Source organism: Hyaena hyaena, unplaced genomic scaffold (genome assembly GCF_003009895.1).
Source record: "Hyaena hyaena isolate Hyena2069 unplaced genomic scaffold, ASM300989v1 scaffold_223, whole genome shotgun sequence".
NCBI lineage: Eukaryota > Metazoa > Chordata > Mammalia > Carnivora > Hyaenidae > Hyaena > Hyaena hyaena.
This window is the reverse complement of record NW_024080856.1, coordinates 1318227-1462405: the sequence shown is the minus strand read 5'-3', so window position 1 is coordinate 1462405 and position 144179 is coordinate 1318227. Positions and strand designations below refer to the sequence as shown.

Genomic DNA, 144179 nt, shown 5'->3' with positions numbered 1-144179 from the left:
TTCTGTGGTGTTAGACTGAAATAAAGCAGTTCTTGTTTAAATGTTCTATCTTGCTTGGCTTCCATTGTTCTGGTCCTTTGTCTAGATGGATGGGTTCTGGTGGGGCTTTTTGTCTGTGTCTGTTGTTATTTATGGCTGCTGCCTTTTTTGTCTCCAAATAGAGAATTCATAGTGGAAAGCACACACATACACACAAAACAACAAACAACAACAACCAGGGAAATTTTCCCCATGACTTTCCTCAGGTCCTTGGTTCCTAGCTTGCCTTTTATTCTCCACCTTGCAGAATCTTCATATTTTTGTTTTATATACACTGTCCAGGATTTTTAGCTGTATTTATCAGGAGAAATAGACAAAACATGTCTATTCCATTTTCCTATATGCTGACATCACCAAGTAGATTATTTTTCAAATTTCCTTCCCAGTGCTCCCCTCTCTGTTGAGTAAAGTTACCACCATGTAGTAGAGAATTTGCTTAGTGGCCTTTGGGTTGTCTTATATATATGTTGGCTTTTCCATGCAATAAATAGGACATGGGTGGAGAGTAGGGCAGGATTTGTTCAGGGTGCTGTGTTTGCTATTAAGTTCCAAGAGAGCAAAGAACTTTTCTCTTGTATTTCTGCTATGTTTTTTACCTCCTAGTAGAGTTCCTAACATGCATTAGAAACTCAATAAATGTTTTTGAAGAAATTATTTATCTTGGAACTATTTAAGGACAGAGAAGTGCAATTCCTAAAGGTTTTTTTTTTTTTTTTCTTTTTCTTTTATAGCTCGGATCATGTTTATTTTTAACAGATAAGGAAAATATGACTCAGATAGGTAAAGTCCTTGTCGAGATCATTGGTTAGCTGGGACACAGCCTGAGTTAGCAGGAGCTCATTTTATACTGCTGGTTAAGAGTGGATTATGCACATCTTATGTCAATTCTGCTTTCAGTGACATCATGTTGAGAGTTTGAAATCATCCACGGTAAGAATACCTACACCAAAGAATTGGTAAAAACTACAAATGAAGGGGCGCCTGGGTGGTTCAGTCCAGCTTTGGCTAAGTTCAGTCCAACTAAGCGTCCAACTTCGGCTCAGATCATGATCTTGTGGTTCGTGAGTTAGAGGCCCACATCAGGCTCTGTACTGACAGCTTGGAGCCTTGGAACCTGGAGCCTGCTTCAGATTCTTTCTTTTTCTTTTTTTTTTTTTTTTTGAATAGTTTATTGTCAAGTTGGTTTCCATATAACACCCAGTGCTCATCCCCACAAGTGCCCTCCTCCATGCCCATCATCCTAAAGGTTTTTGAACTTGACTCCTAGTTACCATTATTGTGGACTTCAAACACCCCTGAAGTGTTGTAAACTTAAACTTGGTTATACTGAAATTGCTTTTAAGTGGTAAGTTCTATAATTAAATTGATTATTTTAATCTCAAATGAAAAATCATCCTTGAAACACAAACCTATTTGTTGTTGTTGTTCTGAGGATATTTTAACAATTCTTCTAAAAACTGTGAAGATATGATCTGTACCATTAGGTAACGTAACAAAAGTATTGGTGGGAACCTTTTTGGGTGTGACTCTTTCTTCCTCATTGCTGGTGCCTTCCCGACTTTACAATGTAGTGGGAAGTAAGAAAGAGCAACTGAATATGATAAGACATGCTGTGTTTAAACCAATTTCTACCTCTCAAACCACCCATGGAGACTCTTCATACAATAATGTAGGAGGTACTTCAGAAATAGTTCATTTTTTTTCCATAGTGAATCTTACTAGCGAGGGAGGGAGATACTACTAAAAAGAACAGCACACTGAAAAATGATTCAAACAAATGTTTAGAAACATGCAATTAAAATAAATTAAAGCGGTGAATAAAGATGTGATACTTTATTTCTTACAATCCATCTATGAACATCCTTACTTTGGGACCCATAAAAAGGATAAATGAGTTTTCTTTCTATTTTATTAAATCTGTAAGTCATTGGAAAATACACAGACTCACACTTCCTTGCTCATATCCCTTTTATCTATGAGAGAGGCTAAAAGTAATGGCCTGAAAATGTTTCCCATCTTGGTCAGAGTCATATAAGGCTATTGTTTGCTTAAACGGTGATGAGCCAAGAACTCTAAAGCCCTCCAGTTCTATCTCCACACCACTCTCCTTGTAAGTACCAGAATCAGATCCATTCTTTCTGCTTTTGTGTTTTCAATCTTAGTTTGTAACCCTAATACCATACATTTAGCTTTCAACAAGGTATATAAGGGTTTTTTTGGTGGGGGGAAGGAAATTGGACATTTTGCATTTTGAAATCCCATTTAATAATTTAGAACCACACATGGGTTTCTGTTCTTAGAAACTGCAACCAAATCCCATATCAGTAGATTTGATTATTGAAAGCACAGGATAAAAGTTACATTACAATGTATAAAAATGCTGACGAAGAGCAATGGAATGCTGTGTGGCAAAGTTTCAATTTACACATGAACTTGGGTGGCCTCTTTTTGATCATTACCTGTGAATTATTGATACCCTTAGATCAATGAAATGGCTTCCTTTCATCTTCTCTCAATTTGCACTACTTTCAAAGGGTGAAGTTTTATTGGTTGTGCCTTTGTTTAACCTCTCAAAACCTAATGGTTCGCAATCCACATGAGTAGATTCTATTGCATCTTGATATTTTAGGTAAATAAAAATGTCTCTTTGGAAGGATAGCCTTTCCCTTCAGTGCAGTGGTATTGCCCTTTTGTTTAGATTCTTGTAGAGTCCTGGTTTTTAAAATAATAATTTTCCTTGATCCTGTGATTGTCTTCCCTGATTTCCTTGACCATTTGGCATTAGAGCTGTTCAGGTAAGGGTGTATCCTTTTTCCTTCCTTCCTTCCTTCCTTCCTTCCTTCCTTCCTTCCTTCCTTCCTTCCACCCTCCCTCCCTCCCTCTCTCTCTTCTCTCTCTCTCTTTGTTATGTGACCAAGTTGTCAATTAAAATTAAAACCAACATCATTTCACCTAAAATCAAAAACTTGAAGTCACATTTGAGTATACCCTCTCCCTTACTCTTCATGTGCAATCAATTATCAAATTGTGTTGCTAGTTTTCTTATAATATCTCATCAATCTGTTTCCCCCTTATTCTAATTGTTCCTGCCATAATTAAGCACTTGTGATAATCACCTGTTTTCACTGTTTCCAATCTTGGCTTTCTGTAATCCAAAGCATTCTTTACTTACAAACTTCAATGGTTCAGTTGTAAAAGTTGAATGTAAAATGGTACAATTTTTTGGAAAGAAAGTACACATATTTTGATCTGATTTTCAGAGGGACTCTATGATTTAAAAAATGAAAAAAGATAAGGATTCCTGTTAGAAACTGTCTTCTGTCATATAACAAAACATTTTAAAGTTATTCTGTATGAGTCTGTATGAATGTTCAGAGTGAACAGTTCATTCGTGCAAAAGTATATTTTATCCTAGATCAATTACACACTACAGTTACCACTCTTGGAAATATTTTAACATTTATATCTTAACATTTCTTTTAATTTAATTTTTGTTGTTTGTCTCTCCAGAATCTTCAGTAAAGCCAAATGCCAATCAATAGGGCACTGATTGAATCAATAAATCTTTATCTTTTTTTAAAATATTTTTATTTATTTCTAGGAGCGAGAGAGAGACAGTGTGAACAGGGGATGGTGAGAGAGAGAAGGAGACACAGACTCTGAAATAGGCTCTAGGCTCTGAGCTGGCAGTCAGCACAAAGCCCGACGCAGGGCTCGAACCCACGAACCGCGAGATCATGACCTAAGCGAAAGTCGGACGCTTAACCGACTAAGCCACCCAGGCGCCTCTCAATAATTCTTTATCTACAAAGTGGAAGACTATGTAACCATATAAAGCAAATAAATCTATCTGGCTTAACATAGAAAAATGCCCCAGATAGATTGTTAAATAAAAAAGCAAGCTGTAGAAAGGATTTAGAGTAGTACACAATTTTGTTGAGGAAATAAGCATATGTGTAATGTTAAGAAACAAAATTTGACAGTAAATTTTAAAGATCTTATTGGTTTTAATCAGTTGAAGAATTGAGCAGAATCCCATCTAATAGAGCAGAGTTCTGAGGAGTTGTACAAAATGAAAGAGTTTCATGGACAAATGGAAACAGAGACAAGGGACAACAAAAGTGGATTGTCTGTAACAAGGTAAACTTTCCTTTAAGAGACTGCAAGGGTGTATCAGTCAGGTAACCTCATTAGTGCTGACTGGGTAGTTATTGATTGACTGCTTTAAGAATTTATTTCTTGGGGAAGACAAAACTGTAAGTCTCAGTTTGGTGACTTGGGCTTAAATTAAGTGGCTCCATTTTGGGTCTTTTATCTTGTTTTTAATAATAATAATAATACATACATACATACATACATACATACATGTCTTTGTACAACAAATGTCTGGAAGGCCATACATCCAGATTTTTAGTTTCACATTAGAAGTAGATATTAAAAAATCTCAAAAAGGTTTTTTTAACGTTTATTCATTTTTGAGAGACAGAATGTGAGTGGGGAGGGGCAGAGAATGAGGGAGACACATAATCTGCAGCAGGCTCCAAGCTCTGAGCTGTCAGCACAGAGCCTGACGTGGGGCTTAAACTCCTGAACAGCGAGATCATAACCTGAGTCGAAGTCAGACACTTAACCAGCTGAGCCACCTGGGTAAATGTAAAACAATCTTTAAAAATTATGCATTTAATTACTGCTTGAAATTTTCATTAGGAGTATAATCATTTTTACATGCATAACTGAAACTTAAAAAAAATTATATCTACAAGTAAACTATACAAACAAGTCTAAAATTAATGTTCATGGCTTCTCACAACTGACTTCTGCCAATATTTCTACCATCATTGCTCACTTTGTTAGGGTGAGTGGGAAATAAAATGACCTCCAAGGTTGTTTGCAACTTTAATGGTTTAATGTTTTACTACCTATTTTGACCGGTGCTTTCTCCTTTTCCTGGATGTGCCTCATGTGAATGTGTGGTGATGTCTGTGAAACCTCCAGTTTACAGAGGTGAGTCCTGGCTTTCTCACTCGAGGACACCTGATGGAATGTGTCCTCCATCTTCCATTGTATTTTCCATGTCCCATACTGCTACCTGTTGATACTGAGAGCAGAGATTTTGACCTTCAGGGATTGTATATCACACAACCATAGTTTTTTGCAACCTCTGCTACTACATAATTTATTTAAATTGCCCCATATTTTCATGAAGATAACTTTATACAGTTAAGTTTGAGCAGTAAAACCACTGATATGATGAGTCAGTTTTGAATTTACCTTAAAAGGTATCAGAAAAAAATAACCTTAGATATTTCACATTTAAGAGTATTAATTGTATTCTCCTCTGTGATAACACATTAACAATTCTGATACCAATTCCAATGTGTGGGTTTTTTCACAACACCAGGAAATTTTCTGACACCAGCTCAAAGTCCTGTAATTCACCTCAGTTCTGACACTTTGTACTTGGAGATAGCATGGTATTCCATAGATTAAGGGCTCAGTCCTACAGGACCCTGTTGCCCCTATTCAGATGCCAAACACAAGTCTAGGTTGTCACCTATGCTTCTGACCAACTGGCTGTAGATCAGAGGTTACAATGACACCTTCCTTGTTTTTGGCTTGCTAGAGAGGCTCACAGGACTCAAGAAAACATTTCTTATGGATCACCAGTTTATTATAAAAAATATAACTGAGGAACAACCAGAAGAAAGAGATATACTGGGCAAGGTATGGGAAGGGTAAAGGAACTTCCATGCTCTCTGGATATATACCTTTCTCTGAATTTCTTTTTTTAAAAAACATTTTATAATGTTTTATTTATTTCTGAGAGAGAGAGAAACAGGGTGAACAGGGGAAGGTCAGAGAGAGAGGGAGACACAGAATCTGAAACAGGCTTCAGGCTCTGAGCTACCTGTCAGCACAGAGCCTGATGTGGGGCTAGAACCCATGAACCGTGAGATCGTGACCTGAGCCAAAGTCAGATGCTTAACTGACTGAGCCACCCAGGTGCCCCTCCTTTCTCTGAATTTCATGTGCTTACCAATTTAGAAGTTTCTGGAACCTTATTCTTTGGAGTTTTTGTGGAAGCTTGATTACATAGGCATAATTGATTGAATCATTGCTCATTGAGGACTGATTCAGTCTCTAGCCTTTCTGTACTTCTTGGAGGTCAGAATGGATGAGACTGAAAGTTCTAACCTTCTAATCTCTTGGTTGGTTCTTCTGACAACAGGCTCTCATCCTTAGGTACTTTCCAAAAGTCACATTATGACCATAAACTCAGGTGACATTGAACATGAGGCTTATTAATAAGTATGAGGATAACTTTATTGCTTTTTATCACTTAGGACATACCAAGGGTTTTAGGAGCTCTATGACAGAAACTGGGACAAAGACCAAATATATATTTCTTATTTAAATCACAGTATCACACATATCCTTTTGCACAGATGAGCTGTCCACTTTGGACACTCATATAGCCTTGTATAAAATAACTATAACCATTGTTTAAAAAAAAAATCTCCTTTATCCTGTGTTAGTTTTTAAGTGCTGAAGGCCAATGGCACATTAAAAAAATACTTCATATAGGACTACTGACAATGTTTCAACACCTTACTTAATCTTTGTTTGCCTCAGTTCTTCATCAGGTCATAATAGTATTTCCTAGCTGATATGCTGCACACATATTAGTGATATTTGATTTAATCTTCATTGGGGACTCATTTTGAGAGTTTAGTGAAATCATTTAAATACAGCCCTTAAAAAATGCCTGGCACTCAGTAAGTATTCAGGTATTAATGAGATAGTGGTGATGGTGATGATTACTATTAAGCCTAGAAAAGGCAGTGTTGAATGTTTGGATAAGTGAACGTGAGTCAGAGCTAGAACCCAGCCGACTTTTCCTCATCAAACCTGAAGCTTTTGGGTGGAGTTAAGAAAAAGGAACTAACTGTATTATTTTTCATTCCATACAGTGCCTCTTCTTGTACTTTTGTCTACCCAAAGAAAAACCTTTCCATTATGAGAAATTGTCATCTAAGGTAGTATTGACCTTAGAAACACATTTGTAGCCCATGCAAACATATTTGAAGAATAACTTAGGGAAATATTTCTTTTTCCTCCCCCAACCCTCCTTTAAATCTTCCCCTGCCACATTCCTCAAAAGTACCTAGGCATTTCTGACTCTCTTCTAACTCAGCGTAGGTTTGTATTTTGGTACTAACTGCAGAATTTTCTTGTAAGATATTTTCCCTCTGGATTTTGGTTTCTATAGGCTGAGCATCCTAAACGTCTGTGTGCTAGATTGGGGTTTTGGAAGGTGCACATTGAGGAAATGATAGATTTTGGAGGGAACAGGGAGTTTGGAGGTGGACTTCTAGAGGTACCCAGTCCTAGCACACTTGACATAAAATGTGTCATATACATGACATATACATGACATAAAATCAAATAGCTACTGGATTACAGACTTGCAAATGAATATGTCAGCTGTGCTCACAGTAGACTGCAATATGGTGATATGCTTTCTCTATAAATGTCCTAAATTATGCGGAAACTCTGAAAAGTGATATGCCACTAATTCTGGAGATTGGAAATTTCCACCTTTTGAGGCTTTTGAGAGTGAGACTTGGATATAATTCTATTAAATGAAATTAATTTTTTAATGTTTTTATTTTATTTTTTTATTTTTGAGAGAGAAAGAGTGTGAGCATGGGAGGGGCAGAGAGAGAGGGAGACACTGAATCTGAAGTGTTCCAGGCTCAGAGCTGTCAGCACAGAGCCTGACAAGGGGCTTAAACTCACAAACTATGAGATCATGACCTGAGCTGAAGTCAGATGCTTCATGAACTGAGCCACTCAGGCACCCCTCAATTAAATGAAATTAAATGATTAAATGAAAATAAAATCTGTGATAATTCTTGCATACACTATAAAATGAGATTCACAGAGCTTGCCCAGAAAAATAGGCTGCTTTTAAAGCTAACTTTGTCCCTGGCAAAATGGGATATGAACCTCCTAATAATCTAGAAGGAGGCTTTAATATTTAATAATCTGAGCTCTCAGATTCATTATTTGTCTTATAGCCATTCTTTGGAGGAAATGTGAATGACTTTTTATTAATCTTCATTCAAGGGTGAACCTTAAAAAGTTCTGGAAACATAACCAGTAGGAGCTCCACTGGGAATAGAGCAGAGCAAACAACACTAAATAGTAAACTAGAAGTAATCTGAAAAAGTAGATTGTACTCATTTTGAACTGAGAATTCTAAACTTAGTGATAGACGGTAGAACAGCAAATGAAACATCATCTGGTCACTATAGACTCCCTAATGAAGCATAAACCTTAGCTTTGTTGCAAGGATGAAAGTAAAAATATTCTCCCTTACCAGGAGCAGCAGACCAGTGGTGTTTAATCACCTCTTCCAAGTGTAAAATCACTGGTGATAAAATCACCTCATCATGCTTATGGAGGTGAGGATCATTTACACAAACTAAAGTCACCCTTGACAAACAGGCTCTTTGTTGATTTCATTAAGTGCCAGACTTAGCTCACCCAGTTCGCCCCTGGGTACACACATTTCATTTCCATGAGTATTCTGGGAGGACAGTTCATGTCATTTGCCAACGTCCCCAGCCAACATCCACATAATAAAATGCAACCACCATGGAACATGGGCTGAAAAACAATCCATCCAGTCTTTAATGAGTAACATTAGCATGCTCTTAAAAACACTAATAACAAGTTTAATTACTATTCATTTTAGTATGTATGGCAGCTATCCAAAACTCAGCTTCTTACTTAATTCATTTTAGTGAAAGCATAAGATAAGATATTTTTAAAAAGATTGCAATTACAAGTTATTTCCAGAAGTTAGACTTAAATTAACATGACATTAACTCGGAAAATAAACACCTTTTACTTCTTTTTCAGATTACAATTTTTTAAAGAACCCTTCCTTTCCTACTCTTTCAATCTCATATTGTCTTCAAGTTAATTTTCATTGTTCTATTTTAGAAGTGATTAAATGTTCTGCACGCAATTACAATATGTGTGTTGGATTGGGGTGGGGAGTTAACAAACCACCAAGCACTTCTCAGACACCAGCTCAATTCAACTCAACTCTTAACACTACGTGGAAATAGTGTTAGATCTCCCAGGTTAAGGATTCAGTCCTAGAAGATTTCCCTCACTCCCCACTTCAGGCACCAGTAGCAAGGCCATGTTAAGTCCATGTTGTTACCTGTACTTCTGGCCAATCAGCTATATACATTGTAGGTTCCCAGGACCCCCTCCTTGGATTCAGTTAATTTGTTAGAGTGGCTTAGGGAAGTCAGAGAAAAATTTTACATACTAGATCACAGGTTTGTTATAAAAGGATATAATTCAGAAACAGCTAGATGGGAAGAGATGCATAGAGAAAGGGCAAGGATCTTCCTTGCCCTCTCCAAGTATGCACTCTCCCCTAAATTTCCATGTGTTCAGCAACCCAGAAACTCTCCAAACCCTGCCTTTTGAGTTCTGGTGGAGGCTTCATTACATAGGCATGACTGATTAAATCACTGGCCATTATTGATTGATTCAACCTCAGGCTCGTTTCCCCCCTAGAAGTTGGGATTAGATTGAATATTCCAACCATCTAATCACTTGGTTGGTTCCACTGAAACCCAGCCCCCATCCTTAGGTGCTTTCTTAAAGATACCTCATTAATACTACAAAAGACACGTTTATTACTCCAAAAACTTAGGAAATTCCAAGGGTTTTGGAGAGCTGTGACCCAGCTAGAAATCCAAATATAATGAATGACCAAATATATATTGATCTTACCATTTTGTAATTGGGGTTTGATCCCAAAAGATAAAATATAGTTTAAAAAGCATTTGAAACTTTTTAAAAGTTACTGAACTGGTGAAAAAATGTCTAATTTAAAACAGTAGTAAAGCTGAGTTTTAAGCTTTTGCGATACCTGTTTTGACTGCCTTCCTATACATTTTACCTTTCAAGCCTTTACAGTAAATTCTCTGTTCCCTGGTTCTGCAGGTCATATACATGGTATTATTTGGGACGGGGTTTGGAATTTGAATTCCATTACTCTAGTGCAGATCCTGGCACAGGTGGCTTGGTTGGTTCTGGAGCTACCAGTTGTGAAGTTTCCTGATTTGAGGAGCTACTTGCTCACTGTTTCAGGGTCAGTCCCTACTGTGGGATCATGGAATGGCCAGAACTTTATTCTAGAGTCTATCGCTTCATCTCTCTATGATTATAAGCTTTTTCTTCTTCATGTATCTAGGAAAGATTCTGCTCTCTACAGCAAACCCTGAATAAGACAGTGTTTGTGCCTACTTGATAGATTGCAATCATTTTGTGATTAAACAGAATCATTCATTAATTATTGTAATTAAATGGAATACTTTCATATGGATTGCACAGAGTAGGTAATAAATATTAGTTTCTCTTCCCTTCTGCAAATGATGCCTAGGGAAATTCCATGTGAATATGCTTGATAGAAAAATTAAATTACCTGTGTACCCTTTTTAGTTATGTGGTGGGTATGTATGACTCAGTATAGAAAGATGAAGAGATGGTGTGTTATAATGGTAGGGGCAGAGAATAGTGGACAATATTTAGAGTGAAATGACCTAGCATCAACTCTGAGAATTACTTATCACTTGGCCTTGGATGCAGTTTTCTAGGATTTGTTTCTTTCAACAATAATAGAAGTTGAACTGGGTCATCTCTAATGTTCCCTGGGTCTTTCCAATTCTGAGACTCCTATTTCAGCCTTTTTGCTTCTGATTCTCAATAATGATTTGAAACACCAAGAATGTTTACATTACCATCTTTACAGTGATGCATTGTTTTAGGGTTGTGATGGCAAATGATGAAGATATTTTCTTTTTAAAGACTTGCCTAATGTTATAGTCATAAAAGGCAAATGAAGCAATGCAAGGAAGAAAACAAAATGGAGGTCTGGATCCTACAGTGTGTTTTGGGGGGGTAAAGGAAAAAGTCCTGTTAGCTTTGTTTGTCAGATCAGTGGAGTTTTTCATGGTGGCATTTAGTTACTGTTCTAAAATATGAACCTTGAGGCCTGTCTTTTGTTTTTGCTTTTGGGTTTTTGTTTTGTTTTGTTTTTTGGTTTGTCTCTTTTTAATTTATTGATTTGTTTTCTTTTTTAATTTCCACATGTGAGTAAACTTATATACTTGTCCTCTGAGTGACTGCAGGAAGGATTGTTCTCTCTACTTCCATCTATATTGTTGCAAGAGCAAAATTTCATTCTTTTTTATGGCTGAGTAATATTAAATTGTGTACATATACTACATCTTTGTCTATTCCTCTGTCTAAGAACACTTGAGCTGCTTCCATAAGTAGGCTATTGTAAATAATGCTGCAGTACACATAGAGGTGCATATATCCTTTCAAATTATTTGGTAAATACCCTGTAGTGGAATTACTGAAACTTAAGGTAATTCTATTTTTAATTTTTTGAGGAATTTCCATGCTGTCTTCCACAGTAGCTGCACCAGTTTGCATTTCTCCAATTATGCATGGGGATTCCTTTTCCTCCACATCCTTGTCAACACTTGTTTTTTTGTGTTTTCGATTTTAGACATGCTGGCAGATGTGAGGCGATACCTCATTGTGGTTTTGATTTGCATATCCTTCAGGATGTTGAACATCTTTTCATGTGTTAATTGGTCATCTGTATGTCTTCTTTGGAGAAATAGCAGTTCTTGTAATCTGTCCATTTTTTAATTGGATTATTTGGGTTTTTTTGTTACTGTTTTGAGTTTATAAATTTTTTATGCATTTTGAATACTAACCATTTATTGGATATGTCACTTGCAAATATTTTCTTCCATTTAGTGGATTGTTTTTTAGTTTTGTTGTTTCCTTTGCTATATATATATATATACAAAAACCTTAAACATTTTGCCAAAACCTACTAGAACTGATAAATTAATTCAGTACAGGTGCAGGATATAAAATTAATATACAGAATCTGTTGCTTTTCAATACACTAATAATGAAGTAGTAGAGAAATTAAGAAAACAACCTCATCTGCAACTGTACCAATAATAATAAAATACCTAGGAATAAACTTAACCAAGCAGGTGAAAAGACCTGTAGTCTGAAACCTGTAATACACTGATGCTATTAACTGAGGATGACACAAACAAATGGAAAGATGTTCCATGTTCATGGATTGGAAGAACAAATATTGTTAAAGTGGTCGTATTATTCAAATCAATCTATAGATTTATATATATTATTCAAATCGACAAAACTAAAAAATACAGATATATATATGTGTGTATATATATATTTTTTTAATGTAGTCTCAATAGTTTGTGTTTTTATTTCCCTTGACTCAAGAGAAATATTTTTTTAAAAATGTTGAAATGGCCAATGCCAGAGAAAATACTGCCTCTGTTCTCTTCTAGGACTTTTATGGTTTCAGGTCTCAAATTTAGGTCCTTAATCTATTTTGACTTTATTTTTGTGTATGGTGTAAGAGAGTGGTCCAGTTTCATTCTTTTGCACGATTCTGTCTAGTTTTCCCAGCACCATTTGTTGAAGACTGTCTTTTTCCCATTGCATGTTCTCAAGGATTAATTAACCATATAATCATGCATTTACTTCTGGGTTGTCTGTTCTGTTCCACTGATATATGTGTCTTTTTTTTTTTTTTCTTGTGCCAGTGCCATTCTGTTTTGATTACTGTAGCTTTGTAGTAAATCTTGAAATCTGCAATTGTGATATCTCCAGTTTTGTTCTTCTTCAATATTGCTTTGACTGTTGAGCATTTTTTATGATTGCATATGCATGTTAGGATTTTTGCTCATATGATCTATCCATTGATGTAATTGGGGCATTACAGTCTTCTAATATTATTATATTACTGTCAGTTAGTTCCTTTATGTTTGTTAGTAGCTGCTTTATGTATTTGGGTGCATAAGTATTTATGACTGTATCTTCTTATTGGATTGTTCCATTTATGATTATGTGGTATTCTTCTTCGTCTTTTGTTACAGCCTTTGTTTTAAAGTATGTTTTGTCCAATGCAAATATCACTACCCTAGCTTTCTTTTCACTTCCATTTGCCTGGTGAATACTTTTCCCTACCTTCACTTTCAGTCTCCATGTGACTTTAGGTCTGAAATGAGTCTCTTATAGGAAGAATATAAGAGGTTTTACTTTAAAAGAATTTTTTAATGTTTATTCATTTTTGAGAGATGGAGAGAGACAAAGCATGAGTGGATGAAGGGCAGAGAGAGAGAGAGGGAGACACAGAATCTGAAGCAGGCTTTAAGGTCTGTGCTGTCAGCACAGAGTGTGATTTAGGGCTCAAACCCATGGACCATGAAATCATGACGTGAGCTGAAGTCAGATGCTTTACCAACTGAGTCACCTAGGCACCCCTGGGACTTGCTTTTTTATCCATTCCTTTACCCTGTGTCTTTTGATTGGAGTATTTAGTCCATTTACAGTCAAACTTATTGGCATGTATGTATTTATTGCCATTTTATTACTTGTTTTATGGTTATTTTTTAGTTCTCATCTTTCCTTTGTTTTCTTGCTCTCTTCTCTTCATGATTTGCTAGAATTCTTTATTGATGTCTTTTCTCTGTCTTTGTATGTCTTATTATGGGTTTTTGATTTTTGGTTATCATTATGTTTGTATATAACATGTTCTGCATATAGCAGTCTGTATTAAGTTGATGATCGTTTAAGTTTAAACCCATTCTTTACTCCTCTCCCCCCACATCTTAGGTATATGTTTTCATACTTTGCATCTTTTTGTTAATCCCTTGACTGATTTTTGTAAATATGCTTAATTATACTGATTTTGTGTCTTACACCTTTCTTACTCCTACTTACTGTCTTTCCTTTCTACTCAGAGTCCTCTTTAACATTTCTTATACAGCTGATTTAGTGGTGATGAATTCTTTTAACTTGTGTTTGTCTGGGAAACTCTTTCTTTCTCTTTCTATTCTGGATGATAGTCCTGCTAGTTAAAGTATTCTTGGCTACAGGTTTTTTCTTTTAGCACTTTGAATATATCATGCCACTCCCATCTAGCCTGCATAGTTTCTACGAAAAAACAGCTGATATCCTTAAGGATATTTCCTTTGTGTGTAACTATTGTCAGTTTCAGTTATTGAATTCATCATTTCTGATTTTTTAAAAAAATGTTTTCTGTCTCTTTGGTAAGGGTCTCAATGAAGTCCTTCAGTTTTTCTCAGGTCCAGTGAGTAACTTTATGATGATTCCTTTAAATTCTCTATCAGGCATGTTACTTACTTCAGCTGAGCTTAGGTCTCTTGATGTGATAATGCCTCATTTTTTCATTTGGGACACAGTCTTCTGTCTCCTCATTTTTCTAACTCTCTGTGTCTGTTTCTGTTTGTTAGAAAAGTCATTGACATCTCCTGCTGTTGAAAGTATTGGCCTTATGAAGAAGAGGTCCTGTAGTGCTCTGGAGTGCAGTGTGCCTGTTCAGCAGAATCTGGTGTCTCAAGAGTATATGCTCTATGTGTTGCATGTACCCTGTTGTAGCTGAGCCACCTTGTCTTCAATCTTACCATCCGGAATGGCTCTCTTTGCCTGCTGTTGGTAAGGTTTAGTCCCTCTGTTGTTGGTGGGCCAGTATGGGGCTGCCTTGGGCTTGAGGTGATAGATGAGCTATTTGTTGGAGCTGCAGTAGTGCTTAACTGTAGGGCATTTTCCCTGTGTTATCCTCTAAGAAGCTTTTATTGGTGTGCAAACCTGTAGTCAGACCAGATACCTGCTCCCAGCCCACAACTGGGATCCCATTCAGATTGGTATACATGATTATCTTCCCGTCTCCTTGGGACAGGAGCCACTTGCTGCTTGCATGCTCCCAGTCTTGTGACATTTTTTTGGATTGTCTCTGGTCAAGGGTATATTGGAGGTGGTAGCTTCACAGGAGACCATCAGGGTGGGTCACGTGGTGCCATTAAGCTCAATGTTTGTTTGCTGTGGGAGGGGACCTATAACTGCTGGCAGGGATGGAGGGAGCAAATCTGCAGAAGTGCTCAGGGGCAGGGCATGCAATCTTAGCAAGGTTTGCACAGATCTGCCGTGATAAGGGACCTGGAGCAGAGGCCCAGCTGGAGGGAACATGTCCACAGAATATGGGGGCAAGGTGAGCTGTTATCAAGTTAGCTAGATAGTATTGGCAGTGTACTCCCCAGGTGTCCCTGTGTCTAGGCTGGGAGATGGGGGGTGGGGAGGAATGGTGCCTGCCAGCTTCTTTGTTCCTGGAGAAGTCCACCAGAGATCCCTATGCCCCTTTAGCACATGCTCTTAGATTAGTAAACAGATTCCCTCCTGTTTCCAAATTGGTGTTTCTTTTTTTTATTAGTGTTTATCTTAGTGTACGTGTGAGTGTGCGAGGGGGAAGAGTCAGAGAAAGAGGGAGACACAGAATCTAATTTTTTTTTAATGTTTATTTCTGGGAGAGAGAGAGAGAAAGACAGCGTGAGCAGGGGAGGGTCAGAGAGAGGGAGACACAGAATCTGAAATAGGCTCCAGGCTTTGAGCTGTCAGCACAGAGCCCAACGCAGGGCTCAAACCCACGAACTGCGAGATCATGACCTGAGCCAAAGTCGGACTAACCAACTGAGTCGCCCAGGCGCCCCTGGAAGACACAGAATCCAAAGCAGGCTTCAGGCTCATGCCTGAACTCATGAATGTCCCCCCCTCACACACACACACAAGATAATGACCTGAGCTGAAGTCGGACGTTTAACCCACTGATCCACCCAGATGCCCCTCAGATTGCTGTTTCTGTGCTGTATTTCTATGCAGGGTATTTGTTATATTTTCTTTTTAGAGGTTGGGGGGACACTCAGTTTCCTTTCATCCTCCTGGCTCTTTTGAGAGCCCAGGTGCTGACTTTTTAAAATTCCAGGTGTTAAGGCCTATTGATTGTAAGAACGCTCAAATTTTAACCCCTCTAGTTTTCATAGCCACCTGTTTCATGTTTCACATGTGGGCTTCCCAGTATCTGTTTTCCCCCCTCCTGTGGCATCCCTCCCTCCCATAGATAGTTCCACACATTCATTTAGTTCACGACTGTGTCTCCACCCTTCTTATTCTATTCAATGTGGCCTCTTCTCTACATTTAACTGTGGAGAGACTGTTGTGCCAGGATTCAGGTCTTTTTCCTGAGTTCTTTTCACTGATGTGGATGTTATCTAGTTTTATCCATGGGACATCAGGTAAGCTTCAAATCCTCCTACTCTGCCATCTTCCCTGGAAGTCCAAGATTATTTTTTTAATTTTTTTTCATGTTTTTTATTTATTTCTGAGAGAGAGAGAGAGAGAGCGTGAGCAGAGGAGGGTCAGAGACAGAGGGAGACACAGAATCGGAAACAGGCTCCAGGCTCTGAGCTAGCTGTCAGCACAAAGCCTGATGCAGGGCTTGAACCCATGAACCGTGAGATCATGACCTGAGCTGAAGTCGGACGCTTAACCGACTGAGCCACCCAGGTGGCCCAGTCCAAGATTATTTTTGAGCTAGGCTCCACAGAGCATAGATATTTGCCAGTCTGTGGATTCTAGTTCCTTAGTCCATTCCCAATAAGTATGACCCACCAAGGTATTGGTTGTGATGTATAAAACATATTAGCATTTATCTCTAAAAAAAAATGCAGAACAAGTTTTATTAGAGAGTATAGTAAGGCAGGAACATCCTTAGAAAACCAATAAAATACAACTGTTTCAATATTTAATAACTTTTTATTGATTACAAAAACACAGGTGAATCTTCCAACAAATATTTTAAGGTAATATGATTGAAAAATATTGTTTTAGATAATCAGATCTTGTATCTGTGAGAACTTTTAACTTTTATTAGCTTTGAGAAAAAGGAAAAAAATAACATAATAGATTAACTTGCGAGTTGTGGTTCCCTGGGTATCCTGGGGGTCAGTGTTCCTTATTCCAGGAACTCTTTGTGAGCATTTTTTCAGAAACAAGTGTCAGAACAGGAATGCAGAGGCAAGGCAAGGCAGACATCTTAGATGCTGAAATTCATTAGAAGAGGTCAGAGGAACTGTTTTTCAGGAAGTAAGAAGGTGTGTCCTACACAGATCCTGTTACGACTTTAAGGGAACTGTTGTGTATCATTCCCACACAACTTGCTGAATATTTGCCCTTGAGAATATAAATTAAAATGATTACAATGAATGATGAGCTGGAATTAAAACACCCTTCTGTTTGTTACTGTATGTTGGGAAACACTTGCTGATTCTAGCCCTGGTTTCTCTTTTGAAATGATTAGGTAGAGAGTAGCAACTTAGCTGAGGAGACTGAAGTAATGATCATCTCACAATAAGTATAAAGCTCATGAGGTATGTGAAAGTGGCCTGGACATGAATTGGGTAAGAAACACCTTAGAATTGTTAAAACGAAATTTCTCACAATTTACAGATCTCATAGGTTTTTATTTAGTGATTCATGAATCAACAATGTCTGATCTAGTAGAGGGAAAGGGCCTCTGAAGAGACATACAAAGTGAGAGGTTTTTATAAACCAAAGTAAGCAGGATCAAGGCACTTATACTGTGCTTTTGCTAATTGGTTAAAGCAGGCCTCCATTTCTTATAAGGAGCAAAGGGAAGTTAAGTCTTAGAGCCAGATTAGGGTCAGGTAACTTGTGCTCAGCAGGCAAACACTGATAAATTGATGTAGGCCTGCCTTTCCTGGGTCAGCCCACAAAAGTAACTGAGTTTTGTTTTAGTTTGTGAAAGTTAGGCTTACCATGAGTGACTTCCTCTTAGGCCTACTCTGATTACTTTAAAAGAGTCCTTGGTTTTTCATATAGTCCTGGATTGTGCAAATAGGGCAGTCGTTTAAGCATTTTGAACCTTAATACTGATATCTTCATATTGAAAACAATACCTCCTTTTTAACATTGTGGCAAGACTTTTCAGAGCATCTGTCACAGCTTCCCTGCTGACCAGTTACCAAAACTGTGAATGCTGTTATGCTGTGAATGCTGTTCAGTTCTGGAATATCATTGTGCCTCAAATTTCTCATTTGTAGATTGGAAAAGTGTATATCTGCTTCACAGAGTTTTTAAGAGAAGTAAATGAGTTAATGCTTGCAAAGCACTTGTAATAGTGTGTGTCATAAATATTATCTATCGTTATTAATGCACATTGAGCTTTTAGTACAGTGTTTGATACCTGGCAATCATTCAATCAATGGTGACTATTTTTATACAATGTCAGGCATTATATTGCTAGAAACAAAGAAAAATAAGGATTTATGGCAAAGCACAATGTAATAAATGAGTGTGAAGGTCTGTTGTTGTCTAAACTAAAATACATTTTGTGATGATGGTTAGGCTGGGTGGGGAGCCATCAGTCAAGCAGAAAGAATGGGGTAAAGGAAGAAACCTTTTTAGTAGATATCTGAGTGATTTAGTGAATCTGATGATGTTTTGGCGGAAGATATAACTTGACAATAATTGAGCACTCTCCAAATATCATTTGTAAAGTAAACTTACTTATTACTGTTAATTGACAGCATAAATTTCCACTCTGTGGCTGTTCTGCACATTTGTGGATCTCATTGCAGGGTTAAACCAAATCAACAGAATCCTTCCATCTCATTCATTTCTAATGCAACATCTACTGCTATTACCAACAGCAAAAATAAAATGTTTTAATGTACATCTAATTCACAAAGAAATGAGAAAGGTCTTTTGAGACAGTTTGTTTAAATGGTGAATAAGAAAACTAGAGGTTAAGTGTGGGTATAATCACAACAATGCCTCATATGGGCACATGATTTAATTTTCCAAGTGCATCCTTATAAACTCCTTGGATATATAGACCTAAATAGAATATAAGCAAGAATGTTGGACTCTTATCTCCACATTACAAAATAGAAAGCTGATGTTTCTCTAATCAATGTATACTCAGCCTAAACTATAGTCAGTGATTCCAGCTGTCACTGTTGGTAGACTGGCTTCTCTTAATGTTATCATGAAGCCTAGAGTATTACCCCGGCATGGGCTTCAATCTGACCCCTTTAAATAAACTTGCTCCTGGTCTTTCTTGAATTAGATACTGATAGACGTAAGATAATAATTTGAGTTATTCCCTATTTTAGCTCTGAAGATCTTTGGAATTGTTCTTTAAATCAAATTTTCAATAGATCAGAATCTGTCTGTCATGAATTCTAGATCTTTTAAGTCATCTTCCTTCTGGAAAAATATAGTTTTTCTACCTCCCAGGGACTGGGGTGGAGGGGAGTGTTCTTCATTCATTTATTCAACTAATATTGACTGATGATCAGCAGTATTAAAATCTCTTATCTTATGTGCAACCATGAATAGTACAATAAGATCCCTGGTCTTAGATAATTTGCATAGTAGGCAGGGGAGATAAGTGATAGTTAAGAAATTAAATAATTTTAAGTTTTATTCAGCAATAAGTTTCTATAAAAAAGATTTAAAAGTGAAATAAAAAGAGTTTCATGGAGCATTGTATTATATTGAATGGGGCAAGAAGTCCTCAGTGAGAAAGTTGCCTTTGAATGACAAAAAAGGCATTAGGTATCTAAAAATCTAGGATAAGAGGGAGAGGAAAATAAAGGAAATAGCTAGTGTAAAGGTAGGAAAAATAAGAGAATTTCAGTAAACAGGGACAGGTTGACCAAGGGGGTAAATGGGAAGAATGAAGCTTAGAGACAAGATGGGGGACAGATTGTATGGATCCTTATCCTGCATAGTTAGGGATTTGCATTTTATTTTAAATACTAATGGCATCTATTGGTTTTAAGCATGAAGAGACTTCATCAGATAAGCAACTTAGAAAAGATTAAATTGGCTGCTTTATGGACAAAAAATTGTAGGAAAACCAGAGTAGAGACTGGAAACTAATGAGTTATCCAGGAATAAACAAAAAAAAAAAAAAAGAGAGAGAGAGAGAGAGAAGAGGTTATAATTTTTAAACTGGGGTTGGTATAGTGGAAGTTGAAAATAGATCAAGATAAGTTATTCAACTGTTAGGACTTAATAATGCATTACTTTATCTTAGAGTTGGGGTGGGTGATGATTGAAAGAGAAGAATTAGATGCTCTGTAGTTGGAGGATTTGAGTAGCTGGGTGAATATTATTGTTCTTACCTGAAATAACGAAGATTTGGGGTTAGACAAAGTCTTAGGGCTGGGGTAAGTATGGATAGTTCTGTTTTAAAAAAATTATTTCTAGAATTCACATGTTTTAGTTAAGAGCTTGAGCCTTTATTTCTCTAATTCAGTCTCAGTTGTAGTTATTGGTTTAGCAACAGGTTATAGGAAAAAATATGTCCAATAGAAAAATAAGCATCTTGTTTAGATTACCCTTCCTGATTATCTAATTTCAGTTTTATTCATTGTCTTTCAGCCATTTTACAAATCTTTGCAAGTTGTAGTTAAAGGAGAGATTTATACATTCCTCTCTATCCAGTAGTGGTTTTAAATAACTCCTTCTCTCTTATGGAAAAACCAGTTATTTTTGTCTCCATTTGTAATTCATCTTGACATTCCTTTACTCCATATGGATTTTTGCTCCTTTGACTCAGCTACAACATCTGCCTGATTTCCTTATATCACAGGAGTAAAATAAAACACATGTTCATTCTTGTCTCCCTATAAGAGTCATGGTTTCATCTTTTCCTGAAAATTATGAATTAACCTATGTTACACCAATGGCTCATACAGCTCTCATGGTCACATGAATGTGCCTTTTTCACATGAAGTGCTTTCAAGTTGTGTTTCCCAAATCTTGTATTTAATGTGACTTTAACACATTTCATTTCTTATGATGCCAGTTTCTCTGACAAATTCTGGACTCTCATGTGAAACATCTAGAATCACTTTTGCTGATACAATGATGAATTCAAAAGTCAAATGATTCATATTATGCCCCATCACCAAGAACATTACATCTTCCAGGTGGAAGGAAGAACTTCTTAGCTGTTCTAATCATCAAACATTGTCTTTCCAGAAGACGTTTTATAAAATTTCAGATGCTGATTGATGCACAACAGAATTAGTTGGTCAATAATGAAAAATGTCACTGAGTGTTTCCAAGCAAATCTCACATGTTGCTTTTGTTCTCAGAAGTGTATACTTTAGTGACTAATGTTCTGAGAGATTGTAACTCATTATTTTTTAGAGGAATTCTACTTGACGCTATATTTTTAAACTATCTTTTAAAAGTGACTAGCTTCTGACTCATAAATAAGAGTGGTTCAGTTTTTTTGTCTTGTCAAGTAGGAAGAAAACAGACTTTACTGACAAGAAAAAAATAAACATTGCATCATTGGCAGAATTAACTTTAAATATTTAGAAAAGTGTGATTCATAACTTTCAAAAGGTATGATTTCCAAACCAGTATCTGGGCACTTTTTCTGCTCATATGTTAATTGATTTTAGGTACCATTTGGTTATGTAAGTTAACATTTAAAATATTAAATCATTAACATTAAATAAGTCACAATTTATAAAGACTAAATTAAACTACCATTTATTTTATAATGCCTTTTAAAAAATATTATGCCATGGTTGACAAATTTGAACAGGCATTTTAATATATTACAAACCAAATTTTTGAATGTGATTATTTGAGAGGAATTATAGATGAAAACTGAATTTTCATTGCAAAGTGGGACTCTTAACAAAGAATTACAGATTTAATAATAATATAACTAATCTACTTGTGGAATCTGTGAGAACCATATACTAAACAGACTTGTGAGATGAATCAGTGGTCATCAATTTTGTTCTGAACTTGTGAAAATGCAAACGCAAATGTTACACAAAATTTATTCTTAGGGTTAGGATGGATGATGGTTCAAAGAGATTAGATGCTGCCTAGTTTGGGGATTTGAGTAGGTGGGTTACTACCGTTGTCCTTACCTGAGATAACAAAAACTCGTGGGGAGAGATAAGGTCTTGGGGTTGGGATAAGAATAGTTCTTTAAAAAAAAAAATTACATCTAGAATTCACATGCTGTTTTAAGTGTGTTCTGATGTGCATTCAGTACAGGGTGACTGGAGCCTCCCTTCAAAGTGAGCTTTTCTATCATGTCAGTTTCAGGTTGTAGTTGTTTATTTAGCAACATGTGTAGAAAAAAATTTTTCATTCAATGGAAAAACTGTGCATCTATGTTCCTTAGGTTACCATCTGCAAAATGCTTATTTTAAAAAAATCTTAGGGGCATGTGAGTGCTCAGTTGATGGAGTGTCCGACTTCAGCTCAGGTCATGATCTCACAGTTTGTGAGTTCAGTCCCTGTGTTGGGCTCTGTGCTGACAGCTCAGAGCGTGGAGCCTGCTTCAGATCCTGTGTGTGCCTCTCTCTCTGTCCCTCCCCTGCTCATGCTCTGTCTGTTTCTCTTTCAAAAAACAAACATTTAAAAAAATCTTAGTTGAATCTGATTTTTCCGAATGGGTTGACATTTTTCGGTATACTTTAAATAGTTCTAAAACAAAGTAAAACCTTGGATTGTACATAACTTGTTCTGTGAGTGTTCTGCAAGATGAGCAAATATTTCTAATAAATTTTAACTTGATAAACGAGTAGTGAGTGTCTTGCAATATGAATAGTATGTGATGCTGAATATAACATGATCACAAATGGTGATCATGAGAAAAATGGCTTTTCTCTTTCTCTCTCTTGGTCTGGGACTGTGGGTATCTCCCATGCTTGGATGTTTAGTCTCAGGCCACAGTGTTTGAAGGAAATCAGTGGTTTTTCAGAAAGTTGAAATATGCCCACAATTGACACTACTGTACTTTTTGTCACTTCCAAGCACCTATGGACAGTCCTTTACTTTTTCATACAAAAGTAAGCTTAGGAATGTTTTGCTTCATTCTAGGTCAGCCTGCCTGTAGAGATAGTATATTATTATATTATTAATACTGTACTTTGGTCAACATCCATGCAAGTGTATACAATGGCCCCCATCCAGAAAAGGATTCCATTGAGGCAATAGATGGCCATGATTCCATTAGTTATCATGAAAGTCATCGTACACAGTAACCCTCCTCTCTCCTGTCTCCCTCACACCAGTCATGAAGGTTTTCAAGGGTAAGTAAGTACAGGTTGATTTGTTTATTTTTCTTTATATTTTTTTATTATTTTATATCATATTATAGTATTGTAATAATTATCTTTATATGAATATTTCTGGGTTGTGGAATGAATCATCTGAGTTTCCATTATTTCTTATGGGGAAATTTGTTTTGATATACAAGTACTTTAGATTACAAGCATGTTTCCAGAACGAATTATGCTTGCAAACCAAGGTATTACTATATTTCATTTGTCATTGAGATATTGTACACTAGATTTTGGGAGTTATGGAGGCTATCCTGACAAGGCCTCTCATTTGCATTTCCTCATTTGTAAAAGATAAACTATCAAAGTCCTGAAAACTTGGGACTGCCTCCTTCCTGTATCTTTGACTATGCTTTATATTGACTTTATACTCCCTTCAAATGAAGCACTAAGCAACAAGTAGTATTTTCACTTCTGTAAACTTTCTGCTTGAAGGAGAGATCCTATGTAATATTATATTCATATTAGCTCCAGAAACCATATTGCTCTGATGATTACAGGTAGATACCACAGAGGTGTCTTCTCTACAGAGGAGACCTTGTATGTGTTATAAGGTATAGTTCCAAGGTCAAAGGGATAGAGGTGGGACCCCATTCCTAACATTTCTCAAGGTCCCATGGCGATAATGAGTCACAACTCTAATACGTTTGGTATCTTAGAAGGCAGATTTTTTTTGTTATTCTGTATAAAAATATTTTAAAAAGAAGCAAACACCATTTCTAATCAAAGAGAGGTTTTTCAAAGGAATTCTGCAAAGCATACATATTCTTTTCCTCTGGGACAATACTTAAAATCTATCTTTTGGAAATGTGCACCCACATCACATAATGTATTTCTTACTTAAGGAAAAAAAAAAGTCCTGTTTGGTCAGTCCTATTTGTTTCCCAGGAGGAAAAATTAAGTTATTGTTTGGGATGTCCAGAGAGCCTTAATACTAACTATAATGAGTATTTTATGGAAAATTTCTTATAATTTAAGACTAAACTGGATAAAGTCTAGTTCATGATTCTATTTCAATAATCTCTAACATATTTATTTTTAACTTCTTCTATAAATGGGGATGATAAAAGTTGAGTGAAATAATGTAAGACACATTTTATATTTGAATAATTTGGGAAAAGGGAAGATTAAGCAGTTTTGTTTGTTTATTTGTTTAACCATCTCTTCTCTTGCACTCAGCACTCAAATTCCAGGACAGGCTTTGGATGGGGGACTGGGGACTAGGAGAGAAAAATATACTCTTTCCCTGAATGCCAATAGGCTTCCTGAGAGCCTCTTACCCATTTGGAAGAAAGGCAGCTTATGTAGCCTAAAATTTTGAGTCAATATGGAGCAAAACTGGTACAATATTTCTGCAAAGTAAATTCTTTGATGCTACTGTTGCAATAGAATAGATGCCTGACCTGTGATATTACATGTCTCTTATCTTCACACACCATTTTCTAGGAAAAGCTAAATCTCAGTTTGCCTCATTCCTAGCAAATGGCCATCAGTCAATTACTGATAATCTATTTAATGTTTTTAAATCAATATTTTCCATTGGCATTATTTACAGAATGAATGGTTAGTTTGATAATTAGAACCAAAGTATACTTAGTGATGGTTCATAAATATAAAAAACGTGTAGATTTTGTCTATTTTTCCTAAATTTAGAAAATATCTATTCAATATATTCAAAAGTAATTTTAATCTTCCCCAAAATAATGTGGTCAGGAGTTAATTTAGCAATGAGAAAATTATACCTTGAATTGTATCCATAGGGTATTGAGCAAATCATTGAGTGCCAGTTTTTACTTCAATATTGGTATAGATTTAATCAATTTATGTTAGCATATGAGACAGAAACCAACAAAATCAAAGAATAGCTAACAAAAGTATATATACATCTTTAAAGTTTAGCTGTATTGAGGAAAACTCTGTTTCTCTTAATGCCTAAATGGCAAAAATGATCCACTGTATTATAGACATAATTATTTTTCAGAATAATTTATCCAGAAAACTTTGCTTATCAAACCCAGACTATTTGGATCTTATAACCTAAAATTATACTAATTTTTGGAGGAGGCAAGTAGAAAGGTTTTTTGTACCAAGATTCACGAGAATCTTCTCCAGGTGAATTGATTTTAAAAGCAAAATCATACGTTTTCAAAGTATTCTTTTAACCTTTGAAAAGAGTGTCAGTAGCACTTTGGTATTATCTGAAGAAGAAAAAATCAATATGATTTCTGGCATCATTTTCAGTTTTGAATTTAGAAAACTGGTTGGAAACATGCCGAAACAAATTATTTTATTCTGTATATTTTGAATAAAATGTGCATTTAAAAGCTAAAATTTTTTTGACTGGAAATTGTTGCTATAATTCCATAAATGGACATCAGTTGATCATGTTTTTTTCCTCAGGTTTAAGAAAATTGATCTCAGGGGCGCCTGGGTGGCTTAGTCGGTTAAGCGACCGACTTTCGCTTGGGTCATGATCTCGCGGTTCGTGGGTTCGAGCCCCGCGTCAGGCTCTGTGCTGACTGACAGCTCAGAGCCTGGAGCCAATTTCAGAGTCTGTGTCTCCCTCTCTCTCTGACCCTCCCCTGCTCACGCTGTCTCTCTCTCTCTCTCCTAGGAATAAATAAAAATAAAAAATAAAAAAAGAAAAAGAAAATTGATCTCTCCTAAATTTCCACTCTGTCATAGCAGCAATTAATATTAAAATACTCCTGGGGCGCCTGGGTGGCTTAGTCGGTTAAGCGTCCGACTTTCACTTAGGTCATGATCTCGCGGCTCGTGGGTTCGAGCCCCATGTCGGGCTCTGTGCTGACTGCCAGCTCGGAGCCTGGAGCCTGTTTCAGTCTGTGACTCCCTCTCTCTCTGACCCTCCCCTGTTCACGCTGTCTTTCTCTCTCTCCTAGAAATAAAAATAAAAAAAAAATAAAAAAAATATTAAAATACTCCTTTAACTGTACTGTTGCACTGTGGTTTATAGGTATAAGAGGAAAATAAAGCTAAACATATTATACATATCACATATGTAAATATATAAGTTCATATAAAAATGATATATAAAGTACACTTTTATTAATAGTACATAATTTATTTTAAAAGTAAGAATTACTAAAGCTGTAATAAGCAATAGTAAGAAATAGGTTGTCAGACAAAAGTGTGGTAGCCATGGAGCAATCTCAAAATAATTTTTGGTTAATAATATTACTTAAAGTATGAAAAATGGTATTCATTGGAACATGAAATTTTTTAGGCACTCATTGGTGATGAAAGCACCTCTTATAACTTAGTAACTTTTTAAGAAAATACTATTTTAAGATATATCTATGTGTACCCTAAATATCAGTTTTATATTTTATTCCTATTTAAGAAAGCCTTTCCACTGGTTTTTCTTGGGGTTGTCATTTTTTCCAAGGGCAGAAACTGTGACAAATTATCCACTTCCACAAAACTGAAGCTATTGCACTGTTCTCTGTTCAATCGAAGGCACAATTCATCTGTAAAGAGTTCTCATTGTGTGTTTCATGTAGAGAAAGAAGCTTATATGTCGGAAACATGCTGCAGCTATTTTCCATTTCTTCTTGTTTCTGCAGCGATAAAAGGAGAAAGAGAGTTAAACATTTATTTACTTGTCAGACTGGACAAAATTCTTCAAAAAGAAAAATTATATGCTACCTTAACCACTTTAGCAATTTAACAATCGAAAAGGACAACAAAAAGAGATTGATTTCTCTATAGCCATTTAATTTTTTTATTTTGTTTTGTTTCATTTTTTTTTTCCTGGACATTTCCTGCCCTCAAAATTAAGCGATTTAGAACCATTTTATAGTGTTTCTTAAAAAACTAAAGTTCTCTAGGAGACTGCATATTCTGTATCTGAAATATACAACTACTGGCTCTCTGGAGGTATTTAGATGTTAGGTACATTATTTAAGTGCTTTTAGTGATTTGATGCTCTTAAGCCTGTAAGATGCAGCCACAAAGAACATGCAAACGGATAATCACTCCATAAGACATAAAGAGGAGAGAGAAGCTTATTGCTTTTGGCATTTATAAGGTATAATAACATTGTATTAACTTAAAAAAATCTGTTAATCATAATATTGTTTGGCAAACAATATACTAATTTTACATGGAAAGGAAAGGAAAGGAAGGAAGGAAGGAAGGAAGGAAGGAAGGAAGGAAGGAAGGAAGGAAGGAAGGAAGGAAGGAAGGAAAAGAAAGAAAGGAAAAGGCACATTACATCCTTTTCAAAGTATTCACTTTTCTTTTGTGGAGAATAACTAATTTTTAAAAACCCACAAAATTTATACACAAGGTATTATACCTTTCATAACTAGCAACAGTGGTGAGACTTTCCAAAGAAGCTTTCTTCTAGTTCAGTGAGGCTCCTTGGGCTTATGGAAAAACACCCTACAGACAATTTGCATCTTTAGATACTTGTGACATTCTATGGTATGTGAGTTCCTGGTGTTATCATATGTCAGGCTTTATTAATCAGACCATTCTTTACAGACAGCCATCTGCAAACACAACAATCTGTAAGTGGATCAACATTGTTCTGATTAAATTGTCTTGACTATTTTCCTTTTTTAAACATGGAATGTGAAGACTCAGGTTTATGGGAGTGTCTGAATTCTAGATCAACATTATACAAAATGACATTTTCAAACTGATTCTGAAATAGAATTTACCATTGCTTTCTAATGTAGAATTTCAAATGCAAAACAATAATACTTATATGCGCCAATTTTCTTGTTTGAGGCAAAGAATAGCAAATCATTTAAGTGTTCACATTTATGTTAACCCAGTATGTCAGGAGTAGGCAAACTATGATCTGTGAGCCAAATCAAGGCTGCCACTTATTTTCCTATAACCTGTATGCTAAGAATGATTTTTATATTTTTCTTGTTTTTTTTTAATGTTTTATTTATTTCTAGGAGAGAGAGAGAGAGAGAGACAGCGTGAGCAGGGGAGGGTCAGAGAGAGAGGGAGTCACAGACTGAAACAGGCTCCATGCTCTGAGCCGGCAGTCAGCACAGAGCCCGACGCGGGGCTCGAACCCACGAACCGTGAGATCATGACCCAAGCGAAAGTCGGATGCTTAACCGACTAAGCCACCCAGGCGCCCCTGATTTTTATATTTTTAATAGGATTATAAAAAAAAGAAAAAGAATATGTAGCAGAGACTTTATAATCTGACCATTTACAAAAAAGTTCACCAGACCCCTATTCTTTTTGAAGGTATTTATATACACAAATATGTAACAGGTTCCTCTTTTGTAGATCTCTGATTTTCAGCTCTTTTTTTTTTTCCTTAGGCTTGCAACCTATCACCTCTCTCTTGTTTTTGAGCTCTTTGTTTTGAGTTCCTGTGCATGATAATATTCTTCTACAATATAAATTAAGAGGTCTCTAAAATGACATGTGCCATGGACACTGGAGATGAATATGTTGTTGCTTAGGTATATATTCCCATGAACTTAAATGCAATTAACAACTGCCCTTTATTTTTCAGTTCTCTGTGTTTCTTAGTCATCTTTGTGATTTATTTCATTACGTCTAGCTGACAAATATTAATAGACTATGTGTATAGTAAATGAGAGTTTCTGACATCACGTGTTTATAGTTTATGACAAAGACAACAATGAAATTGGCATACACCACAGGATCATAACTGCTTCATACTACTTCGTAACATAGAGTAAGTGGGTCATAGTAGGGAAATAAAATTAAATTGTGAATATAGTGGAAGGCATTTTAGGAGACTTGTACTCTGCACCCTGAAGGCCTACTTCAAATTGTCCAAATGTAAGAGTATTTAGAGAGGGAGAAAGAGCATGTGTAATTCCAGGGTAATAGAAAAACGGTGCATTCTCGAGTAAAAATGATGTAGCGCCTGATTAGAAAGCTGACCCTTGATACCAAAATTTATAGTTTCTTGGAGCCTTAAACAGAGACACAGTGATTATCATACCAATATTTATAACAAAAGTTGAATAACTTTCTGGTAGTTGTAGCCTCTTGCTTTAAAAGAGAAAGAGAGTGAGAAAGACAGTGGCAAAATATTTTCATGACAGCAAATCTTTAGACCTTTTGAGAAGCCCCTTTAACTAGAAAGCAGTTGTTCCATTTGAAAGTAAAGATTGCTAACAGTGTCATTTTGATCTATATAAGCAATGTCAGTTTTCTTTTCTCAGGCATAAATGGTCAGCCATGTAGGCCTTATCAGCAGTAACGAGGCACTTCAGACTGGGGAACCTAGGGACTAGAATGGAATTTTATTTCATTTTTTTCACGATGTAATTTTATTAACTTGAAAATTAAAGCTAAAAATTTGGTTTCAGTTTGCATATTCTAGCTGTGGTGACCCATTCAACAAATATTAGTCACATATGATCATCTAAATTTAAAATAAATTTAATTACACTAAATTACATTAAATTGAGAACTTGCTTCCCTCATTTAATAAGTCATGTTTCAAATACTCTATAGCCACATGTTTCTGGTAGTTCCTGTATTGGACAATGGACATATAAGACATTTCTGTCATCTTAGAAAGTTGTATTTGAAAGACTGACATTTAGATTAATAAGTGTAAAGCCATGTATATTAAGTTCTCTAAATGGCAGTTGTTGGTCACATATTCATTCAGACAACTTTTTTTTTGGTAATTATACTTTAAAAAGATATTTTCTTAATGGTTATTTATTTTTGAGAGAGAGAGACGGAGTACAAGTGGAGGAGGGACAGAGAGAGAGGGAAACACAGAATCTGAAGCGAGTTCTATGCTCTGCGCTATCAGCACAGATCCTGACATGGAGCTTGAACTCAAACCACAAGATCATAATCTGAGCCGAAGTCAGATGCTTAACTGACTCAGCCACCAAGGTGCCCATTGTAATTACACTTTTAAGGATACATCTTGGAACTTGAATCTTCTTGTCTTAGTTACATATTAACTCTTCTGACATTTTCTTCAAATGGAAACTCCACCACGGAAAGCAATTGAATCTTGGGGTACCTGGGTGGCTCAGTTGGTTGTGTCCACCTTCAGCTCAGGTCATGATCTCATGGTTCGTGGGTTCTAGCCCCGCATTGGGCTCTGTGCTGACAGCTCAGAGCCTGGCTCTTGCTTAGGATTCTGCATTTCCTTCTCTCTCTGACCCTCCCCCACTCACACTCTGTCTCTCTCTCAAAAATAAATAAAACATAAAAAAAAAAAAGAAACTCTATTTACTTCTTAATACTTAGATTTTGAATTGTTTAAAGTTTATTATTTCTGAGAGAGAGAGAGAGAGAGCGTGAATGAGCAAGTGTGAGTGGAGGAAGGGCAGAAAGAGGGAGACACAGAATCTCAAGCAGGCCCCAGGCTCTGAGCTGTCAGCACAGAGCCTGACATGAAGTTAAACCCACGAAGTGTGAGATCATGACCTGAACTGAAGTCGGAAGTTTGACTGAGCTACCCAGGCACCCTTAGATTTGAATGTTGTTTTTTTTTTATTACAGTTACCATGAGTACAGAAAAGTACATGTAGCTCAGTAAATCATCTTGGAATGAACACACTCATGGACCCTCACCAAGGTCACGAAATATAATATCATTTATTATAATTTTATTTACTGAGTAATTAATGTATTTGAAAGACTAGATTTTTAGGAGTAGATTTTTCTTTCTATTTTTATGTGATTAAATTAAAGGTTTCATAGAGAAAATTGAGTTTTTCAGTAAATAATTTATAAATTGTTAGTTTTCATTTTTGTTTATTTTTCTCCTTCATGATACTCATAATGTTTGCCTCTTTTTAATATTACATTAACTCTCCCCTCTCTCAGCCATAGTTTGTAGATATATTGAATTTTAGGGGGAAATGGCCCAGGGCCAAATAATAAAAAATTGAATTTCCATATTCTGCCATTTGATACTTTCTTTGTTATTTTTTTACTGGCATCCATATTCTGAAAATATGAACCACATATCTAAATAATAAACTAAAACCATATATGAAATGATAATGGTCATATTTTTATTATTATTATTTTTAGAGTAACCTTTTTATTTAATGGTCATGCGGAGATACACACAGTTAAAAATCAGTGACTTTTAAGGTCATAAAAACTCTCCCACATCAATTTTAAAAGGCTTCAAGGTATTCTATCCCATAGATGTACCATAATTTAGATAACTCCTATTATAGGATTTCTCAATTTTTTTTAGTCTTCTCACCCTCCCTCTACAATGGTACAAAGATTAATTTTTTGGTATTTAACATTTCTGTGACCATTCTAAGTTTTCCTTAGAATAAAATTCCTAGAGGCAGAGTTTTAGGGTGTATTTTTTAAAATAAACTTTTTAAAAATATATTTTTAAATTGTTCTTTTATTGTTTTATTTTCCTTTTTTTTTTTTTTAGTCATTCATCACTTATGTAAAACAGTGTGTGCTCATCCCAACAAGTGACCTCCTTAATGTTCATCACCCAGTTAGCCCATCTCCCCACCCCAAACCCCAGTAGCAACCCTCAGTTTGTTTTCTGTATTTAAGAGTGTCTCATGGTTTGTTTCCCTTTCTGTTTTTATCTTATTTTTGCTTCCCTTCCCCTATGTTCATCTGTTTTGTTTCTTAAATTCCACATATGAGTGAAATAATATGATACTTGTCTTTCTCTGACTTATTTCATTTAGCATAGTACACTCTAGTTCTGTCCACATTGTTCCAAATAGAAAGATTTAATTCTCTTTGATTGCCAATTCATATTCCATTGTATATATGTACCGCATCTTTATCCATTCATCAGCTGATTGACATTTGGGCACTTTCCATACTTTGGCTTTTGTCAATAGTGCTGCTTTAAACATTGGGGTGCATGTGTCCCTGGAGTCAGCATTTTTGTATTTTTTTGGATAAATACTTAGTAGTGCAATTGCTGGATTGTAGGATAGTTTGATTTTTAATTTTTTAAGGGGCCTCCATACTGTTTTCTACATTGGTTCCACCAGTTTGCATTCCCACAGCAGTGCAAAAGGGTTCCTCTTTCTTCTCATCCTTGCCAACATCTCTGGTTGCCCGAGTTGTTAATTTTAGCCATTCTGGCAGGTGTGAAGTGGTAACTCATTGTGGTTTTGATTTGTATTTCCCTGATTACGAGTGATGTTGAGCATCTTTTCATGTCTGTTAGTCATCTGGGTATCTTTTATGGAAAAGTGTCTCTTCATATCTTTTGCCCATATCTTCACTGGATTATTTTTTAGGTGTTGAGATTGATAAATTCTTATAGATTTTGGATACAAACCTTTAACTGATATGTCATTTGCAGATGTCTTCTCCCATTCCATAGGTTTCCTTTTAGTTTTGCTGATTGTTTCCCTCACCATGCAGTAACTTTTTATCTTAATGAGGTCCCAATAGTTCCTTTTTGCTTTTGTTTCCCTGCCTTCTGGAGGTGTGTCAAGTGATAAGTTCCTGTGGCTGAGGTCAAAGAGGTTTTTGCCTGCTTTCTCCTAGGATTTTGATGGCTTCCCATGTTAAATTTAGGTCTTTCATCCATTTTGAGTTTATTTTTGTGTATGGTGAAGGAAAGTGGTCCAGGTTCATTTTTCTGCCTGTCTCTGTCCAGTTATCCCAACACCATTTGCTGAGAAGACTGTCTTTATTCTATTGTATATTCTTTCCTGCTTTCTCAGAGATTAGTTAGCCATACATTTGTGGGTCCATTTCTGGACCATTCTATCCTGTTCCATTGATCTACATGTCTGATTTTGTACTGGTACCAGTATCAGTGTAGTCTTGTTGATTACAGCTTTGTAACATAGCTTGAAGTCCAGAATTCCAATGCCTTCAGCTTTGGTTTTCTTTTTCAACATTACTTTGGCCATTCGATGTCTTTTGGATTCCACACAAACTTTAGAAATGTTCATTCTAGCTCTGAAGAATGCTAGTGTTACTTTGATAGGAATTGCATTGAATATGTAGATTGCTTTGGGTAGTATCAACATTTTAACAGTATTCTTCCAATCCATGAGCATGGAAAGTATTTATGTTTCTTTGTGTCTTCTTCAAATTCTTTCATAAGCTTTCTATAGTTATCACTGTATAGATTTTTCACCTCTTTGGGTAGCTTTATTTCTACGTATTTTATGGATTTTGATGCAATTTTAAATGGGATCCATTCCTTGATTTCTCTTTCTGCTGCTTCACTATTGGTATATAGAAATGCAACCAATTTCTGTACATTCTTTTTATGTCCTGTGACTTTGCTGAATTATGGATCAGTTCTAGCAGTTTTTTCGTGGAGTCTTTGGGTTTTTCACATAGAATATCATGTCATCTGTGAAGAGTGAAAATTTGACTTTGTCCTTGCCTATTTGGATGCCTTTCATTTCTTGTGTTGTCTGATTACTGAGGCTAGGAGTTTCAATACTATGTTGCATAACTGTGGTGAGAGTGGGCATCCCTGCTGTGTTCCTGATCTTAAGGGGAATGCTCTCCATTTTTTTCTCCATTGAGAATGATTATCAGCTGTGGGACTTTCATATTTGGCCTTTATGATTTTGAGGCGTGTTTCTTCTATCCGTACTGTCTAGAAGATTTTTATGGGGGAAAAAATGCTGTATTTTGTAATGCTTTTCTGCATCTATTGAGAGGATCATGTGGTTCTTATCCTTTCTTTTATTAATGTGATGTATCACATTGATTGATTTGTGGATATTGAACCAGTCTTGTATCCCAGGAATAAATCCCACTTGATCATGATGAATAATGTATTGTTGGATCTGGTTTGCTAATATCTTGTTGACAGTTTTTGAATCCATTTTCATCAGGGAAATTGGTCTGTAGTTCTCTTTTTTAGTGCCATCTTTGCTGGTCTCGTAGAATAAGATTGGAAGTTTTCCTTCCCATTCTATTTTTTGAAACAGCTTCAAAACAGTAGGAGTTAATTCTTCTTTAAATGTTTGGTAGAATTCCCCTGGACAGCCATCCTGCCCTAGACTCTGGTTTTTGGGAGATTTTTTATTGGGTTATGGGTCTGTTTCTTTATGGGTTATGGGTCTGTTCACGTTTTCTATTTCCTCCTGTTTCAGTTTAGGTAGTTTTTATGTTTCTAGGAATTTGTCCCTGTCTTCCAGATTGCTCAGTTTGTTGGCATGTAATTGCTCATAATGTTCTCTTATTACTGTTAGTATTTCTGTGATGTTGGTTGTGATCTCTCTTCTCTTATTCGTGGTTTTATTTATTTGGGTCCTTTTTCTTTTTGATCATTGTGGCTAGGGGTTTATCAATTTTGTTAATTTGTTCAAAGAATCAGCTCCTGGTTCCATTGATCTGTTCTATTTTTTTTAATATTTATTTTGCTTTAATATTTATTATTTCCCTTCTGCTGTTTTGTGGCTTTATTTTGCTGTTCTTTTCCCAGCTCGTAAGGTGTAAGGTTAGGTTATGTATTTGAGGCCTTTCTTTCTTCTTTAGAAAGCATATAAGTGCATCATGTTTTCTTATCCAACCTGACATCCTGTGCCTTTTAGTCCACTTACATTTAGAGTGAGTACTGAAAGATAATGAATTTAGTACCAGCATGTTTCCTCTAGTGATGTTTTGGTACTGGTGATGTTCTCTGGTACTTTCTAAACTTTGTTGCTTTTGGTCTGTTTTGTTTTGTTGTCTTTTCTCTGCTCAAAGAGTTCCACTTAAAATATTTTGTAGGGCTGCTTTAGTGGTAATGAACTCCTTTAGTTTTTGTATGGGAAACTCTTTCTCTCTCCTTCTATTTTGAATGACAGACTTGGTGGATAAAGAATTCTTGGCTGCATATTTTTCCAATTCATCACATTGAATGTATCCTGCCACTCCTTTCTGAACTGCCAGGTTTCTGTGGATAGGTCTGCTGTAAACGTGATCTGTCTTTCCTTACTGGTTAAGGACTTATTTTCCTTGCTGGTTTCATAATTCTTTACTTGTCTGTGTATTTTATGAATTTGACTATTATATGCCTTGGTGATGGTTGGTTTTTGTTGAATCTGATAGGGAGTTGTCTGTGCTTCTTGAATTTTGATGTCTTTGTCTTTCTCCAGATTAGGAAAGTTTTCTGCTATGTTTGCTCACATAAACCGTCTGCCCTTTTTTGTCTCTATTCATTTTCTGGGACTCCTATGATTGAGATGTTATTCCATTTTAATAAGTCACTGAGTTCTCTAAGTCATGTATTGTGATTTTAACCTTTGTTTACCTGTTTTTTGTTGTTGCTGTTTGTTTCATTATTCTCCATAATTTTATCTTCTAATTCACTGACTGGCTGCTCTGCTTCCTCCATCCTTGATATCATGGCATCTATTTGTGATTGCATCTCAGTTATAGTATTTTAATTTTGGCCTGACTCCATTTTATTTCTTCTATCTCTGCCAAAGGGGATTCTCTGGTGTCTTCTATGCTTTTTTCAATTCCAGCTAGAATTCTTATTATCGTGGTTATAAATTCTAGTTCACATATTTTACTTGTATTGTGTTAAGTAAGTCCCTGGCTGTTATTTCTTCCTATTCTTTCTTTTGCAGTAAATTCTCACCAAGTTCTGTGACTCAAGGTATGCAGATTATTGTGATAATTCTCAGACCAATTTCCTAGGTGTTAAAAATGGTTTGGTGCTAATGTAGCTGTGTTTCAGGGCCAAGACAAACTCAGGCTCTCCATGGGGCTCTGTCACCTTAAGTCCTCCCTATAAAAATATTTTAAAATAGTTTCAGTTTCCAAAAAAATTACAAAGATGCTACAGACACTTTTTATATATACCATACCATAATATCTTCTATTATTAACATTTCACATTAGTATAACATGTTTGTCACAGTTAATGAACCAATAGTGAGATGTTATTACTAACTAAATTCCATGCTTTATACTGTTTTGTTTTGGGGTTTTTTTAGATTTTATCTAATGTTCTTCTTCTGTCCCAGGATCCCAGTGAGGATACCACATTACATTACATTGTCATGTCTCCTTAGGCTCCTCTTGGCTGTGATGGTTTTTCAGACTTTCTTGGTCTTTGGTGACCTTTACAATATTGAGGAGTACTGGTAAGGCATTCTGTAGAATATCCCTCAAATGAGTTTATATGATTTTTTTTTTATTTATCCTTTTGACACATAACATTTTATTTGTTTTAGTTATACAATATAACAAAACAAACATACATAACATAACATAATTTAACATATGCATTTATACTGAAATGATTACCTGAGTATGTTTACTTAAAATCCATCATCACATATAATCATGAATTTTTTCTTGTGATAGAACTTTTCTAAGTTTTTTTTAAATATTTTTATTTATTTCTAGGAGAGAGAGAGACAGCGTGAGCAGGGGAGGGTCAGAGAAAGAGGGAGTCACAGACTGAAGCAGGCTCCAGGTTCCGAGCTGGCAGTCAGCACAGAGCCCGACGCGGGGCTCGAACCCATGAACCGCAAGATCATGACCTAAGCGAAAGTCGGACGCTTAACCGACTAAGCCACCCAGGCGCCCCAGAACTTTTCTAATTTTTAAAGCAACTTTCAAATATTCAATAAGATATTAGTTTATAGTAACCATGCTATATATTACATCACTAGAATTTATTTATCTTATTGACACCTGAAAGTTTGTGCCTTTAAGCACCTTCACCCATTTCACACACTCCAAACCCTGCTCTGGCAATGACCAATCTATTCTCTATATCTGTGAGTTCAGGTTTTTTTTTAAATTTAGATTCTTTATATAAGTGAGATTATTCAGTATGTGACTTTGTCTGACTTATTTTACTTAGCATAAGGTCCTCAAAGTCTCTATTGACACAAATGTCAGGATTTTCTTTTTTTAATGGCTGAATTATATATGTATGCACGTGCGTGCGCACACACACACACACACACACATACTTTTTTGTGTATATGGGTTGCATCTTTTAATCTCTCACTTGATGGATACATAGGTTTCCATGTTTTGTCTATTGTAAATAGAACTGCAGTGAACATGGGGAGCACAAATATTTTTGTGAAATAGTGATTCTGTTTCTTTCAGATAAATACCCAGAAATGGAATTGCAAGACCATATGGTAGTTTAGTTTTAATATTTTTCAAACTTCCATATTGTTTTCCATAGTGGCTGCACCAATTTATATATCCACCAGTAAATACTGCACAAGGTTTCATTTTGTCTACATCCTCACCCATATTATTATTATTTTTCTTTCTTTGAATTCTACATCATTGCTATTTAAGAATTCAAGGTATTGTCACCATGGCTTTGAAGATAATTTTTAATTTTGATGTAATTAAATAATATATATATTTTGTGCTACCTGGAAAACAAATGTATTTCATAAAATTTACACACATGATTCAGAATTTAAAATTTCCCCATTTACAGATTCAGATACATAAGTGTTCTGTAGCAAGTCCTCAGTTAACTAGGTATTAAAGTTTGGCCAATGAATAGGTGGCCTAATTCTAATTCATTTAGCTTTTTCATGTATTAGTTATATAACTTGTTTTTTCTAGCTTATGAATGGCAGGATGCTATTCTTTGTGAGGATGGCATAATGAGTGATATTCTTTTATTGATGAGAAAAAACAGTATACTTTTATTTTCTAAGAAACTGTATATGAGTCAGTTTGAGGATTATGTCCGTTTTCATAGTTAGGTGTTTAGAGGAACACTAATTTATTAATTTCAAGTAAAAATTAATTACAACTGATTCTCACAAGCATTCATCACAGTTTAACTTATTGTAGACAAAGGGTCCTTAACTGTGTATTCATAGACTTTTAGGATGAACTTTAAAATATTCAAACTCCCTGAAATGGTATGCAGCACCTTGTGGTTGTATATATATATTGGGATGGTTTGTATCTTTGATCATGTGGATTAATCTAATTATTTTTTAAAATTTGTCTATTTTCTTTGATCCTTTTTACCACCACTGCCCTTAATCAAGGCCTCAGCATGTTTTATTCAGACTATTCCGAGGTCATCATTTGTTTCATGAAAGTCAGGTCCTATAACTATTCAGAAGCTCTAGCAGCTATCAAATATACAAGGTGGAGTTGAATAGAAGCATTTGATTTGATTATCTTGTCAATTCTTTCTAGTGGATCACATCTGAATCTTTAGTGGGTAAAAAGGTTAGCTATTGTCTGTTTCAGCTTGCAAAATTAATGTCTTGCCTCTCTTTACTTTGATCTCAGAGTGCTCCTTCTGATTGAAATATTCATGGTTTTCTCTGTTCACCAAGGCAATTCCATGTATACTGTATAATCTGATTAAGGCAATCCTTTTCTTTCTTTAGTAACTGTTCACATATTGGATAAATTACTTTTCTTTATGTCTCTCTCATACCTGGACATAGCATTATCATTATAATTATTGCAGCATAGGTGTATAACTTTAGTAGGTGTTTGTGTGATTTTACTTGACAGTGATCTCCTGAAATGTAGGGCCTATTTTATCTACCCATAGCATCAAGCCCAAAGAGTAGGGCACTAAAAGTCCTCAATAAGTATATGGCAAGCAAGTGAATGAATGATTGAAAGAAAGAAGGATTCTCAGGTTCTGCTTGTTAATTAAAAATAATTTATTAAAATGAGAACTTACATACACATATATTAAAGACATGATAATTTTAATTATAATAAGATAACTTCTGAAATTATAATAAATTTGTTAATTTGCTTGGCAGACTTTTTTATAGTAAAGACATGAAAATCATATAGTCATACCAGGTGGACCTTTTGATACTAGTATAACTTGAAGAGATCAGAAAGATCATCATTTTATAATTGAAGAATGAGGGAATTGAATTCACTAATTCACTGAACAGGTATGAAGCAGCGTGGTATTAAGTCACCTTGATTTATCAATACTTTATACCTGGGGCAAAGCTTTTGGACTTTGATTCTCACTCTTCACCTCTTTAAAATGGAATAATAGTTACTAGTTCACAGAGAACCTCTCTCCTTATTTTGGTGTATTTTCTAGTAAACTCGATCCTATATAGTTTTTTGTTTGTTTATTTGTATTAAAATAGGAAAGAAAAAGAAATGAAGATATGAGGGAAAACAAAAAAGAATGAGAATTAAAACAAAAAAATTATAAAAATAGTGGAATGTAATATTTGCTGTTATCTGGTTTACTGTTGTGATATTGACTGCATAGTATTCCTTCACATGAATGCACCAAATTTATTTAACAGCATCCTCATTTTTGGACAATAAGGAAGTTTTCATTTTTTTCCAACCACATGTAATGTGAACTTGAGCTCTTCTTGCATTTGGAATCAATCCCTTACTGTCAGTTCCTAGGAATGGAAGTTTTCTGGTCATATTCACAAGGTTCTGTGCCTCTTTGCTTGTCATCAGCAGCGTATTGACCTCTCTTTTACCAAAACTCAATTCATCACATTTTAGATTAGCCATCTTCAAAGAGTGAAAATTTGTCACCCTTCATAGACTAGTAGGACCTTCTTGTCATTATGGGGAGTTTTTGATACCCTCTTGAAGGGGATTCAGTCAGCTGGCATTTCTGACATCCAACAGGGAAACTGTATTTGAAATGATGCATCTTGGGCTGAGACAGGTGCTCTTTGGAAATGACTCAAGTTCTTTGAGAACTCAAGCAGTGGCAGGCATAAATAGTAAGCAAGTTCATGAATATGTGTAAATTGATATAGGATTATCTTTCTCGTACACTTAAAGTTTTATTTATTTTGACTACATTATACAGATGCTTTTATCCACAGGGTATAGAAAGGATGCTATGTAATATGTCAGTTCGACACCTTAATAGAAATAACTTATTTGTTCACCATGTTATTCATATTGGGCCACATTTCCTTAGATTGTGAATTACTTCCTTCCAGGTAATTTCCCCCTTGGGAGAATAATTAACTCTTTCAAGGTACTAGCACACCAGTTAGCAAATCACTTCTTTAGTGAAATAAATATCTAAATCCAGAGAGGGAAATGAGAATTCTGTATTCCATCTCCCTATCCTTTGTAAGGATTATCTTAATTAGGTGTGATTAAGGCTATGAACTCTAGAGGAATCCTTGAATTCAAACACTTAACAAGATGTAAAACTTCTCTGTGCCTCAGCTTCTTCATAGGTAAATAGTATCTAACATATAGGTTTTTGCATGTGTGTGTGAGAATTAAATGAGTTTATACATATCAGATACTTAGAACTTAAATACTAATAATCACTAAAGTGCTAGCTATTATATTATTAGTGCTATTATTATTGTCATTTTTAATTTGATGAGCTTCAGGAAAAAATTATATCTCTGTCTTCCATGCTTTTGAGACCTGAGGTCCTCTAAAACTTGGTACTCTGAAATAGTAACTAATCCAGTTAATGAATAAGAATTATGGCTATTGTCATATGGTCAGTGTAGGTAATCCCTGTACACAGTTTTCTTCTTGAGTCATTCCATTTGAGTACCTGGGAGCATGAAGTTTTAGGTATTTCATCTCTGGAAGTAGTACATTGTTTAAGCAAGAAAATAGATGTATTGCTATGATCCTGATTAGTTATTAGCATTTGGCTTTGTGGATGCTAATGTTGAGCTAAGATTTAGGAAAACTGTATTCAAGATCACCTCTGTCTCTTGGCAGGGTGATTTTGGAATATTCAGTGCCTCTACTTTTCAGATTCTTATCTATATTACAAGACTCACTAATCTCTGAGATGCCAATTAGAGTAATATCCCATGATTGATTCTGAAAGGAGTCATGCTTTAAAGAATGGAAAATGGGTTAACCTGCCCTTATTTCCTCAGATAAACAGAACATTATGATATAACAAATTGTCAGAACTATTCTAGTTGTACTTGCCATTGAAGAGATATGCCATTGAAGCTTTTCACGTGGGGTATGGATTATCTGGACAACAACTCAAACTCACTGCTGGGCTAAATTAAGTTCCTGATATATGATAAGCTAATGATACAACATTTTATCAGAAGTGAGTTAGTCACACAGAGAATTGACAGATGCAGTCTATATCAGTAAAGTTTTATATCAACAGTGTTTCTAAAGGAATCACCCAGTCAACAATGTCATTATTTGTGCAAAATCAGTCTCTCTATAGCTTTCGGAAATTCACTTTTTGGTATAGCCAAACGTTCTTGTATTCAGTGTGTCTGACATCATTTGAGGAGAGCTTACATCATAACTTGTTGTGTTCATTTCTGTGGCTTTATAATATTTGGCACTTTCTAAGTCTTGAAACAAACACAGTGTCAACAAATGCATTTCTTCATTTAGGAAAAAAAGGAGTTGCCCAGATACTGCTGGTGAGCAGTGCTCTGTTTCCAGTTTTCCAGTGTTCTGGTATTCCTACTTTACTTTGGGAACTAAGACATGTAGGTTTAATCTCAAGATCACTCCTAACCCTGTATCTCTTGGTTTACCATTGCTTGTGAGTTAAGACTAAAAGCTGCTCTTCATCTGAACCTCTTGTTTAAAGTAAATAAGATTGTGATGTTCCATTGACACATTGATTACAATGGAGCCGTGTCTGACTCAGCAATTAAAGTCAGCACTTAGCGTGAAATCCATGTCTAGTAAAAAATATATTTAGAAGTCCATTAAATTGGATATCAATTGCAGTGTAAATAGATTTGTGTACAACTCTCTACATTAAAATATGTATGTGAAAAAATGTATATTTTTAAACTAGAATCTGCACACACTGCAAGGTGGTCACACTGAAAGAGGCTCCCAGGAACTAAAAGCATTGTAGACACAGTTAATTTGTGTCTCCCTATTCATGACTCTCCTGGTTATATTCACTGAATGAGAGAACAAGCAGACTCACTCAGACTACTTAAGTTCTTATTTCTGTCCTTCTCTTGGTCTCCCCAAATGTTTACTAAATGGTGTGGCTTCTCTGTAACTGTGGTTTGTTTTATATCTACAGAAGGATGAGAAGAGTTGGAAGATGTTTCCCTGATAAGATGCTACAGAGAATCAGTTTAAATTACTTTTTGACACATCAAAGAACATTTACTGAGTACTTACCTAATGGACTGAATGTGTCCCTTCTCCAAATTCATCTACTGAAATTCTAATCCCCATTGTGATGGGTTTTGATGGTGGGACTTTTGGGAAATAATTAGTTTTAGAGGAATTCATGAGGATGATGCCCTCGTGATGGGATTAGTGCCTTAGAAGAGAAAAAAGAGATGGGAGTTTTCTTCTCTCCCCATGCAGAGCACCCACAGAGAAAAAGTCCTGTAAGCACACAGTAGAAGGTGGCCATCCACACACTGGAAAGCAGCTTTCAACAGACACTGAAACTGCCAGCACCTTTATCTTAGACTTCTTGACCCTTCAGAACTTGGAGAAATCAATCGTGTTTCAGCCACCCGGTCTATGGCATTTTGTTATGGCAGCCTGAGCTGACTAAAACAATCCACTATCTGTTTGGTCTAAATTTTTTAAATCAGGAAAAGAATGTGAATGTAAACATTTTAATGTAAACATGATACATAGTCAGGATGGCATTACAAATTAGTGAAGAAGAAATTATTAGTAATAAATAATCTGGAGGCACTCTTATAAATACAGGAAAAAATTAAATCCATACCTTTCAAATACATAAAAAGTCAATTTCATGTAGGTAAATTATCTAATTATATAAAGCCAATAGTAACATGTTAAAAAAATAAAATAGATAATAATTTTTTTATGAACTCAAAATGGGGAAGTGTTTCTTTAATTACATAAAAATTACAAACTTTGAATAAAAGAGTTTATATACTGGTCTACATTAAAACTTTAAAAAAAAAATTCCTACTTAACTATAAACAACCAGGTCACAAACTGAGAATAGATAGTTGCAATGTGTATCAACAACATAGAATCAGTATTTCAAATTTATGAAGGATTCCTACAAATTATCATTAGAATAAAAGGATAATAACTAGTGGGAAAATGGACAAGGGATTCAAGCAGGTAATTTCCTGAAGTGAACAAATTGGACTGACCAATAAATTATTGACAAGATTCTCAACTTCACTAGACATTGATGGAATGTATGTGAAATAACAAGAAAATGTTTCCCACATACCAGATTGTTAAGACAATTTAAATTCTTAATATACCAAATGTTGGTAAAGATGTCTAGAAAAGGAAATTCTTTTACCCTGTTGTCTGTATAGCTTGCTAAAAAACCAATTTGCTGAACATTTGTGTAATATTTAGTATGTAAAATTTTACACATTTTCAACCAACCAGTTCTAGCTATGATTCAATAAAAACTCCCAAATATATGAGCAAAGAAACATATGCAGACTTTAACTGTGGAGTTATTTATATTTCAAAAAATTAAATGAAGTATATATGTTTATTTGAAGATTTTTAAAGTTTATTCTGTATGTATGTGTGTATTTTTTATTCATTTGTTTATTTGGCTTACATAGTTTGTGTATATCATAAGACCAGTAACATTATCTCATGTCTATTAAATACAATCAACATTTCCAGTCTTATTAAATTACAAGAAAAAACTTAGTCCACACCAACAGTGTATTTTACAAAACTAGTAAGCAGGCCATAGGAAGTGGTCATGGGGGCTGTACCCTGGAGGTATATTTGGGATGCCAAAAGTTGCTGAGGACAGAAAAAGAAAAAAGTGATTTCAGATAGGAGGGTCTTGATTGTCTCCGTGCCATACTTATAAGGTAGAGCCCAATAGCAGAGCTAACATGATTAAATCAGAACTACATGTATCAGTATTACAAGTTTCAAATGCATTATCAAGGGAAAGGAAAGGATGTGGCATGGCAAAATATATATATATATTGGTGCTTACTCTGTGCTAGACATATTGTACATTAGGTTTATATGAAGTTTAAAGGCAAAATGTTGCTATATATCATTTAGAGAAACTGTTTTTATTACAAAAATTAGATACACATGGGAATGATAAGCTCAAACCAGAGGAGAGTGGGCACCTGGGATAGAGTTGGTGGGGCTGGGGGAGAGGTGTGAGATTGGGCAATAGTTCATGGGAAAGCTTCAGCTAAAAAAAAAATTGAAGCAAGGAGTGAAGCTATGATGTGTTAAGGATATGAATATACATTACTTACTTTATATCAAAAGATAACTTTTGATATATTTGGAATATTCCAAATGTTTAGAAATTTAAAAATTGCCACTACACTTATTTTTGTAATTTATTAACTTAGCTCTATTAAATATATGATGACAGAGTGAATTATCCTATACTTAATATCTCAAGTGGTAACAATGCATAATTTAAATTTTTCACCCAGAATTTATGCCCATAAACTCTGCAGGAGCCACATAGGTTAAGTTCAAGATTTTTGTATAAATCAGTTTACTTTTAATGTAATCAAGGGTAAATGCTAGAGGAAAACATCTCTGGGAAAGCTAAGTAAAATAAAAGGACTCAGATCGTTTATGGATTCCCTGCATATTTACATTGTTACAATTTTACCATAAAATTAAGCTACAAAATAGAAGCATTAAGAAATATGCTTAAAACTTTCTTTACAATAAAAAGCACTATAAACAAACTTAGTTAAGTCACACATTGATTTTAAAATCAAGCTGTAGACATTGTCTCCATTTTCTTGAGTTTAGTTAAGCAAAGCCTGCTTCCAAATTTAAAATGGAATAAAGAGTTAATGGAGACAGTACAAAATTTTAATACATATGTACATATTTTACTGTTCTGTTATTTTTCTTTGGTTACATTTAGGTACCATCTTATGCAAAAAAAAAAAAAAAAAGAAAGAAAGAAATATATAGAATGGAAGGCAAAGATTTTTCAAGTGAGAGGACTCACAACTTTATTTTTTAAACGTTTATTTTTAAAAATTTATTTGTGTGAGAGAGAGAGACAGAGCATGAATGGGATGAAGGCAGAGTGGGAGACACAGAATCTGAAGCAGGCTCTAGGCTCTCAACTGTCATTACAGAGCCTGATGCAGGGCTCGAACTCATAAACCTCAAGATCATGGCCTGAGCTGAAGTCAGACACTCAACCAACTGAGCCACCCAGGCACCCTAAGAACTCACAATTTTATTATCAAATAGGTTTTCATTCAAGCAATAGTTCATTTACTGAGGATCTGCTATGTGCCAGGTATAGATCAAAATGCTGAGAAAGGAGCAGTGAACACAATAGACAAGACCCTAACTTTATAGATTTTATATGGGGGAAGGGAGGAGCTTGCTTTCTTACAATCTAGTGCACGTTAGTAGGATGACTTATTAAAAGGTATTTGGGAATCTTTGTGGCTTTAGGAAGAAAAGGGAATGCACTGAATGGACTCTCTGATAACCTTAATGTAAGTTAAATATTTTAGAAAAAAACACTAACTGGCTTTTCATGTTATATATAAAAATGTTTGTAGTAATTTTACTGGGAACAACAGCCTCAAGAGTCTCAAAGGCAGAAGAAAAATAAATGATGGAGTCTACTCTTCAGCTGTGCCAAGACTGCCTGTTCAGCTGCTTTTCTTTGCCAGGTCTGTTGAGCTTATTACTTGATGGGTTCTCTTTTTTCATTTTTTTTCTCTTCCAAAAAAGCAGATCATTAATGTGTTTATTCAGTAAGGAGTCCAAATAAAATTTAAAGCCCTCTTTTATTTAACTGATGGTTTACTTTTTTATTAAGATCCTCTGCTTTTGTCAGGCCTGGTCCTGGGCTCTGTATATTCAGAAGTACCCAATTGTTCCTCCAGGGAGTCTAGAGTCTCCTCAGGCAGAGCCAACTGCCAAGGCCAACGGTCATGTAATGGGGTAGGTGCTCTTAAAGAGATGTAGACACAGTTCTGAGTAAGCATTTCCTTTCTACCTAGCATTAGGGAAGTTGGAAGATTTTTTGTCAGTGGGCTGGGAGCTTCAAAAGTAAGTAGGTTTTTGCCAAATGATGAAGTGTGAGGCAGGCATCTCAAGTTGCTATTAACAGCCTATGGTTTATATCAGTCGCTCAATACATTTATTGCCTGTATGTGCTATAACTGCATGCCTTTTCTTCATTTGGTCACTCATTTATCTATTAATTATAGATCATCAGGATTACTGTATTCATTACACACTGTGTTAGCATTTTGCTAAGCAATGCTAAAAAGAGTAAGCAAGACAGATGCTGTACTTACCTTCATTTTAGATGTCAGCATCAATGGCTAGACTTATAGACTCATAACTGTTTCAATCCAGAGGTTATTAAATTGCAAAATCTTTGAATGAGTAACATGATTTGGTTTTGAACAAAAGTATTTAGTCCTATTCTAAAGTGATCGGGAGCACTTGAAGGTTCTATAAGTCATTGGATCATGATATGGTTAGAAAAATAGAGCAAAATTCTTCTGGAGCTTGATTTACATACTTCTTTTCACACCATCCTAATAATTCCCTATAACTACAATTTTGGATGAACATAACTGTCGGAGGCTGGCTCCAGCAGGTCCAGGGGTCTGTGAAGGATGGATGGTGTCAGCGAGGGAGAGAGTGAGAGAGCCCGACATCCTTTCTGTTCAACAGGCAGGCATCTCTGCCCTGACTGGGGCTCAACTTTATTTTATAAGTGTTTGGGGGATGGCACAGTAGTGGCATTTGCCTTAGACAATGATTTCTGATAACAAAGTTCTTTGATATATAAGAATTTCCCAGAACATAGATTTGTAGAAGACTTCTGCATAACCTTTATTAATAGTGAGATAGGTGATTTAGATGCTTATCCTATGGGGAAGGAAGGTATCTTTAGCATTGCAGACAATGTTTTCAGCATAAAAGGGTGGAGTTACTTCTCTGTGAGCAGGGGTCAAACAGGTCTTTCAGGAGACACCTTTGCTCCCATAATCACAAAAGAAGAAGTTCCTCAATAGGTTCCTCCACAGGGAGCAATCAGCATATTCAAGGCCAGAATAAGTCACCCCAAATACTTGATAACAAATGCCTTGGAGCAGGGGCGGCCAGTGCTCCAAGCAGAAACAATTGGGTGGGGGTGGATATCTGCCCTTAACTCTAAATTAGGCTCTTTGTCTCAGGGCCAGACTCAAGCCTCCTTTATTATGTAAGTCTTGGATCTGCAAGGCCCTTAGGAAGAGCCTTTCATCCAAAGTGTTTTCATCTGAAGTCTCTTTGGAAAAGGCAGGGACATGCCTTTCCTTATGAGCAATCTGTGTGGGGAATATCGGTCTGACCTGGAATATTGTAAGGCCTGGTCAATGCCAGCAGCCTCATTTCCACCATGAGCCAATAGTAGCAGAGGGAGATACCAGTTTTCATTTCTCATGGCAGGAGCTGTACAAATGCTACCATTTCCTCTCTGTAACAGTCAACCAGTGAGGCCAGTGTGGCTCCCAACACATAAAACTATAAAAAACACTTTTAAATATGGTATCTGAAGGACCAAACCAGCGCCATGACAGGCTTCAGAAGGCCCCAGAGATGAGAAGGCCCAAGTCTCTGAGGCCTGACTCAGCAGGCTTGAGCCACCGCCCTTCCCTGTGTCTGAACCAATCACTGGAGGTTGGGAGGTACCAGATGTTCCGGCCACTATTCTGGCCCGCCTTGCTCTAAACTTACCAATCCCTCTGCGCCGTAACAGCCTCTGCCGTCACCTTGTCCTATCACGTTGTAGTCTCTGTCCATCACCCCTTTCCTGCCCTAGAGTTAATAAAAACCCTACTCCTCCTTTGTTCGGGGCTCTCAGCACGGATCCATTGCATTGGTGAGGTCTGGGAGCCCGAGCTTAAGCCCAGATAAACACCCTTTGTTCTTGCATACGTGACTCGGACTCTTTGGTGGTCTTGGGATTTGGGGAAGATCACGATCTGGGCATAGCAGTATCTTTTTTGATCCTGACAGCATTTCTTTGAATATAGACTCCATGACTTTCCTAATATAGCAATAGTATATGGTACAATCTGGCATTCATTCTACCATGCCCTAATGCACCTTGAGAAAGCTCTGGAAATCCTGGATGTCTCCCAGACTTATTTTTTGTTTTTGTTGTTGTTGTTCTCATAAATGTTTTTATTATTTTAAAATAACTTTTTCTTACTTGGCTTTCCTTTAACCAGAAGGCAAGGGCCTGCCTTTCTTTCTTTCTTTCTTTCTTTCTTTCTTTCTTTCTTTCTTTCTTTCTTTCTCTGTCTTTCTTTTCTCTTTTCTTCTTTTCTTTTCTTTTCTTTCTTTCTTTCTTTCTTTCTTTCTTTCTTTCTTTCTTTCTTTCTTTCTTTCTTTCTTTCAGTAAAATAAGTATATCCGTGGAATAACATCACTAGTAAAATTAAAAGGTTTATTCGAGACTCCTGGGTAGCTCAGTTGGTTGAGCGTCCATCTCTTGATTTTGGCTCATGTCATGATTCCAGAGTCATTGGATCAAGTACCATGATGGGCTCTGGGCTGAGCATTGAGCCTGCCTTAAGATTCTCTTTCTCTGCCCCTTTTTAACTCTTATGTGCTTGCCTTTGCTTGCTCTCTCTCTCAAAAAAAAAAAATTCTATGCCTCCTAAATAAGTTAGATTTAGGCAACTTTTAGCGTAGTCTTTTTTTTTTTTTTTTTTTTGAGTCCTGGAGATAATAGGTTCAATAAATAAGATATAGTCACAAATGTAAAATGATATTTTTTGACATTGATATTTCACTTCAGCATATGATCTGAACAAATTTTGAAAGTGAAAACAAATTTGGGATTTTAAGGACTTATAAAAATATAATAATTAGTGATCTGGATTATTCTTAATGAATCCCTCCCTTTTAGGATACTTGTTTTTGCTAAAATGCCTAGACTTAAGACATATTAATACAAAACGTAAGTGAAGAATTTAGAGAAACTTACCTTCACCAGTGGAAAAGATGAGGAATGGAGATTAAGAAAGCAAGGAGCCTTTGACAGGAAGAGCTGGGGAGGAACTTAATGTAGGTTGTGGGAGATGGGCTTTTAAGAAACGTATGAAGTTTCCTTTTCTCTGCATCCTTCACGATACCTCTTGTTTCCTCTGTTGTTAATTTTAGCCATTCTGACAGGTGTGAGGTGGTATCTCGTTTTGGTTTTGATCTGTTAGCCATCTGTCTTCTTGGGAAAAATGTCTATTCATGGCTTCTGCCCATTTCTTCCCTGGATTGTTTTTAGGGTGTTGAGTTTGATAAGTTCTTTATAGATTTTGAATACTAACCCTTTATCAGATATGCCGTTTGCACATATATTATCCCATTCCTTCAGTTGCTTTTCAGTTTTGTTGATTATGTTCTTTGCTGTGCGGCAGCTTTTTATCTTGCTGCAGTTTGATTAGTGGAAACAAGAACATTATCAAGAACTGTGAGGAAGGGTCAGCGATTAGTTATTAAACTGTGTTCTTGCAAGACCCCATGGTTGGTCTCATGAACTCAGTAGAGGGAGTTCTCAAGATTCTTGAGGTTTGGAAAAACATGATTGCATTGTATGAGGAGATACATTGATCTAAAAAGGAGGTAGAAAAGAGACCCTGAGAGATGGCGTAGAATTTGAGATTTAGAACTCTTATTGTTAATGCCAGATTATGCACAACCTTTTGCACTTATTAGAGCAAAAATAAACTTTTTAATTTTAAGAAAAATTACTATAAAGAAAAAAATAACTGATCATAAACTCAGACCCTAGCTTAACTCTTGGTGTCCTATCCTCTTATCAGAACAACTATAAATTGCAGAGAAAGAAGAGCAAAGAAGCTAATCTTGACACTTCAAAATGCCACAGAGCTGGCAGTCAATGATAGTACCATGTATCAATACTTTAAGAAAACCATCTTAACTGTCTTGCCAGCATAATCCCAGGATTTTCACTTTAAGGCAGTGTTAATTCTTTGCCCTAACAGAAGATCACACAGAGCATTTATTTCTTTGTGATTGAAGAACAGTTGATTTATTTCAGGTAGATTTAGTTGAAAATGTACTAAGTGAAAAAACAATATCGAGTCCATCAATCCTAGAGTTTTTCACACCATAAGCACGAGAGGTTGCTGATGTTTCAGTGCACCAAATAAGGCAGTCTTTGAGTAGCAAAATAATCCAGGCCAAATGAATTAGTAAAAGATTTCTGGGACTAAATTACTATTTTTTTTTTTTACTGCTGCATAATTTGTACCCAATGAAATGTACCATTGAGTATTATCTTCTTTATGAGTTTTTTTCCCTTGAATTCCTTGAAACCATATGCCTCTGGACTTCCTTCTACATCTCTGTCTCTGCTGTCTCTCCATCATAGGTATCTGTCACTTCCCTAAATATTGTTGCCCCTATGTCATCTGTCTGGTAATTTCTTCTCTTTTCAGGTTACATATTCTCTTTGTATTATGTTGCCTTCAGTAAGCATTTGTATGCTCATTTATCACTGCATCCACATATCCAGATTGTTTCTCCCATTTGCCTCATTCCTACATATCCTATAAGCAATGGAACATCTTCACTTAGTGTTTCTATGAGAACTTTAAATTTATCAGGTGTACAACTGAACTTACTGTCTTTTGCTACCAATATGCTTTTAATTAAGTTTTCATTATTTTCACTAGTACAAACTATTCAAAATAATTCAAGCAATTGAGCACCTTCATGTGACTAGAGATGTGCCAAACATTATAGATTGGGTGACCCTGCTTTTGTGGAACTAATAGATTAGCCATTTATTCAAGATAAACGTGGATGTCATTCTGAAGTTTTGTTTTTTTCTCATTGCACCCATCCAAAATCTCCCCAAAATGCTACCTCCCCCCACACCATCATGGACCCTTTTCTTCCTCTGGAATTTCCCGATTCTATGCCTTTCTTCAATCACTACATTGTAAAAATCTTTTTCCTTTATTTCTAGGATTCCTATGCAGAGAGTGGTGTTATAATAGATTCAAACTCTGTATTTTGGGCATAGAAGTAAGGAAAATGTGAATTCTGATTGGAGGATCTTAGACTTTACTCATCAACCATGTATTGCTTATTTATTAGGCATAAAGTAAATCTATTAAAGTAGCAGAACACAGGGGCACCTGGGTGGCTCAGTTGGTTAAGTGTCTGACTTCAGCTCAGGTCATGATCTCACAATTCATGGGTTCGAGCCCTGCATCGGGCTCTGTGCTGACAGCTAGCTCAGGGCCTGGAACCTGTCTCTGGATTCTGCGTTTCCCTCTCTCTGACCCTCCCCTGCTCATGCCGACTCTATCTCTTTCTCAAAAATAAATAAAACATTAAAAATTTTTTTAAAAATAAAGTAGCAGAACACAAATATAATTGAACACTAAGGTAGACAACTCATTATGGGAAAATCTTCTAAATAATATGTATTTATAATACTTAGATTTTTTTTTTGTCAGTTAATTCTCTGCTAATCTTCTAAATAGATTATTGTTTGAATACTCACTTCTGACTCACCTTGAATCTTGTCTCAGCCTTAGACTCTACTGAGACTATTATTTTTTCGGTTTTAGGCTATTTTGGCAGAGACATTTTCTAGGCTGCCTTTTCCAGCTGCTGTTGTCTTATCTCTGTCTTTCTGTCATGGTGCCTGCCTGCCCACAGGCCCAAATTGCTACCCTTGAAAATCTGTTCACCCTGCTTAGTTCAAATTAAAGGGATTGCTTTATTTATTGCTTTTCAAGCCCACTGTATCACAAAAATCTTAGTTAAAAGAAGGTTTGAGGACATCTAGTTAAATTTTCCAATCAATGCTGGAAATGCTCTCAGCTCTGAGTTGCTATCTTTCTGCTCACATGTCAGAAGAGGCAAAAATAGCTGAATGATACAGCTGAGAAACATGTGTACATCACCTAGCTATAAAAGGCACTCAGAATAAGCCTTATGCTTTTTCTGGTGTTCTCATTCCCTCTTGGTTCATTTCCACTGTTTCTCATATCACTGTGTGCAGTGTTAAGCTGAAAACATCCATCAATTCATTTTCATGGAAAGGATAGGATTTTCACTCTTTCCCATTGGAGAGAAGATATCTCTGTCTCATCCCTCAATTCTACCCCACATATTCTTTCCCTGTTGGAAGAGGAATGGGTAGTACTGGTGCACAATCATTCAGTGGTCCCCCTTAAGATACTTTCATTAGTTTCCTTCGTCTCTTCCCTTCAATGTTCTTGGTACCAAAGTACCTAAAGATAGACTTGATTCAGCCCCATATCTTCTAGCAGGCTTTAGATCCACTCCTCCACAAAGGAATATCAGGATTCTGGGTTTGAGGGTAAAGAAAAAAGATCAACTTCGATTTGAATGCTCCAAGGTACATTCTCAAATCCAGCTTTACAAGTAATGAAGTTCCTCTTTTGGCAATGGGGCACTCTGTCTCCATTACTCATTGTTTCACTTAGATTGGGATTTCAGGGGATCCTAAACATCTCTCCTTCTCTCTAGATTCTGAACCAGTTTGAGCCTGTAGGCAAGTAGGCAAATGGGAGAGAAGAGAGAAGTCAGCCAAACAAAGAAAACATCCATATATGCAACATCCTATCAAACACACAAACTAATTCCCAATTGGGAGCCATGTTGACCTGTCATCAATGGTTTACATTGATTTAATATTCATTTGTCTGAGCCATAACTCTATGTATGACAAGCATTGTGCTAGGCACCAGGGTTTCAACAATGAACACAGGAATACATTCCTTAGTTTCATGGGACTTACATATTTACACTCTGAAAGGAAGAACATATATAAAGCTTATTCTATATCACTCAAACAGCCAGACCTGAAACAAAATTCCAATTGCATAAAGTATTCACTGTGGTAAAATACCTTTGGTTGTTTATTTTCTAACTATTTAATGATAATAGGTAGCCACGGGCATTTTTTAAGTATCATTTCCTATTGTAGAGTCAACAAGAATTAGTAAGAAGAGGACTGGATTAGGACTCAAAAGGCTTGGGGCTCCTGGGTGACTCAGTCGGTTAAGTGTCTGACTTCAGCTCAGGTCATGATCTCACAGTTCGTGGGTTTGAGCCCCGCATCAGGCTCTGTGCTGACAGCCTGCTCAGAGCCTGGAGCCTGTTTCAGTCTGTGACTCCCTCTCTCTCTGACCCTCCCCTGCTCACGCTGTCTCTCTCTTCTCTCCTAGAAATAAATAAAACATTAAAAAAAAAAATTTAAAAAAAATAAAAAAACAAAGGGCTTGAGTGCTGGAGCACTTGGCTGGCTCAGTTAGTAGAACGTGGGAATCTTGATCTCAGGGTCATAAGGTTGAACCTCATGTTGGGTGTGGAGATTACTTAAAAATAAAATCTTTAAAAATATCTTAAAAATAAAAAAGACTTGAGTGCTAATTCAGGCCCATGAACTACTTGTCTTTGCCTCTGGAAAAGTCATTAATTTTTCTGAAGCTCAGTTTGGAGAAATTCACAGTAGTCTGGTAAAATTTACAGGAGATTGTGAAGAAACAAACCTTGGTATATCCTAGGTGTGTTGTAATTGTCAGCTTCAGGCTGTTGGCACTATTTAGGCATCTCCATTCTTACACAACTAGCCCTAGGCTCTTCTGGACTTTTAAGGAGGTTAGATAGAGCATAGAGAAGTGATGCTTTTAAGTTTTATTTTTTTAATTTTTAAAATTTTAATGTCTTTATATGAGTTGTCATTGGAGAGGAAAATGGAACCATTCTTCCAGAGAGAAATGGATCTTACTGACATCTTCCATTTGTATCCATTTGCCTGACAGTGTTTTCAAATACACAGCTTCTATGGTTGAAAAAATAAAAGCTTTCCTTAGATTGTTTGGGTAGTTTCCAAACTGTAACTTGTATTTAAATATACCAAGGCTTTACAGAATGTGGGGAGTGTAATTTCATAACCAAACTATTTGATATCCTAAATAAAAGAAGATATTTCTAACATGCAAATTGCTGGCATTTGCCAATATATTTGCAAAATACCAGTGTAGCCAGAGGGAATTTGTCTATAAATGTTCCACACACTGTTCAAGTAATGAATTCCTTGTTTTAAGCAACTCTAAAACATAGTCACTTTCTAGTTTTAGGATCCCAAGGTTTTGCTTATCTGTTTTGATAAACACTTCTTGATCCCCAACGTGGAAAGAGAAATGAATCTATTTCAGTTGGAATTATTCATGATGTTCACCTGATTCATAATTCAGAAAGCCTGTGGAGAAACTTAAACTTTTGGATATAATAGAACTTTAACTTAAGGTATTTAATAGACTAAATTACAAAGATAGATAACTTTTTCAGATCGTCCCTAGCACTCTTTTAAAATCATACTTATCAAGACTATATTCCAGACCTTGTTGTAGGGTCTGTAACATAATTTAGTCTTTCCAAAAATCATGTGTGTTTAAAATAGCAAGCTTTTTCTGCCCACCATATCATGTTGTTAGGTATTTACAGTGTGGACCACTAAGGTAAGTCTGTCCTAGAGTTCAGTTTAAGTGTAAATTTTCAATTTACCAAAACTGTAGATAACTTATAATGGTCTCTTCTTTCCACTTTCCAGATGCTCACTGATTTACTGTAAGAATTCTATCAGTGCCCACTATGTGCCAGGGAGACAAAACATGCACTTGAGACAGAGGTAAGCAGTACTGTGTGTGATCTTCAGCATTCATCCTTCATTCTCAAATCACTGGATGAGCAGATATTCCAACAACAAATTACACAGTATTAGTGAAAGTAAAGAGACTGTACCTCTTGCTGTTTTAAATCACATTTTTGTTGATTTCAGAGGGTTACTTGAAGAAAATTTTTCATAGTGAAGAACATTTACAATGCAGCAATTACTTCATTCTTTCCTCAACATCCTTTTCATCTGTCAAATTCAAACAATAGTAAATTTATTCTGGAACTTTAAAAATCATGTGGAATGACCCCATTTTATCTGACTACTTCTTTTTGTCTTTGTTTTCTTCATCTATCACCCATTATCCACTTACCACTTATCCATACATAAATACAAACAATACATATATGGATTTATTTCCAAATTTCCCTGACACATTACAGTTAAACTTGTGATTTTTCAACTTCATGGTGGTGTGAAAGTAAATGCATTTATTGAACCAGAATTTGAAGTTTGACCTTTTCCTGGCCTAGTGATATACAATAGGATCCTCTCTCCTAATGCTGGACAGTGGCAGTGAGCCCTGCAATCACTAGGGTAAACAACTGATATTCATACCACTAATATATAACCCCAAAACATTATTTTCACTTTCAGTATAGCAGTCAATAAATTACATGATGTATTCAAAACTTTATTATAAAATAGGTTTTTTGTTAGATGATTTTGTCCAACTTTAGGCTAAATAAGTGTTCTGAGTATGTTTAAGGTAGCATTGACTAAGCTCTGATGTTTCATAGGTCAAGTGTATTAAATGCATTTTCACCTTAAGGCATTTTCAACTTAGAACGGGTTTATTGAGATGTAACCCCATTGTTAGTCAAGGAAGATCTGTATTTTCTTATTTGCATAAGCAAAGTCTGAAATGTATGAACAATATTAGTAATTTATTAAATACAGGATTTTTTAAACTTTTTGTATTTTTGTGGTTATGATTTTTTTCCTTTAGTATTTTTACAAAAAATACATAAAAATAAAGCTATATTTAACAAATGTAATGGTTCCATACTACATGGATGAACACTTCAAAGATAAAAGAGTCAAAGATAAAAGAGTCAACTTAAGGACTCCATGCTGACAGCACGGTGCCTGCTTGTGATCCTCTCTCTCTCTCCCTCCCCATTCACTCACTCTTTCTCTCCCTCAAAATAAATAAATAATCTTAAAAAAATCAATTATTTAAATCTTAAGTGATTTTGAAAACTTTTTTAATTAATGAATTTACTTTACTTTACATATTTGCTATACCTGTTATCACTATACTTTCATGTACTTACTATTTTGAAGTCCTTTCACATTTTATGCACATAAACTTATTTAAACAGTAAACTTTATATCCTATCATAAATGAAAATTTAAAATGACTTCCATAAGTAAAAGGTAAAGATGAAAATTGAACATGAAGATAATAAACAACATGCAGGTATACCTTGTTTTGTTGTGCTTTGTAGATTTAGTGTTTTTTACAAATGCAAGTTTTGTGACAACCCTGCATCAAGCAAGTATATTGGTGCCATTTTTCTAACAATATTTACTCACTTCATATCTCTGTGTCACATTTTGGTAATTCTTGCAATATTTCAAACTTTTCCATTATTTTTATATTCTGTTCTGTGTTCAGTGATATGACTTGATGAAAGCTCGGACGATGATTAGCATTTTTAGCAGTATTTTTAAATTAAGGTACCTACACTGCTTTTTAGACCTAAGGCTTTTGCACACTTAGTGGACTACTGTACAGAGTAAACCTAAGTTTTATATGCACTAAGAAACCAAAATATTTATTTGTCTCACTTTATTGCAAATTTCGCTTTATTGCAGTAGTCTAGAACCAAACCGCAGTAACTTTGAGGTGTGCCTGTAATTATGTCCTAGTGAATTATGATTATCCCTTAAATACTCTGAGTCAGAGGGCTCCATTCTTGTGGTTAAAAAGATTATGAATTGTTAGAGTCATACTAACCCTAAATGGAGTTTTTTCTCCTTGGGACCTAGGAAGAGTGAAAAGTAACTCTGTTATTTAGTGAAAGTTTTTAATGCTACCAACTAAAATTATTTCATACTCTCTTCCCGATTGTTGACTTTAACCTAAACATACTTGATAAGTGGTTACCTATTCGGTCCCTGCTATCCCCAGAGACAAAGGAAAGGCTTCATTAGAAATTACATTCACTTTGGGGCACCTGGGTGGCTCAGTCGGTTAAGCATCCAACTTCAGCTCAGGTCATGATCTCAGGGTTAGTAGGTTCGAGCCCCGCATCGGGCTCTGTGCGGACAGCTAGCTCAGAGCCTGGAGCCTGCTTCAGATTCTGTATCTCCCACTCTCTCTGACCCTTTCCTGCTCACGCTGCCTCTCGCTCTCTCAGAAATAAATAAAACATTAAAAAAAAAAAAAGAAATTACATTCACTTTAACTAAATTACTTTAGTTGTGAGAACACTTCTAACGAGCTAACATCTATTTGTTTATCTATCATTCTTACATCAGCCATCTCCATCCAGACCAAAGAGACTAATCTCTTATTCATAAAAGATTTTTTCTTCATTATCACCTCCATTTTCTACCTTACACTTTGTCACATGCCATGACTCTCCTCTTATTGAATTCATATGCACATGTCCCACAGCATTCATTGTGGTTAAAAGGGCAACTTCCATGGAAACAGAAATTTCTTTCAGTAGGTAAAAGTTAAAGAAGTTTTTTTTTGTTTTGGTTGTTGTTGTTGTTGTTTTCCCTTAGAAAAGATACCATTTTATTGTTTTTGTAGCATTATTTTTAAGATTTTTATTTTACGAAGCAAAATAATAAACACAAAAAGGTAAAAAGTATGTACTTATGCTAGGAGTAAAGGTAAGATGGGCCAGCAGGTGATATGATGATATTTGTTACTCTGGAGTAGACATATCTTTGCTATGGTGAGTGAATTAGGCAAGATTTAGTGTTCATTCGTTGCCACATTGCCTAGTACAGAAAAAATGCTTAGTAAATTATGCCCTAAAACACTCATCACATTAGTTTTGTTTTATTTAATGAAGAATTTTACAATTTCCCTGTGTGAAAGACTCTTAATTTATCCTTCAAAGTCTAAAGTAAATCATATATAATTGTTTACTGTAATAAGCATAGACACAGTGAAACAGGTTTTCTCATGGATATAAGAAAAAAATTCACTGCATTATCATTATTAGCAAGAATTTTTGCGGTCTTCTTAGAAGAAAGGAAGGAAAGAATGAAGGAAGGACCTTAATACTAGTGGACGCTAGAGAGTTGATACAGATGAAATTGCATGGGTATTTGAAGATAATTTCTTAAATAAATCTCTAAGGCACAATTTGTGTATGTTTTCAAATTTCCTTGTCAAAATATGTAACTAAAAAAATTAGAGTTATGGTGGTGATTTTTAGATACAACACCAAAGGTGCAATACATGAAAGAATAATTAATGAGCTGGACTTCATTAAAAAACAAAAACAGGGACACCTGGGTGGCTCAGTGGGTTAAACTTCTGACTTTGACTCAGGTCATGATATCACAGTTCGTGGGTTCAGCTTCACATCAGGCTTTATGCTCAAAGCTCAGAGCCTGGAGTCTGCTTCGAATTCTCTCTCTCTTGCTCTGCCCCTCTATGCTCCCTTGCTCTTTCTCTTTTACTCTCTCTCTAAAAAATAAAAAAAGAAAAACACCAAACTTCTACTCTTAAAAATACAATGTCAAGGAAGGAGAAGCTGCTTATTAATAGGAGAGAATATTTGCAAAAGACATAAAAAGGTGCTCCAATCATATGTCATCAGGGAAATGCAAAGTAAAACAATAGTGAGATACTGCTATACGTCTGGTCTATTACAATGGACAAAATCCAGAACACTGACAACACAAAATGTTGGTTAAGATGTGGAGCAACAGGAATTTTCATTCAGTGCTGGTGGGAATGCAAAATGCTACAGTCATTTTCAAAGACAGTTTGGAAATTTTTTACAAAACAAAATGTACTCATGATATGATACAGCAATGACACTCCTTGGTACAGTATTTACTCAAAGGCATTAAAAATTTATGTCCATCTAGAAACCTGCACACAGATGTTTATAGTAGCTTTACTCATGAGGTGTCTGGGTGGCTCAGTCAATTAAGCATCTGACTTTGGCTCAGGTTGTGATGTGGCTTGTCAGTTTGATCCCTGCATCGGGCTTTCTGCTGTCAGTGCAGAGCCGGCTTTGGATCTTCTGTCCTCCCTTCTCTTTCTACCCCTCCTCTGCTCATTCTCTCTTGCTCTCAAAAATAAATAAGCATTTAGAAAAAAAATAGTTACAGTAGCTTAACTCATAATTGTCAAAACTTGATGGTAACTGAGATGTCCTTCACTAGATGAATGAATGGATATGTAAGCTGTGGGTACATCCAGACAATGGAATATAATTCAGTGCTTAAAAAAGAAACTATCAAGCCATGAAAAGACATGGAAGAATCTAAAATGCGTATTACTAAATGAAAGAAGCCAATCTGAAAGGCTACAAATTGTATGATATTCTACAAAATTTAAAACAGTAAAAAGAGACTGTGCATGGGTAAGAGTGGGGAGAGGGATGAATAATTGGAGCACAGAATTTTTAGGGCAGTGGATACTACTCCATGTGACCTTATAATGAGGATATATGTCAGTATATATTTCTCCAAACCCAAAGAAAATACAACACCCAAGGTGAACTATAATGTGGACTTGGGGGTGACAATGATGTGCCAATGGAGGTTCATCATTTCCAACAAATGTACTACTGAGTAGGGGTTGTTAATAATGGGAGATGCTGTGCATTTGTGGAGGTAGGTGTCAAAAAGATAATATATTTTTCTCTCAATTTTTCTGTGAACCTAAGAATGATCTAATTTTTTTTCTTTAAAAAAATATAAGGGAGCCTTATAATTTGAATTACAACCTAATATTTTTGTCTTGGTTTTACTCTAATTATTTGGTTCAAATAAAAACTTGGTTTGTTGATCTATTTGTACCTCGTGAGTACTGTGGCACTGACTCGAAGCAAAGTGTTTAGTCATGGAATAGAGGATCTCTTTGAGTCCTAAACAATTACAAAATCAACAAAAGGAGTCTTGAAAAGCACAGCTGGTATCTGTGGCTTAAACAAGGCCACTTATAACTCCTTTTGAGTTGAAGATAGCCAAGGCCCCAGAGAACTCTCAGTACCAACCTCTACAGGCGCAGACAGATAGTGACTAGCTGTGCTTTAAGACACTCTTTAACACAGACCACTTTACTTCCCATTGGTCAGAGGGCTCTTTCAATTGGAGATGAGATCTATTGTCTTGGTTTTAGTTAATCACACTTCTAATATCATGAAACCCCTCTTGGTGAATTCCTATGCTCATGCACTATCACCCTGTCTTAGAAGTGAAATACAAACCCATATCATAATAATTTACATATTATTTATTTGTGATGCAGACATACAGGGAAGAAGTAGTGTTCTTAAGAGCAAGGCTTAGCAACTTAATAGCAAGTTTCAAGGCTACTTGATTTTCAAATCTGATCATTGTGAAAGGATTTTTCTGAAGGGTTTCTTTTTTCTCTGACACCTTGAAAGAATCTTATAGGGCCATAATGGGTAGGTTGGCAGCAAATTTTGAAGGTTTTGATGTCTAGGTGCAAGTAGTATAAGACAGGTGTTTTAAGGTGGGAAACTATTTAGGACAGAACAACGTTCATAATATAGTAGTTTATCGTTGGTGATCACAGCAAAATGAGGCAAGCCTAGAAGTAAATTTGACAAATGAGCTGTTTGCCCACATGAGCAATCTAATGTCCCCAGTAGGAGATCTATTCACCCAGGTGAGCAAAGTGTTTGTTCGAGTATATTGGTTTAGAGGAATTTACAGAAGCAAACAGGGAAGATATCTCTTGATTTACAATCTTACCTTTCTGGGCAAGATTGCCCTGGAAAAAATAGTTATGCTAATGGACATATCCTCATTTCTCAGGCTTGTGTAGTTAAACTATGTGGATACAGGTTTAACTCTGCAGTTTCTTCTCTAACCTCACCGCTCCCCGTTCCAATGAAACATTTCTGCTGTTGGAAGATGACCTTTTTTTTTTTTTTTTTTTTGGTAACAAGTTTCTTTTCTTCTCTTGTAGTTTACTTATGTGCCAAACATAGGTACACTTAGATTGTGTCTTCTTAGAGGATAGGGATAATGATTAAATATTTTTGAGCTCCACCATTTAGATCAAAGTTCAACCTAATCCACAGAAGATTCTTCAAAAATTTCCTATTGCATTTAAACTTGTTTACTTCTTTACTTCTTTATCAGTCCTTACTTGTGGTTATCTCCTATTAAGCTTGACTTTCCTTCATACAACAATTGCTTCTTGAGCATCTATTTTATTCCAAATATTAAGTGAAGTCAGATGTTTTCAACATTGAATTCTATTTGAAACATACTAAAAGTTAAAAATAAAATACTAAAGAGCTTTAAGAAAAAAAAAAAAGCAACTGATAGCCAGATCAACATTCCAGGTTTCTGATTTACTTGATCCGGGGGCATGGCCTAGACATCAGGATTATAAAATCTCTCCAGGTTATTTTAATTCTCAGCCAAGAGTAAGTACCATGTAATGAAAACCCACACATGTGGGTTCAGGATACTTGATAGAGGAAGAAAAACATCACACAGATATTCACAGTTATAATTATTTGAATAAAATTGTGCTAAGTGAGATGAAAGAAAATTTCAGGGGGCTATGAGAGCTTATAGCATGTTAGGGAAGTCTGAAGAGGATGCTCTGGAACAGAGACATATAGGGAAGATTTGAGGATGAGCTGGAATTAACTGGAGATAAAGGAAAGGAGGGAACAACATGCTTTGAAACTGAAAAGATCTTATGAGTTAAAGGATCACTGTGAGTGAAATTAAGGGAATAAGAAGCTGGTTATAGTATAATAATGATGGTTAGTCAGCAGGGGCTAAATCATTCAGGAGATTGCAGTGTAGTGAATAATTTTTTACTTTATTTTAAGGGTAATGGGAAGCTGAAGGTGGATACTAGATTCAGAATATACTTTATAAAGCTCCCACAGTCAGTGAACTATAGAAGTGATAAGTTTCTGTAAGCGGAGATGGAACAGGACGGGGCTATGGGAGCTAGCATTTGAAGATTGGAGGCTATTACAGACCATGTGGGAACTGCCACATTTGTGTAGGAGTGGTAGAAGTGGTTATTGAAACAAGTGGAAAGATTTGAGCTATTCTTTGGTGATATATAATCAGTAGAACTTTTCAATGTCTTGGATATGGCTATTTGTTAATAATTGGGTTGATAGTGTGAACACTACTAATTCTAGCACTGATTTCTATAACTATATCATTTTAGCTTAGTCAAAAAATTTTGAGCCCAACATACTAAGGCATGAGCTAAGTATTTAGAAGTTCTTGAGGGGTGCCTGGGTGGCTCAGTCCAATAAGCATCCAACTCTTGATTTTAGCTCAGGTCATGGTCTTGGCCTTTGTGAGTGCAAGCCCTGCACTGGGCCCTGCGCTGACAGTATGGAACCTGCTTGGGATTTTTTCTCTCTCCTCTGTCTTTCTCTGTCTCTCTGTCTCTCTCTCAAAATAAATAAATGAATTTTAGAAAAATTTAAAAAAATAAAAATTTTTTTAAAAAATTTTTTTAATGTTTTATTTATTTCTAGGAGAGAGAGAGACAGCGTGAACAGAGGAGGATCAGAGAGAGAGGGAGACACAGAATTTTTTTGAAACAAGCTCCAGACTCTAAGCTGGCTGTCAGCACAAAGCCCAAGGCGAGGCTCGAACCCACAAACCGTGAGATCATGACCTAAGCGAAAGTCGACTTAGGTCGACTAAGCCACCCAGGTGCCCCAGAAAAAAAAATAAAAGGTTCTTGAGCATTTCAAATATTCCAGGCGCTGGATCAGTAAGTCAATACAATTTTTTAAATGTATTGGGGGGGAAAAGGAGCTTGAGAAACTAAAACTCCTTATAAATATCTGATAAAATTCTAAACTGTTCTTTTTAAAGCAAGCCACTACTAAGAAAGTTGTCTCTTTTGCTACATTCATATATTCAAAGTGAGCTCACCAGTGTGAGCTAGATTGCTTGGGCATCTAAGTGGTCTATTACAAGAGATCTTAAATTAATAAAGATAGTTTTGCTATGAATTAATCTCCTTAGTTGAATAATTTTATTTTTCAGAAGAAAAAAATAAATTTATTTTTCAGAAGAAAACAAAATGAAAAGGTCATTCTTGCATTTGGAATAAATACAAAATTTGGTCTTTATCCTGCTACATTAACGTTCATAAGTCTGTAGTGAACAAGATAATATTTACTAAACAAATTAAAATTTAGCATAGAAACAATTTAGACTCACTCTGGACTCCCGTGAAAAATTCATTATTTATATGTTTAAGTATGTTTACGTAATATTGGAACATCATATACATTTCCTGAAGCAGATTTTAAGACAATATTTAGAAATGTAGTGAAGATTGTCAAAGCTACCCTGTTGATTGGTACCAACTGCTTTTACACTTTTTTATGAATTCCTACTCAAACATTTCATTAACTGTATGGTGGCCCAAGATTTCTGTAGCATGTGAAGATGCTTTGTCTTCTAAGACAAACTCTAGTCAGATTTGCAATCGCTAAGTCAAAAATAGAATCTAAGTGCAGGCAATAACTATGATGATGGATATGTGCCATTATATATTTGTGAAAACCCACAGAAATGTATAATAAGAGTGAACTCTAATGTAAACTATGGACTTTGGGTGTTAATGATGTGTCACTGTTGGCTCATCAGTCATAACAAATGTACCATTCTGGTGGGGGAGAGTAGGGGAGGCTGTGGGAGTGAAAGGTTGGGTATATGGAAAAATCTCTATACGCTCTGCTCAGTTTTGTCATGAACCTAAAACTTCTCTAAAAAGTAAAATCTATTAAATGCAGGAAATATTTAAATTCAAGTGCTTTATTGAAAGAGTAAGCTATATACAATGTATGTTACCTAACTTGATAATAAATGATATTAAAAATGTAAAAGCAAACAAAAATTTGCTTAATGAAGTAGAAGTCAGGATGAGAAAACAAACATAATGGAATACAGGTATCCCAGTCAAGAAGTTACAGGCTAACCTTTTATGGTATTGAAGCCTCATATACATCTGTGTGAGAATGATACTCCTAACCTATCTTTGGTTGTTTATTTTTTGTCTTTGCACTGGATTTGTATTTAAAAATCTGCAGTTTTATAAAAAAGATTGAATCTTGCCATTTGCAACATGGATGGGCTAGAGAGTATAACACTAAGTGAAATAAGTTAGTCAGAAAAAGACAAATACCATATGATTTAAATGTAGAATTTAAGAAACAAAGAAAAAAGAGAGTAAAACCAATAAACAAACTCCTAACTATAGAGAACAAACTGACGGTTACCAGAAGGGAGATGAGTGGGGAGAATGTGTGAAATAGGTGAAAGGAATGAAGAGCATAGTTATCATGATGAGAACTGAGTAATATATAAAATTGATGAATCACTGTATTGGACACCTGTTATACTTGAATTAAAATTTAAAAGCTTAAAAAAATTAATGCTCAACTGAAAAGAAATCCATGATTCTTTTAACACTTTGAGAGATACATTGTGTAGTAGAACTATGTTATGTTCATGGAGAAGTTGACATGGGATGTGTGTGTGCCCACACATGTGTGTTTATGTTTCTGTGTGTGCATGGTATGTGTGTGCATGTGTGTATGTGTGTGTACACATACAGACAGAGAGATTTTGAAAAGATTAAGAGAGAATTGACTCAGAATTCAGATAGTTTATTTCAAATCATAGCTCCATTTTCTGCCCTGCTTCCTCAAGCAAAATTAGTTAACTTCACTTAGACACTTTTCTTATATATAAAATTGTGATAACATGACCTATCAGGGTTGTGTTGAGGATTAAATGATAAGTGCTTATATTTGACTAAGCACAGTGGGTGCTGCAGAATCAGTGTCATTCACTGTGTGACCTTTGATAAGCCCCATAACTACTTGGGGTCTCCATTTCTTCATCTGAAAAGAAGGTCATTGAATGAAATTATGGTTTGACCCCTTCCAGCTGTAAAATGTCATGATTCTTTTCATTGCTAACTGGACCTTCAGGGAAACAATCCCGTGACCTACTTTCTCATTAATATCATTTGGTGAACAACAGGACTAAATATTCTACTAGGCTGGAAAAATCAAAACATCATTATTTTACAAGTAGGTTTTCATTCTTCTTCTGAAAGTCTGGCAGATATTGGAATACTGGGACTATAGAGAAGGCGATTTCTGTGACATTTCTTGTGTGGTAGTAGGAGAGCTTATTTTACTCTCAGGTAATTGTGCAGGTATAGCTTCCCAAATCCCAAAACCAGGCATGGTCCAAGACTTGGGAATTATGGACTAAATTCAATATGCTAAATTAAATTTAAATTTCACATAAACAGCAAATCACTTTTTAGTATAAATACTATCCACATAGTGCATGGGATATACATTAAAATTAAAATTTTCTTATCTGAAATGAAAATATAACTGGAAATTTATATTTGCCAAATCTGACAGCCTTATAACAAGAAAATTCACATGACTGTTACATTAAACTTTTGCCAGAAGTAAAAAATTTACAACTACCCTCAAATCTGTCCCCTCCTCAGTACCCCTACTCTGCCTCCTGGTTGAGACTCGCTTTGGATTGAATGATTGAGGCCTCACCCCCTTTCATATGTTGAAGAATCACCTGTCCCCACCATTGTGATGGTATTTAGAGGTAGGACCTTTTAGAGGTAATTTGGGTTAGATTAGGTCATGAAGCTGGGCTCTTCAGATGAGATTAGTACTTTAGAAAAAGAGCCCAAAGACCTAGCTCTCTCTCTTTCCAGTTTGTGAAGCTCCAAGAAAGGAGGTTATCTGCAAGACAGAAGGAGGGTACTCACCAGGAACCTAATCAACTGGCATACTGATCTAGGACTTCCAGCTTTCAGAATCATGAAAAATAAATGTCTGTTGTTGAAGCCACACAGTTACGATATTTTGTTATAGCAGCCTGAACAGACTAAAACTCACAGTATCATCTCTGAGGCTAAAATAGCCAGCCACTTTCTGATCTTTCTACTTTAATTTTGTCTTCTGTTTGGTTTGATGGAAGTTTCTAATAAAAAAATGCTAAGAGGATTCACAACTCAGTAAAGTCATACTTTTATGCTGCTTTATATCCTCCAGTTCTTCATTGTTTTCCAAATTCATTCACATAGGATAAAGGTAGTAAATGGTTATGGGAGACCATCACATTTTACAGTTTTATAAGTTAGTCTCTGAAATGACAAGGGATTTTTGCAGGGTTTGCCATTTACTACCTGTGGGAATTCTTATTTTTTGAGCCTCAGTTTCCTTATTTGTAAAATAAAAATAATTGATACTGCTTGACATATATTCCTGTTGTAGTGGTTGAATGGATAAAATTTATTGGTAGGGTGAAAATACTGAACACAGGGCTTTACACAGAGTGAAGTGTTCGAAAATACTACCTGTGATGTCATTTTCATGATGGCCCTGCCTTTTCTCTCACTGCAGAAGTGTATTCTCCAAGTTCATCTGTCATCTTATCTCTACTCCTGGAACAGTTATACTTCTTCTATTCCTCTCATCCTTTTCAGATGCTGTTCTTCTTATCTGACATGTCCCTTCTTCTAGAATTCACTTTTCCAGGCAGGTAAAATATCATTTATTTGGGAGGTCTTTCCTTGACACTTAATGAATTTTAGTCTCTGTATAGAAGTGCACTACCCAAAATGTCTTATTGATCTCTCAAATCATAAATGAGAGGAATGCTTTGTTAAGTCATTCTTCTAAAATGCTCATTCTGGCAAATCATCAGCAAGGTATAACATCCTCATTTGAGTTCCTTAGGGACAGAGCTAGAGGCCAAGATTTGGTTGCATTACTACTGTTGAGTAAGTGCTTTCCAGGAAGTGAGGAGTGAAGGAAGTAGGACAGGGAAGTAAATCCAAAAAATTATGTGGACTCAAAATGTGGGTTTAGTGTGATACTGTGGGAGTGAGGGGGTATACTGGGACATAATTTGTACCACAGTTGTCCCACCATCAGGTAAGAGGCTGGCTTATTGTGTGTGACCATCACAGGCTGCCTGCATAGGTGAGGATCAGGAAATGGGACTTATTTAATGTTGGAGGCCGGCTCTGGCAGGTCCAGGGGTCCCTGAAGGATGGACGGTGTTGGCGAGAGAGAGAGTGAGAGAGCCCGATATCCTTTCTGATCACCAGGCAGGCATCTCTGCCCTGTCGGTTTTGGTGTCTTTATTTATAGGTCAAATGTTATTTTTACAATGGATAGCTCTCTGTGATAAGGTGTTTTTGGCAAATGTACAGAAACAGGTTTTACAGAAGTCTTCTTGCAGAACTGCCTCAATTATAGTGAGATTGAGTAACTAAGAAAATAACAGGGTGTTCACATTTTAATAACTCTAAGATTAAGTCATAGGTTTGTAGATACTCTTATCCATCCTCATCACAGCTGCCAGGGTAAGGGAAGGTGTTTGTGGAAAGTAGGCCTTAGGGAAGGAGTTTCTGTACACCATCAGTTAGCAAAGGTGTATGTAGTAACTTATGTTCTGCCCTCATCTGTTCGTTCTCTCTAAGTTAGGCTCTTTGTCTCTGGGCAAGACTTGATTTTCCAGTTATATTCTTTACTGCACCAGAGAGCCAACCATACCTTTAAAGAGTTTAGCTTATTTCCAATACATAGAATAGCCTCTTTGAGTGCATTTACCTTTGTGTCTACTTTTATGATTTCTTGAATAACTAGGGCATGAGAGACATTTTTGGTTAGCTGATTTACATGTTGAGCTGTATGAACATGCAATGGTAGAATGGTAGAAACAGAATTGTACATGTAATTGTACATGTAAGAGTCAATCTTTTATAAGTAAGGGTCATTAGCCTGTTTATAGCTCAAGGGAAAGTATGGAGGGAAACAGGACCTTTTGGACACGATGTCTGTTCCCATAATCAAAAGAAGAAGTTCCCACAATAAGTTCCTTCACAAGGTGCAATCATCATACCAGGGCCGGAATAAGGGGACAAGTCTCTCCCAATATTGATCAACAAGGTACCCTAGGGGTCAGTGCTCAAGCAGTAATAATTGAGTGGGGGTGGATATCGGTCGTCATCTGATTGGCAAGAGACCGTGCAAACTTGCTTTAACCTCACCAGGAGTTTTCTCGACTAGTGAGCTCAGAATGGCTCCCAACAGTTTAACCTCACAAGGAGTGTCTCTCCTTCTTGGACAAGGGTGATTTTCCAAAGAAGAGCACCAAATTATTTGCAGGTAATCTGGACGATGAGTACACTGGTCTGAAAAGAGGATCTGGGCAAGGCACCAGACATCTACTAGAGGTTTTAACTGGAGAGAACTTAAGACCCTCCAATTTAATAGCTTTATTTTACTAAAAAAGAAATGAAAATGATTTGTCCAGATCCATTGTATATCAAATCTGAGCTGGGACTATTTTTCTAAATCAGAGCTCTTTCTACCAAAAAAATCCACCACATTTACTTTTAGGGTATTTTCTGTTAATGAATGGGACTTCATATCCACTTACTTGTTGCCATACTTTTACCCAGACCCTGGGTCCCCTAGGCATGCTAGCTGACCTAGTTGAAATGTACAGCCTTTGAACAAGGCAAGGAAACTAACCTATCTGTCTTGAATGAGTCAAGTTCACAATGCTCATGGAGGATAGTTTCAACTTGTTGTTATTCCAAGGTTAATATCGACCAGGTTAATGAGGTCAAAATTGCATTTGTTGGGTCAGAGAATGAAGTGGTGTTTAGATGAAAAGAAAATTGTTAAAACTGACAGAGAGCTAATGATAATGAGATGCTTAATGGTGTGATGGAGGAGAGAGACAGTTGTAACACTCTCCTAATGGAAGTTCAAATGCTTTTTGCTGAACTTTCTCTTAATTCCTTTGCTCTTGCATAATGTATGATTTATCACAACTAAAACTCTGAGCACAGTGGATAAGCCAGGATTTTGAGAAATGCCTTCAGACACTCTTTAATCAGTTTCAAGGTTTTGTTATACATTACCTTCCTTTCCTTTTGAAAGTAAACTTAGGTAGTACTTATCAGCAAGTACTGAGGGAAATGATATTAGTGGAAGATAAAGTGGAAAACAAATCCTGATTCTTATTATTAGATTCGTTGAAAAAAATTACTTTCATAAATTACTGCATTGGTGCGCAAAAATATCCAAAACTAAACAATATAATATTCTTTGAGCATTAGTCTTACAATGTCTCTTTTCTTCATAAAATGGCACAACTTGTCACTAATTTCCATTCGTCATCACCTCAGTCTTATAAATTTATTCTTCTGTGTGCTTTTCAGGAAACCAGCATCGTAGTGCATTTAAGTACTCCAGAACCAGAGGTAGGCTGTACTCCTGGTTCTGCCACATTGCTGCTTAATAGATTTTTTTTTTTAGTGTTTTTATTTATCTCTGAGAGAGACAGAGAGAGACAAACAGCATGAGCAGGGGAGGATCAGAGAGAAGGGGAGATACAAAATCTATAACATACTCCAGGCTCTAAGCTGTCAGTACAGAGCCCGATGTGGGGCTTAAACCCAAGAACCATGAGATCATGACCTGAGCTGAAGTCGGACACTTAACCGACTGAGCCACCCAGGTGCCCTAATAGATCTTTGACCTGATAGCAGTCACTTACCTTCTCTGACCCTCAATTTCCATTTTTACAATGAACATATATACAGTCTGCAGCTTGGTATTGTAGTGAGGACTAAGTGGTTGTTCACATACATTTCTTTGTATGTAATAAATTTGCATTATCTTGAAAGAAAATAATTGTTAGGATTGGTTTAAATGTGAAATATAAAATATTACTAGTATTGGGAAAAATGGGTAAATTTTACTATAATCTTGGAGAGGAAAAAATTGGCTAACTATGACCCAAAATCAAAAATATGAAAAAGAAGGGCACCTGGGTGGCTTAGTTGGTCAGGCATCTGACTCTTCAGCTCAGCCCAGGTCTTGGTCTGAGGTTGGGAGTTCAAGCCCTACATAGGGTTCTGTGCTGAGCATGTAGTATAGTTAAACAAAACAATGACAACAACAACAACAAACAAATACAAGAAAAAGAGATAAGTTGCACTTAAAAAAACAAAACAGGGTGTTTGGATAGGTCAGTTAGTTAAGCATCTGACTGGGTTTGATGATATGACTGGGTCAGATGAAAGATCTCATACTTTGTGAGTCTGAGCCCCATGTGAGGCTCTGTGCTGATAATGCAGAGCCTGCTTGGGATTCTTTCTGTCTCCTTTTTCTCCCTCTCTCTCTGCTCCTCCCTCCCTTATGCTCTCTCTTTTTCTAAAAATAAATAAGCTTAAGAAACAAACAAAACAAACAAGCCAGTTTTTGCTTGGCTTGGCAATAATCAGCATAACTAAAGTTAAAACAAACAAATGAAAACCTTGCAAAGTAGAAAAAAATTCAGTTCTGCTCAGGGAATACCTCTAGCTAGTCACATGCTTCATTTCCCTCTACTTCAGTCTTCTTTCTCCCACCCACGTGATTCCCTCTTTCTTGTTCTGTCTACCTAGAACAGTCCTGTACATTGATTATATCCTTCTCTTTCTAAAGAGACTTGTATCTTGTATCCACTCCTTCCCCCTTTCTCTCTTTCTAAACCTCACCAGAGTGCATCCCCCCACCCTCCAAAGAAGAAAAACCTGAATGGGAGGGTATGTATTTTATAAATAGCATATTTATATGCATATTTTCTCCTTGGCTCAGTAAATTTCCAAGAATATGACCACTCTGTGTCAGAGCTTATTATCAGAGGCTGTGTGTCTTTCCTCTCATCCTGAGCATATTTACAGAGAAATAAGAAAATGGTTAGAGGAAAAGGAAGACAGGCCGTAAGAAATCCTCCTCCTTCCAGAAATGGAATTTCCTCACATGAAAGAATAGAGAGCTCCTAGGGTGGGTTCTGACACCATTTCCTTAATCTTAATTGCTCACTGGTTGTCCTTCTGTCTCACAGGATAATAGGAATTGGGGGCTCAGCTTAAACGCTGATCAGACAGCATTTGTATCCACCCCATTTTGACTTTTTTTTTTAAAGTTGATCCCTCCATTTAACACTTGCATTTACATTCATATTCCAGCATGAAACAGTCAACAGTGTTGACTGTTTCCAAAGCCTAGAACCTGCCCTTCACCCAGTCATGTGGGATTTTGGTTGCCCAAACACCAAAGATGGCAGAGAATGAAGAATCCAGCTTTAACATAATTAATATCAACCTGTTAAATTTCCATTAATGTGCTTAGGAGACATTAGATAGGGAAAAAACATTTATTAACCAACTGTTATTAAACATTTTAGGCAAATGTAGAAAACTTTGTGATAACATATTCTTGTCTAATTTTCAGATAAAAATTCACAAAGATTAATTTGTTTGGTATCAAATATTATTTAGTTCCTATTATGTTCCTGGCATTCTTCTAAATGATGGGAATACATCAGAGAACTCTACTTCTGTAGAGTTCATAATATGGCAGGGAGAGGTACAATAAACATAATATTTATACATATATTAATATCATATAATGTATAAAGGTGATATGTACTAAGGACAAAAAGAGAAAGAAAAGGAAACATTAAAATAGCATAAGACAGTGGGGTGCAGTATTAAATATGGAGGTTGGGGAGACCTTAATGAAAATGTAAGATTTAAGAAAACACCTGAAGAAGGTGAGGGAGTAAGCCCTATGTCTGTCTGGAGAAGATCATTAAGCACAGTCCATTAGAGAAGAATGTGCTAGCACATTTGGGCATGGCTGGAGAAAGGATGGGTAATGAAGATTTGAGAATAGACTAGAGTGAGGGCAATAGTGAAGAAACATGGACAGTGGTTGTGAATCAGTTAGGTATGTTCTCCATGTCACATGGCAAGAAAGTAGCAAAATTGGAATTTAAATCAAAATTCCCTAAGGGAAGCTCTTTCTACAAAGTTGAGTCCTAAGTATAATGTTACTCTTTGTGTCAAGAATTTTGCTGACTCAAGGTTTGTTAAGTATTTGAGTGAGAAAAAGATGGAAATACTCCTTGCCAGATGGAACCTACCTTCAGGTTCCTTTTATCTTGCTGCCATTCTCTCCTTTTCTCTGACATGATTCAAAGACAGGGCCATTTAAATCTCTGGAGTTGCTTCTAAATGGATATAAAATTACACCGTAAGTAAGATCTTGAGTTCAATTATCTTAGTCTTTTACATTTCAGTCTGTGCTTAGGATGCCTGTCAAAAACTTTCCCACCTGGTTCTATGTAATTATGTTTTATATTCAAGTATTGAGCTTTATATCAATTCAATTGATTTTGTGGAACCAAATCCATAGATTATTCCCAGTGAGAGAAAAGTGGTCTGACTGGTACCAGGGTCACCTCCTTTGCTGTCATCCTTAATGCTATGAAATAATTTAAAGAGAAATGTAAATGAAGCTCAGAGGAAAGCATGGGACATTTCAGAAGAACATCTCTAATTATGGCATTAATTGTAATGGAGCTTTGACTGAATTCTACTATAGCTTAGATGTGGGAGCTTCCTAATAGGATATAATCAGTAGAAGAATTCACAGAACTCACAGGTGTTTAACATAGTATGTAGTTCTTAACCTCCTTGGCGACTCATGGGCCCATGGACCACAAATTAAGAACCAATTCTAGGAGATCAGTCCTGGGGAGATCATAAATGTCCTGTACAGTTTGTTTGTTACCTCCTTGAAATTATGTGAAAATGGCATGCATGTGTATAGCCAGTGTTTTGGGGGATAAGGTCCAAGGATTTTATCCATTTTTTAACCTCAAATAAAGTAAGAATCAGATCAAATAGTTTCTTTAATTTCACAGTTTTGTGAAAAATAGTATTTTAGATTTTGCAGTTCAGAGTTGTTTATAAAATAAATGAATAGGTATATTTATTTACCTCAGTGTTCAAAGAGCCTTGTTCAGACACCACATGCGTATTGTTTTGGAGTGGGACAAATTGTGAGTAGTACAATAAAACCACATGACAACATGGCTACTTAGAGGTTTTATTGAGACTGAAATGCTTATGTTACTATGCTTAGGCTTCCCAAAATAGAAAACCAAACTCGAACTAGTTTAAAAAATGAAGAGAATCGACTCATACAACTGAAAAGTACAGGGATAAGGTTTCACTTGGGTATAACTTTATCAAGAAGTTTAGTTTGTGATTAGGGCTTTAGCTCAGCCACAATTAGTGGATCAGCTTTGTCCTCAAGCTGTCTTCTGTTTATGGACAAAAATGGACATAGCAAGGCTACGTATCATGTTGTCTCAACACAGTGAAGAGAAAGAGACCTCTTGATTGTAGTATTCCCTGGATAGCCCCAAGACTCTCCCTGTTGGGCCTCCTGGACATCAAAATGGAAAACTGGTAGTTTTAGAAGAGGGAGGGAAATGTATGAATGGTGGAGAAGCAGGAAATTGATCATCACACTGAGACCATGGGCACATGGAAGAGACAAAGCATTGACAGGAAAAATATAGGGCGACATAAGTAGTAGCAAGGCTATTTAAAATGAAGAAGCAGAGGCCCAGAGTATAGGAAGAGTAGCCAACTTCACGCAGTTGGTCATTGGAGAATCTGGGGCTCAAACCCAGAACTTCTAACTCTAAATCTATTCCTCTCTCTACTATATAATTGTACTTTTACAGAGACCCTTAGAGTAATAATTTGCAAAGCAAATTTGGCTGTACTCCTGGGAATAAGCTGTGGGGTAACATATGGACCAATGGCAGCTGCTAATTTTAGTTTCAGTTCCAAATACAGAGAGTTTGGGGGTGGCATGGTTTTCACTTGCAGGGCACAGTAATGCTTAGCACTTCTCACAGGCTATTCAGCTGAGACTGTCGAAGGTCTCTGTAGAGATGAATCATCTCCTATTCGGTAATAGAGAAGCCAAAGGCAAAGGGTGGTGAATTAGCCAAGCCACCCCTCGAGCTACCCAGATGGCCTTGGTCTCCAATGAACAGTTTATGGTTGTTTTCTACTATAAATAAGTACACGCACTCAGGAGCCTGAGAGTCCAAAGACCAAAGGTGACCCAGAGAACATGTGATTAACTTTTCTCTGGCTGGAGAGAGAAAATGGAAAAATTCAGTAGCAAAGTATATCTTTGCTAACATGAAAGTGCCATACTCAAAGCAGGAGATTGAATTCTGCTGCTGGTTCAGGAAGAACATGACCTTGGGCATATTACTATTCCCCTCACTTTAAGATGAGGTGTCTGGGCTAGACCACCAAAGAGGCCCCTTTTAGCTTTAATAGCTTCTGTTCTTCATTTTGGATCTCTTTTCCTATCTCAGCAGCTGGGGTATGAAACAAAATATCAGTCAAAGCCAAGCAGACAGTGCTTGGATCAGTGCTGCTCATACCTAATGTGAAAGTGGATCACTCAGAAATCTTGTAAAAATGCAGACTCTGATTGATCAGGGTGCAGGGGGAGCCAAAGAGTCTGCATTCCTAACAAACTTCTGATTGATACCACTGTGGCCCATTCCCAGCCCATATTTTGTACACTAGGAATAAAAATGTTTTCGAGTTTAGTATGCTTCCAGTGAATCCATCCAGAAAGAAAACAGATGAGGAAGGGGATAGAAGTGGTGACTATCAACATAAAATTAAAGCACTTGTAAGTCAAATAAGAGTTTGAGACCTATAGATTAAAAAACAAAACGATACTTTGATAAAATAATTAATCCAAACTACAAAACTCTATCAGAAGAAGTTAAATGAATTATTAATGTCTTCAGGGCTGCTTGTAGTGATAGCTTATGAGGAGAACCACATCTGGTTCTCTCTTTAATTGGCATGACACTGAGAAATAGGAGGTAGGTTTTAAAAGCTGCCTGCACTGGGCAGATGAGGGCACACCCCATTACAGACATTTTATTTTTTAAGTGGCTTGGGTTGTACTGCCGGTTAGAGATGTATGGAAACTCCTTCCAGGATCCCTAATTCCTGGTCCAGGATGATTCCAATTACATGGCACTGTTCCACAAACTGAGCCATTTCCTCTATGACCTACATTCTTTTTCCTTTTTTTGTTAATGGAATTATTATATCCCTGCAATGAAATGCAAATCATTTTCCTTTAAGTAATGACCCTGTGGTGATCTTGAAGCTCTTTGTGTGGGTATCCTTCATTTATCTTTCACTATAATTTCAGTAATCAGCAGAAGGATCTGGACAAAAATTTGTGTGAAAATACCCAACATAAGATCTCACAGTGACTCATTTCACAAGCTATATTTTATTTCGCCTATTCTTATTCCCTGGGTCATTGATGATCTCACAATGAGCCCAGTTGCAACCCTTGCTTCATATGTTCCCTCTTGCATGTGTTTCCATAATAATAATTAGAGCTTCAAATAAATGCATATTCTAGAATGAATGGACTGTCCTTTATTCACCAAACCAAAGTATAATTCATGATTCTCAATTTTTTCATCACCATTTTTATTCTGCACATCCTCTTTGTTCTCTGCAATGCTTTATCGACCCCTGTCATGTTGAAAAGAAGCAGATAAGACAGGCAGCCAATCAGGATTTGGGAAGCATGTGCTGTGTGAATGCCACCTGGCTCTGAAGGAGCAGTAGGCTGCAAGCCTGGGCATTGCTTTCTCCCTTGTCTCAGTAGATTGCACAAGTACATTAGGTTATGTATTCACTGATAATAATATCACACTCACCTCCTTAATTTAGAAGGACACTGGGAAGAACATCATTCTATTGCCCACTTTCAGGTATCCTGGTTACCTATTCCAAGTAAGTTTGATTCCAGGAGAATATTTTTGGTTAAAACCATGACATTTAAAAGTCAGAGGAAGATGGTTGGTAGTTCTCAAATATAATTGAACTCCTTAAACATACACATATTATTAAATCCAATCCTTAATAATATAATATCCAGTTATATAGTTAAAAGTATTATCTCAGTTAGGCTTCTTGGTGAAAATATAAAGCAGTTATTAATCATTCATTATCATATAATATTAATAATAACTCATCAAAATGTCAGGCGCTTATCGTTTCTAAAGCCAGTATTGAAACTCAGCTCCAGAAATTTTGCTCTTAACTCCTATAGATGGGTTTCCCTGGTAAATAGTAGTATCACTTGTTCTATTAAGCATCTTTCCTCATTAGAGGGACTTGGTAAGAGCAGAGTCCCTGTCCCTGTAGTGACACTAGGACTTCGAATTGTGCTTATCACATAGCTAGAATTTAATGTCTAACTGGAGAGACTGAGTAAGAGGGTGAGATGAAGAAGAAGGGAAGAAAGGAGGAGGAGAAGAAACCAAACAGTAAAACATGAAGCCTTGAAAGGCAGACTTCACTGTTTTCTGTTTAATTTGCATATCCCAATAAGCCACTGAAAGAAGGGCAGAAAGAGGACATGATAATGATAATATTTGAGGAAAATTAAATCAACCTGGCGTTACGGTAGGTAAAACTTACTGCAGTATCAGGTTTAATGCCAAATAGCATTTTATAAAATATTCATTTAAAATCTGTCACATAAATTGGGAAGATATTTCAGAATGCTTTATGCGATATAAATATATTTATAGTATGTAATATATATATCATCAAAAAATTCGATAGATATTTTAAAAGGATATATCATCAGTAGTTGTAATTGTTCTTCAAAAAATATAATTAAGGGGTACTTGGGTGGCTCAGTCAGTTAAGCATCCATTTTCAGCTCAGGTCATGATCTCACCGTTCTTGAGTTTGAGGCCCTTATTGGGCTCTGGGCTGGTAGCTCAGAGCCTGGAGTCTGCTTCAGACTGTCTCCCTCTCTCTCTGCCTCTCTGCTGCTCACTCTCTGTCTCTCTCTGTCTCTCTCTCTCTCTCTCTTTATCTCAAAAATAAAATAAACATTAAAAAATTTATGGGGCACCTGGGTGGCTCAGTCGGTTAAGCGTCCTACTTTGGCTCAGGTCATGATCTTGTGGTTCATGAGTTCAAGCCCTGCATCGGACTCTGTGCTGACAGCTCAGAGCTTGGAGCTGCTTCAGATTCTGTGTCTCCTTCTCTCTCTGTCTCTCCTCCACTCATGCTTTGCCTTTTTCTCTCAAAAATAAATAGTAAAACATTAAAAAAAAAACTTAAAAATATAATTAAGATGAGAACTAAATAAAGTTATTTTATGTGACATAAAAGTGCTTTTATTTGACTGTACTAGTCTATACAAATGATTTTTTTACTTGTTTTTTCTCCCTCTTAGTAAATTCTAGTGTCAATATAAAAGATGCTGAAGAAAATACACTATTTGACAATACGTATTGTATTCATTAAGTTGAAATTGCTTTCCATCTCCCTGTTCCTCTTCCCCTCCAACTCTAAACTTCCAGTAACCAGTCTAGGTATAAAGATTTGGATTTATCATCACCCAAAGCAAAGTGCAGTGAGATTGCCTACAGTGTCCTAGGAGCTTGGAAAAAAGAAAGGGGAAGAAGGATTCATATTTATATATTAAACCCTTCCTTTCTTTATGCCATTAAAATGTAATCTTTTATGTTTGTAAATTCACCAGAGAGGGTGATACTAGTTTAGCTCCTCTCCCTGGGAATGTGATATCCAGCTGTGCTTTCATGATGAACTTTCATCACAATAAACATTCCAGATGCCCTAAAGGTTTGGATGTAATGGGATTTGATCCATATCAATTTTTCATAATGTATTCCATATTGAATTTTTAATCCTTCCCTCTTCTAAAACTCTTCTAAAACTCCACCCTCTATGGCTCCCTTCTGAGCCACTTTTTTGATAGTGATAGAAAAAATTACTCATCATGTTTACATTAACATAAATCTATCTCTGTTTTGATTACTACAACCAAGTAAAAGTTGTCAGCAGTAAGAATATAGGTAATTAGAAACTTTTAAAGTCCTCTCAAAACCATATGCATTGTAATTCCAACTTAAAGCCACATACAAAGTCAGCTTGAGATAATTTGATATAAAAAATAAAGAACTAGATTTAGCTGGAGAGCTTGAACTCAAAAGACACTTAGTCCTGCTAACTCAGAATGAACAGATTATAATAGTTTGGGTTTTTTAAATTCAATTTAACCTTTCATTGTTCTACAAATATTCATTGTTCTAAGTGCTGGAAACCTAGGAATGAACAATAAAAACAAAACAAAACAGTAAACAACTCCTGCCTGCATGGAGTTTTTATTAATAATATATATTATCTACGAAGGGTGTGTGTGCCTATAGATGGTCAGTAATGTTTGCACTCAGTCCATTGATGTAAAAGTCTCCTTTGTATCTTCTGAGGATATTTGAAGTACAATTCATAGTAGAAATCTGGTTTCCAAAACTAACTCCAGAAAATAATTTTTCCCCTCATATTTGTCAGGCTAGCAATAGGGCTATAAGAAAAGGAATGAAAAGGAAGTTTTGACAAAACTGTCTAAGCGAACATGATTTGACGAAAACTTATTTGGAGGCTTTATTAGTTTTTTAGTTGGTGCTACAGCAAATTACCACTAATTTAGGGCTTGAAACAAGATAAATCTATTATCTTAACATTTCTGGAGGTCAGATGTTCTAAAATTACGGTGTTGGCAAGGCTGTGTTCCTTCTAGAGACTCTAGGGAAAATCTATTTCTTTGCCTTTCCAACTTCTAGTGGTTTGTGATCTCTCCCTCATATAACTCCAGTCCTGCTTCTGTCATTATATCTTTTGTGACCTTGCCCCTCGTGTATCCTTCTTATAAAGACTCTTGTGATTACATTGGCCCCACCCAGAGAAGCTAGGTTAATTTCTATATCTTAAGATCTTTAACATAATCATGTGTACAAAGTCCCTTTTTCTATGTAAGATAACATACAGATTTGTGGATAGGGATGTAGACATCTTTTGGAACCCATCATTCAGCCTGGTACAGAGTCGGATGCATTCTATGAAATATTCAGGTTCTGACTTGCATATTTGTTTCTATGGTGCAAGTTTCTGGAGTCATAGATGCCACCCCTGAAGCCTCAGGCTCCCTGGAGGTTATATATCGTCTTTTAAACCACCCTTTGTTTGTGACAATCAGAGAGTTTCCTTGTTTCATCATAAGCAGGAATGCCATGACATTCATCAGTTAAAATCAACAGGTGCCTGCTATTCCTTCACATTTACTACTAGGAGTTTCATGTCTATAAACACACACACACACACACTTTTTAATTTTTTTTTTCCTATATAGTCTTTTCTGGGAGTGCTCTCAAATGAAATTTTTTAGATTGCTTAGCTATGGCCATCTTTTAGAGTTAAATAGAATTTCTGGTAATATAGGAATTAATTGTATTTCGTATGTCACATTATCTTATTACATGTATTTGTGTGTTTTCTTCTTTTATCTGAAATTATTGCATCACTAATCTGGGACAATGCAATACATACAGAGTTACATAATGACAAAGTTAAGTGTTTTCTGTAAAGAACTTAAAGATTCTTATTTGTTAACTTAATTAAATAAATGACCCTTTCTCTTGACAGTCCTAAAATATGATGGAAATGAGTGGGAAAAATGAGGCTATAAAGTTTTTCAAATCCAACTTGCATGTTTGCTGACATTCAATTGTAATTACTGAGAACAATTTTCAGATTGGAAAAGAGTTTTGAAAAACATAATAGATTTGTTAAGGTCAGGACAAGATGGTATAGAACCATTTCTTCCTGCTCATCCCCTAAATTTAAAAAAACAAAAAACCCTGGATGTAGCACAAGGGGCAACTAACAAAGACCTCTGAAAAGTGGTAAGAAGGCGAACTAAAATTAGGATCCTAGGACTAGAGAATAAACACAGCTCCAGAGTATCTTATGTCCCCCCATTCAACAGAAGGAGACTACTTAGATTCCTGACACCCTTCCCTTAGCAGTGTTTCCTGACACCCAAATTTGCAACAGAAAGTAGTCCAGATAGCCCTATTCCCCATTCAAACTGAGCCAGAGCCCCATGGAAAACACAAAACTTGAAGGATTGGAAAGAGAGTCAGTTTTGAGGTCCACTAATCATAAGCCACCAGAGAAACACTTTACTTTTACTCTCCTCTACAGAGAGATGGTAAAGCTGCTATTGGCATTTGAAAGAGAGACATAACAAGCTCACTAGTTAGAGGGGCCTGCTTGTTAACATGGGCCTGATATACCCTTTTCCAGTGACATCAGGAAAAGTGAGGGGTGCATCTCACCACATGCTCTAGACTCAAGCAGGCAGGAGGTCCTTGCTATAGCAAACTCCCAACAGGGATGCACCCTGCAGGCTTAAGAATGTCTTCCTTCTCTGGGAGACACCAGTGCAGGCAGACATACTGAGAGGAGAGACTAGCCATGGAAGGTGTCCTAACCTACAAGGTTGTCTTTTCTGTTCAGAACACTGGAAATATTGGAGGTAGAGGAGCACAAATAGAGTGATCCAACCACAAATGGGCATCTGGCCAGGGAACATCTCCCTGCTAGAACTGGCAATTCTTTCTTCCATTAAGGGATACCCAGTGGCCCCACCTTCTAAATTCCTCCTCAGACAGTTTGAGTAAGAGCCAGTGGGAGCCCTAGGGCCATCAGACCAAAACAACAATAACACCAAAATAGTAACACTACAGTGGCTATGAAAATTAAACTACTAAGGAACTCCAGTCCACAAAATAGACTAGGATTAGCATGTTTCAGCTAGACAGGGTGACTGCCTGCTCAAATGAAAGATTTAAATAAGATCCAGCATCTCCTAACCCAACAGACAACATGTCTAGGATATAACTGAAAATTACCCATCATGCTAGGAACCAAGAAAAGGAAAACTTGAGTGAGAAAAATACAGTCAGATGACAGACGTCATCATTGAGATGAATTAGATGTTAAAATTATGAGAATTTTAAAGTAACTGTCATAAAAAATCTTCAGCAATCAATTACAACTTCTCTGGAAACAAATGAAAAAAGAAAAAATTTTCATGCAAAATATAGAAGTTGTTAAAAACACAAATGTAAATTATGAGAAGGAAAAATACAGTACTAGAAATAAATAACTCAATGGGCAGTTTCAGTAATAGAGTAGATATACTAAGGGTTAGAATCAGTGAACTCGAAGACAAATCAATATATTTTACCCATTGAAAAACAGAAAGAAATAGAGATGAAGAAGCAGACGCAGAGGAGAAGAGGAATAAGAATAAAAGGAGGAGGAGAAGAATCAATCAGTATAACTCACCATATTGACAAACCATATTGAAGAGGAAAATTACATGATCCTACTCACTGGCACAGAAAAGAACATTTGACATGATTCAACACCCCATTCATGTTAAGGAGTCTAGCAAGTCAGTGGTAGAGGGGAATTACCGCAACTAATTCCTTATAACTAATTACCTACAGCTCACATCATACTTAATGGTGAAAGACTGCTTTTCCCTCAAGATTGGTAACAAGATCAGCATGTGCACTATTACCATTCTTAGTCAATATTGTACTAGAGTTTTTAGCTATTATAGTAAGGCATACAGATAAAAAAGGAATATATAAAAATGTCCTTGGTTGCAAACGACATGACTGTTAACAAGAAAATCCCAAATAATCTACAAAAAAAAAAAAAAAAACCAACACTCCAAACCACTATAATTAATATGGGGGTTCAGCGAGGTTTTGGGAAATAAGATTAACACATTAAAAGCAATAATTTCAGTATAACATTGAATATGTAGAAACTGAAACAAAAAAATGTAATACCATTTATAGCCACTCAAAGATAAGGAAATAGGTACACCCTAAAACAGGGTCAAGTTCTGTGTGCTAGTTATTACAAAATGTTGCTAAAAGAAATTAAAGAAGACCTGAGAAAATGGAGAAATACTGTCTGTTTAAGGATTGGAAGATTCAGTGTAGTGAAGATGACAATTATTCCCAATTTTAGGAAAAAGCTTAATGCAATCCCAACAAGTTTTGTATGGTTTTGTTTTGTTTTGTGTTTACAGGTATAGATAAGCTTGTTCCAAAACATATATGGAAAGATAAAGTTCCTAGAATACCTAAAACAAAAGAAGAAAGTGGGAGAAATCACTTTACCTGATATGTAAGGTTATTACATAACTACAATATTCAGAACAGTTTGCTGTTGGCAGAGGGATTGATGTATAGATAAACAGAATAGAGAATCCAGAAATAGCTCCACACAAATATGCCCAACTGATTTTTTACACAAGTGTAAAAACACATCAATGGAAGATAGCTAACTTTTTAAACAAATGGTGTTAGTGTAGTTAGATATCCATAGACAAAATAATAATCCTCAACCTAAGTGTCACAACTTATACAAAAGTTGAAAAATGGATTGTGTACTTAAATATAAAGCAAAAAATACAAACCTTTTTAGAAAAAATAGGAAAAAAATATTCAGGATTTCAGTCCAGGCAAAAAGTTCATAGACTTGGTAACAAAATTATAATCCATCAAAGGAAAAATTTACACATCTGACCCAATAAAAATTTAAAGCTTTTGCTCTATGAAGGTTCATATGAAGAGGATGAAAAGATAAGCTACAGACAAGGGGAACATATTTGTAAAACTCATATTTGACAGAGGACTAGTATCAAGAATATATAAAGAACCCTTAAATCTCAACATTAAGACACAGGAAAACCACTATAACAAAACAGTCCAATTTAAAAAGAAAGTGTCCAGACATTTCACTGAAGAGAACATACAGGGGCCAATAAAAACATAAAAAGATGATCAACACCACTTGCCATCAAATAAATGCAAACTAAAACCACAATGAAATTTCAGTACAAACCTAATAAGATGGCTAAATTTAAAAAAAAAATGACAGTAATAAATATTGGCAAGAATACATCGAAACTGGATCACTCTATATTGCTGGTGGGAAGGCAAAATGGTACAGCCATTTTGGAAAACAGTTTGTCAGTTTGTTATAAAAATAAACATGTAACCATACAATCCAGTAATTGTACTTTTGGCATTTATCATAGAGAAGTAAAAACTTATGTTCACACCAAAGCTTGTACACAATTTTTTATTTTATAATAGCCCCAAACTGGAAACAGCCTAGATGTCCTTCAGCATGTAAGTGGTTTAAAAAATATGGTACATACATTCATGTAGTACTACTTAACAGTGAGCAAAACAAAGATGTATTGATTTAAATAACAACTAAGGTGACTCTTTAGGGAATTATACTGAATGGTAAAGGCCAATTCTAGAAGCTTGCAAGATTACATACTATATGGTTTTATTTATATAAGATTTTGAAATGACAAAAATTTTTAAAAATGGATAAAAAATGAGCAGGTTCTGAAGGAGTTGGAGATACTGGGGGTTGGGTGAAGAGGGAGGGTAGTATTAAACATGCAACATATTAGGGATCCTTGTGGTGATGGAACTCTTTATTGCCTTCACTTTAGTTGTGGATAGACCTGTGTTAGTGATGAAATTATATAGAATTAAACATATACATGACCATAAATAAAACTGTGGAAATCTGAATAAGATTGGTGATATTATAGTATGATATTATAGTATGGTTTTGCAAAATGTTATCTTTGGGGAACGTCAGGTGTAGTAGGCAAAAAAAAATGTCCTCTGCCCCTATCTGTGTCCTAAACCTGGAACCTGAATATGTCCCCTGGATGACAAAAGGAACCTTGCTTATGTGATTAGGGATGTAGGAGAGGGAGATTTTGCTGAATTATTTAACTATGTCCATTGTAATCATAATGGTCCTTATAAGGGAAGGAAGGAGATGGAAGAGTCAGAGAAGGGGATATGAGGATAGAAGCAGAGATTGGAGTGATATAATTTCTGGTTGGGAGTCCCTAAGGTAAGGCATGTGGAGAGTCTCTAGAAGCTAGAAAAAGCAAACAAATTTTGCCCCAGAATCTTCAGGAGGAATGCAATTATCCCATTATTTTTGTTTTAGCCCAGGGAAATTCCTTCTAGACTTCTGACCTCCAGAGGGATCAGATAATAAGTTTGTGCTGCCTTTAGGACACTATGTGGTCATTTGTTACAAAAGCAATAGGAAATGCACATACTGGGTGAAGTGCATACATTGTCATGTTAGTCCTCTGTATTATTCCTTATAACTTCATGTAAATCTACAATTATCTGAGTACAATTTTCAATGAAGATAGTAAGACTATGACCCCCTATTAGGAGCAATGCCAATGTGAGTAGTTTTCAAGCATGAAACCAAGACAAAAAGGTAATGAAGAGGCAGAAAAGAAATTTCTCCTCTTGTTTGATATGATTTGTAGTATCTAAGCTTATTTTTGGAATATGTATTATTGGCAGGTGAGTAGCTCTCTTTCTACAACACTTCTTGCCTTTCTTCTTCCAGTACAATAATTATGTTGATAAAATAAGGACCATGGGGTTCAAGTGCTTCTGTTCTTATTTCATCATCACCCAAAGGCTGTGATGTCTTGGACAAATTCCAGGTTTGTTCACTGTAAATTGGAAATAATAGGAGTATCTCTTTCAAAGGACAGTTGTAAGCAAATATTTCTGGGAATGTGATTGTGGTATGTTGGTAGCCCGTTTTGTGTATTTTCCTAAATTCTCAACCAAGACTCCACAACCACTCTTCTCCTTCTAGGTCCTTATTCTCCCATATGTATCCATTTCTGTAGAAGGCTCTGTAATGGCTTTCAATGATACAATCTCCCAATATTCATGCCTTTTTATAGTCCATTCCACCAGAGTATATGTCAGAGTTACTAAATTTTGTTGAATAGAATATAGCAAAATAGTGGGGTGTCATTTTAAATGTTAAGTTACAAAGCAAACACACAACAAAAAAACCCTGATGGCTTAAATCTTGGGTGCCCTCTCTCTGGATCTTCCCACCTGCTTGGTCTGGTAAATCAAGCTGCCATGATATGAGCTGCTGAGACATGCAACTGAGAGCAGTCTTCAGTCAGAAGCCAGCGTGCACCTGAAGTCCTCAGTCCAAATGTCCATAGGGAACAGAATCCTCCCAAAATCACAAAAGCGAGCTTGGAAGGAGACCATTTACAGTGGAACGTTAGGATGAGGTGATTATCATGGCCACCTCCTTGACTGTGATCCTGAGCTAAAAGACTCAGCTGAACCACCTCAAGATCCCTGATGTACACAAACTATAAGAGAATACCTGTTATTGTTTTAGGTGGCAACAATTTGGGGTAATGGGTTATGGAGCAATTGATAGCTAATACAATCTCCATCTCTGTATTTTTCACAGGCAGTGAAAAAGCAAATAAGGACAAAACCAGTTATTTTCTTCATGCAGTAGAGAGAAGAATAGCAATCTGAATGAGTCACCCCTTGTCTTATGTAGAAGCTAGAAGTTTCAAAAGTCTAAATAAGCATTTATGCTAAGTGGCATGAATATGTGAACAAATGCCTGATAAAACTGCTGAATGTGTTTTTAAAATAACCATTATTAGCCCATATTAATCTATTTTTGGTGGAAGTTTATTAAGAGTAATACAATAAAATATTTTAGGGAAGTTTGATGACTGGGAGGGTAACTAGGAACTGCCATAAATTCACAGATCTTGCCCAGAACAAGCCTTTTTAATCCAGCTTTCTTCACATTCTCAATTTTTTTTAAACTAAAGAAACCATAGATTTTTCAAAAGGATAACTTATTTTTCTTTGTGTATGGTAGTGGTATCTGTATTGAGTGTGGGGTATGGCATGTTCCTGAAGCAAGAACATTGGCTGCCTTGTTTGTAAAATGCATGCTGAAGTTAAATATTCGTCCTTAAAAATGTACATTCTTTCATCACTTTTGCTGTGTAACAAGGTTTGTCACTGAAATACATAATGGCATTTGCTGTACAAATGTCCTCCTTTATTATCGTGAGGAGAAAACAAGGTGATATTTTTAGATGTCTTAACTACTGTAAATCTGATAGGCCATTCTTTTCTACCCAGGGTCCCACAGACCTAAGTCTGAACGCTGGACAGGAACTCAATTCATTCACATATTGGTATCTACCTCCTTCTGGAAAAATTTTACTAAAAGAAAAAGAAGGTTATTCACCCAAGATTCTTATTTCTTTTTTAATGTTGTTACTGTAGCACTGATACCACTCAACAAGGTGTCTTCTGAAAATAATAATGCCTACCAATGCAGCAAACACTGATTGCCTTGACTACAAATACAGAGATGAAGATTTTGAAATAGGCTTAAATGTTAACCATAATTTGAATTAACATCCAAATGTGGCTCTATGCCAATGGCAAGAAATATACAAGCAATCAAAGACAGCTGTTGGTTGTATCTTCCCTCATCTGTTTTCAGTGTATTTTCCTGATTGCCTGGTCAAGTCCCCAGCCTCTCACTAATTCCATGCTTGGTGTACTGCATCTGTGGTCTTATGTTAGTGAATGCCATCATGAAATTTTGTGGCTGAAAGAAGAATGTCTGAGGGGAAACAGCTATTCCTTAGTATTTGTAAGACTGTCCAAAAGAGATATATACAAATAGTATGAATCAGCAAACTGGGCAGTTGTTAAGTGAATTTATCAAGAAAAGATCTCTATAAAATACCTCCAATGGCTGAGGCTTGGAATTGACATTTTCTCTTTTCTGACACCATTGGCCGAACCATATCCATAAGTAGAGGACAGTCTGAAAAATGAATCTGGAGAACAGAAGCTGAAACTTACCTTTCCTTCTTACTTGATGTTTGGGTTTAGGAGTTTGAAATAATTCTATAGCTATCAACTATTCACCAATTACTTGCAGGAACCATAGATAAAGAAAAAGAAAATTGAAAATAGTGGCCAAAATGACCTCTGAAATTATTACCAATTTATTTTCACTTTGTCACAAATATGTGAGAGTGCCTCTTAACTCCCAAATTTTATAGCAGCCTAAAAGTGTAGAAAACATTTTTTAAATTGCCTAATTAATTTACTTTCAGTTCATATACAGGAGGATCTGAGGCCTTGTTTGAACAACATTCTTTTTTTTTTGGCATGTCTTTTTTTTTAGGTAATTTTTTTATTTTTATTTTTTTTACAAATAGTTTATTGTCAAATTAGTTTCCACATAACACCCAGTGCTCATCCCCACAAGTGTCCTCCTCCATGTCCATCCCCCCTCCCCCCCACATCCATCAGTGCTCAGTTTTTGTCAGCATTCAAGAGTCTCTCATGGTTTGCCTCTCTCCCTTTCCCCCATCATTTCCCCCCTTCTTCTCCCCCTTGTTCCTCCGTCAAGTTCCTCCTAATCCTCCTATACGTGCAAACATGATATTTGTCCTTCTCTGCCTGACTTATTTCACTCAGCATAACCCCCTCAAGGTCCATCCATGTTGCTACACATGGCCAGATTTCATTGTTTCTCATTGCCATGTAGTATTCCATGGTATAGATAAACCACATCTTCTTGATCCATTCATCTGTTGATGGACACTTAGGCTCTTTCCATGTTTTAGCTATTGTGGAGAGTGCTGCTATGAACATTGGGGTACATGTGCTCCTATGCCTCAGCATTTCTGTATCCCTTGGGTAAATTCCTAGCAGTGCTATTGCTGGGTCCTAGGGGAGTTCTATTGTTAGTTTCCTGAGGAACCTCCACACTGTTTTCCAGAGGGGCTGCACCAGTTTATATTCCCACCAACAGTGTAGGAGGGTGCCCGTTTCTCCACATCCTCGCCAGCATCTAGAGTTCTCTGATTTGCTCATTTTAGCCACTCTGACTGGTGTGAGGTGGTATCTCAGTGTGGTTTTGATTTGTATTTCCTTGATGAGGAGGGATGCTGGGCATAGTTTCATGTGTCTGTTGGCCATCTGGATGTCCTTTTTGGAGAAGTGTCTGTTCATATCTTCTGCCCATTTCTTCACTGGGTTTTTTGTTTTTTGGGTGTGGAGTTTGGTGAGTTCCTTATAGATTTTGGATATTAACCCTTTATTTGATATGTCATTTGCAACTATCTTTTCCCATTCCGTTGGTTACCTATTAGTTTTGTGGGTTGTTTCCTTTGCCGTGCAGTGAACAACATTCTTATTAAATATGTTACATTACACAAATAAAATGTGTGCTAATGATATAAAATGTGCTGCAACCTAAAGCTACTGAACTTTGTGTAGGCATTTTGTCAATAAAATTAATCTAATGAAAATGAAAACAGATCCAATGTGAATTAATTGAAAATTATAAAAACAGTTTTAGTTTCTTCTAATTTAGTGTTACTGTTATCATCATATTTACCTTAATGCTGAAATTATACATATATTATTTAAATAATAAAGTGAGTTCTTAGTGACATGTATTATGAGGCAGTAAAAGAAGATTTTTTTCGATTTACACCAGTCCATTGATAGCCAGTTTTATAGCCCATACAAAATATTTTACAAATTGACTTTTGTCACCATCTTAATACCATAGTAATATGATGTAATTATATTAATTCCCTACTACCACATTTGTATATAATGTATGAGATACTTCATCTTATTATCACAGATCAACAACTTAATTGTAGAACCATCCATTTCTCCCTTTCCAGCCAGCCAGGATACATTGCAGGTCCCATTTAAATGAATCAATAGACAAACTACCATTCTAGATCCTCAGAGCAGAAGAAGAAAGGGAAAAGTTATTCCAGTTCCTTCTCAGTCCTCTTCTTCAAGCCTCATTTTATGAATTTTAACAAAGATGTTAACACAACATCTGAAGGCCATAGAATTATGCTGAAACATGTTATTCCCAGTTTACTTTTTGTGTGTGCAAAGGCATAGATGCTCTATTTCCTATGTGTTTCCTTACATACTCCTCTTTAAATATGAAGCACCCATCTGCAACATTCTCAGATGGCCAGGCTCTATCTACCCAACATGAAAAGCAAAAACACCTGCAGTCCCCTCCCAAGTTGGGTGTAACTATTTTCTAAATTTTCTAATTTTTTTTTGTGTTGTAATGGTTACATTTTTTAAAAATAATACTGCATAACAAATGTATCAAATACTCAGTAAATTGAAATAATATCATTTATTATTGCTAATGTGTTTACGGGTAGATTGGGCTTCAGCTGGTGTAGATAGCAGTTTTCTTACTGCAAGTCTACAAGTCAGCACGTGTGGCTCTGCTCTTTCTCCTTTTGGGATTGTTGGATTAGCTATTGTGTGTATTCCTCATGATGATGACTGAATTGCTATCCAAATGTGGTTTTAAACGTGGCATAAGAGGATAAGTAGAAACATAAAACACCTCTTAAAACTTTTTCTCAGAATTGTCACACTGTCATTTCTGCCCATATATCTCTGGCTGAAGCCAGTCACAGACCAAGTGCAAAGTCAAGAGCCCAAAATCATATGGCTTCAAGGCTATGATGAGGTAAGGGCAAGGCTGTGGATTCAGGAACAAGTGACATTTTAATATATAATGTAAACTACCACTTGCCTCTCTTAAGCAATATCATTGATTATGTTATGATAGTTATCTGCCCATTTTTCTGTTCTATGTTATTACCTGTTTTAATTGATTACTTTATTTTCACAGCGTGTACTCTCAATACCAAAGAAATATAAAAGAAAGGACTTTATTCTCTGCACATACTCATATAGCCTATTGTTTCTACAGATAGTAATGGGAGAGCTTAAACTTTTTGCATAGCGTTGCTGTTCATTCTCACTTTACTTCAGGGAATCATTATGTAGAATTCAGCAGAATTAAAATGTAAGCAATTATAATAAATGTAATAAATATTTATTTTCTTTTAAGTTATTTATTTTTGAGAGCTAGAGAGAGACAAACAACAGAGCAAGCATGAGTGGGAAGGTGCAGAGAGAGAGGAAGAGAGAAAATCCCAAGCAGGCTCTGCACTGTCAGTATAGAGCTGGATGCTGGGCTCAAACCCACAAATCACGAGATCATGACCTAAGCCAAAAATCAAGAGTCAGAGGCTTAACCAACTGAGCTACCCAGGTGCCCCTAAAATTTTATTTTCTGAATTAATGAAGTTACACCACAAAACTTGTTAAAATGTTTGAATTTAGTTATGACTGATGTCAATCTCTTATGGATACTTTAGCTCAGTTACTGTATACTTATGAATTTTGGAGGTGGAGAGTAGAAGGACAACTATAAACACTGAACTCATGTAGAGTAAATGGTTCATGACCATACTTTGGACTTTATTCTCATTAACATCAACCTATCTCTTTCCATTTACATACCTCTTACTTTTAGCTCTCTTTCTCCCTAAATAGGTTGATCATGATTCCACATCAAAAGTAATTTATAATTTCTTTTATATAAAATTATTTTATATATATATAATTTTTAGTTTGTTTAATTTATTGTCAAGTTAGCTAACATATAGTATAGTCTTGGCATCAGGAGTATATTCTCATTGGGCTCTTTCCATAATTTGGCTATTGTTGATAGTGCTACTATAAACATTGGAGTACATGTGCCCCTACAAATCAGCACTCTTGTATCCTTTGGATAAATTCCCAATAGTGCTATTGCTGGATCATTGGGTATTTCTATTTTTAATTTTTTGAGGAACCTCCACACTGCTTTCCAGAGTGGCTGCACCGGTTTGCATTCTCACCAACAATGTAAGAGGGTTCCCCTTTCTCTACATCCTTGCCATTATCTCTTTACTTTTAGCCACTCTGACTGGTGGTATTTCAAAGTGGTTTTGATTTGTATTTCCCTGATGATGAGTGATGTGGGTGGCTCACACTTTTTCATGTGTCTGTTTGCCATCTGGATATGTTCTTTGGAAAAGTGTCTCTTCATGTCTTCTGCTCATTTCTTCACCTGATTATTTGTTTTTCAGGTATTGAGTTTGGTAAGTTCTTTTAGATTTTTTGATAGTAACCCTTTATCTGATACATATTTGCAAATACATATCAAATTTCCAAGTACATATCAAATTTGCAAATATATATCCCATTTCGTTAGTTGCCTTTTAGCTTTGTTGATTGTTTCCTTTGCTGTGCAGAAGATTTTTATATTGATGAAATCCCAGTCATTAATTTTTTGCTTTTATTTCCCTTGCCTTCAGAGACATGTCAAGTAAAAAGTTTCTGCGGCCAAGATCAAAGAGGTTGCTTCCTGTTTTGTCCTGTAGGAATTTGACAGTTTCCTGTCTCACATTTAGGTCTTTCATCCATTTTGAATTTATTTTTGTGTATGGTGTCAGAAAGTAGTCCAGTTTCATTCTTCTGCATGTTGCTATCCAGTTCTCCCAGCACCATTTGCTGAAGAGACAGTCTTTTTTTTTTTTTTTTTTTTTTTGGATACTCTTTCCTGCTTTGTCAAAGATTAGTTTGCCATATATTTGTGGGTTCATTTTTTGAAAATATATTTATTTTCAGAGAGAGAGAGCAAGCACGAGCACGGTAGGGACAGAGAGAGAGAGAATCCGAAGCAGTCAGAATAGAGCCCGATGTGGGGTTAATCCCACAAACCACGATCATGACCTGAGCTGAAATCAGGCGTCAGACACTTAACTGACTGAGCCGCCCACATGTCCCATGATTTCTAATTTCTTTACTGGACTCATAGAGAAGTATCTGGGTGAAATCTCCAGTTAGAGAAACTTCAACTAATCTTCTATGTCTCATCCAACAATATAGGAGAAAATTTTTTTTAAATAGATGATGTTAAAAATTTTTAAACATCTTCAATAGATGTTGAAGTCAGGATATTTTTACCTGATTTTTCCCAGAAGAAGTCTATATTATCTTTCACTTGTCTAATATTTATCTTTGGCACACTTATAAATGTTGACAACTTTGAGTGACTATGCTAATGTGTTAGAAAGCTTTAAGATGAAAAAAGTAGTTAGAATGTTAAGTTTAGAGTAAAAAACAATTTATTCTTTGTACTAGATGGTTTGCAGAATTGGGAATAATTTAAAAAAAATTTTAATGTTTATTTATTTTTGAGAGAGTGAGAGAGTCAGAACATGAGCAGGGGAGAGTCAGAGAAAAAGGGACACAGAATACAAAACAGGCTTTAGTCTCTGAGCTGTCAGCACAGAGCCCTATGCAGGGCTTGAACTCATGACCTGAGCCGAAGTCAAATGCTTAACTGACTGAGCTATCCAGGCGCCTCTTATTTTTTAAATTAACAAGAGGAGATTAAAAACTAACTTTTGTCCATAAAGTATTTGTTAGTCTAATGACCAAACAATGAATATTTTATGAGTCTAAATACAACTTTAACAACACGGAATATCATAACCTGTGAATTTTGATTCTTCTCAATTTTAGTGTCACAGTGGTATATACTTACCAATACAGATGTGTATATATACATATATATATATATATATATACATATACATATATATCTTATATATATATAAGTGCTTAAGAACTGCTTAGTGCATTGTTCTTCAAATTCTTTCCTTTTTCTCTCCTATAAACCTACTTCCCAAAAATGTATTTACCCTACTTACCATAAGATCAGACTCAATATGATATTTATTAAGACAAACTGATTATTAAACTAAATTAAACTTTGAAGAAATTACAGATATAAATCCTCAAATTAAATTCCAGTGTCTACAGATACTATACCTGGTCAGTAATATGATCAAAGAGAAAGTTCCGCCTGATTTTACTTTCTTCTAAACTAAAAATATAAAAGGTTGGCTTGCTGGGTAAGATAATGTCCTCAAGTAGTGGTTTGTAGTATTTGAGCAAATTCATTTCTGTGGAAACTGGTTTGTGGTATAAGATTCTTGATAAAATAAGCAGGTTGGTCCTCTATTACTTGGTCTTCAGTCTCATCATTGTACTGCACACTTGTCTATCAACCATAGACACCTAAATGGCAAGGACTGTGCTTTACTTAATCTTTGTTTTACACACATTCAACAGTGCCTGGTTTATAAAAGAAATCCCAAATAACACCTTTCTAAAGAATATGTTCAGTGGTCTCTTGTTATTTTCTAATTTTGACTGTTGTGTATCATTTAATCCTTACCATTTTAGCAGACACTCTTAGTTCTTAACTAAAACCTTCCTTTGCTCCCACATTCCTTTTGGCAGAATCCCAGTTTATGGTTCATTTATGCCAGACCATGTGACTAGGAAAGGTAATGGATCTTTATGACGTTTAAGTGAATCATAGGTGAAATGTGTTCTCCTTACCATTCATTGGTTTAGGAAGAAGCATGGACTTTGAGCGTGGACAATGAGCAGTGAAACAACGTGAACAGTTGAACCTAGGAAGTTGGTGGGGGAGGATTGTGTGGGGAAGATTTTCTGTGGATAAATGGAAGTATAAATGAAATATGCCTTTTGCTCCACTGAGCATAATTATGTAGGCATGTTATATCTGGAACTAGGACATCTGAAAGGCAGTCACGTGCTAAAGATGGCAAAGCAGAAAGTTTGAAGAACTGAGATCTTTGCCATTTTTAAGCTATTTAAATGTAATCTATCAAAGAACTGACCTATGTGTAATTTCTATAAAATTCCTTATGATTAAACTAATTTAAAGTTGAATTTCCATTTTCTTATAGTCAGGTATATAACCATACACTTTTCTAAACTCTTCATTCTTCAAGTTTATATAATATTGAGCTTGGCTCCTCCTTCTAATTCTTGAATTGAAGATTTTCTCTGTGTGCCTAATGTTTTGTTTGTAGGCCTATCACAAGATTTTCTTCTTGCTCCCCTTCTTTGTTGGGTGTTCTTAGTATTTCATCCCACAGTTTTATTTATCAACTCTATTTTGATAACTACTAAATCTTTTTTAAAGTTGTGACTTCCCAACTTAGCTTCAGGCTCCAAATTCTTATAAGGCAAATTTACTTGAGGTTTTATAGATTTCCTCATATTCCTGAATTCATTTAAGAACTCATGATCTTCCCAATCTCACTCTGGTTCTGCTCTTGTCTTAGAGAACAGTTTCCTGAATATGTTTGCTTAAAATTTGGCAGTCATTTTTGGAGCCTTATCTTCTCTGTCTTCACTCTCTTTAGGTAATGAACCTCCAAGCCCTGATATTTCATCTGAATTGTTTTCTGAATCACTCTCTTCATTTTCATTGCTACTGGTACCATCCAGTAGGTGTTGCAGATATACAGTGTCTGGGATAGATGTCTGAAATAATCTAAGATGAGTTTAGTTTTCTTGCCTTTGAAGTTCTACTCTTATTTTCTCTGATTGTACGATCCATAAGGTATTCTGAAGTTTCTCTATAATATAGAGCATAGATTTGAATTACTTTTTGTTTTTCATGCTTGGAATGTGTTTTACATCCTGAATCATAAAATACATATTTTCACATCCATTGGACTCTTTAATATTTGCTTTTCAGATTCTGCTTACCCTTCATTCTTTCTATTATCTTCTTTTTGAATGATAGTACTTGACAGTTTTTCATTTCTACATGCCACTCTATGAGTGTCCTTTTAACATTTTTCTCACAATAGTTGTATTTTACTTAACTGAAGTAACTTTATAAAAGACTACCACAAATGGAAATGCAGTGTCAGGAGCCAGAAACCCAAGTATTGCTCTAAGTATTTACATAAGTTAACCCATTTTGTTGCCACAACAGCCCTTTGTAACACTATTATTCTAATCCTTGTTTTATTAATAAAGGAAATATGGCACAAAACAGTGAAATGACTTTTCTTTGGTCATAAACCTCTGCATTTAGAAATAGGCCTTAGAATTTACTGTTTTTAAATATTACATTCACTGGTGACAAGTTTCACTATCCCAGTGTTTCTCCTTCAGGGTTCTAGGATATTTTACTGTGCACTAAAAGAAATAACTCAGTAACCAGAAGTCAGTTATTCAGTTTCACTTAATTTATATATATATATATATATATACTGTATAGCAATGAACTAATGAGATTTAAAGATAAATTGAATCAGTATAAATAAATAAAAATAACATCTAAAATGAGGAAAATAGATATCTCCAGGTAATATATAGTCTTAGGAAGTGTTTTGGAAGTTTTTAACAGTCTTAGGAAGTTTTGTACTGTGGTGTCACTAGCACCCAGGCACTCAGAGGGATAAGTGTTTCTTGCCTCCCCTCAGCTACATGATACAACTCAGTCAAGTAAGAAATACATCTTAGTATCCTTACATCTGAAGTTTAAACATCACTGTGAAGTACAAATGAAGTGTTCTTTTAAGCTTATTAAGAGTTATGATCATTACTGTCTCTGTTATGTGATGTTAACATGATGCTACAACTACTGTAAAAATACAAAATCATTTTACTCCTTGGAGAAGGTGCATTCAGAGCCTTGGTTGGCTTTTATGTAATTTTTAGAAGATTGGGCACTTCTGCTTCTCCCATTCATGATAAGAGAGGTGGTAAGCTGACAGAAACAATTTCTTTTTATTTACTGGCCATTAAAGATATAAAATACTGCAGACCTGAGCTTACCATAAATCAGTCTCCCTCAGATGAATGTGCCTTCGGAGAGTCTTTCTGCTAAGGTTTCTCACCTTGGCCATATCTCTCTGGAATACTCTTGGTCTGTCTTTGGCAGCCTTTTTGAATTTATTTTCCTTTTAATTCTAAATAATCCTCAATCAGGAGACAAATAAACAAGGCTCAGAACTTTAGAATTGAAAGGGAGTTTAGAGGTTATACCAGTTAGATCATCTCTATCAGGACTCTTTTCCCTGCAGGCAATAGAATACATGACTCAAACTCACTTAAGCAAAAAGAAAATTAATTAATTGTCTCTGTAAATTAATAGTCTGAATATAAGTGAAGCTTCAGGGAAGGCTTGATCTAGTGGCTCCAAATCTATTAAGAATTGTATCACTTCTCATTACTTCACTCTTTGTTTACAGAATGTACTTCATTCTCAGGTTTTTATATGGTTCGGATCACAAGAGGATGGACTACACTGCTTTACCTTAGTCATCCAGAGCCCACCCCTTCATTTGGAAGGATAGCCAAGACCACCCAAAAGAGAACCCAAATGGCTTCTCTACAAATGGAAATTTACAATGCTAAAAGAAGAGGGGAAAATGGATGTTGGGGAGGAAGTCAAAAGATATCTATATTATCAACCCCATTATCTTGCAGATGAGAAAGAGAGATCTCTGAGCTACAAAATAGGAAGAGAAAAGCATCTATTCCATAAACTAAATTCACTTGACCAGAAATAAATATTAATTTTATTAAGGCAGTGAGATGTCAAAGTTATCTCCTAATAGTAAGGAAATGCAGATGTTGTACATTTGGTCATTTTTTCAACACTCATTTTGAGTTTCAGTCATTGAGCTAGGAACTGAGGATGAACATGCTCTCTAGCTCTTACTCATCCAGGACATATACTTTGAATCTTAATTTTTGGTTTTTAGACTCCTGAGTGATTGAGGTTTCTCACTTAGCAAAACAGGGACAGTGAGCAATGCATGTAATGGTAAAATAAAACATTCACTGATTAGTTGGATAGCACATAAAGACAGAGAGCTCCAGCTGCATTTGCCCCTATGTGGGCACATAACTTGGCACTTAGTCCTTGAGGTAGTACAAAGAAAGCTTTTTGTTTCTTTGTTTTTACAGATGAGCAATAGACTGACATGCATTTTCAGGTCACCCTCCCAGGAGATGTTCAACTGGTGTCTGACACTGCCAGCTCTTTTGTATGGGACTAATTTACTCAATAGTATTTATTGAGAGTCTATTATATGTCATGCAGTCCTCTGGGTTATTGGAGATATGAACAAAATGGAGATAAGTTCCTTCTCTCATTGTATTAATGTTACATTATAATGACATAGAAAGAAAATAAGCAAATAAGTAAAATACATTTACATTAAATGGTATGAATGCTATGGAGATAAATAAAGTCAGAGAGGGGGAAAGATGAGTAGTATGTGAAAGATTTTGCCATGGTTAAAAAGCTAACTGATAGGTGTTTTCAGATTAAAGGCTGGTTATATTGTACGGTTCTGTAATTCTAGGACATAGTCTCCCTTGTTACCGGAATTGAGCACAACGAATTAAGACCCTAAGTGTTGGTATGTCTCTAGGTAGCACTGGCTTTTAAGAAGATGCCTTAATGATCTCTATTCCTCTTCAAGTCTTTTTTAAGACTTTTAATAATGTTGTTATTTCAATGTGTGTATGCTGACCAATTCATGTAAAATGGTACTACCTGCTTTCATACTCATCAATCCTCTCCTCGTTTCCAAATTTATTCCATAGTGCTTATTACCTCCTAACTTTTTGTATAACATACTATATAACATACATACTTATTATGTTTCATGGGTATTTTCTGTCTTTTCACGTAAGAATTTAAATTCTCCAGTAGGGCACATATGTGGCACAGTCCGTTAAGCCTCCAACTCTTGATCTCAGCTCAGGTCATGATCTCACATTTCATGAATTCAAGCCCTACCTTGGACTCTTCACTGATGGTGCAGAGCCTACATAGGATTCTGTCTCAGCTTCTCTCATCCCCTCCCCCCACTTGTGCTTGCTCTCTCAAAATAAATAAAATTAAAAAATTAAAAAGAATTTAAGTTCCACATGATAGGGACAGTATGTTCCTTTTTATTGCTGTATCCCCTGTACCTAGAACACAGTGAGCATTCAATAAATACTTGTGGAAGGAAGACCAGGGGAGACAGGGGCAATGGACTATAATAGAGTGTATGTTTTGGAGATTCACAGTCTTGGTTCAGGCATGTCCTTAATTAGTCAGTACAGCCTCTTTAAGCCTTAGTTTATTGACACTATGAAGTTAAAGTCAGTAATACTATTTTCCTGAAAAAAATTATTGTAAGAATGACATAAAATAATATATAAACCTTTTAACTTATTTCTTATCCACCTAAATAATATATGTGGCTGTTGCTGTGGATCATGTTGTGCTAATGGTTGTTTCATTATTTGACAGATATTTATTGGATATCCAATAATGTTCTAAGCACAGTGCTAGGCAAATGCTGAGATAAGCAAATTTTAAGATTCTCTCCTCTGTTCCTGTAGTGCTGGAGCTCCTCCCATTCCAGTGTTCTGTTTCCAGTTGTGGAATCTTCTGGTTATGAATCATGAGACCTCAGATGATTTGCTAAGTACATAGTTCCATGGAGATGGAGAGGCCGACCTGGGTATTATAGATCAGACCCAGAATGGAGAAGGGTGAAAGTGTATTGTCAGCAGTTTAGAGATGATATGTTTTTAAAAAATAGTTGCTTTTTGACTTTTTTTAAATGCTTTCTATTTATTCCTGAGGGAGAGAGAGAGACAGCGTGAGCAGGGGAGGGTCAGAAAGAGAGGGAGTACAGAATCTGAAGCAGGCTCCAGGCTCGGAGCTGGCTGTCAGCACAGAGTTTGATGCAGGGCTCGAACCCATGAACCATGAGATCATGACCTGAGCCGAAGTCAGACCCTTAACCGACTGAGCCACCCAGGTGCCCCAATAGTTGCTTTTTTAAGATAAAGTTTTAGGAAGCTTAAATTTACTCTACAATATACCTACTGATTGTTTTAAAGTTGTTTCAGAAAGTTGTATTTTTTCTCTGGCCATGAACTTCTAGGTCTTGATGCTAATTATTAGAAGCAAGGAATCAATCTTTAAGATGAGTAGTAGTAATAGGGGGAGGTTTATAAGAAAGTTTGGAATAGAAAGAAGCAAAGTATATCTGACTTTCTCAGTCTTTCAAGTAGTATTTGATAAAAGATCACCTTCTTATGGCTAGATGGGAGTTAACTATTGATCCCTTATTCAATGTTGAGGGGTTTTGAGAAAAGGAGAAAAAGAGAAAGAGTGAGGTAAACCAAGAAACAAACTTAGCTACCAGAGAAGTGGGTGAGGGGATGGTTAAATAGGTGATGGGGAATGCACTTGTGATGACCACTGGGTGTTTTATGGAAGTAATGAATCACCATATTGTATGCCTGCAACTAATGTTGTACTGTGTTAACTAATGAAATTTAAATTAAAACTTTAAACAATCTCCGGTTCCTTTGAAAATATGCAAAGAATTTGACGGGGAGCTGGGTGGCTCAGTCAGTTAAGCATCCGACTTTGGCTCAGGTCATGATTTCATGGTTTGTGGGTTCGAGCCCCATGTCGGGCTCCCTGCTGAAGCTAGCTCAGAGCCTGGAGCCTGCTTCAGATTCTGTGTCTCCCTCTCTCTCTGACCCTCCCCTGCTCACACTATCTCTTTCTCTCTCTCAGAAATAAATAAAACATTAAAAATATGTTTAAAAATAAAAATATGCAAAAAATTTGGAAAAAAGTAAACCTTCATGTTATGCCAAATGGGAATCTTTTCATGCTTAGGCAGTTTGGCTCTATGGCTGCAGAACATTCTGGGTCCTTCTGGAAACTGCTAAGAGGTAGAGAACTGAAGGATGATGTCTTTACTTTTCATACCTTGGATCTGGCACAATGCAGCTTAGGGCTAAATACATCACAGTCGCCTTAGAAGTTTTGCCTTAACTTGGTTGTCTTCTGAAATTCTGTATGAAAAGAGACTCAATTGGATATTTCTCCTTAATTAAAACTTTTATGTAGTAAAACTATGTGGAAGGAAATGTCAGCTCAGAATTCTTTTTTTTTTAATGATTTTAAGAATAAGTTATCTTTCCATCTTTGTATCTGCCTATGTATGTATGCATATATGTATGTATGTACGTACATATCTACCTTAGAGATATGAGGATGAGTTATTACATGATGAGGGAAGGTAGTAATTGGGCATTTAACTTTTTCAGAGGCAGGAAGGAGATAATTTACTGATGGGGCAGGTATCTATGAACAGAAAGAGATAAGTGAATGTGGGAATTATTTCTCTGCAAAAAAATTGCAGCTTTACAAAGAAAAAGATGATGCAGGTGATGAGGAAATTAGGGAGGTTGACATCTTTTTTTTTTTAATTTTTAATGTTTCATTTATTTCTGAGAGAGGCAGCATGAGCAGGGGAGGGTCAGAGAAAGAGGGAGACACAGAATCAGAAGCAGTCTCCAGGCTCTGAGCTGTCAGCACAGAGGCTGACACGGGGCTCGAACCCACAAACCGTGAGATCATAACCTGAGCCGAAGTCGGACACTCAGCCAACTGAGCCACTCAGGTGCCCCAGGAAGTTGACTTCTAATACAGTTACAGAACCAAGAGAAAGCCCATAATTGAGAGGAAGAAGAATCTATGGGGAAAAAAAATCTGGCTAACATTTAGAAGATTTAAAAAATGCCAGAAAGATAAAGAAAAATCTAATTATCATCATTGTGTTAGAAGAATTTAATAATGATAAAGAAACTTGATGCCAGTTTGGAAAATGCCACATGCTCTGGGAGGTTATGTGCTGTGGAGCTCCAGTTATAATGTTGTGGTGTATATCCAGAGATGAAATTACAGACCCACCATCTGTTTTACTGGTGATGGAGATTCATTTGGACATTTTAGTTTATACCAGTGTGCAAATTTGAAAGGCAAGAGCCACTAGCTCCTGTCTGTTTCCATGGCCCATGCCAAGTTATACTTGAGTACAGAACTCATCTGCACTAGCTGGTTTCACCAGTAACAGATAATGCATCATGTGATAAAGATGGTGGCTTCTTAGGAAGGGGGTAGCAATTAATGATACATGATAGGTCTCAAACCCCATAAAGGCATTACATTTGAGAAGCAGCTAAGTGTCTAGACACAAAACTGAAAATACTGACTTTTGGCATTTCATTTGCTATGTGGGTTTCAACCAGTGGTTCTCAACTAATAGGGCACTTTTATCCCATAGAGAATATTTGGCAATGTGTGTAGATATTTTGGTTTTCACAGCTTGGGAGCGATATATGCTACTGTGATATAGTATGTAGAGGCCATGGGTGCTGCCTAACATCCTAGAAAATAAGGGTCAGCCCCTCATACAGCCAAGAATTATCTGGCCAAAAATATTAGTAGTGTCAAGGTCAAGAATCCTACTTCACACTAATATTTTACTTTTTCTGAGTCTTTCTCCCCCCCTTCCTGAGAATAGGAAAATTTATTACAGGGTTAATGTAAAGAAATTATGAGATGAAATAATATATACAAATGCTTGAAAAGTGGTAGATATTTACTGAATTTTGAATATTAACATTTAAAACTATTTTTTAATGTTTATTTTTGAGAGAGAGCACAGAAACAGCAGATGGGCAGAGGGGGGGGGACAGAGGATCCAAAGTGACCTCCACACTGACAGTAGTGAACCTGATGTGGGGCTCAAACCCACGAACCATGAGATCATGACCTGAGCTGAAGTCAGACGCTCAACTGATTGAGCTACGCAGGCACCCCAAAAACTGTCTAATTATAAAGTCATTCTAAAACTCATGACACAGGTTAGACTAGGGTTTAGACTGTAGAAAATGGACTTCACATCGCAAGTGACACTGAACTCTGCACCATTTTATTTTTGAGAGGGAGACACACACACACACACACACACACACTCACACACACACACACACACACAGTGTGAGCAAGGGACGGGCAGAGAGAGAGAGGGAGACACAGAGTTAGAAGCAGGCTCCAGGCTCTGAGCTGTCGCTACAGAGCCCGATGAGAGGCTCGAACCCACGGACTGTGGGATCATGACCTGAGCCGAAGTTGGATGCTTAACCAACTGAGCCACCCAGGCGACCCTTACTCCAGAATATTTTTTATCATATGTGAATGGACAACTTAATATAAACAGAATTATATGGTTTGAGAATATCATATTGTTTTTTTAATAAGCTAATTTGTTTTGCAGATATTGGCAGGAGGATATGGTATTTCCTAAAAGAACAAGGCAGCACTATTTTTAAAATCTTTTAACATCTCACATTAAAGTAAGTTATTTGAAAATAGTTTGGGAAATGCTGACGTGAAGGAAAGAAGGAGAGAAAGAAAGGAATGGTAGAAGGGGGAGAGGGAGGGCAAGAGACAGAAATTGAGAGGATAGAAAAAGTACATATTTGTGTCACCAGACACAAAGGAAATGATCAGTATATAACAAAACCCTAGAACAATAATGGTTGAAATATAAACATATGTTATCAAGATGTCATTAGCCTCCATTTGCAATAGGAAATAATGACAAGGTTGGAGAGTCACTCATTTAATCTGAAAGAACTGATAAGACAGATACTTAAGTTGTCCTCATCTTAACTATGTTGAGCTATTGGAATTAAACAGAGTCCTGAGAATTGGATTTGGAAACATGTTTATAGTCAGGGAAAGTTACTCATCACAGCTATAATATTCACTTTCCGTGACTCATGTGCACATTCAGCCAGGCTGTTCTTTTTGGTCATAATGTGACGTCTTAAAGTCTTTTCTCAAGTGTGAGTCAGAGAAATCTGAAGGAGTTGGAGTAGAGAAGGAGCCCTCCTACTCTGCTTAGTGGCTCTGCAACTTGGCTCCGCATTGAACTCACCTGGGGATCATTAAACTGTACCAAAGCCAGTTTTTCTGATGCGAACGAAATGACACAAAGACAGGACACTCACAAAGGACAGACACAGACACAACTCCGGCCGGAGGAACAATTCTACGCAAGCCCCTCTTGCGGTTTATTTTATACCCCGGTAACTGGATACAAACTGAAATCTACAAGATGCATTCCTTTACCAATTAAGGGCACGTAGCCAAACACATTTCAAGGACGGGGGGAGCAAAGGGAGGAAGCGACCACAACATGTTTACTAAGAGGCCCGCCCACAATTCCAGCCTCCTCCTTATTTCTAAGGAGGGCATGTTCCCTTTTTTGCGAGTTGACCATTAAACTTGGATTTTGTGTGCAGGCCTCCTGGCAGAGCATCCTGTTTGCAGGCATGCTTTGCCCAGGCAGGGAGCCCCGTGTGCAGGCACATCCCCGCGTCCCTAACCACACTTTCTTGTGGTCACTGTCGGGCTCCCACATTTTCTGCCCCACCACCACCATCAGAGATTCTGATCTAGTGACTCTGGCTGCATACTAGGCATCAGAGGTTTTCTATCACCCCACGTGATTCTGGGGACAGCAACCTGGTCAATGTCTAACTTAGAACACATAAAAATTAAAAACCAAAAACAGGAGACTGTCTTGTAAGGCATGTTAAGAAGCTATGGGGACATCACTGTCAAACTGGATTGGAGTACCTCCTGAGTAAAAGGAAGGATAATGAAAACAATGCAATAATGGCTGACATTTACTAAATACTTACTCCTTTTCAACACTGTCATTGTTTTACTTCCATTAATCTGTTTAAGACCTCAAACCACCCTGAAGCAGGTGTTGAAATGCTCAGGGAAGGAATACTTCATCTGGACTGGGAAGTTAGCTGACTTGGCACTGTCACTCAGTAAGAAATACAGCATTTTTCTAGATTCTGAGCTAAAAAGCAAACAAACACAAAACACTAAAACTAAGCTCTTGGATTCACCAGAACTTGACCTTGACAGAAATGTCTAGTGGTTCTTGATTTCTGGGTACACAGTAGAATCTCCTGGTGAGCTTAAAAAAAACTTCATTCTAATTTTGAGAATCAGAAATATTCTGTATGATATTTTAATGTTGGATACTTGACACTGTGCATTAGTCAAAACCCACAAAATTATACAGCCCAAACACTGAAACTTACCATATGCATACTAAAAGTATCAATTAAGAGATCAGAGAATCCCAAGATGAAACGTAGACTGTAGACAAATAATCTAACTGTGTAATAAATATATAATCTTACTGAATAAGGTGGAGAGAAAGGTATTGCATTAAGTAACTTTGGAATTGAGTAGAGACTAAGGACTAAAGGCAATATAAACTCTACAGAAAAACTGTAATCTAGTTGGTAAAGTTTCAGGAGAATATAACATAACTACCTTCTCTGTAAGTGTGGGCTGTGCATAATGACTTTCTTCTGAAGAATGTAGTAACAAAGGTGAAAGAAGTAGTACTTTCACAGTGAGAAACCTGATAAATAGCTATTGTAGCCAAATGATCATGGTCAATGTCTACAGTAATATGCTGATGACATGTACTCTAAATGTGATATGATGAGACTGGTAGTTTACCTCTGTGGCGTTTTTTTTTTTTTTTCTCAAAAGCCCATAATTTCAGTTCATTCTTGAAAAAAATCAGGCAAATGTCAATGGTTAGACAGTCTACAAAATACCTGATGAGTATTCCTCAAAACTGTGTAAGTCATAAAATCCAGGAAAGTCTGAGAAATTGTCATGGCTAAAAGAAGCGTAAGGAAATATGAGGACTAAATGTAATGTGCCCTGGATGGGATCCTGGAACAGAAAAAAGGACTTTAGGTAAAAAGTAGGACAATCTGATTCAAATACGGGCTTTTTTTTTTTTCTTTTAATGTTTATTTATTTTTGAGAGTGAGCATGCACCTGAGAGAAACAGAGAGTACATGCACTGACCAGCAGGGGAGAGTCAGAGAGAGAGGGATGCAGGGCTCCTTCCCCCAAACTGTGAGATAATGACCTGAGCTGAAATTTGGAGCCAGATGCTTAACCAGTTGAACCACCTATGTGCCCTTCAAGTGTGGCCTTTCATTAATAAATAACCATGCATCATTTTTGGTATAATCATTATAACAAATGTATCATATTAGTGTTAACTGATAATAATAGTGGCAATCGAGTGTGGGGTATAGGGTGACTAAATTATCCTTGGAATTATCTTTTGTAAGTGTGCAACTATTCTACAGTTAAAAGTTATGTAAACAAAACAAGATACCTATGTCTTAGGACACCTCTTAGAGACTCAGAGTTAATTTTCTGGGATGGAGTTTGAACACATGTATATTTTGAAAGAGCCTCAGGTGATTCTAATAAGCATCAAATGAGGATTAAAATCCATCAAATTAGACAGTAATATGGCACAACTTTTCCTTTCCAACAGATTCTAAAATTTGCCTTTTCAGTTCAGAGATCTGCCCTCTTCCCTACAGATTTTTTTTCACAAGTGATCAGTAAAATCATCTCGTTTTTCGAGTCAAAGTTTCTGAGACTCAAGTTTGAGTGCTGTGAGAAAACTCCAATTATATTTCCAAATTTAGTAGCATGTCCTGATGTCATTTAACAAGGAATATCCTGTGGCCTCTTAAATTAGAAAAAAAAAAAGACTTAAAATTTATTAACTAAGATCATGGTCTAGAAAAATGATGCAGTTCCAGAATTATGGTGCCTCAAAAGTAGCAAAAGAATGACCAACTGTTTTAGTATATGAGTTAGTTACATATGGCAAATTTGATTTTTTCTTCTGTGTACAAATTTGGTTTTGAAATCACAGCAGATCAGTATAACAAACATCACTTAAAGGGACACAATCATAAACCTTTGAGATTCTCCAGTATAATGATTTTCCTCTGTGCCACACGTTTTGGAAGCTTCCTGGGTGTTTAGGTGGGATGAGTTCCAAACTCCATTCTGTCTCAGTCACACCAGGTCTAATGTAACTGGTGTTTTTCCATTTTAAAAAAGACTTCTGATTCTAAGAAAGAAATCCACGAAACTAGTCCAAGTATTTACAGGTAAGTTATCTAGACCAAAACTATCAAGGGCACATGGTCCTGATACCCAGTTATGTCTACAATATACATATAATTATGTCTAACCTTGATCTCAACTTGAACGTCAATGATGGCCGCAAATCAAACTTTGTAAAGTCTTCTATCTGTCTATTTCTGATAACCAGATGAGCTGAGTTCATGACCTCAAAATATCCAAACATTAGGGGTACCTGGGTGGCTCAGTTGGTTGAGTATCTGAGTCTTGATTTCAGCTCAGGTCATGATCCCCTGGTCATGATATTGAGCCCTGAATCTGGATCCAAGCATAATGTAGAGCCTGCTTGAGATTCTCTCTCTCCCTCTCTTTCTGGCCCTCACCCCCACTCATGTTCTCTGTCTCTGTCTCTCTCTAAAATAAAAAAAATAAATAAAAAGAATTCAAGCACTAATAATAAGTTATGTTATTTATTACCTTCTCCCTTCCTTCTCAGGTATCAGATTATGTTGGTGTTCCTTTTAAAGGACAGATTGCATCATATTTCTTTTTCTTAAATTTTTTATTTGAGAGAGAAAAAGAGAGATGGAATATGAGAGGGAGAGAGTAGAAGAGGGAGAGAGAGAGAATCTCAAGCAGGCTCCACATTCCGTGTGGAATCCAATATGGGGCTTGATCCCAAAATGCCAGGATCATAACCTGAGCCAAAATCAAGAATGGACGCTCAACCAACTCAGCTACCCAGTAGCCCCAGGTTCTAATATTATTTCTTCAGCTATAGATACCTGTTTCAATTGGATCTTGAGCCCAGATGAAGACATACCTGTGTGTATATGACTCCTGTGTATATCTGAATTTGCTGATTTCCCCAGTAAAATATGGCTTAAAGTCTCTCCAGTAGTGCCTGGGAATTGGTGGGGAGTGCTGAGCTCAGGTTCTGTTCTCTCTAACAGAAAGTCTTTTTGGTTCCACTAGTTTTTAAGACACTTAGACTAGACCTAGGTCAGTTGGCTCCAAAACTGTCAGAATACATTGCAGGAAACTCTGAGCAAATGGCATCCTAGTAATATTACCTATTCAGCACAATAAAGTTTGAACCTAATCAACTCCAACAAGATGATTCAACTGTTTACACTTAAGTGTCACCTTGGCTTAACTTTCAACAAACATACCATTGCACAAAGAGCTTTTGCCTGTCTTGTGGGTACACTTCAAAAAGCTTTAGTGCTTGCAAAACGCAGCTGCACAAACAGACATGCTTTTACTAATACCAGTTTCTGAATATGGCTGGAAAAAGAAAATGCCACTGTTACTTTCTCTTAAAAGCCTGTAATAATATAGAACTAGCAGATAGGATATGGCCCCTAGGTGACTTAACTATATAACTCTTAAAAGTTCTCAAGACTTAAATTACCCTTAGTGTTTGACTCAGCATTTTACAAGCTAATACCAGAACATCTACTTAGCCTTTATTAAAAACCTGGAAGAGAGTTGTTATCCTGTTTCTTTAAATTTTTAAAACAGTTTAAAGTATTTTGAAAGAAAAATACTAGGTTTGTCAGTACACCTTGTTGAAAGTCTTATTTACTCTTATTCAAATGAACTGTGTTTTAACTTAGATGTAAAAATTAGTGAGTAGAGAGAAACACCAGCACTTCATTGATTAGAAAACGTGTACCCATATGTGTAGGTTTTCTGGATAACTGAAGTTCATGTCCTTATGCATTACTTCTTTTTAAGACAAATAATTTTGTAAGGATTATTATATACTTTATTACACAAAATGTATTAATCACAGTTATACTCTTAATATGTGGAATACAGAGTGGATGTCTGGGTTTGAAATCCTCTTCTGTAACTTGGTAACTCTGTAACTTTGGCCACATTGTTTACCTCCTCCCAGCCTTACAGTCCTCATATAAAAAGGGTAATAATTATTATACATATCCTACAGAGTTGTTTTGAGAACCAGAATAAAATGATCCATGCAGATCCTTAGTGATTCGCATATAGTAATAAGGTATATAATATAAAAGAAAGATATAGTAAATATTGGATATTGTTGCTATTTTTTATGGTGATGATTTAATACACAGCCCATTTCTGTTTTTAACTGTCTGTCGTACTGTCAGCTATTGCTTTTCCTGAATTTTCACCATTTCCCCTTCCACCTCATATTCCTTCCCCAAATCCTCTATAATCTACTTTTAATCTGCCATGGACTGGAAAACTAGATAAAATTTATACAGTATAATAAGCTACCGAAGAGTTAATAGACTGTTAAGTAATAAGGGTTAAACCTTTGGCTTTAGCATGGGAGTTCATGTCTCTTAGTCAGTTTTTTATTTCAGAGTGTGGGGATCTGTTATATCAAAGTTTCTAGAAATCTGATATACTACTAAATATGGTTAAATTATATATATATATATGACTTAATTCTAATTCTTTCTCATACACATAGCCTACATATTTTATTTTAGTAATATAAAACAGTTTGTCATTTTCTTCTAACTAATAATAATTAATTACATTTTTTAATGTTTATTTTTGAGAAAGAAAGTGAGAGAGAGAGAAAGAGACAGACAGATTGACAGACAGATGGTGCTAGGAGGGGAGGGGCAAAGAGAGAGACACAGAACCCAAAGCAGGCTCCAGGCTCTGAGCTGTCAGCACAGAACCTGATGCGGGGCTGAAACCCACGAACCATGAGGTCATGACCTGAGCTGAAGTTGTGTGCTCAAAAAACTGAGCCACCCAGCCACCCCACTTAAGACAAATGTATTATACATTTACATAAAATTACACATAAGTGTTCAGCAGTGAACATTTTTAGGTACTTGAGTAATTACAAATAGTTTATTTTTCACATAAATCAATATTCCAACAAATGCCAAAGATGACACTTTTAAAATGACAAAAGAGAAGGAAGACCTGTCACTAATTTCAACATTCAGACACATGTATTTTTCTAATTTTGTGGATTCTCTTGTAGCTTTTAATCATAAACACATAAACTCATATCACTCAGATAAAAGAACATAAATTTATAAAGACCAAGAATATCATGATTTAATCATCATGTCTGAAAAATTTTAACCTGGGCATAATAGATCTGAAAGTAAAAGATTCATATCAATTATGAACTTAACATTTAACCAGCAAAGAAACCAAGATATTCCCTTCACAGTAGATGTGTTAGCCAATTTCAGAGAACAAAGTAAGAAAGACATATATTAATTTATGGATAATTATGATGATGATAAATATTTCAAATGAAAGCATATTCAGAGTCTTTTTGTCTTGAATTATCTCCTTTCTGCTTATGCATAATTTAATCACATACTGACACCCATTATTTGATAAAAGACCAGAAAATTATTTTTCTTGAAGGTTATCAACATCAAACAGTGTTTAACCAAATGATGAAATAAATTAAGATTCTAGAAAGTGATTATAGTCAGTACATATACACACATGGATTGAAACATTAAAATTTTAAAACATATAAGGATTTTAAAAATTTTTTATTGAAGTTATTTTTTAAAATCTTTTTTTTTTTTTTTTTTTTTTTTTGAGAGAGGGAGAGGGGAAGAGAGAGCTGGGGAGGAGCAGAGAGAGAGGGACAGAGAATCCGAAGCAGGCTACAGGTTCCAAGCTGTTAGCACAAAACCTTACATGGGACTTGAACTCATCAACTATGAGATCGTGATATGCTGAGCCACCCAGGTGCCCCAAGATTTTTTTTAATCTAATGGAATTTTTCCATGGCTTGCTGAAAACTTTTTTCCCCCAGTAGACATAGTTTATTGTCACTGAGTTGGGAATGGGTTTAGCTTGAATGATCTTGTTAATAACATTTATTCTGAAATAGTATATATTCTAGAAGGACAAGATCCTAAGCTAGAAATTCCCATTATGTATAAAGTGGGAAGAGATTGGTGCATACTGCTGCCTCAGTGTTTCAGTGTGTGAGTGAGAACAAGTGATGGAGGAAGTCTCGTTTCTCTTCAGATCTGGAGGCTTTCTTAGATATTTTGTGGTTATTAAATGAAAAAAGAATATGATAACTTTACATAAAAACTATGAATGATTTAGAAGAGCTGTTAATTAAAGATTGCATCATACTACCATTAGCTGTGTTTAAAATAAATATGCTCACACATTGTATCATCTATATTTGGAATATCATTTGTTCTTGATTTAAATATATCTGTACCTTTAACAGTTGATATTTAGGTGGTAAATATAGATCTGTAATTTTACAAATTGTGAATATCCCTACCATTAGTGTTAAAGGTTTCAGGGTAGCACTTTGTATGCCCTGAATTTCAGTGACCACAGAGGGTTTGGGACTGAGAAGTGCTTGTTTGTACTAGAAGCCTGATTCACATTTTCCCCCCGGCCTCTGTTTTCCTCTAGTTTCTGTCTTCTGCCCTTTTCCTTCTAGTTCCCCATATGTCTGACTCTGGCTAGCCTGCATTGTCTTCACTGTCTTGATTCCTGACTGGGTCTTCATTGAGTAGTTTTACTTTTCTGTTTCTGACTCTGAATTGTTACCAAGTTACCCAGTGATCACCATGTGTAGAGAAAAGCGCAGCCCCTCTCTTTAGCAAATTTCTTTTTAAAATTGTTGGCATAAATCTATTTTCTTCTTTGGATAATAAATGACATAACATTCACTTGTATCCCTGAAGCTCACGTCAGTGATTTGCTAGTCCAGCTGAAAATGATTCTCTAGTTCACCATGATAAATCCATTAAGCAGACAAATTTTAGGTCACAAGTTTCTGTTAAAGTGAGTTCACGATGAAAATATAATTAGATCTAAATTGTTCAGACTCCTGAGCCATCCATAATATAAAATAGCTGCTTTTCACATATCCCAGTGCTCTACCTTTCTACATTGGAACTGACAGCCACCATACGATATACAAATATCAAGTTCCTGGTAACATGTGTTCTTTGAACTTTGTCCTAAGAAAGACTCCACTGAGCATTAACACTAGCTTGGCATTTAAAAGGCAAATTTGACTCTTTTTCCGGGTTTTTCTGCATCATCTCGCCTCATACTTGACTTGAGGTTTACTAAAAGGAACCAACTACAAGGTCCTTTCCCCTTACATTTTATTTTAGAAATTGTGGTTGGCAGTGGTGCCATCAGTACACGTATCTCATGATTCCTTTCCATCCTATGGACTTAATGCAGATTCTACTGGGTTTTACTCTGTTGTCACTATTAAGCCATTAGTTTTGTTTTCTGTCTAACTTCTCTGCCTACCACTTCCCTGCATTCTTCATATTAAGAGCCATTTTAGAATCATTTTTTGTGTTTGTGATTTAGCTCACACCAAGATAGAGGCTCATCCAGTGGGCAATGCAAGACATGACTGAAATGGAGAATAATGAAGCTGCTGTGCTAGAGAAGGTCATTTGACCAGACTCATTCAGGTTTAGAGACCAGGTAAGTATGTGGAGCACAGTTAGAGGAGAATGCAGGAGTGTGAAATAATCAGGTAAAAATCTGACATCAAAAAGGTCTGAGGGCATGTGGGTGGCCCAGTTGGTTAACCTGATCTTAGCTCAGGTCATGATCTCTTGGTTCATGAGATCAGGCCCCAAGTTGGGTTCTGTGCTGACAGTTCAGAGCCTGATTAGGATATTCTCTCTCTCTCTCTCTCTCCCTATCTGTCTCTCTCTCTCTCTCTCTGTCTCTCTCTCTGTCTGTCTCTCTGTCTGTCTCTGTCTCTCTCTCCCTCTCTCTCAAAATAAATAAACCTGGAAAAAAAAGTCTGACATAGTGGTAAGAAGCAAATCATGGAGATTGCATTTGGAGGGTAGACTTTTATATTTGGATTGAGTCACAGCAACTATGCAGGAGAAATAGTCTCTGAGAATATAGTGTCAAGATAGGATCTTAGACATGAAGTAAAATAAGAAAGTGTTATGTGGGAATTGGTTGAAAAAATGACAGTTGTTTCTCCCTCTCTGTATCCATGCTTGTCCAATTAAGAACCAGAGTCTATTCCTGTCTCTTGAAGCTGGGCTGGCTTTGTGTATTGGGACCTGCTTTAGCCAATAGAACATGGCTGAAGTGACAGGGGGACTTTTAAGCCTAAGCATCAGAACACCTTACATGTTTCCTCTTAATTTCTTGGATCCCTGCATGCTGTCAGGTGAGTAAGCTGGAGGGTGAGAGACTATGTGCAACAAGGGAAGCTGTGCCTACTGATGTTGTCATAGGCCAGCTAGTCTTCTGCTGACCTATAAGCTGATAATATACCCATCAGTAAATCTAACCAAGACTAGAAGAACCCCTTGTTCAAACTTGCAAAATTGTAGGCTTAAATAATAAGTGGTGCTTTTTCATGTGTTTAATAAATGGCCAGTAAATCGTTTAACATACAGATGGCTTGATATACACAAATAACTAACCACTAAAACTCCATTTACTAAAACAGATGTTGTACAGAGTTTGGATTTCATGTAAGAAGAAAAGATACATTCAGCATCACTATGTGACAAAGTTAATATTGACCAAAAGAGATACCAGTCCAGGAGTCCACTTATTTTTGTGTAACATGGGAGTTATTCTACATTTAGAATGGGTTTAAGAGCCATCGCTCTAGATTCTAAAGGGTAGAAGCAAATATAGAGATTGTTAATGGAAGAAATATTTTGAAAGTATCAAGTCAATTAAAATACTTTCATATATTAAACACTATGTATTAAAAAAGAAAAACAGCACCTAAAAAGTTAAATAGTGAAAATTTTTCTGCAAAATTTTATAATTAATTAAAGATTTTGCTATTCAAAAATTCTTAGAAAACCAAAGATAGTGAGTTTTGGCAAGGATGTGGAGAAACTGAAATGCTTGTACACTGTTGTTGGGGATGTAAAGTGTTGCAGCCAGTATGGAAAACAGATTCCTCAAAAAATTAAAAATGGAATTACCACATGACCTAGCAATCCCACTTCTGGTTATATAGCCAAAAGAATTGATACTAGGATCTTAAAGACATATGTGCTGTCCCAGTTCGTTGCATTGTTATTCACAATATCCAAGATATGGAAATGACCTAAATGTCCACTAACAGAGGAGTGGATAAAGAAAATGGGACATAAACATATAGTGGAATATTATTTAGTCTTAGAAAAGAAGGGAATTCTGCCATATGCAATGACATTGATGAACCAGAAAGACATTGTGCTGAAGTAAATAAACCAGTCACAGAAAGACAAATATAGCATGATTCCACTTATATTAGATATCTTAAGTAGTCAAGCTCATAGAAACAGAACAGGATGGTGGTTGTCAGATAATGAGGAGAGAGAGAAATGGGAAAATGCTTTTCAATGGGTATATAGTGTCATTTATGCAAGATGAATAAGGTCTAGAGCTCCCCTCTACAACATTATGATAGTTAACAGTCCTGCATTGTGCACTTAAAAATTTGTCTAAAGGATAGTTAATATTAAATGTTCTTACCACAATAAAGAATTATAAAAGAAGATCAATATGAACTAACATGATTTTCAGTTAATTATTTTCCATATATGCATGGATATATGAGATTTAACAGTTGGAACTACTTCATCATTAAATTTCAGAAGAGAAAAGAGTCATGGAGATTATATAGTGCAGTTCTGTAATTTTGTAATTGTTATCAAGGGTCCTTGTTAGGTCCTATAAATAGTAAATGACAGAATACACTGGAACATTGATTCATTTCTTCTCATCTTATGCCTTGCCTCTATAATCTAATGAATTCTTTAAAAAGTTATGTTAGTATAAAATATTTATCTTCAGGGCCAAAGTAAAAACAGATGTAGGTTTAACTTCATAAAAATTGTCTACCTTGAATTATTTTTTTCATTCTTCCTTAAGTACTGTTATTATTGCTATTCTGGTAGCATATTTCATTGCTAAGACACTATTTCCCTGCAATAAATTTAAGAGCCTAAGGATCTAGTGACTATTAATATGGTAGGAGAGCCACACTTAGACTAATCTTAGGTAGAAAAAAATTTGGTAGAAATGTCTTCAGACTTTTTATTTTCAACCTAAAGAAGAGAAATCTAATGGAGTAATTTAATAATGCTCCTTCAAATCATAAAGAGCTTCTGCATAAGCATTGGTGACCAATTTTTGTTCATTTTTTTGTGGACATAAGCACAGTCATAGGCACAAAGAATATTTGTGCCTAGGCACAAAGAATAAAAGTATGAGATTTACTCACTGTTCTCTTGTAGCTTGTAAGTCAGTTACTGGCAGCATGAAGACATAAACACAGGAAAAAGTATTCTATAGTCATCAGCAGTTCAGGCTGTTATAACAGAATATCACAGACAACAAACATTTATTTCTCACTGTTGCAGACGCTGAGATGTCAAAAATCAAGGTGCCAGCAGATCTGGTGTCTGGTGAAAGCCTGCCTCCTGGTTTGCAGGTGGCCACAGGCAATGGAGAGCAGAGAGTGAGAAGAAGCAACCTCTCTTGTCTCTTTTTTAGGGCACTAATCCCATTCATAAGGGTTCCACTCTGATGACCTAATCATGTCCTAATGACCCATGTCATAAGTGGGGGAGGAGGGTTAATATTTCAATATGTGAATTTTGAGGGAGACTCATGTAACAGCTACCACATACAGCTTTGTGTATAGAACATCTAAAATGCTCTATACAGACAAAAAAAATGCCATAGACAACATGAGATTGATGAAGGCTAGAGGGGCTTGGGAAATCCTTTTTAAAAATGTGAGATTTGAGTTTGAAGGAAGGATGGAGAGGAACTCTGATTAAGGAGCAAGGACCAGAATGCAGTTCTAAGAGAAGGGAAAAATAAATGCAAAAATTGTCTGTGACTGCTGAAAATTTAGTGAGGTAATATGGAGATCTGTGTGATTAGGCGGTATAGAAAGAAATAAAGTCAAATTAGTTAGAATAGACAAGATTAATGGAGCTATTTATATGCTAGCATGAAGAAATTAGAGTATTATTCTGTAAGCAAACCTAATCAGACCAAATGGACATTGTAAACCAAATTAATCCAGTCATTGGCACACTATTATCTTCTCGCCACCTCTAACATACCCCAGTGTCACTGATATTTTAGTCACTAACTGTGGAAGACTATAGAAGTTGATTTTTCCACTGTCATGAAATCTCATCAGTCTAAATATATTGACTTAATAGAAAGGTCAGAGCTCCAAGGATAACTGGCACTTTGACTAGCCATACCACAGTGGACCATGATACTTGCTGAAAAAGAGAATATGCCCTTATTTCTAAAAGGCCCCTGGTGGAATTTCCTTAATTTGGATAGGCTCTTAGCTTTGTCAGCTTAGGGAAGCAGAAATCTCACTTTAGACTGTCCAGATATATTTTCTTTAACTTTCTTTGTATTTTTTTATTTTTTATTTTTATTTTTTTTTTACAAATAGGTTATTGTCAAGTTAGTTTCCATATAACACCCAGTGCTCATCCCCACAAGTGCCCTCTTCCATGCCCATCACCCCCCTCCCCACACACCCATCAGTCCTCAGTTTGAATCTCAGCATTCAATATATTTTTATTCCTCTCCTTCCTGGCCAACATTTGACAGTGGAATGCCTTTCCAGAATGAGTATGACTTTTTCCCCCCAACCTTGAACGCTTCAAACTTACCTCTAGAACATTTCTCTTGCCCCAAAGGAGGAAGCATCATTTTCTTGCTCTCTCAGCTGAGGTTACTTGGTAGGAAAAAAAAAAGATGGCAGCCGAGGCCANATAGATAAACCACATCTTCTTGATCCATTCGTCCATTGATGGACACTTAGGCTCTTTCCATGTTTTGGCTATTGCTGAGAGTGCTGCTATGAACATCGGAGTCCATGTGCTCCTATGCATCAGTACTCCTATATCCCTTGGGTAAATTCCTAGCAGTGCTATTGCTTAGACTGTCCAAATATTTCATTGGCTCTTCCAGATATCACACTGACCTGTCAGTTCTTTCTTTTTTAAATTCTAGTTTTGCTTTAAACTATAGCATTACATTAGGTACAAAGGAGATACTTACTGTTAAATGAGTGAATAAATGAAAGGACTCTGGTGATGATGTTTTACTAAGAGGAGGTGTTATAATAATAGTGGTTTAATGTGAGCTTCTTGAGTCAGGCATGATGTCTGATTTTACTTCTCCATTTTTCCCAGGTACCTAGCATACTGCTGCAGACATGGTGGGAGCTTATCTGATACTTGTTGAACTGAATTGGTTCAGTGACCATAGGATGTTAAAATTGGAAAGAAACAATAAAGTTCTGACCTTTCCCTTAATGAGCTTTAAGAATAATGTGACACACAGGAGCATCATTATATATTTAAATTAAGTAAACTCTTATTACTAAATAAATACTGATGAAATTACCTGGTTTATAATGGATATTTATTTCTTGATCTTCTTTATCTTAGCTCTTTGGAACTCTCTGCATTAATTCATAAAGCTACAGGAACAACTTACTGGGGGAAAAATCCAGGTTTTATTGTGGTAAAGACAAAAAATGTTCTGTTGATTGTTGGCTTTCCTCGAACAGTCTCTTCCCTTTGTGCTCTGCACCTCTTATTGCTCTCTCTAGACTCATGATTCAAATGTTCTAGATGATTAGGCTACCTAGTGACTCTTAGCTTCTGAGAGTGCTTAGGGGCAAGCTGAGCCATATTGTCACATTATGTCTTAACATTATGTCCCATAAACCATAAGTGCCAGCCTACAAGTAACAACTCCAAGCTAGGTTCACTGTCCACTTGGCAGTTAATGCTGACTGTCGATCTCACAAGAGCGGTCAAATTATACAAAGCCTTCCCTCATAGTGCTGTATGGCTCCTGCAGTGATATTTAATTATTACATTGCCCATTTTGTGTCAGACTTTTTGGAAGCCACATCATAAGTAGTGTCTTCTAGCAGGTGCAGTATCGTGTCACAGTTAAAAATGGTAGCTCAAGAGTTAGACTTTCATTAAAATTTGATTCCAAAATATATTAGTTATGTGACCTTGATCCAGTTGTTCAAATTTTCAGTTTTTTCATCTCTAAGATGGGTACAGTAATAATTGTTGTAAAGACTAAATGAAGTGTGTGGCATATATTAAGCACTCCATAAATGACAGCTAGTCCTGTTTCTATTATCTATAATTAGAATTAATATGATTTATAAACCAAAGAGACCAAGATTGAAATCCTGCTGCTACTTTAAAAAGCATTATGATCATTTTTGCACTGACAGCGAAGGTGAACATAAGATGATTTGTATGATGTTATCAACTCTGACTTAGAGATGCACATATTACACGAAGTTATCAGGGTGAAATTTTTGGCCACTGGATGTGTGAGTAGTAGATATTTACATTTAGCTTCCTTTCATTCTCATTGGTAACTGATTATTTAATAGTTTGAATATTACACGAAGAATAACAGAATATAATATCTTTTGTTATATGGATTTAAACAGAGACATTCATGAAACTTCAGAGGAAGAATAAGTTAACTGTGAGAATACCCATAGATGAAAAGCTTTAGAAACTGGCAATTCTATGAATCAGCTATTCTCATTTTTTTCTTGAAACACATATGGATCCTTTCCATGGAATTTCTCTATCATCTTGACACACTACCTTTGTGTCACAGCTTCCTTACAATTTTTCTTTCTTTGCTGTTTTTTTTTTTTATTAGTTTTCAGGAGTATTTTCTGTTCTCCCTTCTCCTTTTATATGTTTATATTAAGTGTTCCTATTTCTTTGTTTTTCCTAGTTCAAATTCCTGAGGAAATGATCATTTCAAATGAAATTGCCCTACCTCATTTCTTTTAGATACTGACTTGATTTATAGATAGCCCTTCTTTTGTTAACTGCTCACCTGAGCTCTGTAGCTGAGTCCAAGGAGTGAATTGTGACACAAGGTATAAAACATGGCTCAGATATGACACGGATAGGCAGAGCAGTCTCCCTTAAAATCTGTGTGGCTATAGCAAGCATGATGACTCCTGTAGATTGGTAATAACACCCATCGATGCCATGACTTACTTTTGTTTGACATTTTAGTAGATTACTTATTGCAGCAATTCTATTGAAGACAGTGACTTCTGATTCTTTTTGAGGCTTGGATATTAGAATCTAAAATAAGTTGAATTAGGCAGAGAATGAATGGTCCAGTCAAAGGAAACATCTAAAGAGGATTTTGGGGGTACCTAGGTGACTCAGTTGGCTGAGTGTCATCTTTGGCTCTGGTCATGATCTCATCTTTTCTGTGTTCAAGCCCTGCATTGGACTCTGTGCTGACAGCTCAGAGCCTGGAGCCTGCTTTGGATCCTGTGTCTCCCTCTCTCTCTCTGCCCCTCCCTGCTTGTGCTCTCTTTATCTCTCAAAAATAAAATAAACACCAAAAGATTTAAATAAAAATAAATAAATAACAAAAGGATTTTGGCCATTTCCTTAAAAACACTATTGTATTTAATTAAAAGGAGATATTGGTCTAAGAATGGGCCTTTTAAGCCATGGTGGTACAATGTCAGTACTGTTCACAGTATGGTAAACAAAATGAAATAGAATGAACACACAAAGAATTATTAGGATACACCATCAGATACTACAATTTTGACTGCCACATATTTATTTACTGATCATTAAAGAACATTTTCAGCTATCAGAAAGATTTAGCTGCAGTTTATTTTAGCATGTCTGGAGGATTACTTTTCTTTTACCAAGGACAAGAAATGCTGCTCAGTCATATGCTAATGTACCACAGAATAATCAGTAGTTAGAAATATTTAATAATGAATACTAAGAAAAGAAATATTGTTTGAGTTATGGAAGAATGAAAATCAATTATTTCATTTCTGTATAATTCTTTGGGCAAGGCATACTAATTTGTTAACAAATTTACCTCCATCTTTTTAAGCTTTAAATAAATGTTAGTCACCAAAGCAGATTTTGGGGAATCATCAGAATACTAAATTTACTTGCTTGACTTCCCCAAATTGAACAAAGCACCAAGAAAGCCTCATGTTGTTTGTTGATAAATGAATAAATAGCTCCATGTTTTTCAGATCTGAACTTAACCATTTATTGATTTCTTGCATGTTTAAAAACTATAGCTAAACCCTAATGTCCCTAAATCAGTTGGAAGAAAATAATTGGTTCTGCTCATTGTGTCAAATTGTATAAGTCTTTGCCATCACTGATCCTGTTGTAAAGATTTTTTTGCCTTTTTAGAATTTAATTTTCATTTGTTCTCATTACAGTACTAATTACTTAATAACATCAGTGTTTAAGATGAGCATCCTTAGTGTGAGGGACTGATGTGAGTTGTGTCAGACTCAGCAGACAGCCCTGGAAAACAACACCGAATAGAATTGCTTTCCCCATTTAGATCATAGCTGACTGTAGGTTAACAGTTGATTGGTTAGTTATTTTTATACACACTGATCTACAAAATTGTGGGTTTTCTTACACATATTAATTTTGAGGAAAAATAAAATTAAAAACAAAAAAAGCCTGCAGCTAGTCTTGTTTTTACATCTTAAAAACAGAGCTTTATGTACTTTTCTTATTTCACCAAGTTACTTGTTTTCATTAATATGCACTTGACACTTTGCCTGTTTAATTTTTTGAAAATATTATTTTAATATTGTTTGTGTTACCTAAGCAAAAAGTAATATATAAATCAGTCTTAATCTTTATACATCTGCTGTTAAAATTGGAGATACGTAAGTGCTTTCAAATGTTTTAAGCAAAGAAAACATCTGGTCTGTGTCGTAAGGATCATGTGAGATTGCTGTGTGTTAATAGTGCCAGGGCAAAGCATTCAGAGGAGTTAAGGAAGAGTGGAACCATGAAACAGAACCAAGAGGCTTTTTCAGACATTATTTGTTTGGAGGTTTGGAACAGAGTGAAGACTCATGAATCGGGAATAAATGAATCTTCTTAGAATCCTCCTAAGTCTCTCTGCAGAAAATTTAGCATAATTTGCTGATGGGTAGCATTCCAAAGGACATGTAAAGATTGCAGTTTCTCCAAAATTCCAGGGTAAGATAAATCTCAAGCAATATCCACTTAGCACTTAGCAGTAAATGTGTGGTGTGTGTGTCTCTGTGTTTTCGTCTGTGTGTATGTTTTATAAGACATGATAACTGATGAAAAATAAAACTATAGATAAATCTCTGTTCTGTCCTATTTAGACTCTGGTGTTTGGCAATCAAAAGAGAAGGCAACATGATGTGCATGGTTTGGGAATGCTCTGTAAGGTGACCTCCAAAGAGTCATGCTCCTGCGGGATCCTTTCCCTTAAGTGTGAGCAGACCTGTGACTCACTTGATTCTAATCCACTCATACATATATATGCCATATCTGAGCAGAGCAGAGTGAGAGGTGAGATGAGTATCCTCCCTTGCTGGTTCTGAAGAAGTGAGTTGTCATGTTGTGAAAGGAACTGTGAGTGCCCTGGAGGAGCTGAGAGCAACCCCCAGGCCATACATAGCAAGAACACAGAGACCTGAGTTCCGCAGCTGCAAGGAACTGAATTCCGCCACCAACCACATGAGCTTAGGAGAAGACCCAGAGTAGTGCAGCCCACCTGACACCTCACTTTGCTTTGTGAGACCCTGAGCAGAAGATTCAGCTCAGCTATGCTTGGACTTCCAGTCCGTGGAGACTGTGTGATAATGCATGAATGTTGCTTTAAACCACTAAATTTGTGAAATCTGTTAGGTAGCAACAGAAACAAATACAGATGGATAAGAAAAAAGATGAGTATGTTCTCGATGTGTAGAGCCACATGCGCGAAGATGGCAGAAATCAAAATAAGATTGATATATTCTTCATCCGCTCATAGACTGAACAAGAATTTCCTCAGTGCTTAATGTGTGCTAGAGCCCTATCAGGAAATGAATAGGGAAACTGCAGTTAAGAGAGCTCAAGTGACTTGGTCAAGGTTAAAAGGAGAAATGTGTAAGAATGTAAGAATTCTGTGTGGGAAAATGAAAACATGTTCATGTAGCATCACGACCAGTAGGGTCTCTGAGCCCTTACTTTCGATCTTTGGGTATATCTTGTTTTGAGTTATTTCCTTTGCACTGTAGTTAAAATTTTGCATACAATCAGCCTGAAATCACTCATTTTCCCTAGTGTCCAGGGAGGCATTAGGATAATTTAAAAATAAATAACTGGGATTATCTCTGTGAAATATTTAGAGTTTTCTAAAACAAAAGTATACTGTTTCTCTACTAAGTTTCCCAGAGGGTAGAATAGAATGCTGACAATTGAAAAAATAAATAGATCCTGAAGAAAAAGTAGAAACAGGAGCTAAATCACTGTCTTCATCTTAGAACTGGAAAGCTTAAGTCGGTAAAATATTAAGAACTTTGAACTTTGGTCTGACTAAATGTGAAGCTGTTAAATTGTTTGCCCTGGGAATTCTTAGAAACCTCCATAAATTAGAACTGCTGCTTCTGCTGCTTTGTTAACTTGTAATTTTTGGAAAAAAAGTTTTTTTGGCCTATTGTGCAAGAATAGGAAAAAAAGTCTTTTGTTCAACTCCATATTTTGGATCAATGAAGTACATGTAAATGAAATAAAATCCTTTATGAAATGGACACCCGTGGTGCTGTGCCCAGATCTCCTTGGATCCCTTTCTCTTTGGGTGAATCCCTCTCCTGTTTTAGGGCTATGGAATCCTTTACCCACATACTGCCTAGTTTGTTTCCCACCTACCCCCAGCTTCAGCTTCAGCAGTGGCCCTTAGTCAATGAATAACTGAAACCCAGCCACTTTACCTGGAGCTGGATAACTGAGTTTAGTTAATTCTCCAGCTCCTGCTGGAATAGACTTGGAATCTCCAGAGATACATTGTCTGAAATCCCCTATTTTTTGGGCTTTCTTCACTTTTCTGTTCCTCTTCTCTCCACAGTCCCTTACTGATCTCCTGTGAGAGCACTTCATTAATAAATAAATCACTTTCACCCAAATCAAAACCTGATCTTAGGATATCCTTCTAGGGAACTTGACCTAAGACAGATACCTTCTTAAGTGCTTGCCAAAATTATAAATTTAGTTATCAATTCAGAATGCCTAAGGAATAGGTCCAAAAAGAGATACTTTAAAATAGATAGTTGACTTGAATTTTTGTCATTTTAATAGCATTTTTTCTAGATAATAAAAGTAGTTACATCAGTTGTTGAGTTAGAAGTGAGATTAAGTAAATTAAATTATCCAAAGCAGTTATTCATATGTTGGTATATTCCTCCACCACCACCACCCCCCGCCAACTTCCTCACCCCCACTACCAAACAAGATTAAATCTTTGAGTGTGTTTATTAATTTTTCTTAAATAAAATTGTGATTCTAATCAGCATACAGGATTACACCCTGCTTTGTTTTACAAAGATGGTTTAGTTATTTAATGTATTACAAAATAAATAGCAGCCCTTTTCATGTTTTAAATTACAAAGAAAAGAAAGGCAAAGAAAAGGAAAGGAGGATGGAAGGAAGGTAAGGAAGGAAGAAAAAGAAAGTAAACAATGAAAGGAATGAAGAAGGCATAATTAAAATAGAAATTTCTCCTTTCCGTTTTTACTTCCTAAATGTAAACACTGTTAAAAGTTTGGTGAAGATCATTCTAGATTTTATATGCATATATAAAACACAATCACAAATAGGTATATATATAATGGGTTTTTGTATTGTCACTATTTATGAAACTATTTTATACTACATGCACATTTCTACAGCTTACTTCCTTTAATCTGGGAACATGTTACTGAACTCTGTTCTCATTAGACTGTGGAAATCTATATCATTTTTACTCAATAATAGGTAATTGCAGTTTTTCATGTTAAACAGTACTTTGCTTCTTTTCCTTGTGCATACCTGTATGCATAGGTAGAGATATTTGTTCCATGTGATAAAATCCTAATAATGTACCTACTAATCATTAGGAATAAATAAATACTTATTTATTTATTATTTTTTAAATTTAAATTCGTGTTAGTGAACATACAGTGTAGTCTTGGCTTCAGGAGTAGAACCCATTGATTTATCTCTTACATATAATACCCAGTGCTCATCTTGAAAAGTGCCATCCTTAATGCTCATCACCCATTTGCCCCATCTCCGCACCTCCCCTCCAGCAACCCTCAGTTTTTTCTCTCTATTTAAGAGTCTCTTATGGTGTGACTCCCTTTCTGTTTTTATCTTATTTTCTCTTGCCTTTCCCTATGTTCGTGTTGAGTTTCTTAAATTCCACATATGAATGAAGTCATATGGTACCTGTCTTTTTCTGACTGACTTATTTTGTTTAGCATAATACCCTCTAGTTCCATCCCTTGCTGCAAATGACAAGATTTTATTGTTTTTCAAAATCACCAACTAGTATTCCATTGTGTGTGTACACACACACACACACACACACACACACACACACACACCACATCTTCTTTATCCATCCATTAGTTGATAGACATTGGGGCTCTTTCCATACTTTGGCTATTGTTGATAGTGTTATTGTAAGTATTGGGTTCATGTGTCCCTTTCAAATCATTGTTTTTATATCCTTTGGATAAATTCCTAATAATGCAATTGCTGGGTCATAGGGTAACTTTATTTTTAATTTTTTGAGGAACCTCCATACTATTTTCCAGAGTAAATATGCTGGTTTGCATTCCCACCAACAGTGCAAAAGTATTCCCCTTTGCCACATCCTCGCCAACATCTGTTGTTGCTGGAGTTGTTTATTTTAGCCATTCTTACAGGTATGAGATGGTATCTCATTGTGGTTTTATTTGTATTTCCCTGGTGATAAGTGTGTTGAGCATCTTTTCATGTGTCTCATAGTCATCTGGATCTACAAAACCAAAAGGGAACTGACAGAATTGGAGAAGATATTTGCAAATGACATATTGGATAAGGTGTTGGTATCCAAAATCTATAAAGAACTTAACAAAAACAAATAATCCAAGGAAGAAATGGGCAGAAGACATGAAGAGACACTTTTCCAAAGAAGACATCCAGATGGCTAACAATAAGAAATATTTAAATCAGTAGGTAACCCATTGCATTTAGAAAAAAGTCTTTTTCGAGTGTAAATCCTAGTTTCTCACAAAAACCTCCCTCCCCAACATCCTTCCTTTTTTCTCACAGTATTGTCTTGGTGTAAATGATTGGGGCAGCTTATGTATCCTCAATTAAAATGTTAATTATTATAACCAAATTGTCCTACAATTAGTTGCGCTGATAAATATTTTATCTAACAGTTTATGTTACTGAGTATATCAGTCTTTATATTTGTAAATAATTTGCTAGCTAATCTGTAATTTTAAAGTTGTTTATAGTGTTACTTGTCATATATGAGTTGGAATTTTTTCTTAAAATTATGTTTTTAACTAAATTGAATATTATTCAGTTAAAATTAAAGTTATTTAATTCTTTTATAGCTTCTGGCTCTTATTTATTTATCTTCAGTATTTTTGTATTTTATTTTCTATCACAAATCCATTTGAAATGTGTGTCTGGGGGGGAAGGGAGATGCCAGGTGGCCATCTAACATCCCCCACCATGATGATAAACTGTTGTAGATACTCCTGCTACTGAATGGTTCATCCTCCAATTATTGATTTGGAATTCTATATTTTTATATAAGAATTTGTATATATGTGGAAATTCAGATATATGTGTGTCTATTCCAGACTCCACTCTGTTGTCTTAATATCTCATGTCCCTTTCAGCATGTCCCCTTCAGCTGATATAATTGTTGCAGCTTTATAGTGTGTTCCCATATGTGGTAGGGCAAGATCTCAATCAATATTCTCTCATTTCAAGATTATTTTAATTAACCTCCCCCATTATCTTGCTTTCCTGCTTCTCTTGCTTTATGTAACCTCAGAATTCTTGGCAAAATCCACATGTTTTCTAGCTTGATAATCTGATTCTAAAGTCAATATATTTGGACAATGAAGACATACAAATGTGAACAGTGCACAGCTTATGGATAGTAGTATTTCTCAGATAATTCTTATTCAACTTAGCTATGGAGAGAAGAATGCAACTTTTGTCTGTGGTCTCTAACTATTTGTATTTGCCTCCTCCAACCTGATATAAAAGTTATTAATAAAAATGTATTCAACATGTAAACCAAGGCATTTGGAAATTGTTTAGATTATTTGAACATAATCTCCTACTCTGTCTCAAAGACTGCTCTATCTCAAATATCCCAGCTTCTTTCCTAAAGATGATGTCTGGGTACAGGAGAGGGATTACTTATGCTTCCTCTTGCCACTCTTCTCTTGCTCAGGCCTCCAGAGTTATGTCCATTGTCCATTTTGGAGCCGTCATCCCTGCTAGCATGTAGGATGATAGCCATCATCTTTTCTCTGGGTGTTGACAGGACCCTGATTTACTTTCTGGCTACCTCAGAAACATGTGAGCTCTTGCTGGTGCTGTCCATGCCCTGATTGTCTAACCATGATAACCCCTAATCTTCTCAGCTTCCCAGCCACATGTTCACCTGCTCAGGATACACCTTTGCCATATCAGATCTGAGGCCCCCCCAGGAAACTAACCCCCGACAGCCATCTGTTTTATGTGCCTGTCCTCCACATGATTGTGGGAGCACTCTACAAGGCATTCTCCTCCAAGATTAATAGAGCAGGTGCAAGGCAGTCATCCCTGTCATTCATGATTTCCTGAACTATTGGATGCATTTTCCCATCAGAGACACCTGATATGTTCCCTTCATGAATAACTCTGCCCTGACCTCTCCTTTGCATCACCTAAGTAGACAGTGGGAATTGTTTTCCTTTTATTTCCCTTTCATCTTCTTGACTCTGGTCTAACTGCAATTGATTTTATGTGGGATAGAAGTATCTCCTTGCACATTATTCACATTATTTAGATTTCTTTCTATGTAATGGCATTCTCTGGAGAAAACCATTGAATACCATGAGAATGGTGCCTTGTGGAGTCAAGCAACTTGGAAGGTCTTGATCTCTCCCCAGTGGATGGATTTTGCAGTAAGTCTAACTAGATCAGTCATGTGAAATGAAAAGAAGATAGAAAATAATTTAGCAAATGTGTTATGAGGACAGTAGCATGTTTTTCAAGGCTTTTGTCCTACTGAATTTTGACTATCAGTGATAGTGTCTCCTTTTGGCATTTCTTCTATAGTGAATTCTGTCAGACAGACAAATACCTAGAAAAAACTGTCAGTTAGATGAAAACCAGGTTAGATGAAAAGGTGTAAGAAAAATTAAAGAATTTTTAAACATTACCTTCATTCATATAGAACATGTAAGACAGTATTACTACTAGAAGGAGAACATTGGTCTCAAAGTCATTGTCACCTATAGCCTCAGGTTTTGTGTATAGAAGAGTGTATAATATTACCTTTTCTAACTGTTCATGAGATTTTGAGATGAACCTGCAAAGCACCATGTAAACTATAGCCTACCATTAACCATATTTCTCATCACCTCCTCCTCCCTTGTACATCTCATCTCAGAAACTGATTTTATCCTCAAATTAAAGAGAGCAGTTAAATTAAAATCAATTCATATTTTTTGCAGCTTCTAGAGTTTAAAGTGTAGCAGAGAAAAAGAAATTAACAGCTTCGGGGAAGTTAATAGACTTTGCGCTTGGTTAACATTCAGAAGACTTATCTCTATTTTACAAATGAGGAAACTGAGGCACAGAGGAGTCTATAAATTGTTTCAACATACCAACCAGCAAATATCAAAGATTGAGCTGAAATCCAGACATGACAAAGGTATTCTTCTTTCCAAGGCACTTTTTACTACCAAAAATTTTTAAAAAGTGACTTTGTGCTAGTTAAAAAGTTATGTAAGTCAGAGGTCTTTGTGGGATAAATGTCAGGCTGCTATGTGATTCATTGTCAGTAGTTTTTTGGCAATTTCAGTTCCTGTGGATTTTGCCATAATAATTTCAAGGTTAGGTGTAAGAGTAAGCCAGTAAGTCAGACTGTGTTTTATAAGAATAAATATCTCTTCTCTTAACCCTGTTTTACTACTGCCAGGGACCCCATCTTCTCATCTCTTTCCCCTCAAATATACTCAGTGCCACCATTTAAATTTCATTATATCCATGTTCTCACTTATTTTTTTATGTAACCTTGGCTTAGATCTTAGTTATTTCCAGGGAAAAAGTGGCACACATTTCAGGAATACCTAGATGAATTTAGGAATGATGTATGGTGTGTTCAACCTCATTTAATATTCCACTTTACTTGCTATTTAATTTCCCTGTCACTTCCAAACACTTTGGGTGACTAGGACTATGCAATTTGTGTGTTCATTTAACATTTTATATTGATCCTTCTGACCTTATGTATCATGCTTCATGTTTTTATTGCATCTTATCAGACCGGATCTTATCATCAGATGTTTCATTTTCTCCTATAACTAAGATTTACTGTGTCCAAAGGTTCTCAAATTTTAGAAGCTATTTCATTTTAATTTTGTGTCATTTTTTAAAATTAGCTCCATAATATATACGTAGCTTTGACTTGTCTCAAATTGAAATTTATTATTAATTTCCTTTTGAAATTGGGGCCAGCTTATGTGACACCAGGTAAATTGTTACTTGAACAGTGAATTGGAATGTCTTATTTGTGTCCTAAAAGCAAAACCTTTGCTGTCAAGAAAGAAAGAAAGAAAGAAAGCAAGCAGGTACCAAAGGTCATAAAGTTTCGGTGATAGCTGGGGTCATGTTCCTTATATACAATAGATTCTTTTTTTTTTTAAGTTTTTTTTCTTTCTTTCTTTCTTTTTTTTTTTTTTTGAGAGAGAGAGAGATAGAATCCCAAGCAGGCTCTGCATTGTCAGCGCAGAGACTGAAGCAGGGCTTGAACTCACTAACCAGGAGATCATGACCTGAGCCAAAATCAGAGTCAGATGCTTAACTTACTGAGCCATCACACATCCCATGAGATTCTATTTTTATCTCAATTAATTTTTAACAGCTTTCTCATTGACCTCTGAACTACCTTGAACCATATCATGGCTGTTCCAAAGTTTAGGAGCTGCTGAAATAAGACTACTTATAAATTTAATAGATATATTTATAGGTCCATTTTAAGGAACTAGTGGAAATAATTTCCAGTGAAGTTTCTACTTTTAGTTAGCCTAAGAAGCCCTAAGAGTCACCTGCTTTAAAAACAATGGCAGACTTTAAAAATAGATAAGTCAGGAGGAAATATAGTCATGTTCAGAATGAACCTTTTGCTCTATGACCTCAGAATCTTATTTCTAGGAATTTAACTCAAAGGAATAATCAGACACTCAGTGATGTATTATATTTCTGTGGTCCTTTTTTTTATAGTAGCAAAATAATGAGAAACAGTCAAAGTATCTATTCATAAGAAATTGATAAAATATGGATTTTTTATAGTAAGCTTCACAACCCTTAAAAATTAGGAGTTTGATGACAAGAAGTGACATGGGAAAAGCTGAGCAAAGTCACGTTAAAAAAGAAAACAACCAAGTAAAATATGGAAAACTATTAATATTATTTATAGATATGATGCCAATAAAGACATTATTTTTAAATACATATAAAAAGAGATTAAAAAGTTCACCTTAAAATTATAGTAGTGTGGTAGACAGGTTGGTAGAATTAGGGGCACCTTTTATTTACTTTTTATAAAATTTTGGAAAAAAGAATCTGTAATATTTTTAATTAGAAGCATACTATGCACTTTCCAAAAAACAAGGATGATTCTGTCTTTCAGAATGAGCTTAATTCTTGGTTTAAAATATGCATTATTTTTGAGTGCACATGGAATATTCTCCAAAATAGATCACATAGTAGGTTTCACATTGGGCCTTGACAAGTACAAAAAAATTGAGTTCATACTATGCATATCTTCAGAGCACAGTGCTATGAAACTTGAAGTCAACCACAAGAAAAAATTTGGAAAGGCCACAAATACATACACGGAGGTTAAAGAACATCCTACTAAAGAATGAATGGGTTACCTGCCTCATTAGTGCTGTAGGCAGCATGTCAGTGTCATCATAATCTGAAGAATGAATGGGTTAGCTAGGAAATTAAAGAAGAAATAAAAAATTATATGGAACCAAATGAAAAGGAAAACACCACAGTCCAAACTCTTTGGGATACAGAAAAAGCAGTCCTAACAGGGAAGTACATATCAATACAGGCCTCCATCAAGAAGCAAGAAATGTCTCAAATACACAACCTAAGCTTATACCTAGAGGAACTAATAAAGGAATAGAAAATAAAGGCTAAAGCAAAGAGAAGAAGGGAATTAATAAATGTTAGAGCAGAAATAAATGATATAGAAACAAAACAGTAGAACAGATCAATGAATAGGAGAAAGAATTAATAAAATTGATAAAGTTCTAGCCAGACTTCCCAAAAAGAAAAGAGAAAGAATCCAAATAAATAAAATGAATGAAAGAAGAGAGATCACAATCAACACCACAGGAATTATAAGAGAATATTAGGAAAAACTATATGCCAGCAAACTGTGCTATATGGAAGAAATGGATTAATTTCTAGAAACATGTAAACTACCAAAACTGAAATGGAAATAAACAGAAAATTTTAATAGACCCATAACCAGAAAATAAATGAAATCGACAATCAAAAATCTCCCAACAAACAAAAGTCCAGGGCCACATGAATTTCCAGGGGAATTCTACTAAACATGTAAAGAAGAGTTAATACCTCTTCTTCTCAAACTTTTCCAAAAATAGAAATGAAAGGAAAATGTTCAAACTCTTTCTATGAGGCCGGCATTGCCTTGATTTCAAAACCAGACAAAGATCCCACTGAAAAGAATTACAGGCCAATATCCCTGATAAGCATGGATGCAAAAATTATCAAGACACTAGCAAATTGAATCCAGCAGTACATTAAAAGAATTATTCACCACTATCAAGTGGGTTTTATTTCTGGGCTGTAGGGGATATTCGCAAATCAATCAATGGAATATACGGCTTTAGTAAAAGAAAGGATAAGAACTATATGATCCTGTCAATAGATACAGGAAAAGCATTTGGCAAAGTACAGCACACATTCTTCAAAAAAACCCTCAGCAAAGTAGGGCTAGATGGACCATACTAAAATATCATAAGGCCATATATGAAAGACCCAGAGTTAATATCATTTTTAATGAGGAAAGACTGAGAACTTTTCCTCTAAAGTCAGGAACAAGACCAGGATGTCCAAGCTCACCATTGTTATTTAATATAGTACTGGAAGTCTTAACCTCAGTTGTCAGACCATAAAGAGAAATAAAAGGCATCCAAATCAGCAAGGAAAATGTCAAACTTTCACTTTCATAAATGACATGATATCTATGTACAAAACCTGAAAGACTATACCAAAAAATCACTAGAACTGGTACACGAATTCAGCTATAAACTTGCAGGACACAAAATAATATACAAAAATCTATTGCATTTCTATATACCAGTAGTGAAGCAGCAGAAAGAGAAATCAAAGAATTGATCCCATTTACAATTGCACCAAAAATTATAAGATACCTTGGAATAAACCTAACCAAAGAGATAAATGATCTATACTCTGAAAACCATAGAACACTTATGAAAGAAATGGAAGATGACAAGAAATGGAAAAACATTCCATGCTCATGGATTGGAAGACCAAATATTGTTAAAATGTCTATACTACCCAAAGAAGTTTACACATTTATTATAATCCTTATCAAAGAATTTTTCATAGAGCTGGAACAAACAATCCTAAAATTTGTTTGGAACCACAAAAGACCCCAAATAGCCAAAGCAATCTTAGAAAAGTGAAGCTGGAAACATATGGTTTCAGACTTCAGGCTGTTTTACAAGCTGTAGTCATCAAGGTAGTATGGTACTGGTGCAAAAACAGACACATAGATCAGTGGAACAGAATAGAAAACCCAGAAATGGGCCCACAACTATATTGTCAATTAATCTTCAACAAAGCAAGAAAGAATATCCAATGGAAAAAATGACAGTCTCTTCAAAAAATGGTGTTGGACATGCAAAAGAAAAGCTGGACCACTTTTTTTTTTAATGTTTATTTATTTTTAAGAGAGAGAGAGACAGACAGAATGTGAGCAGGGGAGGTGCAGAGAGGGAGAGAGGGAGACAGAATCTGAAGCAGGCTCCAGGCTCTGACATGTCAGCACAGAGCCCAATGTGGGGCTGGAACCCATGAATGGTGAGATCATGACCTGAGCTGAAGTCAGATGCTTAACCAGCTGAGCCACCCAGGTGCCCCAAACTGCACCACTTTCTTAGACCACACAGCAAAGTAAATTCAAAATGGATGACAAACCTAAATGTGAGACGGGAATCCATTAAAATCCTAGAGGAGAGCGCAGGCAGCAACCTTGTTGACCTTCACAGTAGCAACTTCTCTGGAGGTAAGGGAAATAAAAGCAAAAATGAACTATCAGGACTTCATCAAGATAAAAACGTGCCTCATGAAGGAAATAATCCACTTGCAAATGACATATCTGATAAAGGTTAGTGTTCAAAATCTATACAGAATTTACTAACTTCAACACCCAAGAAACAAATAATCCAGTGAAGAAATGGGCAGAAGATGTGGTTAGACATTTTTCCAAAGAAGACATCCAGATGGCCAGCAGACACTTGAAGAGATGCTCAACATCACTCATCATCAGAGAAATACAGATAAAAACCATGATAAGATACCATCTCATACCTGACTGACTGGCTAAAATTGAGAACACAAGAAAGTACAGATATTAGCAAGAATGTGGAGAAAGGGGACCTTCTTGCACTTTTGGTGGGAAAGTAAACTGGTATAACCATTCTGGAAAACAGTATGGAGATTCCTTTAAAAAAACTAAAAATAGGGGCGCCTGGGTGGCTGTCAGTTAAGCGTCCGACTTCTGCTCAGGTCATGATATCACAGTTTGTGAGTTCGAGTTCCACATCAGGCTCTGTGCTGCCAGCTCAGAATATGGAGCCTCCTTCGGATCTGTGTCTCCCTTTCTCTGCTCCTCCCCAACTCGTGCTCTGTCTCTTTCTCAAAAATAAATAAACATTTTTTTAAAACCCTAAAAATAGAACTACCCTATGACTCAGCAATTGTATTACTCAATATTTACCTAAAGGATACAACAATATAGATTAGAAATATAGATGTTTATAGCAGAGTTATCAACAATAGCGAAGCAATGGAAAGAGCCCAAATGTCCATCAACTGATGAATAGATAAAGAATGGATAAATTACATATCCATATATTTATATAAATTTATACACACACACTCTCTCTCTCTCGCTCTCTCTCTCTCTCTCACACACACACACACACACACAATGTAATATGACTCAGCCATCAAAAGGAGTCAAATCTTGCCATTTACAATGATGTGGATGGAGCTAAAATGTATTATGTTAAGTTAGATAAGTCAGCCAGAGAAAGACAAATACCATATAATTTCATTCATATGTGGAATTTAAGAAACAAAACAGATGAACATAGGGGAAGTGGGGGGAAAAAGAGGGAGGCAAACCATAAGAGACTCTTTAGAGAACAAAATGCGGGTTGATGCTGGAGAGTTGGGTTTGGGAGGGGCTAAGTGGATGAAGGTATATTAAGGAGGACACTTGTTGGAATGAGCACTGGGTTATATTTAAGTTATGAATCACTAAATTCTACTCCTGAAACCAGTGTTACACTATATGTTAACTAACTAGAATTTAAACAAAAACTTTAATTTTTTTTTTAATGTTTTTTTAATTTATTTCTAGGAGAGAGAGAGACAGCGTGAGCAGGGGAGGGTCAGAGAGAGAGGGGGTCACAGACTGAAACAGGCTCCAGGCTCTGAGCTGGCAGTCAGCACAGAGCCCGACGCGGGGCCCGAACCCACGAACCGCGAGATCATGACCTAAGTGAAAGTCGGACGCTTAACCGACTAAGCCACCCAGGCGCCCCACAAAAACTTTAAAATAAAGGCAGAAAACAAAGGCTAAGAGAATACCAAAAGGTTGTTACAGTATACCTTTGTTGTTTACTCAAAGTAATACTTGTTTCATCCTCAGCACATCCACATATCCTTCCCTACCCCACCTCCCTTTCCTCTCTCAGGTCTGGCTGTCTCTTTGCCTGAGTAGAATCATTTTGTGCTTAACATAATAGTCATTTGAGTCTGGGAGGGAGGAATTTGGGAGTTTTTGAAAATAATTCTATGGGCGCATGGATAAGTAGTGATGACATTCAACCATTAGTCCATTTAAGGCGGCTCCACAAGGCAGGTCATTCTCTGTTCCTTGGCACCATTAATTAAATTAGAAAGCGACGTTGTTTGTGAATGAAGAATTCTCCCAGAAACTTTGAAAGGCTTATTCCTCATTGCATTTGTTGCATAAAGGCAAATTTATGCATGTGAGAGAAGTATGCACCATTCCTGATGCAACTTCCTTGAAAAAATTTTTAAGTTGTAAACTGTTAATATTGTTTTTCAGATCCAATCTTCCATGCCTCTGGAGCCCCCTAGTTCTTTCCCCTGTGCGCACTGACCTTCGCTGTCTGTAATTGACAGAATTGCCTGTTTGGTCAGTCACGTTTACTTCAGCTGAAATCTGCTATCCCTGGATCTCTCTGCTTTCTCTGTAGCCCTCTATAGCGGTGCCTGTTTGTCCCCCTTGATCTTTCACAATACAGGACCTATAAGTGGGATGAATATCCAACTTGCCTCTAATTGCATCTGGACTCTGCCACTGCTGGTTCTCCTTTTATTGTTTGGTTGGTTGGCTAAGGGCATGTAATCTGTCTACAGCACCTATTCCACCTGCACAGTGTTTCATCAACGTGTTTAGCAGTTGCCCCTCATATTTTTCTCTCCCCTCTCCTTTCCGGTACAGATTTCATGGTCTTTCAGAATAAACATGCGTTTATGAACACCTACAATTCCCTGTATCCCTCTTTCTCAATTGTATTCTCTTAGCGAGATCCTAACCCTCAGTGCTTCTCGATTTCTACTTACACTGCCAAATATCTGAGCAGGTGATGACTTTGCTGACTGATACCATTTACATTTCTACCCACAGATCTCAACTGGATCTTTAGCTATCTTTCTGATGATCTCCTGCTCTCTGAGGACAATTTTATATCTTCTAACTCCCTCTCTGACTCATTTTTATAGAAAAATAGTCATTTTATTCTATATTCCATGTCCCTTTCTCTACTTCTTCCTCACTGTTCCTTTCCTAGATCTGCTTCTGAACCTGTCTCCCCTCCTGTTGTAATGAATGGAATTCTCTTTGTCCCCAAGTACAGCTATCATTAATACATTGTTCCAGGCTGTCATACTCATTCACAGAAAGCTTTGGACTCTCATTCTTTACTCCTTTTTCACTCACATCACAATACAGTCATACAAAACTACCTCTCATATTTAGAAATAACCCATCTTAAACCCTGTGACTTCTTTCACCTGCTACCCCCTTTCTCTGTTTTGATTTATGAAAAAATTTTGAAAATGTTTTCAGTACCTGTTATTTAGGCTCATTTCTCTTCTTTCATTTCTCAGTGCTCTCCAGACATGTTCTGGCTTTCCCCATCCTACTGAAACTACTTTTGACAAGGCTAACAAATTAGTTTTTTAAAAGGAAGTCTTTCCGATGGTCTTTGGGAACAGTCTTTATTTTTCATTATTTGAAAAGGAAACATCAGGGTATTAAAAATTAATATTTCACTTGACCTATTGAAGGCAAAATAAATATGGGTACCTGGTGCTGATTCATTTTATGCCTTGAGTTTGGTGGTAACAATTCAGAGAGGACCATAGTGTACAATGTAAAAGTTTCCTATCAATGACAATTTGTAGACTGCAGGTTTTTTGGGGGGAGGGTCTTTGTTTTTGTTTTTTGAGAAAGAGAGCATGCACAAACAAGTGAGGGTAAGAGGAAGAAGACAAAGAGATAAATTAAAAAGCAGGCCTCCATGCTGGGACCCCTGGAGCCCGACCCAGGGTTTGATCTCAAGGCCATGGGATCATGACTTTAGCTGAAATCAAGAGTCCAAGATTCAGACACTCAACCAATTGAGCCACCTAGGTGTCCATTGTAGGCAGGAATTTCTAAGTTTCAGTTTTATTTGTAATTTGTAAAACCTATTTATTTATTACTGGATTGTTTCATTTTTAATTTTAGCAATACTCTATTTTGCAGAAGTTATATATTGCCAAATAAGATGCTTTATTTAACTTTTATCCAGACTAGAAGATTTTATAAACTGAGAGATGTTTCTTGAATCACGAAATTATAAGCATCTATAACCTTTAGACATAACATTCTGACTTTTAGTCTTTTTAGTTTTCACTAAATCTTGCAAATATAATTTTAATATCTTGATGAGTATTAATATATGATTTATTAGTTCAGTTCAGTATGGGCTTCCCCTCCCGCCCGCCGTAGTCAGGCTCCGTGCATCCACTGGATTTGGGCAGTTTGACTATTTCCAGTGGAAAATGTAATCCAGTATGACCCTTATCCAAACTTTAAATAACTGTCTATTTTAAAAAGGTTTTAGGAATAGGTGGAGCTGAAGAAATATCCTGAAGCACTGTGTGTGTGTTTGTGTGTGTGCATATACATTTGTATAAATAACTTATTTCCCAGTTGATTTTAATGTTTTGTTCTATATTTTTTGTATTGATGGCTGCTCAGCAATTCTTAATCTTCATGTTAAGATTCCTCTTTTGTGAATGACATCTGTGAGTTTTTATTTAAAATATGAAATGCTCTTGGGGCCCCTCAGTGGCTCAGGTCTTGATCTCAATTTGTGAGTTCCAGGCCCATGTCGGGCTCTGTGCTGCTGGCTTGGAGGGAGCCTGGAGTCTGCTTTGGATTCTGTGTCTTCTCTCTCTGTTCCTCCCCTGTTCATGTTTTGTCTCTCTCAAAAATAAATAAAAATTAATTTTTTAAAAAAATATCAACTGCTTTGATATTTCAGTACATTTTTATTATGTCATTTATAATTTTATATATATTTTGAATTTTTTGATTTTTAAACTAAGCCATTTATAACTGCCAACTTAAGTTTTGACCAAAATAACCTGGGTATAGAACTCATGTAATTGAGTTGCAGTTTAAGTGTGTGTGAAAATTATTGGAAACTCATGTTACATTTGATACTATTTTTCTTGTGCATTATTATGGAAGCTTTATACAGCTTTGGTTTTTCAGTTGATTATAATAATCATATACTCATGTTTTTCATTGCTAACATTTGGAGAATGTAAGCTTTTATTAAGTCAATTATTTTGTTCTTTTACCACGATTTCCATATATATTTTAAGTTGCTTTTGTTTAATGTACTAGGTCCATCTTGAATTTTCCTATACCCCAAATTTCTCACAGCCCTAGTTCCTTTTATTGGTTATTAATATACACATTTTGATCTATGGATTAGATATGTATATTATATAATTTCCTATGAGCACTGGGTATAATTTAGGTAACACAGAAACTTCTAACAAATTTGTGACAGAACAGAGAAATTACATCTTTGTTGTTTGTTTTGACAGTGTGAGCACATGTTGATATATTTAATTTATCTGAATTTTACCAAGTGCTTTTATACTTTTATATCTTCTTTTCTGAATAGACTCATCTCTTTTTTGTGCACTCATTTTCATCTGTGTTATATACATCGTCACATATGACACAAAGTAATACTGTAACAACAAACATACTGCAAGATAAATAACACAAAATACTTAAAATTTTAGAAACAATTTTCTACCACACAATTGAACTTTGCTTAAGCTAGATGAAATAATGTCACTTATGAACAATCATATACCATAAGTTTTTAAAGTTCAGGAAAGATAATCATGTATGTAAAAACCCACAGGCAAAATACACTTGGGAATCATCTAATAACCAAACTACACAGTCTTTTAAACATTTTGTCTGCTCTACTGACTTGGAATTATTTTTGTAGTACATATACCTATATGATATACATTAAGCTATTAGTGTAATGTAATTACCATGTATATGGTGAAAATAGTGCCTTTAAGCAGTGTTTGTAGCAATGCAAATTAGTAAAATATTTGTCATAGACAATTAAGAAAATATATCAAATCCTTAAACTTTGACTCATTAATTTTATTAATGTATATATATTTTTTCATGGGGTAAAAGTGAAACAGTAAGTTGACTTCCATTTTGTGGTTGTGTTGTAGAATGTATTCTCCTGGCCTCAAAAGCAGGCATGGGAGCAAGTTAATGTGAATCATAAAACTTTACTTTTACTGGTTTTGCCAGTTGGCCTAAGAGATGGACACCTGCCCCAAGACAAAGGTCAAAAGAGGTTTTCATATCAAAATAAACACAGGAAATTTATTTCTGTTTTGTGCAATGAGTTCTGAAGATGGGAGTCTGTAGTTCCTGCCACGTGGAAATCATGGGAATAGGAAGTCTGAGAGGTGAAATCCAAAACAGAGCAAGAAGCAGAGAGAAAAGACCAGGGGACAGAGAAAATAACAAAACAGACAGAAAAGTCTGACAGTGTTTTGTCACTGACTCAGTTTCATTGTGTTCTTTCTGTACATAATAATATACTTTGTACATTAACCAATAAATTCTCATTTTTATAAAAGTCAGTTCAGATTGGGTTCATGTTTTCGTATAGCTAGAATACCCTGACTAATGCAAGCTTTATAAGGACCGTATGATAATATTACAACTACTTATAATGCAACATTAAATACAAAAATCAAAAATGTCTTACCTTGAACATTATTGTAGGTGGCATAAAAGAGACAATTAAAAAGTATATACTTAAGCCTAAAAAGAAGGAAACATAACCAAAATATGAAAAACAGCTATATTTGGGTGTTGAGGTTAAAGGGAATAATTTTTTTTGAGATTTTAAAATTTTCTGTCTTATATTTTAAAGACTATTTTAAACTTAGTTGAAAAATGAACTAATGAGTAGAAACAATATGAAGCTTTAAAAATTATAGTGTTTAGTTTAATAAAGATATTTCCTAAAGCAGTGATACAGAAGGGAATTACCTGGAGGTCACAAACACACGGGCTCCATCTGAATCCTGCCAAGTCAGAAATACTGGAAAAAGGGCCCAAGGATTCATATTCCTTCCCAGTGTCCAGGGTGAGAATGTTTGGGACTAGAACCCACGTGGTATAAGGTGAAGGTTGGGAGTGTTGGTTGGGTATTAGACAGACCTGGATTTGAACTTTGATTCTGCCATTAGTAACTGTAACTATACAACTTTGAAGTTATTTTTTCCCTCTAAGCTTTAACTTTTTTTATTTCTAAGATGAGATTAACTATTTTCATCGTGACGGTGTATTAAGCAATGTTTGTATGGCAGGTAATACAATAATTAGACATGATGTTAGCACTCAAAATAATAAAATCTTATTCAAAAGCATAGAATACATAAATAAAAATGTTTAAAGGAAATAAAAAGAAACCCCACCACCATTATGATCAATATTCATTTAGCCTAGCATGATGGTAAGGCAATTCAACAGAAAAAAATTAAATTGCCTAAATTTATACAAAGATTTCAGATTTAGCATGGGGAAATCTTTTCTGTCATCTTCTGCTCTTGAGACCATAAATGCAAATGGCACCATTTTCTGTCAAAAATCACTTCCACTTTTTTTCTTTTTAATTTTATTAGAAAAGGAATTGAATTTCAAGAGTCACTGGTGCTATACTAGTTTCAAAAATAAAAGCAGAGCAACAAAAGCCACCTCCAGTGTTCGTCAAAAGGAAAAAAGCAGGGGATATTACTAAGGTTGTATTACCAGACATTTACTTGCATCCCAGGTGCTTGGGTCAGGCTTTATCCCCGTGAGAGGCGGTAGCAAAACTGAGTTCACAGAACTACAAGCAAGTTGCTTAGTGCAGTCAGGTAGTTCAACCCACAATCTGAATTCCAGCCAGCCCTTTAACTGGCAGGAAAATTAAAATAACAGGCAAACAAACTTTTGTGAAGTCACCACAGGGAAATCTAAACTAGGGTTTTGTATCCTGGAGCTTTTACAGGTGACAGATCAATAAAGTGTGTTAATATCTGGTATGAAAAAAACTAGAAGATACTTATAACAATTTAAATATAAGATGCTGGAATATATTTCCTTTTTAAAAACACATTATTTATTTGCTCCTCAACTCTTATTTTATGATTCTTCCCTCAGGAAGAAATAATGCAATTTTCATAATTATTTTATTTTATTTTATTTTATTTTATTTTATTTTATTTTTTTAGAGAGAGACAGACAGACAGACAGACAGTGTGAGCAGGGGAGAGTCAGAGAGAGAGGGAGACACAGAATCTGAACCAGGCTCCAGGCCCTGAGCTGTCAGCACAGAGCCTGATTTGGGGCTTGAACCCACAAACCGTGAGATCATGACCTGAGCCGAAGTCGGATGCTTAACCAACTGAGCCACCCAGGTGCCCCTTCATAATTATTTTAAATGTATTTTTAAACAGATAAATGAGCTGTATGATAATATATTTCTGGCTGTTATTTCTAAGATGGATTTCGGGGGGCATGAAATTGGAGTCAGGGATATTAATTTGAAAGCTATTACAGTAGTTTTGATAGTCTTTGTATGGGTGTGTATGTGGATTTTTCTTTACTGAAAATATATTTTATGGAAGCCAAATAAAATACATGGAGGACAGAGGGCACTATGTAATTAAATGATTGATTTATTTGTATTAATTAGTTATTCTTAGTTCATCGGGGCAGGGATAAGGGATATGTGTCAGTTTTGTTGGCTTGTTGTTTTTCCCGCTGCTCTGCTATCAACAGCGAAGGTACTCAGTAATATGTGTGGGGCATTTGACATAGGAGATCAATAAGATAATGTACACAGTGGCAGAGTGAGGATACCTCTGTTCTTATTTTATCCGAAATAACGCTGAGAACAAGAGAATAACAAAAAACAAATTAACAGATACCTGAACATTTCAGATCACAAAAGTCATAAACGGTTAGGAAGGAGTGCCATGGGAAGAAAGGATCTGGGGCGGGGGGGTGGGGGAGTTGCCTGAAGGCACTGAAGAGGATCACTCTTGCAGCAGAATGCAGCAAAAGCTAAGATGGGAGGGGCCCAGATAGTAATACTTTGTAACAAATGATTGAAATTCACAGCTTGCTACAAAGACTCCTCTAATTAAAAGTAAACAATTTTGCAAAAGGAATAACTATATGAAGGTATTATAAAGAGCATGGGTAGGTTGCGGGGAAGTTAGAGAAAAGGAGGAATGGATCCAGAAAGCAAAAGGCAAAGAGAGAACATACTTCAGAAAATGTTGCCATGGATGGATGACTGTTGGAAGCAGACATATTGCTATGGACCCAAATAATTTAAAGAAACAATCCTAAATTAAATTGATGCAAAGATGATTTCTATGAAGAACTTATAATTATGTCCAACTGAAACAGATGAAAACTGAGTTGGCAGGAAATAAGTGAAAAATAAAACTATCTCAGGATTAAAGACACTATCTGAAAGCAAAATGAAATCAAACTAATGAAACCTCAAGGGCTTTTTAAAACACAATGCAAATATAGAAGGCAAGGAAGACTGAAGAAAGTAAACATATAGACTAGTAACTGATAATGGATTTGAATATGGATTTAGTAAAAAATTTAAAAAAGGATACCAAAAACAGATAAAGGAGTGTCAGTATACATTTCACATCCTTGAGTAAAAACCTTCCACCAAGGTGGAAACTGAAAACACATCCAAAATACCATTTAAGAATACAATCTAGAAATAAAGATTTGAAAGCACATCATGATTAAAGAAAAATCAGTAAGGTACATTTAAAATTGAAATACTGGGGTGTCTGGGTGGCTCAGTCAGTTAAGTGTCTGACTTTGGCTCAGGTCATGATCTCAAAGTTCGTGGGTTCGAGCCCTGTGTTGGGCTCTGTGCTGACAGCTAGCTCAGAGCCTGGAGACTGTCTTCAGATTCTGTATCTCCCTCTCTCTCTGACCCTCCCCTGCTCCTGCTCTCTCTCTTTCTAAAATAAATAAAAATCATTTAAAATTTTAAAAAAAATTGAAATACAACATAGTAAATTTATGACTTTTAAAGATAAGTATATGATTCTTTCAGCATTTCAGCAAAAGATCAGATAATTTATAAGGGAAAAACAACAGGCTGTCCTTAACATTCCCAACAATATACACCATTAGAAAACAGTGTTGGGATAAATGTACAATCATCCAGGAAATAAAGTCTGAGCAAAATGTTATATCTAAATTGTTTAAATAGAAAGGCAAGAGTAGATACTTTTGATTATGCAGGTATTATGAGAATTTGTTTCTTATAAATCCACCTTGAAGAGACTCTTAAAAGATAAAACATCAGCTGAACACCAGCTGAATAGAGACATACAGCAAAAACAAACAAAAGAAGTCAAAAATCAGAGGTGAGCATAAAATGTAATGCCTATTTGCACCATGGCGATGTAGTTCCCAGTGTGTCAATGCTGCCATTGTCACCATCAAGACCATGGGTACCATCCAGTTTGTGGGGTTGTCTCCACTGGCTTCAAAATCGGCATTCATTACCAGCCTCCCACTGTGGTACCTGGTGGAATCTTGGCCTAAAGTCTGGAAAGTGAGCTGTGTGCATGCTGAGCAAAACCATAGCCACTACTGAGGCCTGGGCTCACCCAGACCACAGTTTCGACCTGATAATGCTAAGTGTGCCTTTGTTCATTGGTATGTGGTTGAGAGTATGGAGGAAGGAGAGTTTTCTGAGGCCCGTGAAGACACGGCTGCCCTTGACAAGGATTATGAAGAGGTTGGTGTGGACTCTTTTGAAAGAGGGGATGAAGAAGAAGAATACTAAGATTCAAAATGTCACCAAGGTGCTGCTTTGACAGGGAAAAAATTCTATTTTAATGCTGAAAAGTTGTGGTCTGATAATTTAATTTGTATGTAACAGTACATACTCTCATATACAATTACTGACCTATGCTTTAAAACACAACACTTTGTTACAGACCCAAACTGTCCATTTCTCTAATGGGTTTGAATAAAAAATATTCTTTGTCTTAAATTATTTATAACTGATAATTATAACAGTTGCTGTTTAAGTATAGTTTAAGTAAGCATTAGAAGAACTAATGATTATAGCAATACCTACTAAAATGGTGTTGGAAAAAAGGAATTGGATATATCAATCCATCATTCTTCCTAGTGTCTACAAAATAGAAGATCAAGTGTACAAAATAGTGTTTTAGATATAAAATAAAACATTAAAATGACCCAAAAGAGAAAAGAAAGTTTCCAAAGCATGGTAGGCTACCCAAGTCACGCACAACTAAGCAAAGAAATATACAGAACACAGAAAAAATAAAGCAATAAAAGAGAAAACATAACATAAAATATGATGCTGGAATGAATATAAATAATATATTTCAATATAAATGGGATACACTCATTGAAAGAAAAGAGTTTCAGGGCTGTATTACACAGCACAAGCAAAACAGTACTGTATGTGTGTGATAAATCCAAAGCAGAAAGATTAAAAATAAAAGGACTGTAACAGCATACGGAGCCCAGACATATAAAAAAACAATATTTATGCTCTTAATATAGACAAATATAAATCAGTACATTGAAAAGCACTGAATAATAAAGAAAATGTAGTTCAAATTGTGTTCTTCAGGAAGACATGGAAGTCCTAATCTCTGTACCTGTGAATGTGACCTTACTCATTGGAAATAAGGTCTTTTAGAAGTAATCAAGTTAGGATGAGGTCATATTGGATTAGGGTGGGCTCTAATCCAATGACTGAGTTCTTAAAAGAGAGAAATTTGGACAAAGATACAAAGAGGGATGATGGATATGTGAAGATGGAGGGCAGATGTTGGAGTTAAGCTGTCACAAACCAAGCCACAAACACAAAAATTACCAGGAACCACAAGAAGTTGGGAAGAGTCAAGGAAGCACCCTCTCCTAGAGTCTTCAGAGAAAGAGCGGCCTTGTTAACACCTTGATTTTGGACTTCGAAGCTCCCAAACTGAAAGGCAATACAGTCATTTTGTTCTAAATGACCACATTTGTGGTACTTTGTTACAGATGCCCTAAGAATACACCAGGGAAATAAAATTCTGATTAATACAGTTCATAAACAAAAATTACGGTAAATCAATGGAAAGTTAGACAAAACACATTGGTCATAGGAAGCAATCAATTATTTATCTTGGGCCATGAAAGATCAAGTATACCAAAGGTAAGTTCACAGAAAAATAAATTACAAATTGAAGTAGATGAAGTAGGTGTAATTTAAATATATCAACATCTATATACCTTGAAAAAGAATGTACCTAGTTTCCTAGTGCCAATTAAATTATTTACTAAAAGAATAAATTTAGAAATATTACAGACAACTGTAACCACTGTAACTAATTCTAGTGCAACAAAACTAGAAATTAAGATCAAAATTGTAAATCATGCCTGATGACCTGATGAAATAAGTGAGAGAGAGCGAGAGGGAGAGAGAGGGGTAAAAAATCAAGGATAACTGGCAAGGATATGCTAGAGATGAATGAAGAGAAAAAGAGATCAGGTGAGCATGTTACCTTAATGTTGGTTTAGCAAAGAAATCAAAGTAAAAATTTCAGGATATATAAAAATCAATAAGGAAAATAATATATATGGAACGTATAAGTTGCAGTTAAAGGAGTGCTCAAAGAAAAATATATAATCTTAAACATTTACATTGCAAACAGGTGAAATGAAAATCAAAATTCTTTGAACATGCAATTCAAAAGATAGAATTAATATTTGCAAGTGTGTATTCCCCCAAAGTCTATATTTGGCCTAATTAGAAGATACTGTAACTTTCCATTGAATTTAAGATGTAAACAAGAATGGCCCTGATTAGAAATATGAATGTGGCCTTAAAAATTGGAAAGAAGAGGACGTGAACTCCAGCATGCCTGAGAAACAGAAAATCAGCTAGGGATTTATACCAAATGAGAGAATACAGGAAATGAGAGCAAAATTAATATTAAAAAATCAGTAGCCTTGTTGTATGCAAAGTGGCAGAAGAAATTCTACTTCTAATAGAGATTGAAAGATGAAATAACTATGGATAAACCAAAAAAAGATGAAGGTATATTTATTGAAGAAACTGTAAATGTTAGCAATACGCAAAAGGAAACTTGAGTGGAGGAAAAAGCATATTGATCCTGGATAGATGGATTCTATGCAGTGAGGATTTCAATTTGCCCTAAATTAATCTATACATCTAATGCAATTCCAGTGAATATACCAACAAGATATTTTTCTCTCTGGAATTAGAGAATCAAGTTCTATAAACCATATGGGAAAATAGTCATTAGATAATAGAAAAATTCTAAAAAAAAAAACAACTAGAAAGATATGAGAATCAACTCTCCAAATCATACTGTGGACATTACCCAACTCAAGTAATGTCACATGAATTACTGGAACAGAATAGAGTCCACATATAAACCCAAATAAACAGGAGATTTTTTGATATTTAAAAAATGGAGTATTTATCAAGGAAGAAAAGATAGATCATTTGAGAAATACCATGGAGAAAACTGGGTGAAATATAAAAAAGATATAAATGAAAAAGTAATTATACTTGTTGAAAATATGGAAGTGTTCTTGTCTCGGAGTGAGGCAGACTTTTCTTAGAATGGCTTCAGTTGTAGAAACCATACCCCAAAATGGATACATTCAACTGTATAAACATTTTGCC

At 35.9% G+C, this 144179-nt stretch overlaps 1 long non-coding RNA gene across 1 annotated transcript; it reads left to right on the top strand.

The window, feature by feature from the left end:
• The first annotated feature begins 45910 nt into the window (after window positions 1-45910).
• Window positions 45911-115732, top strand: LOC120239101. Its single transcript, XR_005530365.1, has 4 exons — window positions 45911-45971; window positions 54652-54729; window positions 110738-110857; window positions 115585-115732. It is a non-coding gene; the product is annotated as an uncharacterized LOC120239101 (long non-coding RNA).
• The last annotated feature ends 28447 nt before the right edge of the window (window positions 115733-144179 follow it).